The 105,361-nt window shown below is 45.6% G+C and overlaps 4 protein-coding genes and 2 non-coding genes across 13 annotated transcripts in view; 2 read left to right on the plus strand and 4 right to left on the minus strand.

Moving 5' to 3' along the window:
* Nucleotides 1-3,286, minus strand: part of CX3CL1 (C-X3-C motif chemokine ligand 1) — an 11,429-nt gene extending 8,143 nt beyond the window's left edge. Inside the window, exon 1 of the mRNA XM_064489135.1 lies at nucleotides 2,921-3,286. Within this exon, the coding sequence (XP_064345205.1) occupies nucleotides 2,921-2,990 (70 nt within the window). The 5' untranslated portion in view covers nucleotides 2,991-3,286. The remainder of the gene's footprint in view (nucleotides 1-2,920) is intronic.
* Nucleotides 3,287-7,741: 4,455 nt separating this feature from the next.
* Nucleotides 7,742-77,084, minus strand: CCL22 (C-C motif chemokine ligand 22). 5 transcript variants are annotated; one of them, XR_010382293.1, is made up of 6 exons: nucleotides 38,817-39,049; nucleotides 15,924-16,024; nucleotides 14,620-14,743; nucleotides 10,356-11,987; nucleotides 8,110-8,273; nucleotides 7,742-7,884 (listed from the first exon to the last, which is right to left on the minus strand). XR_010382293.1 is itself a non-coding variant. In XM_010985746.3 (5 exons), exons 3-5 carry the CDS (start codon nucleotides 15,994-15,996, stop codon nucleotides 11,903-11,905), a joined length of 282 nt encoding a protein of 93 aa, XP_010984048.1. In that variant the 5' UTR covers nucleotides 15,997-16,024; nucleotides 75,535-75,618; nucleotides 76,717-77,084; the 3' UTR covers nucleotides 10,188-11,902. The 5 variants fall into 5 exon arrangements, 2 of the variants coding, with proteins under 2 accessions (XP_010984048.1, XP_031314245.1); XM_010985746.3 differs by lacking the exons at nucleotides 7,742-7,884; nucleotides 8,110-8,273; nucleotides 38,817-39,049 and adding exons at nucleotides 75,535-75,618; nucleotides 76,717-77,084 and having other exon boundaries at nucleotides 10,188-11,987; XR_010382295.1 differs by lacking the exons at nucleotides 7,742-7,884; nucleotides 8,110-8,273; nucleotides 10,356-11,987; ... (1 more) ...; nucleotides 15,924-16,024; nucleotides 38,817-39,049 and adding exons at nucleotides 51,711-52,467; nucleotides 52,965-53,208; nucleotides 57,593-57,647; nucleotides 75,535-75,618; nucleotides 76,717-77,084.
* Nucleotides 60,882-60,964, plus strand: TRNAL-CAG (transfer RNA leucine (anticodon CAG)). Its single transcript has one exon. It is a non-coding gene; the product is annotated as a tRNA-Leu (tRNA).
* TRNAL-CAG (transfer RNA leucine (anticodon CAG)) lies at nucleotides 61,234-61,316 on the minus strand. Its single transcript has one exon. It is a non-coding gene; the product is annotated as a tRNA-Leu (tRNA).
* On the plus strand, nucleotides 75,728-96,080 carry PLLP (plasmolipin). Of its 3 annotated transcripts, XM_010985745.3 has the most exons (5): nucleotides 75,740-75,913; nucleotides 76,158-76,421; nucleotides 91,796-91,969; nucleotides 93,915-94,037; nucleotides 95,127-96,080. In XM_010985745.3, exons 2-5 carry the CDS (start codon nucleotides 76,287-76,289, stop codon nucleotides 95,241-95,243), a joined length of 549 nt encoding a protein of 182 aa, XP_010984047.2. In that variant the 5' UTR covers nucleotides 75,740-75,913; nucleotides 76,158-76,286; the 3' UTR covers nucleotides 95,244-96,080. The 3 variants fall into 3 exon arrangements, with proteins under 3 accessions (XP_064345207.1, XP_010984047.2, XP_064345209.1); XM_064489137.1 differs by having other exon boundaries at nucleotides 75,728-75,915; nucleotides 93,915-95,211; XM_064489139.1 differs by lacking the exons at nucleotides 75,740-75,913; nucleotides 76,158-76,421 and adding an exon at nucleotides 82,856-83,065 and having other exon boundaries at nucleotides 93,915-95,211.
* A 1,748-nt stretch (nucleotides 96,081-97,828) lies between these two features.
* Nucleotides 97,829-103,898, minus strand: ARL2BP (ADP ribosylation factor like GTPase 2 binding protein). 2 transcript variants are annotated; one of them, XM_011000004.3, is made up of 6 exons: nucleotides 103,553-103,898; nucleotides 102,727-102,788; nucleotides 101,157-101,263; nucleotides 100,092-100,177; nucleotides 99,773-99,869; nucleotides 97,829-99,161 (listed from the first exon to the last, which is right to left on the minus strand). In XM_011000004.3, the coding sequence occupies exons 1-6, from the start codon at nucleotides 103,588-103,590 to the stop codon at nucleotides 99,060-99,062; spliced, it is 492 nt and encodes a 163-aa protein (XP_010998306.2). In that variant the 5' UTR covers nucleotides 103,591-103,898; the 3' UTR covers nucleotides 97,829-99,059. The 2 variants fall into 2 exon arrangements, with proteins under 2 accessions (XP_010998306.2, XP_064345206.1); XM_064489136.1 differs by lacking the exon at nucleotides 103,553-103,898 and adding an exon at nucleotides 103,127-103,506.
* Between the last annotated feature and the right edge of the window lie 1,463 nt (nucleotides 103,899-105,361).

Here is a 105,361-nt window from a genome sequence, read left to right on the forward strand (position 1 = left end):
CTAGGCTGCCTTAAATGCCAGGTAGAAGGACCATGTTTCAGAACAGACCCCAAATGTGCTGGGGTTTACATGAGGGAAAAGACCCTTCCAACTGCAAGTGATCAGGGGAGGCTTCTTGGAGGACGTGTCCATTAGGCTGGTACTCAAGGACTATTTGGAGGATTACAGGCAGGAAAAGACAGGAATGTTCTGGGTCTCTGGGTCTTTGGATGATAGAGAGAGGGCTTGAGCCATTGCTAATCTGTGTGTCCTGGACAAGTCACTTAGGCTCTCTGAGCCTCCCTGTTCCCTCACCTGTAAAATGGACATAATACTGGCTTCACAGGGTGATTATGAAAATAAAGTTTTTAAAATAACTGGACCGTTAAAGCAGGGTTTCCTCAACAGCAAACACCACTGACATTTAGCGCACATAATTCTTTGTTGTGGGGGCTGTCCTGTGTACTGCAGGGTGTTTGGCATCATCCATCCCTGGCCTCCAAGCGCTAGATGCCTAGGTACCCCAACCAAAAACGCTGGCACGTTTGGAACAACCACAAATGTCTCCAGAAATTGCCAAATGTCCCCTGGGGGCTAAATCCCACAACTGAGGACACTGCCCTAGAGACACCCACACGACTCCCTCCCCTGCCTACCTCAATGCCTCCTTCTTCCCTGACCCCTTACTTAAAATGTCAACACCCCCATCTTTTTTAAAATTGCAGTACTTTTTCCCTTCTAACAGACCAAATCATTTACTGATTTGAGTGTTGTCTGTCTTCTCCAGTTGATGTTCAGCACCCTGAGGGCTGGAATCTCTGGCAGTTTTATTCACTGATGTGGCCCCAGCACCTAGGTCAGTGCCTGGCACAGAGTAGGTGCTCACCTATTGAATGAATCAACAAAACGCACAAGCAAGCGCCTTGTGACATATAAAATTTTAGCCAACAGAGAAATAAAGGAATTTTTATTTAAATATGACAGGGGCCTGGATCTGACACTCTGGATTTATCCTCCTCTGCCTTCCCCATCCACCCCCACCGCTAATCAGAGGGGCAGACGACATCAGTTTAAGTCAGATTTTTTTTTCTCTCTCTCTTGCTGGGGCTTGAGTGGGAGTGAATGCGTCAGTGCTTGGAGAGAAAAATTCTCTGCTCTGACTTGTATCTGCAGGTTTGTTATATAAAGCAGAGGAGCTTCCCGCCTGACACAGCCCTGCAAACTCACATTTGGGAACTGACGCAGCCACCCTGCACCAGCCAGGGTGGTAGCCACAAAGCCCCCAGCCCCGCTCCAGGCCTCTCTGGATTGTGGACCACTCCCTAGTCCTACAGGGGCTCCCAGGGGGGCTCTCAGAGCCACAAATGTCCATGTGTATGAGGACCTCCAAAATGAGCCTGGCCAAATGCCCAGTCTTGTGGGAGCAGAAACTGAGGCTCAGAAGGGTTGAAATAATCTGAGTATCTCCCAGCAAAACCAGTGACCAAGGTTAGGGCAGGAACCTGATGATTTTGAAGCCTCAGGGTGCTGGTTAGAGCATCCAGAGTTCCCCCAGGATCCCCTCTCCATCTCAGAATGGAAGCCCCCCCTACCCTGCCAGTTTAGTCTAAGTAATCCTCCTCCCACTTCCAAAACGCCCTCATAGGCATAGGAGCCTCACCACACAGGAGGCAAGAGCTATATTTAAAGGTGCAGTAGCTGGGACCAAAGAAGGCAAAAACCCACTGGGTCACGGCTATGGCAAAGCAACCTCCATCTGACTCCTTGTTTTCCAGTACTTACTATCCCTAAATACTTAGGGCTCAGGGTTCAAGCTCAGGAAGGAGGAAGGCCAGTGGCACTTGGCCCCCACCATACCCAACCATCTGCTCTCTGTCCCACTGGTGGGTTTTCACCACAAAGAGGGAGTCAGGGGACAGTTTGCTCCATGGACATGTCCTGGAAGCTGGAGACTGGTTCTCATTTCCCCAGACTGGCTGTGTGCCCTAAGCTAGGTTCCCAGCCTCTCTGAGCCTCAACCTGCCAGATGGCCTGGGTACCCACTGCAGATAGGGCTGACTCAAACGGTTCTTGGAGGCAGTGTGACCCACAGAAGTGGCGAGCACGCATCCACACCCTCTCCTGCCTCCATCCAGTCTTATCCTCTCCTGCCCTACTTGCTAACGGTGCATCCCCAGGCCCGTTTCTAAACCTTTTTGGGCCTCCATCTTTCTCATGTCAGGTGGGATGGGTACATCATGCCCTACCAGGTCTCAGGCTCCAGAAAACAAGTGACTGGAGGTGCAAACATTTTCTAAGCTATGCTTGGAGGAGAAAGACACTATCATAGGGGAGACAAAGGCAGAGGGATCGGGGCTACAGACCAGAGCAACAGTGACGAGCACAGTTCATGATCTGCAATGACCTTGACCTCCACAGGTCCTGGGTCCCCTACTCCTGGAGAGGACTTGAAATTACAGCAGGAGAAAGTCCCAACAGTGGCCTGGCCCAGGGACAAGCTGAGACTCAGGAGCTGAGGCTGAGGGTTATATATTAACCCCAGACAGGGAGATCCAGCCCTGGCTACCAGGGCTCCCACCCAAGTGCCCACTAAGAGCCTCCTCAGGCCTCCCACAACCCCCACCCTTCTAGCACCCGCATACCTGGCACCTTGTGCTGCCCACACCACCTCTGCGTTGCCATGTGGTCCCCACCTTGCTCACTGGGCCAGGTAGGGACAGTCTCTGGAGACTGGAAATCCTTCCAGCAGGAAGAGCAGCCCTGTGTCCAGGACTTCGACCCAGGAGGTGCCCAGCCCACTCTGGCACACCCGCCATGAGGGGACAGCCATGGACCTCAGCCTTACCGGGGCAGAATCTGGGGGCCCTGACGTCAGGCATAAGGGATATAAGTGGGGCTGGGGGCCCCCCACCCTGCTGATGCTTGAGTCCACCCCACTCACCGGCCAGCAGCATGGTCAGATGGCAGAAGGCAGCCAAGCGGAGCAACCATGAGAGAGGTGGAAGAGCCATGGCCGAGGGCAGATGGGAGTCCGGGGTTGGAGGGTGGCAGAGAAGGCGGCAGGGGCCCTCGTTGAAGCTCAGAGCTGTCTGCTCGCTGCCTGAGCTCTGCTGGGATTTATAATGGGGCTCCGCTGCCTCTGACTCTCTCTGCCTCCGCCTCCGCCTCCCGGCCCCCCGTCCCCCGCAGGCAGCAGGCAGGAAGGCGGTGGGAGGGGAGAGGAAGGGAGCCTGTGTGCAGCGACTGGATTCCTCAAGATGTTGCCAAGGAACGGAGCCAGCTCCCTGGCTCTGGGTGAGGGTTCGTGCAGGGGTACTGGACTGGCTTCTCATACAAGAACCTGCTCAGAAAACTGGACCAGCCTGCTAGGGTTCAAAGGGCCTCCCCTCCTCCCATCTGCCAAGCCACTTTCCTACTGGGAGTGGACACATGCCCTAGAGTCTGGCCTGGGGCCCTAGATCCTAAGTGGGCAATGAACAAAAGGACAGAGGACTAGAGAGTGCTGGCTGCAGGCAAGCCAGGAGGACTCAGGGCCCTCCCCCCACCCCGGTCTGGTCTGACAAACTCTCCCTTGGTCTGGTCTTTGCTCTCCCATACCAGGAAGGACCCCCAACATTTACCTCTTAAAGCCCCAGCTCCTGGGGGACCTTTTTCATTAGCATATTCCCCATGCTCCGCATGGAGCCTGACAAAAAGTAGGGGCTTATTAATACAGCAAATGCCTGCTGAAAGAATGATCCTTCCCAACTTCATAGGGACTGATGGGGAACTGAAGCCCAGACAGTAGACAGAATCATGCCAAGTCACAGAGGGCATCAGAGCAGAGAACCCACCTCCCGATGCCACAGAGAAGAGTAGGCATGAGCAGGGCGTGGGCAGTTCAGGACACAGAAAAGAGCCCCAGCCTCACTGCCTCCAGCCCTTCTACCTCTCCTTTCCTCATTTACACCCACTCCCATCGCCAGCTCTGGCCCCCCGTGAGCCCACAGGAACAACACAGCTGCCGGCCTCACCCCGGGTAACTCAGGCCTCTAGGCTGGTCCTTAACTTGGCAGCATTCCTTGGAGAAGTCCTGCACCCCTTGGGGCCTCAGCGCTCCAACTGTACAAGGAGAGAGTTGGGCTAATCCACTGGTGGGAGAGCTTGGCAGCTCTGACTTACAGGTTCTCTCCCCATTAGAGGTGGTGACAACAGGACCAGGCACAAGCAGCCATCAGCTCTCACCAAACTGGTACAAATATAAATGGGTGCAGCACAGCTGCCTTAGTGGCTGCCTTCCCTGCAGGCAGAGGCAATAATCCCTGAGATTCTAGAGGAGCCTCGCAGGAGCCTAGCCCAGTCTGGGGCCAGGCATTAACTGTGAACCCACTCCCACTTAGGCATCTCTGGGCTGCCAGCCAGAGCAAAACCAGTTTGTCTGTGACAAACTGTCTGCGGCAGGCGCTGGAGCCAGCTGGTCCAGGCGGGGCTGGGCAGAGGGATCACACCTCCCAAGGCCAGGGCATCTCCCTCTCACCCAGGCACAGTCAAGCTGCGCAGGGTGTGGAGCTAGGAGGCCTGACCCTCCATGACAGGGAGGAGCGCCCCGGCACAGGCCAATGTCCACTTGAGCTCTGAGAACCCGTCCCAGCCCATGCAGGTATGACACTAGTGACCTTCACATTTCTACTGCCCAACTCCTCAGTTTACAGCTGGGGAAACTGAGGCTCAGAGAGGGGCAAGAAGTGATGAAAACCGAGATCCAAAGGCTCCTTCTGTTTTGCCATGTAGGAGCAGACGAGGAAGAGGGAGAGGAGGTGGGGAGGAGGAAGAGAGGGAGAAGGGGGAGGGCAGGAGGAGGGGGACAGGTACAGGGAGAAGGGAGAGCAGAGAGGAGTCAGGGAGGGGCAGGGGGCAAGTCCTGGGAAGCCTCGCACTTCATAAAGGACAAGAGCCAGGTTAGGCCAAGTATTTGGGGGTAGCGACCCTTGTTTCCTTGGCCCCAGACTATGCTTCAAAGAAGCATTTAGACAGCAAAGGCTTTGGGATCCGATGACCTTGGCTCTGGCACTATCTCTGTGTGATCTTGGGCGGCTTCCCTGTCTCTCTGAGTTTACACTTACTCTGTGACAGGCTTTGTATGACTACTTTAGGAAATCCTGATGCCGAAACCAGGGTGTAAGCAAAACACCATTATCACAGTCCATTGTATGGATGGGGAAACTGAGGCAGGTAGAAGTTAAGGAATTTTCTGAGGATCACCAGCTAGGAAGTGGGAAAGCCTAGATTTGCCCCAGCCAGCAGGCTCCTGAGTCTGAGCTCCTGACCACCAGACTACACCATCTCCCTCCACCCCCACTGCGAGGACTAATGTGAGAATGAAGTGAGTTTATGCCCTTAAGTTGTGGTTCAGAGCCCAGCACGGAACAGGCCAAAACCAGATATAACACTGCTCTCCTTTATTCAGCCCTTGGGAACGTCCCTTATCATCTTGCCCAGCTTTTCCCTCCCATATAATTGCAATGCTCACCCCACCTATCTTATCAGGGTGTTAAGGACTAACTGAGTTGAGATTCAATTCAGACACAGTAACCAAGCTTTCAGGTTGGTCAGACCTGGAGCCAAACATGACTCTACCACTTAAGAGGAGTATTGCCTTGGGCAAGTGACTTAACTTCCCTGAGCCTCAATTTCCCCTTCTGTAAAATAGGATATTAATAGCTACCTCACTGAAGCACTCCTTGGGGGGCGCTCATATAACTAAGGACTCTCACAGTGCCTGGTACGCAGGAACCATTAGTGTTTGTTATAAGCCCTGATGTGTGCCTGGCACTGTGGTGGGACAAGGAGCCCACAGGGAAACAAGCTGAAGCCTTTGTCCCAAGGAGCCCCAGTTCAGTAGGAGGGAGAAGATGTGAGTCCCACCAGAGACGCAAAGGCTGTGGGTCTTGGGGAGGGAGAGAGGCTTCCGCCCTTGTCCGGGAATCAAGGAAGGCAGGGATGAACGGTGACATTTCAATCAGAAGATGGGCAGAATTTCGCTTTACTTTTTTTTTAACACTATCGTTTTGAAAAAAATTTTAAACAATAAAGAAGGAACGGAACAAAGCTTTCCTATCTCTACCACTGAGATTCAATTAGCATTCTTCTGTATTTGCTACATCTTTTTTTTCTTTTTTTAAGCCGTTTCAAAGTAAATTATGGATGACTGATACTTTGCCCCTAAATCATTCAGTGTGCATCTCCATTGTATAAAGACATTGTCTTACGTTAATAGAATACTATTACCCATCTAACAAAACTAGCAATGATTCCTATATGTCTTGTAATATTTAGTTACTATTCAAATTTCTCCTATTATCCCAAAATATATTTAGATTTCTTCCCCTCCCTCTCTCTCTTCTTTCCTTTCTGTCTATCAATCTATCAATCTATCTATCTATCTATCTATCCAGGGTCCAATCTAGGTTCATGCCTTGCTTCTGGTTATTTCTATTTATTCTACAGTAGACCTCCATGATGTTTTTCAGAACATTGACTTGAGTCAGACCATTGTTTCACATGATATTCTCATTCTTAATTTATTGAATTATTTCCTTGTGATGTCATCTAATTTGTTCCCCTATCCCATGTATTTCCTGTAAACTGGAAGTTAGACCTACAGGCCCGATTAGATTTTGGCTACATATTCTTGGCAAGAATCCATTATGAGTAATACTTTGTACTTCACAGTGCATTCACATCCACCTTGACAGACAGGCTGTTTCACTGTTCCTGATGGATTGATGGATGACTGCTACATCTCCCCGCTGCAGAAGTGTTATTCTATTTGTAACTTGCAGTAAGCAGACAGGCAGGATTTTGACCAACCATTCTAGGCAGAGAGAAAACTTAACCAAGGTGGAAAACGCAGGACCTATGCAGGTGTTGAGGAATGGTCCAGTGTCATTGGCTCTGAGAAAGGAGTGGGGAGGGAGGCTGCAGCAGGACACTTTGAAGCTGGAGTGACAAAAGAGGATGCTGTTCAGGGGCAAAGGGGAGCCGGGAAGCTTCTGAGCTGAGAAATAACTAGAGCAGGGCTGGGCAGAGGGAATGAGGGTTCTCTCAGGGTCAGTGGGATGGCAGGGATGGGGGTACCCCTGCCCACACCTCTGCAGGCCTTTAGGTGGCTGGGACCCTGCCTGGGTGCCCCAGAGAGCAGGAAGCCTGTGTCTTTCTTGTGGAACATGAGGGATTCTCCCAGATTGGAAGCAGAAGAGAAACAGCTCTGGGAAACAGGGTGGGGAGCCCAGGCCATTCCTGTGGGGCCCCAGGATGGTTGAAGGAATGGGGTGGCCAGTGATGTGGAGGTCATCTCTAGGGCCCCGGGAGGATAGCCTTTCCTGCCCCAGTCAATCTGGCCCAGCTCACCTTTTCTGACCAATAAGGAGGGCAGCCCATATGCACTTGGCATTTTCTGTCTATGCACATGCCTGGCCACACCCTCTTTTATTGTGGTAAACTATATATCACGTAAAAATTAACATTTTAACCATTTCTAAATGTTCAGTTCAATGGAATTAAGTACATTCCCATTACTGTGCAACCATCACCATGATCCATCTCCAAAATGTTTTTATCTTGCAGGACTGAAACTCTGGACCTGTTAAATAATAACTCTCATTTCCTCCTCCCCCCAGCTCCTGTCAACCACCATTTTGCTTTCTGTTTCTACAAGTTTGACTCCTCTAGGAATCATACAGCATTTGCCTTTTTGCGACTGGCTCATTGCACTTACCATAATGTCTTCAAAGTTCATGCATGTTGTAGCAGGTGTCAGACTTGCCTTCCTTTTTAAGGCTGAATCATATTCCATTGTATGGATACACCACGTTTTGTTTATGCATTCATCCATGGATGGACACTTGGGTTGTTTCCACCTTCTGGCTATTTCAGAAAACACTGCAATGAATATTGATGTACAAATATCTGTTCCAGTCCCTGCTTTCAGTTCTTTTGTATGTATGCCCAGAAGTGGCATTCCTGGATCATATGGTAGTTCTGTGTTTAATTTTTTGAGAAACAGCCATACTGTTTCTTACAGCAACTGTACCATTTTACATTCCCACCACCAATACACAAGGGTTCTAACTTCCCCACACCCTCACCAACCTTGTTTGTTTTTTCATTTATAATAGCCATCTTAATGAGTATGAAGCAGTATCTCATTGCGGTTTTGATTAGCATTTCCTTAATGATTAGTGATGTTGAACAGCTTTTCATGTTGTTGGGGAGGAAGAAATTTCCCTTTAACCTTCTAGGTTCTTCTGACTCGTCTAAGTTGACATGAAACAGATTAACAGGAGAAAATGAAACAAAAGTTTAGTAACAATTATACATGGGAGATGGGCGGAGGATATAGCTCGGTGGTAGAGTGCATGCTTAGCATGCACGAGATCCTGGGTTCAATCCCCAGTACCCCTATTAAGAAAAAAAGGAAACAAAAAGGAAAATACAAAAAAAAAAAAAGTTTTCACAATTATATACGGGAGAGACCCAAGAAGACTGAGTAATTTGCCAAAATGACTGAGGCCCTCACCTTAAATACCATCTTCAGCTAAAGACAAAAGAGGATGTTGAGGGTAGTGGTTTAAGACTTCAAAGAGGAGGAAGACAATCCACAGGGAGATGAAAAGCAAATGTTTGGTGAATCATGCAGAGGTAATAGGACACAGAGTGGACCCCAATCTCTAGACCCTGAAGACTTCCCCCCACTACACCTAGCGCCCATATTCTTTGCAGAAATCTCTGGTGATAGTTCTATTCCTGTGACTGGTCCTATATCTAAATTCTCTCAGGCAGTTAAGGCAGAAAGTAACAAGAAAAATGTTCTGAGTTTTCTATTTCTTAAAAATAATCAGCCTAAATTAATCCTCACACCAAAGACACACATTTTGAGGTGGCAAATATTGCTCCCCTACAATGTGCTTATTAACCAGCTGGAGATCTTCTTTGGAGAACTGTTCACTCAAGTCTTTGCCCATTTTGTTATTGGGCTGTCTGTACCTTCTTATCTCATCAGATTCTCACCACCACATGCACTAAACGCTTTTCTTGCCCCTTATTCAGGGAGGGAAAAATTGAGGTTCAGAGGGACCAAGCAACTTGCTCCAGACATACAGGCAGTGAGAGTTCCTATGTCTGTCTAAATCCTTGACATGTGCCCTTCCCAATGCTTCTCCACACGTCCCAGACAATGTTCTGGGTGTCTGGAGCTACAGCCCTGGAAATCCCACTGTGAGAGCCAGATCTGAAAGGGAGTGAAGGCCACTTATGCCAAGATGTCCATGGAATGGTGCTTACACTGACGAAATAATGAAGATGCTGTGAAGGCAGAGGAAGTTTTTTTTTTTTTCTTTCTGTTTTGGCAGAGTGAGCTGTGTCCAGGGGTTGGCAGAGTGAGCTGTGTCCAGGAACCCCAGGGAAGCAGGCCCATTTGATGGCCCAGGGAAGTTCAGCACCAGATGAACTGGGCGCTCCCCAAACCTGCTCCCTCTTCCTCCTGGACACATGGCTTGGCTATACTTCCCAGCGTCCCTAGCAGTCAGGGTGGTCATGTGACTAAGTTCTGCCAGTGGCATGTGGGCAGAAGTGAGGAGACCCCATTTCCTGGCCTGGCTCAAAAATCCCTCCATGAGCCTCCATTCTCTTTCCCATCTGCTGGATTATGGAGAGGAGTCCTGGTCCTGGAGGAGGGTAGGGGCACTGAGAAGGAAGGAGCCTGGGTCTCTGAATGACCACATGGAAGGTCGCCCACAGACCAGGAATGTGCAATCAGACTTCACGTGGGAAGAAAAAAAACTTCTATGGAGTTGACAAGCCATTGAGATTTTGGAGTTGTCTGTTGTAGGAAGTAGCATTTCCTGACTAATATAGTCTCCATACCTCTGTGTCCATCTTTGAAGGTGGAAGGTTGAGGCTGAGTTATTGAATAAATGAATGAATGAATGAATATGCTGCTCAAAGCTCTAGACTTGAGGACCAAATGAATGATTTCATCAGCTCCTCCTGACAAGTGGTACTAGGGTGGACAAATGTCTGGGGTTCCCTGCTGGCACCTGCACAGCTGCTTCCCAGGTCCTCATGTCTAGCCGGGACACCCCACCCACTCACAGGGTAGCCTTGGGCAAGCCAGCTCACATGTCAGTCAAGGGCTTCCCCACTGGGACAGATGGGCCATGGGTCCCCTGCCCTACCTCACAAGGATGGCAAATGCCAAGGAGCAAAGCAGACACTGTTGTAGAGGATTTATTTTCCAGAAGGCCTGAGCAGCAAGGGCAGGACAGGAGCAGAGAGAGATCCTAGAACACTTGAGAGCCCTGTACATGGGCAGTGGACAGGTTAACACTTGCCAGTACCTGTGGTGGGCAAATGATCTTGGGTTCCAGGGGGAACACAAACCCTGGAAGACACTGAATTTTATGGCCAGCAAAGTCATTCCCCATGACTTGGATCTGAGTCCCTCAGTGAATCCGTAAGGTGGGTATTCTCATTCTCAGATGAGGCTCAGAGAGGTTAGATGGTCTCCTCAGGGTCACACAGCAACAATCATCCTGCTGAGTGCTGAGCTGCACCAGGCTCCCTCGAAAAGGAAAAAGCACAGGTACCTAGGGAATCTGTTGTCCCCAAGGAGAGGCAGATTAAGTCCCAAATCCCACTCCTTAACCTGATCCCAGCCACCTGAGAAAAACCTCCATCCAAGGATCTTTCACTTAACAATACACCACTCACTGGGAGGGCCAGGAGTTCTGCCTTGTCCTCCTCCCACACATTTCCTAAAATTCTTTCATTCATCCATTTGGCCTTTCAAGCATTTTCCCTCTTCTCATATACAAATATAACTAGAGTTTGTAACACCAAGCCAAAGGCAGTCATTCACACCATAGCATAAATTTGGTTATCAGCTCTTTGGGAAAAGAGGAAGGAAAAGCGGGGGACTCTAAAGAGGTCAGACCTGGATGTTGGAGGTTGAAGGAGCAGTAAAAACTCAAGGGAAGCAAGAAGGTTAAAGAGACCCAACACACAGGTAAAATGGGAAAGAAAGGTGAATCTGGGCAAATACGAGTTTTCACAATGGACCCAGCCAGCCCCTCTCTAGATGACCTGAGTCTCTGTACTGATGTGTAAGGGCCTTTGGGGAATGGGAGAGTCATATTACTTCTATTGATTCAGTCTGCAGCCTCATGCTGAGCCCTGATTCTGAGCCAGGCCCTGTGCTCTATGCTAGAGGCTGGGAGACAAAAGTAACCCAGGGGTGGATCTTGGTCCAGCCAGTGGGGACCCAAGTCCCAAGGATTCTGGGCATACTATGAACAGGGCTGTTAAGAGGGAGCAGAGGTCCAGGGGAAGTCTAAAAATTGAAACTCAATTACCAGCTGCTTAGGCTAAGTGATGCCTGGAGGGCTGGTGGAGTCGGACATGTTCAGGTGATGGGGAGACATTCTGGGTGTCAGGAGCAGCCCAGAAAAAGAGCCAGAAGTAGAAATGTATGACGTGGGTTTGGAGAACAGGGAGTCAGGTCCAACATGCATGAAGGGAAGTGAGACAGGGCTGGAGATAGGGATAAGACCCAGATCTGGAGGGCAGGGGTGCCAGGCTCAAGAGCTCCAACCTTAGCCTGGGCAGTGGGGAGCCATGGAAGGATTTTGAGCAGAGGAGTGACTGCCCAAGACTGTGGATCCTCTGGCTAAGGTGGGGCAGAAAATGGGATGGAAGGGTAAGAGGGGAGATGTGAGTGACAGTTGGAGGCTTGACTGCGGGTGACAGCTACAGGGATGGAGATCAGGGATCGCTGAGAGTCATTGGCACAGGCTTGTGTCGAGGAGCAGCTGTAACAGCAGGGAGGTAGGGCTCCATGAGTCTTCCTGAAGGAGCCAAGGCCACGGTCATCAGGGCAGGGCCTGCCTCATTTGTCCAGCCTGTGGAGAATCTTCTTCACCCAGGGGAGTCTGGGGTCAGCACAGATCTCTCGGTCCCTCACGGTTAGCAAACTGGAAGGTGGAGACACCAGGGAGACAATAAGGCAGTATTAGCGTGCAACAAGAATGCCACATCCTGCCACAGAAGCTTAGCATTTATGAGTCACCTGCTGTATGCAGAGATGCCCACTATATAGAGTGGTTCAAGATTTATGAGCCACCTGCTATATGCAAATACATTTCTTAAGAAGGAGAAGGGAAGATGAGCTGCAAGGACCTCCCAGACCCTCAGCCCCAGCCCTGAGTGCCAGGTCAGGCTAAAGAACAGAATACCCAATCATACCCAATGATACCTCGTAATCATTGCTGACATTGCCTCGGGAGAGAGTAGTAGGTAGTGGCCAAGAGCATAAACTTTGGAGCCAGCCTATCTGGGTTAAAATTCTAGCTCTACCACTTGTTAGCCAGTGCCTTAAGTTCTCTGAGCCTCAGTTTCTAATCTGTAAAATGGGCATGATAACTGTGGTCCAACCTCATAGGAATCCGATGAAGATTAGATGAGTTAATATAAACTGGAGTACTCAAAGCAGTGCATAGTAGACAGTAGGTGCTACATCATTATGCCAGGAGCTGGCCTGAACTTTATTTTTTAATAAATATTTACTTACAAATTCTGATTACTCTTGTTTAAAAAATCTGTCTGTTTGTTTGTTTGTTTTGAGGGGGAGGTAATTAGGTTTATTTATTTTTAGGGAAGGCACTGGGGATTGAATCCAGGACCTCATGCATGCTAAGCATTCTCCCACTTGAGCTATACCTTCCTCCGGCCTGAACTTTTAACGTTGATTTTCTCAATAAATCCTCACAATAACCCTATGAGCCCCTATTATTCTACCCATTTCATAGCTGAGGAACGTTGAGACCCAACGAGGTAAAGCAACTTGCCCAAGCGCCAGAGCTGCTGACTCATCGTGCTCGCTGTGAACTGGGCTCTCTGGAGAAAGTGCCTTCAGAGGGCATCTCCATTCTGGCCCCTCTGGGAGACCCGATGAGCTTGTGTTGAGGAGGGAAGAGATGAGCACTGGCCCAAGAGCACATGGCAGTTGTGGGCTAAGGCTTCCACTTTTGTGCTGCCTGCTGCAAACATCAGGCCAGGCCCCTGGGGCGCTCTGCTTCAGCTAAAGCTGGCCGGTGGTCAGACATCATCCAGCCCCGGATTCCTTTCCTGCCTCTCAAGAGCTTGTCTGTGGGGCCTGGGACTTCCTGGCTCCCCTTATCCCCCACTCCCCGATATGCACCTCCCCTGGACAACAAATGAACAGAAAGAACAAAGAAGACAGCAAAGCAATGTTGATCTTAGCCACAAAGACAGACTGCCCTGGCTGCTGTGTGACACTAAACAAGGCTCAGTCCCTCTCTGGGCCTTGATCTTCCCATTCCTCAAACCACATCCAGCTCAAAACTCTAATAATCACAGGTGTACTGTCTGTTATCGGGCATCTGTTTTACGCCAGGCACTGAGCATTACATCTTCCACTTACTATCATTGTGCCCTGTGATGCTTAAGGGGCCCCATAACCTCTCTGTGCCCATTTCCTCACCTGTAAGAAGGGGATGGTAACAGTACCTACCACATAGGGTTGTTTGAAAGATTAAATGGATTAATATTTATAAAGTGATTGTAACCGTGCCTAGCACTTAGCGAGCACTACACAAGTATGATAAACAAAAATAAATGAAAGTGATCACTTCCATTATACTGATGGGGAAACTGAGGCTTAGCACTGAAGTAACCAGAACCCTGGAAGGGCTTCCCACTTCAGCCTTCTTATTCACCCACAGACTACTCTGAGGGATGGAAGATGAGTGAGGAGGAGGAAGATGAGAAGATCATGGAGCCCCAAAGTGGGTCATGAGTCCCGAAGGCCAAACACCCGCAGTGTGCAATGCGGCAGGCAGCGGGCTCTGCGGAGCCGGAGCAGCAGCCGGAGGGGCTGCCCCAGAAAGGCAGGCCTCAGGTGTCCAGCCAGGGACGGGTGCAGGCACAGGCTCCAGGCCAGGGAAAAGGAAGCAAAGAAGCTGAGAGAAAGCAGCAAAGGAAAAAAAGGATCTTAGGGAAAAGCCCTGAACAAGGACCCGGGAATCCTGGTTCCAGCCTGGGCAACCCTGAGAAATATGAGCTACCCCTAGCCTGTTCCATCTGTAAAATGGAAATAATCACATCTTCTTGGAGGACTGTCATGAGAATTAAAAAGTCATATTCATAAGAGTGGCTGGCCTGGAGAAAGCTCTCAGTATCAGCCCTGAATATTCTCCTGGTAAGAATGGGCTGCCTCAGATAACTAACTCCCAGGGCACTGGGGAGGATCCAAGATGCTTCCTACTGCCCATACCTGAACCCCACACTCTGTCCCTCAGTACTACCGATCTCTCCATGCCCACATGGAGTGGCACCCTCTGCATCCTCAGAACCTGGCACATAGTAGGCACCTGATAATATCTGTTGAATGATCACATGATTTTTTTCTTGGTACACCCATGGCTAGGCTGAGCCGTCTATTCCAGCCAAGTGCTCCTAGCTGGCCTCTGGACGCCTAGCTGCATTCCTCCATCCCTGGGTCCACCACACCCATAGGCACCCGAGCCCTCCTGGGCCATACCCATTAGGCTCTCCAAGGCCTTGCCTCCCCAGCTCCCTACTCACACCACGCCAGGCCTCCGGCAGGAGTCCGAAGTCCAGTAGTAATATTTCACCACACGCGGGGGCAGGGGGTGACGGATGTAGTCCCGGCAGCAGATGCTATCCTCCACGTTGGCAGCATAGGGGCCTGGGGAAGAGCGGTGTGCAGAGGAGTCACAGGCCGGTCTCCCTCGGCCCTAACGTCTGACCCAGCTTTTCTGTTCTCATGTGGAAGGTGTGTGTCCAGAGGATTCTGAGCCATCAAATTCCCCACTCTTGGGGCTTCTGAGAAGCCACTAAGGGCCCAAAGTCTACTTTCTGCCTTGGTCAGCTTAAGGGAGAGGAATTCAGAACAACCGTGCATCAGCAATGCCCTACGCCTCTAGATGGGACCCACAGGCTCTGAAAATGAAGGAGCCTTAGAACCTTGCCATTCAAGGTGAGGCCCGTGCGCCAGCACCACCAGCACCACCTTGTTAGAAAAGCCCGGGGCCCAGTCCCAGTCCTGTTGAATCAGATACACAGTTTGAACAGATCCCCAGGTAATCCACTTCAGCTCACATCTACCCTAACCCCCTTCAAGGTACAAATGGTGAGGCTGAGGTCCAGAGAGCGGGGAGGACTTGCCCAGAGTCATACAGCATGATCATGGAGAGTCAGGACAAGGACTCAGGCAGAGCAGTCATGCAGGTGCAGGTACGAGTCTCATTCTGCCTTGAGTCACCTAGCATCTCTGAGACTCAATTCCCTCCTTGGACCCAGGGGACAATAATAGTACTCTACGGAGCCTTTGATGCAGAGAAAGCACTCAGGAACCCAAATAACTGAGCAATTATTGTTCCGAACTGCCTGACTCTCAGCCCAGCGCTTATTCCATTACCCAATACAGGGCAGAAGGGTGTACGCTGGAATGGAAAAGAGAAGTCAGGAACCCAGTGTTGAGGGCAGGTTCTGGAGGAAAAATGTGGTGATGACAGGGCAGGAACAGCTTTCCAAGGGGGTCTCCCCCACCCCTGCTCCTGCCTACCCCAGCTGGCCCCCTTCAGTGGCTCCTTCTCCACACCCCAAGAGCCCTATGCTTGAGTTCTGGGCCAAGCCCACCGCAACCCATAACCCAGCTGAGACAGATCTTAGACTCCAAGCCTTCAAGATGACCCATTTAACAGATGCATAAACTGAAGCCCAGAGAAGCAATGGGACTAGCCCAAGAGCCAGCAGTAGTTTGGAGTCTTCTGCTCTCCATTCAGTGCTCTACCCACCACATGAGGAAGATATTCCAGTGTCTGACCTTCACCTCTGCAGAGAGCCCTCCCTCATCCCAACCTCACCTGCCTCTGTTGCTTGAAGGATCATAGCAAGGAGGATGAGGGCAGCCAGGAGTGGGGTCTGCAGGCTGGCCATGGTCCTGTTCTGTGTGTAGCCCAGGTGTCTACAATCATCAAAGGACAGGAAGGTCTGGTATTTAAGTGCCTGCTACACCCACAAGTCTCAGACACTCTTAGTCACTGGTGAGGCTAGAATCTCTGACATTCACATTATGAAAGAAGAACTCCCACTTCCTCCAAAGAGAAGGAAATTCTCTGTGGCCAGGAATCACTCAGAGGGGACCCCCACCCTAACTGCCCCTCTGGGTCCCAAGAGACTTGCAAAATCCCCCTTGAGCTGAGTCTCTGGGTGACCTGTGCTCCCCAGGGTCTGCTGGCTATGTGGCCTTGGCCATGTCACTGGATGTCTCTGGGACTCAGTTTGCCCAGCTAGAAATGAGGCAGATGGTTTCACGGTCCCACCTATTTACCCCAGTGGTTGTTTGTAAATCAAGTGAGAATGTGGACAGGAGCTAAACAGCCCCAAACCCTCACCTGGAACTGAGGCCCATCTTGTACCCTTGGTGACCTTCATCACTGATCTGGGTCCAGAGAGAGATGCCTACAGATCCACCGGGTTAGTTTCTCTGCCCCAGCACCAGCGTCTCCCAGGGCTTCTCACAAAGTCTCAACTTGAGCTAGCGCGTGGTCCACTCAACAGCTGCAAACAGCTCCCACACAATTCCATCTTGCCTATTCTTCCTTCCCAGCTGTCTCCCCTCTTCCTCACCCACCCTTTCTCAGTCTACCACCATGTCCTCCCATTCTACTTCCTAAATCTCTCTCGGGTCTGTCCCCTGATTTCTATCCCCACTGTCCCTGCCTGATCCAGGACACTTCCACGCAGGCTCAGACACTGGCCCTCATTCCCCTGTCCATCCTGTGGTGGCTGGAGTGAGTGGCCCGGATTCAAAGCTGCACACTCCTCTCCCCTGCTTCAAAAACCCTGCTGTGACCCCTTGAATCCAGGCTCCTGATTATGGCCTCCAAGGCCTCCTTTCCAAACATGACCACCCTCACCGCCCCTGCACTGGTCTCCCTCCTCTGAGGATGCACACCGCACCCCTCGTAGTTCCTCAAAGAGGTCCACGGCCTGTCCCTGGCTATGAGTGCCCTTTCCACTTCCCTACCACGTAAACTCCTACTCATGCATCAAGAGCCATTGGAAATATCACCCTGTAGGTAAGCACACTCCCTCAGGACTTCAAAATTCTCCGTGACCTAGAATGTGGACCTGAGTAGACTAAGTCAAGTTATCTTTCTCAGACTCCTCCCAGAAGCCAAACTCCAAGCTCGTGGAAGTCAGGGGTCTCCCATCTATTTGTCTTGGTATTCCCAGTGTCTACCAAGAGGGGGGTATCTGGTGGGTGCTCAGCACACATCTAACAGAGGAGGAAATCCAGGGTCAGAGAAAGTGGGGACTTGCCAGTAAGTGGCCAAGCCATCCTGGAGTTCAAGACTAAGCACTCCATTTGTAAAGGAAGCCATCCACTCACTTATTCATTCATTCAACAACTATTTATTGAGCCCTTGGTAAACAGAATAATGACCCTCCCCAAATAAAGATGTCACATCCTAATTCCCAAAACTTGTGAATATGTGACCTTACGTGGTAAAAAATGACTCTGCAGACATGTTTAAGTTAAGGATCTTAAAACAGGGAGACTTCCTGAATTATCTGGATGGACCTAATGCAATCAAAGGGTCATTATAAGTGGGGGGGCAGTGAGTGGGTCAGACTCAGACAGGAGATAGGATGACAGAAGCAGAGTCCAAGTGACACGAGACTATAAGCCCAGGAATGCAGGCAGCCTCAAGAAGGTGGAAAAGGCAAGGAAATCGATTCTCCCCCACAACGTCCAGAAAGAACACAGCCCTGCCCACACCTCGATTTTAGTCCATTGGGACTGATTTAGGACTTCTGACCTCCTGAACTGTAAGATAATAAATTGGTGTGGTTTTAAGCCACCAAGTCATTTGTTACAGCAGCAGGAGGAGAATTATACAAGCACCTGCCATGTGCCAAGTACACCGCCAGGATCTGGGGACACAGCAGTGAACAGGTCCCTGCTCTTGTGGAGTTTACCTTGGAGACAGACAGTAAAAAGGCAAAAAAAAAAAAAAAAACCAAAAAAAACCAAAAAAAACCAAAAAACCAAAAAACCCAAACAAGGTACTTTCAGGATGCAGTGAGTGCCATGGAAAACAAAACAGAGAAAAACAGACAGTGACTATAGGGAAGCAGGTTTGAGTAGTCAGGAAAGGCCTCTATGAAGGGTGACATGCAACGTGAAATTTGGAAAATACTAAGGAATCTGCCAGGAGGAAAGGGCAAGTGCAAAGGGTAAGAGGGCTGAGCAACCAGGGCAGAGCGGGTGGGCGAGCAGGGGAAGCCAGTTGGGAGAGCAGGCAGGGCCAGGCAGGGCCTGTTCAGCGGCAATTCCTCTGAGCTTCCTGATAGGTGTGCATCAAAAGTGCACAGCATCATTTTGGAAGAGCTCTTATCAAAAGGCATTACCCAAAGCCAGAAGGACAAATACTACGTGGTTTTACTTCTGTGAGGTTCCTAGAGGAGTCAAATTCATAGAGACAGAAAGTAGAATGGTGGCTGCCAGGGGCTGGAGAGAGGAGAGAATGGGGAGTTACTGTTTAACGAATACAGAGTTTCAGTTTGGGAGGATGGAAAGGTTCCGGGGATGGATGGTGATAATGGCTGTACAACAATGTGAATATATTTAATGCCACTAAACTGTACACTTAAAAATGGTTAAAATGGTAAATTTTATGTTATGTATATTTTACCAATTAAAAAAAATTTTAAAGCACATCATATGTCATCAGGGAAATGCAAATTAAAACAACAAGGAGATACCACTACATAACTAAGAGGATGGCCAAAATCTGAAACACTGACACTAGATGCTGGTGAGGATGTGAAGCAACAGAAATTCCCATTCATTACTGGTGGAATGCAAAATGGTACAGCCACTTTGGAAGACAGTTTGGAGGCTTCTTACAAAACTAAGCATGTTTTTACCATATGATCCAGTAATCACACTCCGTGGTATTTACCCAAAGGAGTTGAAAACTTATATTCTCACAAAAGCCTACATTATAGCAGCTTTATTCATAATTGCCAAAACTTAGAAGCAACCAAGATGTCCTTTGGTAGGTGAATGAATAAACTGTGGTACATTCAGACAATGGAATTATCATTCATTGCTAAAAAGAAAATGCTATCAAGCCATGAAAAGACACGTAGGACTTGTAAATGCATTTTACTAAGTGAAAGAAACCAAGCTGAAAAGGCTACATACTGTATGACTCCAACTAGATGATGTTCCGGAAAAGGCAAAACCATGGAGACAGTAAAAAAGATCAGTGGTTGCCAGGAGTTGCTGGGAAGGAGACGAACAGGCAAAGCAGAGAGGATTTTTAGGGCAGTGAAAATACTCTGTATGGTAACATGATGATGGGCACATGTCATTATATTTTCATCCAAACCCACACACTACACAATACGGTGAGAGAGAAAACCATAATGTAAACAATGGACTTTGGGTGATTATGATGTGTCAAAACAGGTTCATCAATTGTCACAAATGCACTCGGGTGGAGGTGTTAACCACAGGGAGGCCAAGTGGAGGGGCAGGGAGCATATGGGCAATCTCTGTACCTTCCTCTTGACTTTGCTGTGAACCTAAAACTGCTCTAAAAAAATTAAGCCTTTGGGGAGAAAAATAAAGGGTGCTACCCAGAAACTAATCATGCCTCTAGTCCTGACTTCCAGTTTACAAGAAATACAGGGGCTAGAGAGGAAGATGAATGACCCCACGAGAAAACAGACAACCGCAGAAGGTGAGGCCTTCCAGACCTCCCACAAGGCAACTATCCCAGGATCAACAAATAGTCAATGTTGCTTGTTTTTTTTAAAGATGTAGATTAGGGACATTTAAAAGAGATTTAAGAGACATAACAGCAAATTATGGGCAATATGTAGACTTTGACTGAATCCTAGTTTTAAAAAAACAGCTATAGGAGACCTTTTGGGGAATTTAAATATTAAATGATATTAGGGCTTTATTGTTTATTTCTTTAGGTATAATATTCTTCAAAGGTATGTAGGAGAATGTCCTTGTTTTAAGAGATGCACCTGAAGTATTTAGGGGTGAAGTTCATGATGATCCTACTTTCAAAGCGTTCAGGTTCAGGGGGAAAAAATACATATGTGTGTGTGTGTGTCTATATATAGATGTGTGTGTATATAGACACAGATATAATGTGTATGCATATGCATGTATGCATTGTGTATATACTTGCATGTATTGCACATATGTATATGTATGTGCGTGTGTGTACATGTGTATGTGAGTGCATGTGTGCTGTATACATGTGCGTGTATGTATGCACCTCTGTATAGTGTGCACTGATGTACATGTATGTGAATGTGTGTGTGTAGGTGCATATTACATCCCAGAGAGAGAAAGGGAGAGACAAAGCAAACATGGCAGGATGTTAACAATGTTGCAGCGAGGTGGTGGATATGCTGTTTTCTTTCCTGAACATTTAAAATGTTTCATAACATGGAATAAAGACAGTCTCTTCAGCAAATGGTGTTGGGAAAACTGGACAGCAGCATGTAAATCAGTGAAGCTAGAACACTCCCTTACACCACATACAAAAATCAACTCAAAATGGATCTAAGACTTAAACATAAGACAAGATACAATAAACCTCCTAGAGGAAAACATGGGCAAAACATTATCTGACATACATTTCAAAAATTTTCTCCTAGAAGAAATAAAAGCAAGAATAAACAAATGGGACCTAATGAAACTTACAAGCTTCTGCACAGCAAAGGAAACCATAAGGAAAACAAGAAGACAACCTACTGAATGGGAGAAAATTTTTGCAAATGAAACCGACAAAGGCTTGATCTCCAGAATATATAAGCAGCTCATACAACTCAATAAGAAAAAAATTAACAACCCAATCCAAAAATGGGCAGAAGACCTAAACAAGCAATTCTCCAAGGAAGACATACAAATGATCAAAAGGCACATGAAAAAATGCTCAATATCACTAATTATCAGAGAAATGCAAATCAAAACTACAATGAGGTATCACCTCACACCAGTCAGAATGGCCGTCATTCAAAAATCCACAAATGACAAATGCTGGAGAGGCTGTGGAGAAAGGGGAACCCTCCTACACTGCTGGTGGGAATGCAGTATGGTGCAGCCACTATGGAAAACAGTGTGGAGATTCCTCAAAAGACTAGGAATAGACTTACCATATGACCCAGGAATCCCACTCCTGGGCTTGTATCCAGAAGGAACCCTACTTCAGGATGACACCTGCACCCCAATGTTCATAGCAGCACTATTTACAATAGCCAAAACATGGAAACAGCCTAAATGTCCATTAACAGGTTACTGGATAAAGAAGATGTGGTATATTCATACAATGGAATACTACTCAGTCATAAAAACCAACAACATAATGCCATTTGCAGCAACATGGATGCTCCTGGAGAATGTCATTCTAAGTCAAGTAAGCCAGAAAGAGAAAGAAAAATACCATATGAGATCGCTCATATGTGGAATCTAAAAAACAAAAACAAAAACAAACAAACAAACAAAAACAAAGCGTAAATACAGGACAGAAATAGACTCATAGACAGAGAATACAGACTTGTGGTTGCCAGGGGGGTGGAGGGTGGGAAGGGATAAACTGGGATTTCAAAATTGTAGAATAGATAAACAAGATTATACTGTATAGCACAGGGAAATATACACAAAATGTTATGATAACTCACAGAGAAAAAAAATGTGACAATGAGTGTGTATATGTCCATGAATGACTGAAAAATTGTGCTGAACACTGGAATTTGACACAACATTGTAAAATGATTATAAATCAATAAAAAATGTTAAAAAAAATAAAAAAATAAAATGTTTCATAACAAAAACAGGAAAAGAAGAAATATTTTTAAAATGTGGAAGTCATCTTGTGGAAAATGGGCTGTCACCAGAGGACTGTGAGTGAGAGACAGAGAACTGGTCTGATGGCTCTTCACCTGAACTTGGGGTTTTCTTACATGGGGCCCTCATGGAGGCCCCCCAGGGGGTGGGCTCAGGGGCTCCCCCCTGGAGAGCACCTGCATCCCCAGGGACTCGGCAGGGCCCCAAGCCCTTCCTGCTGGCTCAGCCTCTGCTACCCTTCACCCCTTTCCCTGGGGCTTGGGAAGAGGGTGAGCCACACCTGTGGTCGGTCAGCCTTTGCTCCCCCAGGGCCCTTGGTCTCCCTGGTGCAGGAGAAGAGGCAGGTACTGTGTTCAAGGATCCCTGAGTTCCCAGGCAGGGCTCAGGGGACCAGCTTTCAAAGGAAGGAAAGGGGAGTTTTTCTCAGGACTGAAGGTGGGGAACCACCAGCAGTGGCTGATGGAGGGGATGTTTTCCCTTCTCTTCTCAGGAGGTTGATGCTGCCCCATCCTTCTCCTCCGACAATGCTGGCAATGCATGGGGACTTCCCAGGTCAAATTCTCTTTTCCCCAAACTTCCTTCTTCTTTTGTGTAAATTAATTTTTGTTTATAAAATAATACATAAAGGTGGCAACAACCCGAATGTCCATCAGTGGATGAGTGAATAAATAAAATGTGGTGTGCATGTGTGTAATGGAATATTATTCATCTTAAAAAGGAAGGAAATTCTGACACATGCCACAACATGGATGAACCCTGAGGATATTATGCTAAATGAAATAAGCCAGACACAAAAAGACAAATATTATATGACTCCTAGAGGTATCTATGAGTTACCTAGAGCTAGTCAAATTCACAGGGACAAAAGTAGAATGGTGGTTGCCAGGGGCTGGGGAAGGAGGGAATGGGAGTTAACTGTTTGATGGGAAAGAGCGTCACTTTGGGAAGGTGAAAAAGTTCTGGAGATGGAACGTGGTGATGGGAGTGCAACGTTTGAGCGTACTCAATACATGATGTAAATGGCCAAGCTCATGTTATGTATATATCATCTCTCTAAAAATACACATCATTGCCTATAAATATTCATTTACGCAAATGCATGGCTTATATCTGGAAAGATATACAATTAGTCACATTCATTGCCCCTAAGGAGGGAAACAGGGCAGAGGATGGGAACAGCTGCTCAGAGGAGGGAGACTTACTTTCCACCAAATACCCCTTCGCATGTAAATTAATGCAGCAAAAAAAAAAAGCAGATTGAAAAGTAATTCTCTCAACAACTCTGACCTCCCCACCACACTTCCTTTCCCTTCCTTAGAGGCCAACAAGGCTTAATGTTTCTTGTTTGTTCTTCAGAAGGTCTGTCCATGCGCCAGCACATATATAAAGGTATTCCTTTGAAAGAGATGGGAGAAAGGAAGGAAGAAGGAAGGGAAGGAGGGTGGGAAGGAAGGCAGCTTTTAGTAAATACAAAAATTTTTACTGTTTTGTATCTGGCCTTTTTAACCTAGAATGCATCTTGGAAAAGCCCCATCAGTAATCCAGATGCGCCTCATTCTTTCCAGTGGCTCTGGTTTTCCACTGTACGGATCTACCAAAACATATATAGCTGGTCCCTTTATTGATGGACGTTATGGGTTTTCCCAGTCTTTTGTATCTACATTAAAATGCCAAAATAACCTTCCTTGAACATACTAACATAGGGGAATGCATCTGGTAGATAAATTCCTAGAAGTAGAGGGTCTGGGCTTTTGCTTCTACTGAGACGCAAAGAGAAAGGCCCTACCCTGAACAGCTAACTTGGAGCTTCCTCTTTTCAGCAAAGGTGGGGGGAGGGGGGAGCGCCACATGGAGCTGTGAAGACTACTCCAGGCTCCTGATTTCTGAGCAGCTGGGAGCCCCAAAGCTTTCTAGGAGGCATCCCACCATCCCTCTACTTGGCTGAGAGGTCAACACACCAGTTTGTCCCACAAACTGGAAGGAAGGATAAGCACATTTATCTAAGGTCCTGGGGCAGCAGGCTTGTTGGTCAAGAGCCTGACCAGGAGGCAGCTGTGTCCAGACCACTTTTTATGCCACAAGTAGACTTTGAGGCAAGTGGGAAATTCTGAAAGGGAGAGAGAGAGAGGTGGGGAGGAAGGAGTAAAAGACTTTAGGGCTAACTGGCCACGATGACAACCACTACAGTAATAATAATACAGAAGAGGAGGAGGACAAGGCGGAGAAGAAGGCAGCCAACTGGTACTTACTGAGTGCCAGGGTGCCAGCTGCACTGCATCTTGTATATTACACTCACTATTTTATCACCTCCCCACAGTAACACTTAGAAGAGGCCACCATCATTATCCCCATTTCTCAGATAAGGAAACTGAGACTTAAATTCACACTTAGATTCCATAGCCAGTGGTGGGGCCCCAAACTGCACTCTGTCCGATGCCAGAGCCTGGGTGCACCCCTCACTGCTGTGGCCATGGTCAGTTTAGGAATAGAGGCACTTATTCCACTGAGAGTAACAAGCCCCATTAGATGGACTCAGTTAGACAGACTGAGAGTCCCTCTCAGGAGGGTGCAGCCTGAGTTACCCTAAGTCCCCTCAGATGAGGAGCCAAGGCTCAGAGAATGGAAGCCATCTTCTGGGGCCACTCTGGGGAGTCTGGATTTGATCCTGGGTTTTTTATTTTTCTTTTTTAATTGAGATATAACTCACATACTATGCAATTCACCTTTTTAAAGGGTATATATAATTCAGGGCTTTTAATATATTCACAAGGTGTGTAACCATCTCCACCATCTAATTTCAAAACATTTTCATCACCCCAAAAGGAAACACAGGCCCCATTAGCAGTCACTCTCCATTTTCCCTTCTCCTCAACCCCTGGCAACCAGTAGAATACTTTCTGTCTCTATGAGTTTGCCTTTTGTGGACATTTCATATTAGTGGAATCATTCAGTACGTGACATTTTGTGTCTGTCTTTCATTTAGCCTAAGTTTTCCAATTTCATCCATGTTGTGGCATGTATCAGTACTTCAGTCTTTGTCACAGCTGAATAATATTTCCTTATGGACATACCATATTCTGTTTATCCATTCATCCACTGATGGCCATTGAGTTGTTTCTACTTTTTGGCTGTTATGAATAATGCTGCTATAAACATTGGTGTAGAGATTTTTGTGTGAACATATGTTTTTAACTCTTATGGGTATACAAGTAGGAACAGAATTGCAGGGTCATACAATTAATTCTATGTTTAACTTTTTGAGGACCTGCCAGAGTGATTCCAAGGAGGATCTACCATTTTACATTCCCACCAGCTATGTTATGAGGCTTCCAGTTTTTTCATCTTCTTGTCAACTCTTGCTGTTGTCTGCCCTTTTGGTTAGAGCCATCCCGGTGGGTGTGAAGAGGTATATGTCATTGTGGTTTTGATTCACATTTTCCTCATGACTAATGATGTTGAGCATCTTATCATGTGCATATTGTCATTTGTATCTCTTCTTTGGAAAAATGTCTATTTATGTCCTTTGCACATTTTAAAATTGGATTGCTTGTCCTCTTGCTGAGTTGTAACAGTTCTTTATATATCCTGACATTAGATCTCATTTTCTCCTATTCTTTGGCTTGTCTTTTCACTTTATTGATAGTGTCCTTCGGAGCACAAAAGTTTTCATTTGATGACGTCCAATCTATTGTTTCTTTGGTTACTTGTGCTTTAGGTGTCGTATCTAGGAAACTATTGCCTAATCCAAGGGCATGACGACATATCCTTAGGTTTTCTTCTAAGAGTTTTATAGTTTTAGCTCTTACATTTCAGTCTTTGATTCATTTGGGGTTAATTTCTGCCTATGATGTGAGGTAGAGGTCCAACTTCACTCTTTTGCATGTGGCTATTCAGCCCCAGCACTATGTGCTGAAAAGACTCTTCTTTCTCCATTGAATGGTCTTGGCACCCGTGTCAAGAATCAACCATCCCTAAGTGAATGCTTTCACTTCTGGATTCTCAGTTCTATTCCATTGATCTTTATGTCTGTCTTTGTGTCAGTACTATATTGCCTTGATAACTGTACCTCACCATAATCCCCTCAGGTTCTTTTTTTTTTTTAATTTATGAAATGAAATCTTTCAACCATACAGAAAATTTTTTAAAATCTGGGAACCCACATCCTAGACTTAACAGCAGTTGATATTTTGCTGTGTTTTGGTTCCTATCTTTTTTTTTCCCATTAACAAGTAAAACATTTTAGATACAACAAAAGCGACCTTACTCCTACACCCACCTATTCACTCTCCCTCTGTCTTCATGGGTAACCACAAAACCACCACTCTGAAGCTGCTGGGGGTCCTTCCCAAGGGTCTCAATACCCTTTTATAGCCTTATAAATATAATATTGTATTATTTTTGTGGGTCTTAATGTTTTACATAAGTAGCATCATACTGAATGTAACCCATTACAACTTGCTTATTTAACTCAAGTTTATGTTTGTAAGCTTTTTTTTCATGTTGATCCATGTAGATCTAGTACATTCACTTTCACTGTTGTGTATAGCACATTCTATTATGAACTAATCTATTGTTTATTTATCCATTCCCCTGGCAGTGGACATTTAGGTTGTTTCCAGATGCTCACCATTACCGAGAGTTCTGTAATGAATAGACACCCTTGCCGGTGTCTTCCTGTTCCCTTCATCTTTTTGCTCACCTTTCTGCTCTAAGCTGGGTTCCCCCCTGAGGACATGATTCCCCTGCAGCCTTCTTAGCAGTGGCTGTTCTCACCCTGAGAGCTGTCAAACCAGGGGCTGGGATGGAATAGGCATCCTCCTTGCTCCTCATCCTACTTCCAAATCAGCCATTCTTCTCTCTTCTCCCTAAAACCCTGCGATTCTTTGACATGCATGTCAGCAGACTTCCCATCCATTACCCACCCCTTGTTTCACCCATGTACACCCCCAGGCACTCTCCCTCCTTCATGGACAATTTTAGCTCCCAGCTCACAGTCATTCTCTCTAGCATGATCCTGTCACAGTCATGGTGATTTCTATAACCAGCCTCTCAGTTCCATGAACTTCTCTGCTTCAATAAGCTTATCCTCCACCAACTTCAACCCCTCACTCCCAAGGTCACACCCTTGACCACATTATTACCAGTAACTGCACTTGCATAATCTCAACTTCACACACCCCACTCTCCAACTACCATCATCTATCAGCCCAACTCATTATATTGAGTACCCAATTCCAACAGTGCTTCCACTGCAACCAAACTGATCCTGTCCTTTTTCCCTGTCCCTTGCTCCCCCTCAGGTCCTTGCTTCTTTCCTTACTCAACCCCACTTCCTTGGTCTTTCATTACAAGCATCATTTACCTATACCTTCAACTTTTTTGTCCAAATAACTCCAACTCTCACTCTTACAACCTCCTGACAAAACCAGGACTATGGGGAAACCCAATTCTCCAGTCACAGCGCCTGCACCAGTGCAGCTGAACACGGCTGGAAAGAAGTATCCAGTCATGCTAACTGAAACTTCAAGATCACTGGTGTCTTGTAGTCCTTCCGCAGTGCCCAAAAGTCCTGCTACATTTTCCTGGCTTTTTCGCTTTTCCACTCACTCTCCTAGGCTATTTCATTCTTTCTTCTCTCCACTCAAAGCTTCAACCCCTCCTCCATGATCCTTCACTCTCAACTGATGACCTTGATTCCTATTTCCCTGAGAAAAGAAAAGTTATCAGAAGAGCATACCCACCTGCAACTACTGCAGCTACCCATGGACATGCATCTTCCTTGCTCTGACTAATCCCCTCTCCTACTCAAGGACATTACTCCTCAATTCCCCATTTCTTTCCTGCATCATCAATTTCCCCCTCTCTACTGTATCATTCTCATCTGCATGCAACATACCATTATTTCCCCCATCCTGAGAAAACAGTACCTTGACCTCACATCTGCCTCCAAATAGTGCACTTTTATATTATAGTAAAACTCAAAAGAATATACTTGCTCTATCCAATTTCCCTTGTCCTAGTCTCTCCACTCCCATTCTGATTCCAAAGATTCCTTTGGAATTCTTTCTCATGATAGATTCATGAGAAGAAGATCTACTTCAGTGAGGGGAGGAGAAGATGAAACTCTGGAGCACATTGTATTTCGAAGGTGTTGACAGAGACTTAAGAAAATATTTCTGATTTATGCAGGATGGAGATATTGTTAACACATGAAGGATATAAAATGCTTCTGTGGTTTAAAAAAACTGTTGGAATCAGGTAAACTAACATGTATTAGATAATGGAACACTAGATACTGTAACAAATAAACCCCAAATTATATAATGGCTCAGACAAGATAAAAGTTGACTTCTCACCACATGAAGTCCAAAATGGGTGTTCCTGATTAATGGGTAACTCTTCTCAAAGTGATATTCAGGGATCCAGGCTCCTTCCATCTGTGACTCTACCATTGATAACATACTACCATGCTCATCTACATGACGCCAAGGAAGGGAAAACAGGGCAAGGCATGAAGCATGGGAGGCTTTTATGGTCCAGGTTTGGAAGTTGGAGGGCATCAGCTCTGCTCACATTCCACTGAGCAGAATTCAGACACATGGCCTCACTTCACTGGAAGGAAGGCTGAGAAACTATCTAGCTGAGTGTCCAAGAAGAAGAGGAAACAGGCTTGATGAAGAGCCAGCTAGCCTTTGCAAATAATGGAAGTCCTCCAAGGACTTCCAGTGACCAGGCAAGGAGATGATTCATCCTCTAGCACCCTATCCTGAATGAGGAGCTTGCTCTGGCCTGGATTTAGGGAGCAAGTCCCATTATAAAACCACAATTCCTTTTTTTTCTGGAAAGAAATCCCTTAGAAAATCCATTAGCTTGTTAGTTAGAAAAGCAAACAATTCAAACATTTCAATTATCTCTTCTGCCATTTGATATGTTTTGTGGGTTCCCAATTTGGTTTTTCAGTGTTCCTTAAAAACAAGAGGTACCTTAAATCCTTAGGGTGTGACTAGTGTGGCTATACCCTAAGAGTGGGAGTCTGGCATGGTTCCACTGCCTCATGCTCCTGAGGCTTAGGCTCCCATGCTGTGAAATGGGGATTAGTAATGCTCGCCACTACCAGCTTGTTGGAGGATCAAAGACTTGCTCATTCTTCGCCCAAATAATTCTCACAACAGCCCTTTGGAGTTAAAAGTGCATGAATGGCCACTGCTTATTTCACAGATGGGGAAAGTCTAAGCTGGAGAGGTGACATGCCTGGCACAGGGAAACTCCAAATCACAGTCCCCAGACAAGAGGTGGTGGCTGGAACTATGAGATGACATCAGAAGAGGGAAGCAGAAAAGGGTGAGGAATGGTATGTAAGGAGGAGTGAAGAAAACCAACGAAAGTACATCCCCAAGCCCAGGGTTCTTTCCATAGTGCCTCCTACCTCTCATTTTCTTGTGATTTGTTTTCCCTGATGCCTGGTGATCTGGTAACAGAGAGAGGATTACAGAGAAGTGGAGGGGGAACTAAGGGCAGCTGGAATCCCCAGAAGCCTTCAGGTAGGAGGATGACCTAGATTAATATTGCTCCTGTGGCCATCAGCTGCCTGTTTGAGGAAAAGCTCCTCCAGAACCAACTGTGAGAATGCAACCCTTTGCATTCTTTTATTCTGAGCCCCAGGCAGTCACTGCCCCAGGGATGCTGTATCTGCTGCATGTGTCTGTACCCCTTATCTGGAAAGGGAGAATGGTTTTTGAAAAATAAGTGACAAAGTGATAACAATGAATTGGAGTGATAGGGATACAGGAATTCCTCAAACAATTTTTGCAAGATTGCTGTAAGTCTGAAATTACTTCAAAGCAAAAAGTAAAAAAATAAATCAGAAGATTATCAGCACCTAGAAGCCCCCTCATGACCTCTTCCAAACACTTCCCAACCAAGGAAAGCCACCATTCTGACTCCTAATATCTAGACCGTATTTTTCTATCTGAATCATGTATAAAGTATTTTTTTGTGTCTAACTTCTTTTATTCAACATTGTGTTAATAAGATTCAGCCATGTTGTTACTTTTTTTTTTAGTTCATTCATTCTCAATAATTTACAGTGTTCCACTGTAAGAATTTATCATGTAGTCATTCCAGATTGATGGAGAAGCTCTGAAAACCCTCCCCCACAAACAATGATAAAACTGTGCAAAGTGGACAAAAGTGACCATTTGAAAATTGAAAATTTATCAAAATCATATATGGTAGGCAGAATAATGGCCTCCCAAACATGTCTATGCCCTAATCCCTGGAACTTCTGAATATGTTGTTACATGGAAAAGGGGAATTAAGGCTGCAGATGAAATTAAGCTTGTTAGTCAGCTGACCATAAGATAAAGAGATGATCCTGAGTTATCTGAGTGGGCCCAGTGTAATCACAATGGTTCCCTAAATGTGGAAGAGGGAGGCAGTGTAAGAAAGACTGGATTGGCCATTCCTGGTTTTGAAGATGGAAGGGGACCACATGCCACAGAATGCAGACAGCCTCTAGAAGCTGGAAAAAGCAAAGAAATGGATTCTCCTCTAGAGCCTCCAGAAGGAAGGCAGCCCTGTTGACACTTTGATTTTAATGAGGCCCATTTTATGTTTCTGACCCACAGAACTATAAGATAATATATATTTGTAATTCTAAGCCACTAAATTTGTGCTAATCTGTTATAGCAGCAATAGAAAACTAATATAACATACAAGAAACTGAAAAATATTTACTCAGTAAAATCTACTGAACTCTAGTAAGAAGAGTATGAGTCTGTGGTGTTTAGCCTGAGGCTGCGCCCATATTTCTCCTCCCCTCAGCCTCATGGTATAGAAGGTCTATCAAAGTGGTGCAAAGGGATGCCTTTATGTGGATCAGAATGCAGGAAATTTCATGCCCAGAGGCATTATCAAAAACAACAATAATCTCAGTGCCATACAATCAGAGAGGCAAATATCAAAGATAGTCTGAGGTCTCAATACTGGTTGGGAAAAGCAACCAGACCAGCCAGAAGGTTAACAGGCAGGTCTGGGAATGAGACAGCCCAAGTTCTCCTCAGGAAGATTCTACGTTTCTCTGATAGTCTGGTAGGCTGTGAAAGGCTGCACAGATCTCAGGAGATATTGGAGAAGGCCCTAATGAGCTACTCATCATGAGCTTAATATTTGACTTTGAAAACACAGGAATCAAAATCTGGAATAGATCTGTAAACTAGCTGCACCCTGAATATATACCCCAAAACACAAATAGATCATTCAGCAAAGGAGGGAAGCCTTACTAGCCCAAGGTATTTAAGCATAACCTCTGACCAGTCACTGGCTAACCATCAAGGAGTGCTGACCCAGAGGCCATCCCTAGTACCACGTTTAAAAATAAAATACAAGAATAAAAAAATAACAGAGCAGAGACATCAGCAGCCACATGCTGTGGGGGAAACAGAATCCACAGAATTCCTCCAGACAAGTCACCAAAGAAACAAACTGAAAAAAACAAAAAACAAAAAACAACAGCCCCAGTGGTGGGGAAGAGATAAAACAATCCAGAGTTGCTACAATATATGACCTAAAATGGCTAGCTATCAACAAAAAAATACAAGACAGGCAACGAAACCCCCAAAAATGTGACTCGTACATAAGAAACAAAACAGTCAACAGAAACTGTCTTTTGGAGAATCCAAATGTTAGACTTAGAAGACAAAGTCTTTGAAACAGCTATTATAAATGTATGCAAAGAACTAAAAGAGACCCTGTTTAAAGAATTCAAGTATGATGACAATGACTCCTCAAGTAGAAAACAATAATGAAGACACAGAAATTATTTTTTTTAAAAAGAAGCAGAAGAACCAGTGGGATCTGAAAAATGTAATAACTGAAACGAAAACTTCACTAGATGGGCTCGAAATCAAGTTTGAGCTGGCAGTATAATCAGTGAACTTGAGAATAGATCAAAGTTATCCAATTTGAATAATGCCAAAAAAGAATGAAGAAAAACAAAGTTTCAGAAACCTGTAGGACATGATCCATAGCAGCAACACACGTTCAAATGGAGTCTCAGAAGAAAAGGAAAGAGAGAAAGCAGGTGACACATTTGAATAAAAAATGACTAAAATCTTCCGAAGCTTGAGGAAAACATTAATCTACATATCCTAGAAGTTCAATCAACTGAAGTATGGTAGACCAAAAAGAAATCTCTACGTCAACACATAATAATTAAACTGTTGAAAGACAAAAACAAAGAGAAAAACTTAGAAAAAATATCCATCACATACACAGGAAAGACAATAAGATTAACATGTGATGTATTGTCAAAGAAACAAAGGCAAACCACTAAAAAAAAAAAACCTAGGAATTGAAGGAAACTACCTCAATATAATAAAGGCCATATATTAAAAACACACAGCTAACATCATACCCAGTGGTAAAAGACTGGAAGCTTTTCTTCTATGATCAAGAACAAAACAAAGATGCCTGCTTTCACCACTTCTATTCAACACAGTATTAGATGTCCAACCCAGAGAAATTAGAAAAGAAAAAGAAATAAAGGGTTTCCAAAGTGGAAAGGGAGAGGTAAAATTATCTCTGTTCACAGATAACATGATCTTATATGTAAGAAAACCCTAAAGATTCCACAGAAAAACTAATAATAATTTCAGCAAAGTTGTAGGATACAAAATCAATACACAAAAACCAGTTGCATTTCTATATCCTAACAATGAACAAACTAAAAAGGAAATTAAGAGAGCAATTTCATTTACAATAGCATCAAAAAGAATAAAATACTTAGCAGTAAACTTAACCAAGGAGGCAAAAGATTTGTGCAATGAAAACTACAAAACATTGCTGAAAGAGATTAAAGAAGACACAAGTAAATGGAAAGGCACCCATGTCCATGGACTGGAAGAATTAATACTGTTAAGATGTCAGTATGACCCCCAACAGCTATAGCTATTTCTTTTCAGAAGTAGAAAATTTTTTTCTAAAATTCATTTGAAATCTCAAAAAAGCCTGAATAATCAAAACCATTTTGAGAAAGAATAAAGTTGGAACTTTCACACTCTTTACTTCCAAAACTAGCACAACAGTTAATTAGTGGAAGCAACCCAAGTGTCTGGTGACAGAAGACTGGATAAACAAAATGTGGTATGTACATAAAATGGAACATTTTTAGCCTTAAAAAGGGATGAATCTCTGACATGTGCTACAACATAGATGAATCTTGAAGACATGATACTAAGTGAAATAAGCCAGTCCCAAAAAGACAAATACTGTATAATTCCACTTATATGAGTTAGCTAGAGTAGTCAAATTCATAGAGCCACTCAAAGTAAAATGGTGGTTGCCAGGGGCTGGGAGAAAGGGAAGAATAGGATATTAATGTTTAATGAACATAGAGTTTCAGTTCTGCAAGATGAAAAATTTCTAGAGATTGTTTACACAACAATGTGAATATACTTAACACTACTGAAATGTATACTTACATATAGTTAAGACAGTGAATTTTATATTATGCATTTCTTATGACAATTTTTTTTCCAAGGGGGATAATTAGGGTTTTTTTTTTAATGGAGGTACTGGGAATTGAAACCAGGACCTCAGGCATGCTAAGCATGCACTCTTACCACTAAGCTGTACCTTTCCTCTTATGACAATTTTTAAAAATGAGGAACAGAAGGCAATGGGATGGCATATTCAAAGTGCTAAAGGAAATTGTCATCCAAGAATTCTTTATTCAACAAAATTATCCTAAAGGTCGTTTCCAGGTAAACAAACACAAAGAATTTGTTGCTAGTAGACCTGCCTTACAAGACATTCTAAAGGAAGTTCTCCAGGATGAAAGGAAGTGACACCAGATAGTCACTTGAATTTACACAAGGAAATAAAGATCTCTGGTAATAAAGTGACAAATTAGATTATTGGTAAAGGTAATAAAATAGATCACCATATGTGGGAGCCCACGATTGGGTTAACAAATTGTAACAGACCCCAGCAGCTTATCTCCTTAAAGAAGAGCAAATGTTCTTAGTAACTGCCTTGCTTGTATAGTTGAGGTTTTAGACAGCACTCTGCTCCTTGCAAAGCAAGGACCCAGGCCCTCGGCTATAAACCCTGGGCGTGCCTGCTGTTAGACAGTCTTGTATCCCCAAAGCAAGGAACTGGCTGGGCTGGTGGTCTGCTTTAACGTATCTGTAAGAATGTATCTTATTCCCCTCTTCCCATGACTTCCCTAAAGGTAAACTGCAGGCCCCCAAAGGAACGAGTCTTAGGCTGGAATGGTAAACAAGTTATAAACAGCTGCAGACTCAGAGGTGAGAAGGCTGGTTAGCCAATGACGGGTAAGACCCCCAGAGGGGGGCCCCCTAAGACAGGCACAGCCACGTGAGTCCAAGAAAAATGTTAAATTAAGCAGCTGCTTCTCAGACGGTCCGCGCTGACAAGCTGTAAGGCTCGAGGATGTCAACACAAACATGACTTACCAAAACATAAAGGGTCTTCTGACCTTAAGCCAGACTCTACAATCTAGATCCCACTCTGTCTTTCCCTAAATTCTTGCATTCCATCATACAACTGTCAGTGATTTCTCCTTTGATTGTACACAGTAAATGTGGGGGAATTTGAGAGGTTTGTGGAGTTGGCTCCTGACTCCCTCTCGCTCTCTTGACCTTTCCACAGAATCTTGAGTAATTCATTCCGTTTCGGTGGGACTTCTGCTGGCCAGAACCCACAACTGGTGACTAACCCACAACCATAAAATACCATATATATAATTTCTCTTTTATTATCTTAACTGATTTAAAATTTAAAATTATATAAAACAATCAACGATAAAAGTGTACTGTTGAGCTTATGACATACAAAGAAGAGGGGAGGGACTGAAGCAAAGGTTTTGTGTATTACTGAAATTAAATTGATATTATTCCAAACTAGATTCTTCCAAATTAAGATGCTAATTATATTCCCCAGGGGAAATACTAAGAAATATAAATATACTTTAAAATATAGTAAAAGAAACAACGAGGGGAATAAAATGTTGCGAATATCTACTTGACACAAAAGAAGGTAATGAGGTTGGGACAGTTGGGGAAAAAAAAAGACAATATATATAGAAAACAAATAGAAAAATGACAGACATAACTCCTACCTTTTCAGTAATTACATTGAATATAAATGGATTAAACTGTCCAATTAAAAGTAGAGTTTAAAGAATGGATTTTTAAAAACATGATCCCACTATATTAATGTCTACAAGAGACATACTTGAGAGCCAAATATGCATACAGGTTGAAAATAAAAGGATGAAAAAGATGTATCATGCAAATAGACATATAAATGCAAAAGAGAGCTATGGTACCTATATTAATATCAGGTAAAATAGACTAAGAGTAAATTTGTTACTAACATCAAATAAGGATATTTTATAGTGATAAAAGGGTAAGTCAGGGAGACAACCATTATAAAATATTTATTCATCTAATAACAGTACCCCAAAATACACAAAAAACAAACTGACAGAATCAAAGGGATAATTCAACAATAGAGACTTCAGTGCCCTATTTTCAATAATTAATATAAATAGGTAGAAGATCAATAAGAAAACAGAAGACATGAAAAACACTATAAAACAACTGGACCTTACAGGCATCTAGGGAAACACAACAACACACAGCAGACAACAGCAGAATACACATTCTTCTCAAATGTACACAAAACATTCTTCACGATGTACCATAAGTTAGTAAAACAAGCCTCAATAAATTTTAAAAGACTGAAATGATTCAAAATGTGTTTTCCAACCACAACTGAATAAAATAACAGAAAAATTTTTGGAAATTCAGAAATACATGAAAATTAAACAACAAATTCCTGAAAACCAGTGAGTAAAAAAGAAATCACAGGGGAAATGAGAAAATACTTTGAACTGAATGCAAACAAAACACAAAACATCAAAACTTAGGGGATACAGCTAAAACAGTGCATAGAGGGAAGTTTACAACCATAAATGCCTATATTTAAAAATGAGAATGATCTCAAATCAATAACGTACACTTCCATCATGAGAAACTAATTTTTAAAAAAAGAGCAAAATAAATCCAAAACAAGTTGCAGGAATGAAATAATATAAAGTGGAAATAAATAAAATAAATACTAGAAAAACAACAAAGAAAATCAATGAAACCAAAGGCTGGTTCTTTGAAACTATTAACAAAACTGACAAACCTTCAGCTAGACTGACCCAGGTGAAAAGAGAGGACATATATTAATAAAATTGGAATGAATGAGGAGATACGACTACCCAGAAAATACTATGAGCAGTTGTGTAACAACAATTTAGATAACCTAGATGAAATGGACAAGTTCCTAGAAAGACACAAACTACCAACACTAAGAAAGAAATTGAAAGTCTGAACAGATAACAAGCAAAAAGATTGGATTAGGAATCAAAAAGTTTCCCACAAAGAAGAGGCCAGGCCCAGAAGGCTTCAGTGGTGAACTCTGACAAGAGTTTAAGGGAGACTTAATATCAATCCTTCTCAAACACTTTAAAAAATAAGAGGGAATATTTCCCAACTTATTCTATTGAGATAGGCTGGGACTTGGGACCTGGGACCCTTTATTGAAGTGCTTGCACCTGGACAAATGCCTCCTCCAGCAACAGAGCACAGAGAAATTATAAGGGACTAAAAACAACTGCATGCATGGGCAGTTAGGGCAAATTATGAACAATAAGATGCAAAAAGGCCAAAACCCAAGTACCACTTCTGAGGTGCCAGAAGCAAAAGCAAAGTACTGTGGCATGATTCCTGCACCCAACACCACCAAGGGGGTGGGAAGCCCAACTAAGCCACCCATCTGGCCTGACCCATGCTCAACCCATTTAAGGAATCAACCCACCCTCCTTGGAGAGCAAGCAAGGGCACCTGTTTCTTATTTTCGCTCCCTTGTGCTGCAGCGCAAGCCTCAATAAAGCCTTGCCAGAAATTTCTTATCTGACCTTTTATCAATTTCTATTGATTAAAGAGCCCAAGGACCTGGGTCAGGAACACTGTGAGACCAATATTACTCTGATACCAAAACCAGGAAAAGAGATCACAAAACTAAGGGAAAAAACAAAAAAACAAAAAAACCTAGGAAGACTAAGATAAACAACATCCCTTTGTGACTCCAAATGCAAAAATTCTTTAAAAAAAAATTTTAGCAAACCAAATCCAGCAAAATATAGAAAGGATTAACTATGATCAAGCGGAATTTATCTCAGGAATACACGGTTAGTTTAACATACAAAAAAACAATCAATGCAATACACCATACTAACAGAACAAAGGACAAAAAACACACGATCATCTCAATAGACACAGAAAAAGAATTTGGCAAAATCCAACACCTTTTCATGATTTAAAAAAATACACTGCAAATGAAAAATACAAAGGAACTTTCTCGATTAATTAAGCGCATCTATGAAAAAAACACAGCTAATTCATACTTAATGGTGAACGACTGAATACTTCCTCTTTGAGATTCGGAACAAGACAAGGATTTCTGCTCTGGGCACTTTAATTCAGCGTTTCACTGGAGGTTCTAGCCAGGAAATTAGGCAACAAAGATTAATGAGCCATCACTTCCCAGAAGGGAATAAGTAAACTATCCCCATTTGCAGATGTCATGATCTTGCATACAGAAAATCCTAAGAGGACTACAAAAATACCAAAACAAACAAACAAAACCCTAGTAGAAACAGCAGTAGTAAAGTTGATTGCAGAGCAGAAAATCAATAAAAATCATCTGAACTTCTATACACTTACGAACAATCCAAAAATGAACAATTTCATTCGTAACAGTATCAATAAGAATAAAATACTTTGGAATGAAACAAACATGAACAGTGAAAATTATGTCATTGCCAAGAGTAAAAGAAATCTAAATAAACAGACATTCTGTGTCTAAAGACATTCTGTGTCATTATTTATAGAAAATTCTCTTCTATTTGATTAATAGATCTAACTCAATCCTTATAAAAATCCAAGAAAGTCCTTTTTTCCACAGAGATTGATTAGCTGTTTCTAAAATTTATATTAAAAGACAAATGGCTTAGAATAACAAAAACAATCTTGAAAAAGAATAACAAAATTAGAGGACATAATTTCCCAATTTCAAAACTTAGTACATAAAAACGAATATATGTATGTTCACATATGACTGAAGCATTGTGCCGTACACCAGAAATCGACACAACATTGTAAACTGACTATACTTCAATAAAAATACATACATACCAAAAGGAACTTACTATAAACTACAGTAATAAAGAGAGTGTGGACTGTAAATCTTAAAAAAAAAAAAAAAAAAGCTTTAAGGATATATTGCACAACACAGGGAATATAGCAAATGCATTATAACTCTAAATGATATATAATCTTTAAAATTGTAAATCACTATATTGTATATTTGTAACTTATATAATGTTGTGTATCAACTATATGTCAATCAAAAAAAAATTCTCAATAAAGAGAGTGTAGAACTGAATAAGGATGGACATATATATCAATACCAGAAGTGAAAGCCCAGAAATGAACACTTACATTTATAGTCAAATTATTTTCAAGAAAGGAACCAAGAGACAACTGGATACCTATATGCAAAAGAATGAAGTTGGACCCCGTACATCACACTGTTCACAAAATTTAACTCAAAATGGTCAGAAACCTAAATGTAGAGTTAAAACTATAAATCTCTTAGGACAAAATCTTTGTGACCTTGGGTTAGGCAAGGGTTTTGTCACCAGAAAAGCCCACTGGGGTCCCACGGGAAAGTAAGATACACTCTGGGTGATAAGATAGGGTCTAACTTCTTTTGTGCTTAGTCTAGTTTCACTTGCCTGTAGGGCGCCCTGTGCGGAGGCCTTGCACCTAGCACCGTGGATTAGAGTCTCCAGCGCAGAACTGCTGCACGCAACACCCGGACTTGGCGAGCCTTCTGGACAAACACTGAACTTCACACGTCAATTCAAGATGGCGGCAGCGGCCGTGTGCATGAGGCAGAAAGCCCCATAAAAAGACCGGCAGGACCCCTAAGCAGGGCCAATGCTCTCCTCTCAGCACCAACCGGTTCCCCGGCTCAGAAGCTTTATCTCACTTTTTGCCTCTAAAGCGGCTAACTTACACCTAGAATTCTATTGGTTCCCTGAGCTCACTTCTGATTGGTTACTTCCTTCACTTCTGATTGGTTATCTCTCTCACTTCTGATTGGTTATTACTCTCACTCCTGATTGGTTATTAATCTCACTTCTGATTGGTCCACTTTCCTAACTTCTGATTGGTCCATTTGTAGTACTTCATTTGCATGGAGCTCACTCCTGATTGGTCTATTTCTACAAAGCTTATTTCTGGTTGGTCAACTTCTGTTGTACGGTATTTGCATGTGATGTTGCAAAGTGTAAAACTTGCAGCCTATAAAAGGCCTGTGTAAAGCTACGGTCAGGGTCTAGAGCTTGAAGTGTTAAGTATCTCGGGTTTGCTGGCGTAATAAAGTTGAGTTCTCCAACTCCCTGAGTGCTGCTTGGTTTCTCGCCTGGGTCCAGTTTGCTGTCACAACGGAGCTGTAACCCATTTTTCCGCAACACGCGGAGACTGCGCCTGTCACCGAGAACTGGCGGGTGAGCAGCACAGCTGGGCCTGCACCCAACCCACAAGAACTTTGCCCCTTTCCATGGACAGGAGCCCTATGAAGCAGCCCCACCCCACAGCTTATGGGGGAGAGCTCCATGCTCTAGAGCAGAAGCTGGTATTTCATGCTTTAGGTCAAGGAATCAAATTCCTTTGCTTCTGAACCAGATTCAGTCTCATTCTGTTGACTTGAACAACATGGAGCAGGAGGACCCTGTTGAGGCTCAGCTCATCAAAAGGGTCACTAATACAAAATAGATAAACGTTAAGGTCCTACAGGATAGCACCAAGAACTATGTTCAATATCTTGTAATAGCCTATAATGAAAAAGAATATTAAAAGGATATATATACATATACATGCATAACTGAATCACTATGCTATACACCAGAAATTAACGCATTCTAAACTGACTGTACTTCAATTAAAAAAATTTGAATGCGACAATGAATATGTGTACGTTCATGTATAACTGAAAAATTGTGCCCTAAACTGGAAATTGACACATTGTAAACTGACTATAACTCAATAAAATGAAATTTAAATAAATTTTAAAAATAAAAATTTTTTAAATTAAAAAAGTAAGTTTCTTAGATACAAGCGCAAAAGCAAGTTTGTAAAATTAATAAACTGAAATTCATCAAAATATAAAACATTACAAGTCACCATGAAGACAATCTATTCACTAGAAGGAAATGTTTGCAAGTACTGTATCTGCTTAAACATGTATATCTAAAATATATAGGACACTTTAGTGGGTCGTGGAGCGGTCGCTCGCAGTCCCCTTTGCAAATGGGCTCCATGGCCTAGCATCCGTGTCCCCTTCACCTGTGACTGTGCGCCGAGGCCTGTGAGGGGTCGCTGCCCAGGTTTCCAACCAGCCCACAAGCAAGGGCATGGCAACCATCCCCTCCAGCGGCTCGCTCGCTCGGGGCCACCCACGACTACTACCGGGGCCACCGGGGTTCCACTTGCAGTATCAGCTGCTGCGGAGGTGCAGGGTACCATCCCCCACTGCCCAGGTCTCCCCAAGCTGACCCATGACACTGGTGGGCTAGCTTCTTTTTCGGGAAGTCCACTCTCGCATTCATTGCCACAGTGTTGGAGTCCCCAGAGCACTCGAAATTGCCCCAGGCCTCCACTTGTACGACCACCTGTGACCTGGCTTGGGAAGCCATGGGGAAGCAGTAGCCTGGTGGCCAGCCTGGCAAAACCAACTCCAGGCCCCCATCTTGAGTGGCCGCCACCAGTTGCCAGGCTTCCTTCCAAGGCGCTAGGCTCATAAGAGCATGGTCCCCAACCCACCAACCCCACCCCCAGCCTAAGCAGACTACAGCCAGCGGAAACAGTTGGGTTCTTTTAATATCAAAATAGCAAAACACCAAAAAAGGAAATTGAGAGAACCCCACCCTTTACTACCCAAGCCACACAAGAGATTTCCTGAAACCTCGTAACCCTATGCCTTTCACCAGTAGAAAATAAACTCCAAGCAGCCATCAAAAAAATAAAATAAAATAAAATATATAGGACACTTTAATAGAATATGACTCAACAAAAAGACAAGTAATCCAATTTAAAAACAGGCAAAGTAACTGAATAGATATTTCACCAAAGAAGCTATATGAACATCCAACAAGCATATAAGATGTTCAGCATTGTTAGTCATTAGAGAGATGTCCACCACAATGAGATATCACTTCATACCACAAGAATGACTATAATCAAAAGAAGAAAGATAATAACAAGCAAGGATGAAACTAGAATCCTCAATAAATTGGTGGAAATGTAAAGTTTGGCAGTGTCATAAGAAATTTTCTATATGACCCAGCAATTGCACTCCTAGGAACATTTACCCAAGAGGGTAAGGAAAACATGTGTCCACACAAAAACTTGTGTATGAATATTCATAGCAGCATTATACACAATAGGCAAAAAGTGGAAACAACCCAAATGTCCATCAATGGATGAATGAACAAATAAAATTTATTATACACACACGATGGAATACTATTCAGCTATAAAGAGGAATGAAGTGCTAATACATGTTAAAACATGGACAAGTGTCAAAAACATTATGCTAAGTGAAGTAGCCAGACATAAAAGGCCACACACTGGATGATTCCCTGTATGTGAGATGTCCAGAAAAGGCAAATCTATAGAGACAGTAAGTAATTTAGTAGTTGACTGGGGCTGGGGATGGGGAAAGGGGAGTGACTGCAAATGAGCATGAGGGATCTTTCTGGGGTAGTAGAATGTTCTAAAACTTAATTGTGGTGATGGTTGCACAACTCTGTACATTTGTTAAAAATTATTGAGTTGTACACTTTAAAATAAAAAGACCTGGCAAAAACAAAAACAATGAAAAAAGAATATACAATTTCTTCATCCATTCTACTGTTGATAAACATTTGGGTAGTTTGCAGGTTGGAGCTATTATAAATGCTGCTGCTATTGACATTCTTGTATATGTCATTTGGTGGACATATGTACACATTTCTCTTAGGTATATATCTAAGAGTAGAATTTCCAGGTTATAGGATATGCATTTATTCTGCTTTAGTAAGTACTGCCACAGGATTTTCCCAGGTCTTCTACCAATTTACATCTTCATCATCAGTGTGTGAAATTTCTAGTTGCCTTGCTGACACTTGGCATTATCTGTCATTTCCTTTTCAGCCATTCTGATGGGTGTGTCGTGGTACCTCATTATGGTTTTAATTTGCATACCCCTGGTGACTCATGAAATTGAACGCCATTTCAAGTTTGTTTTGGTATTTTTGCCACTTGGAAATTTTCTTTGTGAAATGGCTGGTTTAAGAATTTTTACCCCTCTTCCCCTCAAAGTAGTCTGTCATTTTCTCATTGATTTTTGTGGGAGTTCTCTATATATTCTGGATAAGATGTGTTTTTTCAATACCGCTCTCTGACTCGACTTTTCACTTTCTTAACAGTGTCTTTTGATGAACACATTTTTGCTTTAATGTGGTCTAATTTACCCATTTTTTTTCTTATCATTAGTATTGTTTTATATTCCCAGTTAAGAGATCGTCTCCTACTTTTAGGTCATGAAGGTATTTTCTTGTTTTCTTCTAAAGTATTTATTGTTTTACCTTTCACATTTATATCAACAACCAAGCTGAAATTGATTTTATATATATAGTTTGAGGTAATGGGTCAATAGTCCTTATTTTTTTTCCCATTTGGATAATTGATTGATATGACACTTTATTTTGTTTTATTTTGTTTTATTTTTTTAAGCGCAGCAGCTTTATAGTAAGTCTTGAATCTGATGAGCATGTCTTCCAACTTTGCTTTTCTTCGTCAGAATTGCCTTGGCCATTCTTGGTCTCCTGTCTCTCCATTGAAATTTTAGAATCTGCTTGTAATAAAAGCCATCCTGAGGAGGGAAAGTATAGTGCAGTGGGTTCAATCCCCAGTACCTCCATTAAAAATAAATAAATAAACCTAATTACCTCCGCCCAACAAATTTTTCTAAATAAAAAATAGAAATAAATAAAAGTATTTTTAAAATTTAAAAATCCTTTTTAAAAAAAAGCCATCCTGGGAACAAACAATCCTAAACTTTGTATGGAACAACAAAAGACCCCAAATAGCCAAAGCAATCTTGAGAAAGAGCAAAGCTGGAGGCATTATGATCTTTGATTTCAAACTACATTACAAAACTATAGCCATATAGTAAATGAAATCTTGCCACTTGCAAACACTCTGACAGACCTTGAGGGCATTATGCTAAGTGAAATGTCAGACAGAGAAAGACAAATATATATGATGTCACCTATACGCAGAATTTAAAAAAAAAAAAACAAGCTTATACAGAGAACAGATTGGTGGTTGCCAGAGGCAGGAGGCGGGTGGACAAAAGGGTGAAGGGGGCAAAAAAGTTACAAACTTCCAGTTATAAAATTAATAAGTCATGGGGATCTAATAGTCAGCATGATGATGACTATAGTTAATAATATTACATTGCCTATTTGAAAGTTGCTAAGAGAGTCAACCTCAAAAGTTCTCATTACACACCCAAAAAAATTGTAGCTATGCATGGTGGCAGATGTTAACTAGTTTTATTGTGGTGATCATTTCACAAAATATACAAATATTGAATCACTATGTTGTACACCTGAAACTAATATAATACATCTCAATTATACTCAATAAAATTTTATTAATTAAAAAAATAAGTTTATTCTTAAATATGAAGAGAAGAAAATGTCTCAAGTGATTATGGAAAAACATTTTTCCAGTAACATTTAAAAATAATAATCTGCAAGTAAATTGTAAACATCATGACACTCCATTTTAAAAAAATGTATAGTCAGTGAGTCACACATGTAGTGAATTGTGTAACAGACCTGGAGCACTAGTGTTTTAAAACCTACTTTGAAGCTGGGAAAAGCCTGGTTTTCAAACAGAGGCAGGATGTATCTTCCTTTATGTCTGCATGTAGAAACATTTTCCCACATCAGATTTATAGAGATATTTCTTAAAAGCCATATGAAACAAATTTTAGGCAGTGTTCTCTCAGTGAATGGAAGTTATACTCAGTGACGACACTCCATTCTTAAATACTTCAAACACATAGCTTTCTTTCAAGAATAAAGACATTCTATATTTTTGAAAATTTTTAGTGGGATTGCCTTAAATCTATAGATCAATTTGAAGAAATGAGAAGTAGACTCTTTATAATACTGAGTCTTTCAATCTATTTTCATGGTATATTCCGCCATCCATTTACCTTTTCTTTATTTTTTTTTTCAAAACTACTTTGCAGTTTTCAATGTTGAAGTCTTGCACAACTTTCATTAGATACATTTCTATCTTTTAAGTTAGTTATGGTATTATATAACATTTTAAATTTCCAGTTACAATTTTAAAATGGTCTCATCTTTAAGTATCTATTTACATGTTGCTCATTTATAGAAATAAAATCAGCTTTTGAATATTGACCTTGAGTGCAGCAACCATGCTAAATTTACTTATCGATTCCAATAGCTTCTGTAAATTCTTTTGGAAACTTCTCTGTACCCAATCATGTCATATGAATAATGATAGCTTTATTTCTTCCTTTCTAATTCTTATGCCTTTTATTTCTTTTTCTTGGCTTATTGCACTGGGTATCATTCTAGTACAATGTTAAAGAGAAGTGGTGAGAGTGACCTAAATCACTTATCCAGTATACTATCCTATTTGTAGGAAAAAGGGGTACTGGGGCTATATGAGCATATATGTTTAGAATCTTTGAATCTTTCTGGAAAGATATGCTTATGCCTGGTAACCTGTCACTAAGGCAGCAACTGATGGGACTAGGGTTTAAATCTAGAGCCAACGGCAACCACCCTAGTGGCCAATGTAATGGGTTGGTTGGAGAACTCAAACCAATAGGCATGCTCTGAAATGGAAGGAAAACCTGTCTCATCAGACTTTAAAACCCAGAGAGCAGAATCACAGCCAAATTCTCACACCAGGAAAGAGAGTCCCAAATGGGATGCAGGAATGGGGGCTTGTACCATTATTTAGAAGGGAACATGGCCCAGAGAAAAGATTCTTCCCTCTAATTAGGTTTTCTGGGCATTTCATGGCTCTGCTTTCCTATTGCTTTCTCTTGGGACTTTTCATCCACATCTCAGAAACTCTCAAATCACAAATCACTATAAAATTATTATTGAAGATAGCAACAAGTTTATACTGTATAGCACAGGGAACTATATTCAGTATCTTGTAGTAACCTACGGTGAAAAAGAATATGAAAACTAATATATGTATGTTCCTGTATGACTGAAGTATTGTGCTGTACACTGGAAATTGACATATTGTAAACTGACTACACTTCAATAAAAATATATTGTTGAAGAAAATGGCAAGAGTAGTTACCTCTGGGAAATGTAACTGGGGGTCAGGAGACAGGGAGAGAGGTTTGGTTTTTACTGTTATATCATGCATACATGTTATGGGCTGAATACCTGTATGATTCCAAAATTCCTATGCTGAAATCTAATCCCCAATGTGATGTTGGAAGTGGGGCCTTTGAGAGGTACTTAGGTCCTGAGGGTGGAACACTCATGAATGGGATGAATGTCCTTATAAGAAGCTTGAAATCTAGTTCACTCTGTCTTTCCTCCACGTGAGGATACAATGAGAAGTTGGCGGTCTATACCCTGAAAGAAGCTCCCCACCAGGACCTGACCCTGCTGGCATCATGAATGCGAATTTTCAGCCTCTAAAACAGTAAGAAATAAATTTTTCTGTTGTTGATAAGCCACTCAATTCACATTATTTTGTCATAGCAGCTGAGCTAACATGTAATACTGATTCAAAACCAAATCTAGTATCTATTTATTTTATAATAATAAATAACTCAATTAGATGTTAAATTACCACTCAGTTGAAAAGACAGTTATGGGGAAAGCACCCCTCTCCGAGAGTGTGTGTGAGTGTCAGTCCATCTTCCCAAAACCCAATGTGCTTCTGATGTGGAGAAGAGAGTGGCACAGAAGCCAAGACCTTCTCTGGGAAAGGAGTGAGCAGGAGCTGTGCTCAATGAGGGATGTGAGGAGGGGGAGCCATGGCTGACCTATGGAGACTGCAGAAGCAGCAGCCACAGAGTAAGACACAGACCCAGAGAGAAACTTGATCACAAAGACAGCAGGGTGCCGGAACAGGAAGTGGAGGACCCCCAGGGGATCCTTGGAGACAGTCCCATCTCCACAAGTCCCTATGACATATCTCCACCCCAGAAGTCATGAGCATGTCCTGTTCCTCAAAGACACTGGCTCAGGTGAGACTCTTCCACTGACCCTCAAACCATCTTGTGAAGGCGGCTGCCTCTTCTGGCTCCAGAACCCCCCAGGCTGGTCAAGGTGGGCTGGTGACTCTGGAGGCCTCCTGCCTGCCGTGGACCAGAGTAGGGGGCTGAGCGGCTCAAGGAAGCCCCAGTGCCACCCTGCCCTCCCCAGCTCTTCCCCAGCCCAGTTGTTTCTGGGCATTCCTTGTCCCTGCCTGGGAGGCCAAGGCAAATTCTTGCTGTGTTTACAAATGGCCATAAATATGTGACCTCCCTCTCCAGCTGACCGGTCTTGTAAGAGTTTTCTGGAGCCATTAGGCAAGAGGGCCCCTGCCTGGGTTGGAGGAATGTCTTTCCGCTCCATTTGGAGCAGCCCCCCTTGCTAGACTCCCACCTTCCAGGAGACTCCCCTCCACTCTCTTGTCCTAACTCCTGCAGTTGGATCTTAATCCTGCAGTTGGGACTTTCCAAAAGCCTCACTAGACCTATTCCCAGAATCTCCTCCTCTCCACGCCACCCATCAAGGAGCTGGAGCACTGCGTGAGGTAGGGAGAAGGTTTCTCAGAGCCCCGAAGAGTGAGAGGGAGCCAAGTGCAGAGGAAAGAACACTGGACCACCCTGAAATTCTCCCTGAACCCAGTTATGATGTTTATAATAACAGATGATCATATGTGCCTCACTCTTTTATGTGGATTAATTTATTTAATCCTCACAAAAATCCTCTCAAGTGGGTACTGTGGTTTTCCCCGTGTTAAAGAGAAGGAAACAGGCACTGGGACGTTAGGAGGCTTGCCGAGGTCTACAGCTGTAAGTGATAAAGCCAGGGTGCAAACCTAGGTAGTTCGATTCCAAAATTTAGGCTTTCGACTCAGGCATTCTACTGCCTCTCACAGTCCCTGGGCGAGATCCCAGCTCGGAGTTTTTGGTAATGCTGTTTCTTCCTCCTGGAGTGCTCCTACTCCCTTCTCCACTGGCAAGATGCACCCTTCCATGCCTACCCAAGTACTTCCCCTTCCTCTTCCAGAGAGCACTGCATGGCATCCTTCTCTGGCCACCAGTCTGCCACTTCCTTCCACCATGTGGTAGACACGCCATGTAGTCTTTGCCCAGTCGTGACATCACTCCCCACTGAGCCATAAGCGTTTCTAGGCAGGCCCTGGGCCTTGTCCATCATGGTGTCGCCAGCCTCAAGCACACAGCAGGCCTCTCCAAGAGTTGTTCAAAGTTCCAGATGGGGCTGGCCTCAGCCTCTGACTTTCTGCAGAACTTAGGATAAATCCCTGCCCTTCTCTGGCCTCCAAGTTTCCTGGGAGTAAGATTTTTCTCTGTTCCTCGGCTGCTGAAAGCCTCATCTCTCCTTGCCAGGGAAATCACCTGAGGACCTTTTCTCCATGCTCTAAAGGAGAGAGACTGGGAGCTGCTAGTTGGGCCAGCCTGAGGTTCTGAGATTGGCCTTGGACTGTCTTGGAGGAAAGTCTGAGTCACCTTCCTGTCTGGGGATAGAGTTTAACTGCTCTCTCTTTGGTAATTAAGTGTCAGAAAAGGTCCTGACCCCTCTATCCAAAGCTCCACTCTCCTGCTCAGTCCCTGAGGAGGAGGGTCATTCAGCTACAATACCGGGTTGATATTATCTGTTATTAAATATCATATACTATACCCCTACCCATTCATCCAGAGTGCTGCATATTTGCAAACCAGGGAGGCAGAGAGTGGATGGTTAAGACAACAGGCCGGGGTCGAGCCAGAGCTCCAGCTCCAGGGCTGCTGTGCCTGCCCCTCTTTGAGCCTCAGTTCCTCCATCTGTAAAATGGGACAAGTACCTTTTCTTGTGGGTCATTGTTGTGAAGAAAATACACGTAAGCCACACAGTCCGGGCAATGCTCAATGCCTGGCTTAGACCGTTGTATAAATAAAAAGATCCGTGAGCAACTTGGGAGCAAACAGCAGGTGTTCTGTTCACCTCCCTGCCCCCAGCAACCTCACACATGATAAATATCCAAAAGACCTAAGGAAATATTTCACTGTCAGCTCTGCCCCTGTGGCTGTGTGTCTTTGGGCAATCTGCTTTCCCTCTCTGGGCCCAGCCTCTTTGGGGGTTGATGTGAAGTTGCCTAAGCTCACACTTAATATCAATGCCCAAGGGAGTGGCAAGTAACATTAGGGACTCTGCGGTCAGCAGAACTGGCTGGTTTGATTTCCATCTCCTGCAATAACTAATTAACACAAAGTACTTTGACTCCTCTAAGCCTCAGTTTCCTGATCTGTAAAATGTGTCCAGTTTGTCCTTATTTCTCAGTATTATTTTGAAACTTGAAAACATGAAGACTGCTTGGCACAAACTCAGAACATTGTTAAGTGCTGAATTAATTAAAGATTATCTAAGGGTGAAAGGAGAAAGTGGTGGGGATATGGAGAGGATGGTTGTAAATCACATGTGAACCCAGAAGAGGCAGCAAACAATTCTAGCTGGTGAGGCGTGGAGAGGGAAGGTGACTTCTCCTTGGAGAAGATGGGCCTGGAGGCACAAAGAGGGAAGGCGACCTACCCAATGCCACACAGCCATTGTGGCAGAGCGGAAGGGACTCAACAGCTCTGGCCCCAGTTTGGGCTGGGAGGCAGCGATCTGTTACAGGGTCAAGCAGGAGCTTACAGATGACCTCTGGGAAAGTCATGTGCTGTTCTTCATTGTGCACTCAGGAAGCTCCAATTTCTTCTCCTCTTTCTGAGAACAAAGGGCTCCTAAAACAAACGAATCTTGGTCTAAGCTCCATTTCACTCAGTGAATGAATTGTTTAAAATTATATCTCAGAGCAGACAGTTTACCTCTGCCAATTTCACCCTCCAATCTGCGGGATGTGCCCTAGACTCTGAGGCAGGACTGGGTTCAAGACTGCTCTGGGCCTCAGTTTCCCCTTCTACAGGTATTCGTGTCCTCTTGCAAACCACCACCAAGATATATTATTAAATGGTGTAGGGTGGGAAGTGGGGAGGAACAGTGCTGTGTGTATAAAAGACTACAGCCTTAGGACAGGAGGCAGGGGAATACCTGTAAGTATTTGCTTGAACATACAAAGATGTCCCAGAGGGCTGCATGAGGAACTGGTAGGAAAGGCTGCCCTGGGGGAAGGAAACTGGGGTCAAGATTGGAAGGAAAGTGTTTCACTTTTATTCTTTTGCACCTTTTGAAAGTCAAGTTATGTAAATATATGATGTAAACTAATTTTAAAGGTTTGGAAGCCAGCATTTTTTTTTAAATTATATAACAGTGACTGCAGTTTTGATTTCCTTTTCACACATTAAGGCTCAAAGAGGAAAATCCCAACAGGCAGGCTCTCTGGCCAGAGACTTCCTGATGTCAGTGGAAGAAGGCAGGAGGAAGAAAGGACAAATATGGTTCAACAAATTCAAAACTTACTTTGAAAAGTACAGAAAGAAAAGTGAAATCATTCTCTTTCCCTCCCCAGAGATAACCTCTGAAAATAGCTTTTTGTGATTCATTGTGGGTCAGAGGGGTGGGGACCTAAATAAATACAAACCAAAGGTAAGTAAAACAGACATTATGAAAGGCAAGTTTCCATTTAACTTAACACTTCTGTCTGGTAGGAGCTATGTCTACGGGTGATTTTGTCCTGTTTCTCTGTGCACCCGGCTGGGCTTAATTCTTGGACCAGAATGCAAGCCAAGAGGCTTCCTAGAAGCATCATTCCTGTCTTCTCAAAGTGAGGCAGTGACATCCCCAGCTGGCTCCTGGGGAGGGGGAGGCCACCCAGAGCCTGCCTGCCCAAGGATCTGACCCTGGCAAATAACTTCATGCCTGGCTGTGCCCACTTGGTTATCCGTCACCAGAACGCAAGCACCTCCCCACCTGGACTGAGAAAGCTGGTAAACATTTCCAGAACACAGATACCTCTTCCTAACATCTCCATGATAAAAATACTACATGTTCATGGAAAAACAAAATTCCAACAGCACAGAGAATGGAAACTCTTTTCTCATTTCCTCTCCGTAAAAGGAACTGATTTACCAACGAGGTTTCTTGGCATTCTCTCAAAGTCATCTGTAGGTCAGCCCTGGGGCGGGAAGGGCAATGATGCCCATTCTATAGATGAAGAAACTGAGCCTTGGATAGAGGAAAAGACTGTTGAGGCCACCTGGCTGAAATGTGGCAAAGTAGAGATTTGAACTTGACTCTCTTGCCTTCAAGTCTACAAATTTCCACGTCCACCATGGTGTCAGCTCTGAATGATTCCATCCCAGGTTTATAGTGCTTCTCTGCCGCATCCCTTATCCCACACATCCACACAAAACACTCACACTTGCACACAAAACACACGTGTGACTAACCCAGCCACGCAAAAATGCCCCCGCCACATTCACACACTGGCCCAGCCAGGTGCCCTCACCTCCATAGACACACATCCATCTCTAAACCAACACACACACTTGCACACAACCACACATGATCAATCTGCATACTTCTGACAGACACACTTCAACACACCCATGGACACAGACACGGACACACGGCCCATCCCCACCCAACTCCCCACAGATCCTCGGACAGGCCACATTTTCCTCTCAGCTGAGCTGTCCACAGAGGCTCTGCCTCTCCGCCCAGTGGAATTCCAACTGCTCTCTTCTGGGCCAGCAGATGCCACCTGTCCCCAGCCACAGCTGGGCTCCCTACCTCTAGGCCCTTCCCCTCTAGGCCAAGATTCTAAGGCAGCAGAATTCTGAGGCTCCTGTCCTCACCCCTGCAGCCCTGATATCTCATGAGTTTTGGTGAAGAACCAAACAGTTCACCACTCCCTCTTCCTGAGGTCAACGTGCACAGATATCTTGAAGGGGACCTTGTCTGGAAGATAAAAATCCCAACCCTGAGATGAAAGCCCAGCCCTAACTCTCACTCCAGCCCCGGCGACCCTAATCTTCTCCAGTGGCTCCTACTTGTGGAATGTTCCCGAATCCCTTGCCTCCTTTCCCCCCAAAAGTCCTCAGAGGATGGAAGCATGCATGTTCAGTCTGACCCCAGGCTCTTCTATAAGTGTGGCTCCTGAACACACCAGAGACATGAGATGACCCTCCTGAAAACACACTCCTGCCCCCACACCTACTTGGGGTCCCCAGGCTGGCGCAGAGTGGACACTCACCGGGCGGCTGAGTCGGGTGGAAAGAGGAGCGTTCCTCTGTTCCGTAGCCTGATGTTAACCAGGAGAGACCTACTCCCCCCAAAATGCAATCTCGGGGATTAGTGCGCAAGGGCTGAGGTCCTTAGTTGGGGTGCTGTAAATAACTGTAGGAAAGACTCTGAATTTAGGACTCATTCATTTATTCTCTCAATTAACAAATGTTTCCAGAGCACCTACCTACGAGATGCCAGGTGCTGGGGATCAGTGGTGAGTGGAGGGCCTAGGCAGGCCCTGCCCACACGGAGTGTGGGGTCCAGTGGGGATACATGTGGCTTAGGAATCACACACACACACACACTCACACACACTTACACTCACACACACACTCACACACCATGCCAAGGGTTCTGGTGCAGACAGGGAGCTGACCCAGGCTGGAGGCCAGCTTCCCCAGCAAGGGGGTGTCCAATGGACAGCCCATATCTGTTAAGAGCACTGAGGCCCTTCAGCACTGCTGAGTCTTTTTCAGAGTACCTGACCTAGAAAAATATTGCATCAGTCTCTGTCTCATTTTGGGGGGAGCTTGATAAACCAAGATTCTCACGCTATATACCTGAGGAAACCTTTGGAGAACAAAGGAGACATCAGTAATGCTTTTTTTGTTTTTTGAATGAAAAGTAATTTTCATGGCCTTTTTCTTCTTTTGCTTTGCAAAGCAGTGAATTTAGGGGACATGGCTCCCCCAGGATGTCTCTAGCTGGGAGCAGGGCACTCTGATTTTGTACTACTCAGTGACACCTTACTGGGACTCAGTGAGTCCACCTGGCGCTTGTCCCAACCCCTGCTGGCAAGTCCTCTGTTGACGTCCAAGGATGTAGGTATGTTTTCTAGGATCTGGATGCCAGCAGCCACAGAAAGGGACTGCAGGAAGCGGGCCTAGAGAAAACAGAAAGCATGAAGTCTATCAAAAGATCAGAGGGGAACTGGGAGCTATTTGAGGATGAGAGAATTTCTAAAGGAAATGCTGAAACTCTGAGTGGCTCTGTGCTGGTGGGAAAGTCCCACAGATGCTGGTTCCTTTCCCTCCCCAGAACTGGGGGACCTTCTCGGTCTCCTTGGAATCCCCATTTTGATGGGCTTGGGCATCGAACATAGCCTGCAATGCTGGGTTTCAGCATTTCAGGGGCCCAGATCTGATTCTGGACAGCTGGGGAAATGGCTGCACTGGCCTAAGGCCCTCACGACACATACAGAAAATATGTGATGGCTGAAGGGAAAATGGAATAGTTAACTCTTTGTATTGCACTCCCCCCCAAGATCCCTGGCTTCCCTGGAGAAATCAGTGGCCCATCTTAACCCCTGAGGCTCCTTTATTCTACCCTCTGTTCTCATCAGTCCCACTCTCAGGCCTTTGCTCATGCTGTGCCCCCTACCTGGATGCCTTCCCCTTCCGCTCAACCCCTGCGGAGCGGACCCATCCTTCTGTGCCCGCCTGCTCCAGCAAGCCTCCTCCTCTGTGGCATCCTTGGAGTTCTTTTCCAGTGGGGCTGCATCACTTAATTGGGTAGGCTCCGATCCCTGCTCCTGATACTTTACAGGTGAGTCATCGAGGCCAGTACTTTCCAATAGAAACATAACACAAGCCACATACCTAATTAAAATCTTCTAATAGCAACTCTGAAAAAGTAAACAGAAACAGATGACATTCATTCTAATAATATGTTTTATTTAATACAACATAGCCAAAGTATTATCACTTCAGCATATCTGTACTAAAAATCAATAATCAAATAGAGTTGACCCTTGAATGACACTGAAGTTAGGGGTGCTGACCCTCCACACAGTCAAAAATCTGTGTATAACATCTAGTCTGCCCTGTATCCATGACCCCTCCCTACCTGCTGCAGATCGCGTAGTACTGTAGTACTAACTCTTGAAGAAATCCCCGCATAAGCGGACCCACACAGCTCCAACCCAAGTCATTCAAGGATCAATTGTAGTTTACATCTTTATTTTCATACTTTCTTTGAAATATACTTTTAAAAACTTTTTTAATTGAGTTATAGTCATTTTACAATGTTATGTCAAATTCCAGTGTAGAGCACATTTTTTCAGTTATGCATGAACATACATATATTCATTGTCACATTTTTTTTGCTGTGAGCTACCACAAGATCTTGTACATATTTCCCTGTGCTATACAGTATAATCTTGTTTATCTATCCTGCATGTGTATGTCAGTATCTACAAATTCTGAACTCCCAGTCTGTCCCTTCCCACCCCCCTCCCCCTTGGCAACCACAAGTTTGTATTCTATGTCTATGAGTCTGTTTCTGTTTTGTATTTATGTTTTTTGGTTTTTTTAGATTCCACATATGAGTGATCTCATATGGTATTTTTCTTTCTCTTTCTGGCTTACTTCACTTAGAATGACATTCTCCAGGGACATCCATGTTGCTGCAAATGGTGTTATGTTGTTGGTTTTTATGGCTGAATAGTATTCCATTGTATAAATATACTACATCTTCATTATCGAGTCACCTGTTGATTTAGTCTGTTTCCATGTCTTGGCTATTGTAAATAGTGTTGCTATGAACATTGGGGTACAGGTGTCTTTTTGAAGTAGGGTTTCTTCTGGATATATGCCCAGGAGCAGGATTACTGGGTCATATGGTAAGTCTATTCCTAGTCTTTTGAGGAATCTCCATACTGTTTTCCACAGTGACTGCACCAAACTGCATTCCCACCAGCAGTGTAGGAGGGTTCCCTTTTCTCCACAGCCTCTCCAGCATTTGTCATTTGTGGACTTTTGAATGATGGCCATTCTGACTGGTGTGAGATGATACCTCATTGTAGTTTTGATTAGCATTTCTCTGATAATTAGTGATATTGAGCATTTTTTCATGTGCCTATTGATCATTTGTATTTCTTCCTTGGAGAATTGCTTGTTTAGGTCTTCTGCCCATTTTTGGATTGGGTTGTTTGTTTTTTTCTTATTAAGTCATATGAGCTGCTTGATCGTATAGCTGGAGATCAAGCCTTTGTCGGTTTCATTTGCAAAAATTTTCTCCCATTCCATAGGTTGTCATTTTGTTTTCCTTATGGTTTCCTTTGCTGTGCAGAAGCTTGTAAGTTTAATAAGGTCCCATTTGTTTATTCTTGCTTTTATTTCTATTGCTTGGGTAGACTGCCCTAAGAGAACATTTTTGAGATGTATGTCAGATAATGTTTTGCCTGAAATATACTTCATATATTACATTTTGGATCCATCTCAATTCAGTGTAGCCACATTGCAAATGCTCAATAGCCAGCTTGTGGCTACCTGTTAGCCAGTATAGGTCTAGGCCATATTAGTCTTTGGGTTACCTGTGACAGAAGTCCATGCTAAACTGCCTTAAGTGGAAAAAGGCATTGGCTGATGAAACTGAAAAGACCAGGGATGGATAATTTCAGGCACAGTTTGGTCCAGGTGTTCCAATAATATCAATGTCATCAGAAATCTGACTTCCTGTATTTTTCAGCTCTTCTTCTCAAGCAGGCTCTGAATGGCATAGCAAAGACAGCTACCACCAGCCTCAGATCTGCTCCTATCAGCTCAGCCACCTGACCCCCACATCCAGCTTCTCTTCTTCAAGAGTTTCCACTCTGCCAAACTCCCACTGGACCAACTGGAATCATGTGTTCATTTCTGAACCAATCACTGTGTAGCTAGGTGAATGAAACTGACTGATTTGTCAGACCTGAGTCACATGCCCATTTCCCCCACATGGTAGGAGTATAACATCAGAGTCATATGGCCTGCCTGGACAGAGAGTAGGGGAGGGGTTGTTTCCCAAAGGATAATAGGGGAGGGGATGGGGAGAAGGAGGAGGAGGGATGAGTGGTGAGAGTGAGAGGTGGCCAAAGTAGGGGTAGGATTGAATCAAAAGGGGTTCCCAAAGAGTGCTTGAGTATCAGGTCAAACAGGAAGGCCATAAAATAGTCCTGAGGAAGTATTCAAAATCTTTAATGACTTGTATGGCACCTGCCAATGAGGACGGATAACATCCTTTGTGCTAGAGCCAGCCAGCAGGGAGGTTGATGGACTTTGGGGAATCAGGAGTGGGAAGGGGCAGGGGGTGCAGATGAGGGGTGACTCAGGGCAGCTCTGTTTACCAATTAGTACTTTAGTAGTTTATGCTGTCGACAGGACTACGGCCATAGGGAGAGAACCAGGAGAACATCCAGTGCCTAGACCTCAGACACCGCGTCCCTCTTCACCCCTGTGGTAAGCACTCAGCCCACCCTGGGAGAGAGCTTTGGGCTGGTGGCACCCTAGGCAGGACACAAAAACCTTTTAGCCAAAAGAAGCAGAGTAGATGGGACCTGTGAGAGGGTCTGGAGGTCCTTGAGGCTCAGAAGGGCAAAAGGAGCTGATGTGTCAATACAGAGGGCTGGCACGTGAGTCAGAGCTAAAGGCTTAGAAGAAGGCAAGGGGTCATGAATGGCCTCACCGGGGGAGACTTCCTGAGCTCCACTTGAGAGGGACAGAAGACTGACTTGACGAGCCCAGGGAATTTACCCATCCATCCATCCATCCATCCATTTGTCTGGTCATCCGCTCATGCAGTACTTATGTATCAAGTTCCTGCTATGTGATGGGCGTTGAACACCTGGTGAACAAGATGGCCAGGGTTCCTGCCTTCACAGAGCACAGAGCCTTGTGGGAGAGAAACGTGATCATGAAATAAGCTAGCAAATAAGCACACTGATTTTGCATCTGTCGGAAGGAGGCCAGGTTGGAAGCGAGTGGGAGGTGGGGTGAGGGCCATTTTAACCAGGATGCTGACACAGGAATGACAAAAGGAGCCAGCCCTGCGTGAGTTGGGTGGAGATGGCACCACACTGAGAAAACAGCAAGTTAAAAGCCCCCAGGAGGGAACATGCTTTGTGTACTGGAGGAACAGAAAGGTGGGGGCAGGAGGCTGGGGGTGAGAGATGAGGTTGGGGAGGTGAGCAAGGCTGGCTCAGGACATTGTGGTTACAGAGATGTCCCTAGGGACACTGCTGCAAAGTCAGTGTGGCAGGTGGGAATATGCTCCACGATATTCACCAGGTGCAAGAAATGGAACATTGTTTTATTTTTCTGGGCTAACACTTAAAGCATTGATTCTATTGCACATACTCTAAATGTTCAGCATGCATTAACTCTTCAATCTTTCTAACTCCTTGAAGCAGATACTATCCTTAAATCCATTTTACAGGCTGGGAAACTGAAGAACAGAAGAGAGAGGCTAAAGAACTCCCTATGTCCCCAGAACTAGCAGAAGCAGGATCTGAACTCAGGTTGTTCCAGAATTTACATGCAGACATGCTCAGCCATGTTGCCTCAAGTTCAAATTGACTTTGTACCCCTTGCTTATTGGAATGGTTAGCTACGGAGTGCCCCACCCCATTCCTGGGGTTCTCTTTCCAGGGTGACCAAAGGCTTTGGAGGCATGATAGGCAGTCCACAGAACTTGGAAGTGAACTCCTGGTGGTTGGTCCATTCTGGTCATCATTGTCCATATGATCCATTCAAAATCAGGAAACTGGGTTGCCCATCTCTCCACGCCAAGGGTGGACCTGGGGTCTTTGGCTCTGGGTCCAGAGGGACCAAGCACTTCCTATCCCATCAGAGATCCATACCTGCTTCATCCACTTCACCCTTGAGCTCCCCGCTTGGTGAGCCAAGATGCCCAGACTGGGCCTTGGCAGGGATTTACTACTGGCTTCTGATGACTTCTGTTCCTGCTCCTTGGCCAAGGAAACTAGAGCCTGAAGCACAAAAACTTGGCAATGCTACTTGGACTGGCTTTCTGGGAAAAGCCTACCATTTCTTTTATCTCCCTCAGTAAGTAATGAAAACAGGACTAAAAATAACGTCTCCAAGTCCAGCCTGCCACCTTAGTTGGAAAGACCTCGTGGCTTTTTTGTTTGTTTGCTTTTGAGACATAATGTGAAGGAAGCACCTATCACAGCTCTAGGCTCAGAATAGTTCTCAAGAAGGAATATTAAGCCAGAAAAATCAGGCTCCACTTACCAGTTGTGTGACTCTGGGTAAGTTACTTGGCTTCTCTGAGTCTCATTTTCCTCATCTGTAAAATGGGGGTGTGGGTGGTAATGATAATCTGTGCGTGATATTATGAACCCTAAGTGAAATAATGGATGCAAAGGAAATGTTCACTAAGACTCAGCTTCCTGCCACCCTTTTCCCATGCAGAGGCGGTGATGGGTGCCAAGATCACAGGGATGCTAGGATTAGGATTTCCCCTTTCAGGGCCCTTGTTTGGCTGAGCACTAGGTCCCTACTTGGCCGTCTGACTCCATCTGTGTTTTAGGGCTGAGCAGAGCCATGCTGGGAATTCCCCAGTTGCTACCAGACTTTCCAGGCTGAGCTCAGTGGACTTTCCTCTCCCAACCTAGACAAATGCCCAAAGTGGATAAGAGTGAGGCCTGTCTGTTGAGGATCCATCGTTGGTGTCCAGGTGCTAATAAGAAGAGAATGAGATAGACAGAAATAGTGGCCCTTTCCCATTTTTGGTCTTGAGGGTATGAGGCTGGAATGGGGTCCTGAAATGGCTTTCCCAGGCCAGGAATCAGGCACCTAAAACGTGTTGGGGGAGGAAGGCTGACCATCCACCCAAACCCAGGAGGTAGAGTTGAGGGGGGGGGCCAGCATTGACCCCCATCAAATGAGCATTTTCTCCCAGCCAGACCAGGAGGGCAGCAGGCAGAGCAGGGCTGGCTTGGGCTCCAGCTACGTTCTTGCCACTGTTTTCTCATCTTTAAAATGATGCCCACTCAGAAAGATTGGTGGTATAAGGCATGAAGGGAGGGTTCCAGAAGTGGAGAGCCCAGGGCTTCTCCCCCAAAGAGGACCTTGGCAAATCACTCAGCCTGTGTGAGCCTGAGCTCCCTGGTCTGCAAAATGGGGCAGGACTAGGGAGCTAGCAGCTCCTGTCAAAGCACTGGCCTCAAAGGGAAATTGTGAACATCTGGTAACCTCTGTGGTCTTGGTGACTTTCCGTTGCAGCTCTGCATCCCCTCTCTCTACATTTGCACCCGCCTCACACACACACTAGCCAGCCAGCAGGCTTGTCCATTTTACCTCCAAGACACATCTTGAATCTTGAACTCGACCACTTCCCTGATCCAGTCATCATCATCTCTCACCCTCCTTTCCATGGGCTTCTCCCTGGACTCTGATTTTTCTCTTGGCCTCTCACATCCATTCTCCATACAGCAACAAAAGGGATCAGTTTGAAAGGCGAACTGAATCATGTCACTCCCCTGCTTAAAACACTCCAGTGACTCCAACACACACAGAAGAAAATCCAAATCCTATCCCTGGCATCCCAGACCTGTGGGGTTCAGCCTCCTCCCACCCTTACCCTTGCCCCACTGGCCTTGCTGCCCCTCCAACAGACACCCCCCCCCCCCAGGACCTTTGCACTGGCTATGCATCCCACCTAGAACACTGCCACTCCCGGCTTTGACTGTGCTTGTCTCTCCCTTTTGAATTCAGTGTCATCTCCCCTGAGAGGAAATGCCCCCTGATCACCCTCCCAATGAGAGGTTCTAGTTACTCTTGACTACTGGAGACTTTTTTTTTAAGGTAAAATCATGATTCTCACATAAGTATAAAATGAACACAAGTTGAAGATTTCATTTAACTCAGTAATTTATGGAGAAACCAGTAAGATGTTACAGATGACTCAAAGGAGAATTCAGAGACACACATATATTGGCGATAAGAAATGATAAAATGGATTTATCATATAGATGTAAAAATGGTCATTATCCACAGGACAATAATTAATTGCATTCCACTCCAACAAAATCCACTTGCATTTCCATGGACAGGAATCATTTTTATGTAGAAGTAATGAAAGGTGCAGGCCCTGGAGAATCAGATAGCCAGAACTGGTACCCCAGACAAGACACCTAGTTATCATTTTTGGCCTATTTCAAAGTCTCTTACAAGTTTCCTGACATCCTCTTTCTTGCACTTAGAAACAACTGAACTTTTTTTTTTTTCCATTTTGTCTTTCACCTATTTCTTATCTTTCTCCTTTTGCCCCAGGCTTGAATGTATCTTGAGGACAGAAATTCCGTTTTGTACACGGCATCTAGAAGGGTGTCTGACATATAACAACACAGCAGGTGTTCAGTAAATGCCTGAGGGTGCCCTTTCCTGTGTCCAGGGCAATTTGTATTTTAGGAGAGGACACAAAAGAGGTCATTGATGAACCTAAAAGATATCGATTCTGACAGCCAGTGAGGAGGGGGCATTTGGGCAAGGAAACGGGGGAGGGTTCATCACTTGTCGAATAACCAGGATCTCTGCCTGCTCCAGGGCCTTCATCTGCTGTCTCCCCATCCTGTCTGCCTTTCTTTAGGAGTTTCACCTTCAGTGGCGTCTGTTTCTAGGCCTAAGGAGTGAACGGGCCCCGAGTATAGGACGTATTTTGATGAAACTAATATCGGGACCTCCAGGAAGCCTGGGGATGGAGGCACCTGAGATCGCGAGAGGTTAGGGGTACCTTTGCCTCCCGGAAATCCCTTGGAGGAAGGCATCCCTCGTGACTTGAGGTCTTCGGGTCCCTGGACAGAGCGGGTGGGTGGGTAAGTCTGGGGTTAGGGAAGGAGACGGGCAGAAGGTGCTGCGGCATCAGACTCTGCGGGGGACAGAGGGGGTGGGGCGGGGGAGGAGACTTAAGTCACAAGGAGACGAGGGTGGATCTGGCTGTGTTGCTGCAGGACTCCGTGTAACGCGTACATGGGTAAATGAGTTAAACACACATACAAATGTGAAATTGCGGTCTTGATGAATGTTCGGAAGGAGATACGGTACGTGAGCCAAGAGACTTAAGATACCCGGGCTTCACCTGGTTCGAGGGCCAGCAGAGATCTATAAGCCAGTGTGGGTGTGCGGACTTGACTGTTAGTGCGGAAAACGCACTAGGGCATGTATGCAGAAATGCTAGGGCACTTGCAGATATGCAAGAATCAAAGCTGATGTCAATAGTAAATTAATCCGAACAGAATGAATGCATGTCGGCGGCTCGAATGCACGCACATCAATGTAACAGCCCTCGATCTCTCCGCCTTTGAGGAGTCTCCAATACACCGCGCGCGCCCTCTGCAGTAGCCCAGGCGCCTTGCTCTGCCCCCGCCTGTCCCATCTCGTTCTGTCCCTTCCAGCCTACGCCTATATCTAGTTCCTCCCAACGCCGCACGGAGAACAAGCCAGAGTTCCGGCTGTTAGCCACGCATGCGCGCAGTAGAGATACTTCAAAGAGGTTTGCTTTGAAGTGCGCATAGCAGCAGTCAGGATGGCCGAGCGGTCTAAGGCGCTGCGTTCAGGTCGCAGTCTCCCCTGGAGGCGTGGGTTCGAATCCCACTTCTGACAGAGCACTGGTTTTTTTTTTTTCCCTTTTCACGAACAGCAGCGTATCAAATAGGTGATACTGTGTATCTCTGAAAGTTTTTTTCATCTTTTTACAAAAGGTATTTTCTTCTTAAAAGGTGTTTTCCTCCTAAAAATATTTATTTGACTTTGGAGTGTGAAAAGAAAGTTCTCCTCTGTACCGCGAAGACTTTCTTAATGTAAACTAAACAATCTTTTTAGCGCTTTGAAGGGGAAAGGGGGGAAAGACGAAAAAAGAAAAAACCAGAAGCTGTCAGAAGTGGGATTCGAACCCACGCCTCCAGGGGAGACTGCGACCTGAACGCAGCGCCTTAGACCGCTCGGCCATCCTGACTGCCTGGAATTGTAACTCCAGGGTCTAATGTAGTTTGTTATACGGTGCGACAAGGCTCAGCAACCATACAAGCAAATTTGAGGTCCCTTGCAGTTCATGTGCAGCCACACTGCCCCTCGTCATCCACAACCAAAACCCACTCGTGTTGTCAAGATTTACCGTTATCCTTAAACTGGTTCAGTCTTTTACGACTTAAACGTTTTAAATGGAAATTCTGTAGCCTGAACAGTAACGGAAAATTAGTTTCCCTTGCCAGCAATAGAAAATAACCATAAAAATAAACACAATGGAAACAACACTATATTGTTAAATTCTAACCACTTTCCAACTCTTGGAACCTGAAGTTCTGAAATTATTTTTAACGCCTAATACTGCCGAAAGGGTCTAGACTATTATTGGGCCCCTGGGGGAAGGAGGGAGGGGGTCTGGATGATTCTTTTTGGAAGGAAGCATGCTCGGTGACGGACTTTGCCATGGACTACTCGGGATGGGAAGCCATGGGCAATGGGATCCCATTCCTCAAGTGTTTAGCTGAAGCCTCATCAAGAGAAATTTGGCTTTTATATCTTTTTAGTAAACTGAACAAGGGGAAAGTAGGAAGATGTTAAACTTGGAGAAGAGACAATTTATCTGTCTGCAAAAGCCTGATGTGTATAAGGGATTGGGATTGTGTTTGTCTATCCTTGCTCCAAGATCTGGGACTTGAGGTGGGTGTGCAATGGGTGGGTAGTTATCACAGAGGAAGTTTTCCACAGAAGAAAGAGCTTCCTGGAGAGAAAACAGGGTGCCTGTGTAGATAGTGATATCCCCGTCACTGGAGGCATCTAAGACAAGGCTGGACAGTCACTGACGGAAAAAATGGTGAAGGGGATTTGAGAAGCCCTATATTAGTTTCTTACTGCTGCTGTAACAAATTACTGCTAATTAACCACACCATTTATTATCTTATAGATCTGGAGGTCAGAACTGCGTTTCTTTTGGAGGCTCTAGGGGATAGCCATTTCCTTTCCTTTTCCAGCTTCTGGAGACCACACACAACACTCCACCTTCTGCTTCTGTCTTCACCATGCCTTCTATGACTCTGACTCTCCTGTCTAACCTTTTATTTTCACCTAACACAAGTTCTGTGCTCCACATACAGTGAGGCCATACAAACTGTATCATCAGAGTGGAGCAGAGAACGATTTATTGCAAGGACCATGCAAAGAGAATGAGTGGCTGGTGCTCAAAAGATCCAGACTCCAGGGTGGGTTTCAGGGAAGAAGGTTTTATAGGCAAAAACTGGGGGGAGGGCTGCAGAGTGTGTAACCCTCCTCTGATTGGTTGGTGGTAAGGTAACAGTGTGGTATTCTAGGCATCTCAGTTATCAGCCTCCTGGTTCCAACTAATCTGGGGTTCATGTGATCGTGCTCATCCTGAAGTTACCATCCTCCACCTGGGTGGGGCCTTAGTTCCTGTGGAAGAACTCAGAGGTGTGTATCAGGTTGTTACACACATGCCCCCAGGAGGAACCAGACCCACGCCCTACACTGCACTGTTGTTTCTTTCTGCATCCCCCTCACTCCTCTAATTACTAACTGTTTGAATCTACCCTTTGGAACTCCGAGAAGGTCTTGGAGGCTGAAACCTTTTTTCTACAAACAACAAATGGGGGGACACAGAAAGGCCTTTGTAAATGGGAGGGCCCTACAGGGTCCTGCATGGTTTCAATCCCCCCTTTTCTTTGATACTCTTCAATCTTAAGGGGAACAGGTATTGGATAGACAGGTCAACCATAAACTCGGCAGTAACTGACTATACTTCAATTTAAAAGCAAAACAAAACATAAACTCGGCCTTAGGGGGTTCGATTTCATTATGAAAATCCTTGTGATTACACTGAACCCATCCTGATAATCCAAAGTAATCTCCGCTGTCTCAAAATCCTTAATATAGCCCTATCTGCAAAAATCCCCTTTAACCATTTAAAGTAATACAGTCACAGGCCCCAGGGATGAGAGGTAATTATCTTTGGTGAGGAAGCCTGTGTGTGTTTGAGGGAGGAAGAGGCAGGGTGAGAGGGAGAATTTTTAACTTGCATGTTTACATTTTTGTATCACGTGCATGTATTACCTAGTTCAAAATAAATACAATTTCACCAGGTGATCAGGGTCAACGTCAACAGTGATAAGTCAGGTTGATAGTGCTGTCAGATTGACTCGGTGTTCCCTTGAATTGCACTAGACCACTGTAGCCTTCCCCAGAAAAACACATTACTCCCATTCTAATCATGAGAGAAACATCAGACAAATCCTAATTTAAGAGCATTCTGCAAAATACCTGACCAGTGCTCCTCAAAACTAGCAAGGTCATCAAAAACAAGGAAGGTCTGAGAAATTGTCACAGCTAAGCCTAAGAGTAAACTAGTAAACATAATGTGGTACCCTGGATAGGATCCTGGAACAGAAAACGGACATTAGAGAAAAACTGAAGAAATCTGAATAAAGTATGGACTTTAATAATAATATATCAATATTGGTTCATTATTTCTGATAAATATACCATACTAATATAAGATGTTAATAATAGAGGAAATGGGTATGGGGTATAAGTGAATCCCCTGTACTCTTCAGTAATTCTGTAAATCTGAAACAGTTCTAAATATTTTAAAACTCAAAAATAATACAATTTAGGAAGGGAGGGAGAGTGTAGCTCAGTGGGAGAGTGAGTACTTAGCATGCATTAAGTTCCTGGGTTCAACCCCCAGTCAGTCCCTCCATTAAAAATAAATAAATAAATAAGCCTAATTATCTCCCCCTCAAAAAAAAAAAATTAATTTAAATAAATAAATAAACTTAGTTACCTTCCCCCTAGAAAACATAAAGTAAGTAATAGTGATATAACTTCATGGCTTATGTATTAATGAAATACATGAACTTTCGAGTATATAACCACATTGTTTATACATTTATATTGTATGTAAAATTATTTATTTAAAAATATATATAACAAAATATATCTATTAAAGTCTCAGAGGCCATAGAAACATCAGGATCTGTGATTATCTCTGGGTGGTGAAATTTATCATGATTTTTTTCTCATTGGTTACCTGCATTTGATATTGGTATAATGAACTTAGGTAGTACTTTTTTAGTTAAAAAACTGTCAGGAAAAACTGGAAAAGACCTTGAAAAAGGCAAAAAGATTCCAGGATGTTCTTTTAGTGGAATATTAGGTGTTGTCTACAGCTATGCCATTTAACACAGTAGCCTGTAATCACATGTAGCTATCAAGCCGTTGAGATGTGACTGGTCAGAATTGAAATGTGCTGTGACCTTAGTACGAAAAAAAGAATGCAAAATACCTCAATAATAATGTTCGTATCTCAGCAAATGGTGTTGGGAAAACTGGACAGCAGTAAATCAATGAAGCTAGAACACTCCCTTACACCATACACAAAAATAAACTCAAAATAGATCAAAGACTTAAACATAAGACAAGATACAATAAACCTCCTAGAAGAAAATATAATAGCCAAGACATGGAAACAGCCTATATGTCCATTAACAGATGACTGGATAAAGAAGATGTGCTATATTTATACAATGGAGTACTACTCAGCCATAAAAACTGACAACATAACGCTATTTGCAGCAACATGGATGTTACTGGAGAATGTCATTCTAAGTGAAGTAAGCCAGAAAAAGAAAGAAAAATACCATATGAGATCGCTCATATGTGGAATCTAAAAAAACAAAACAAAACAAAAACAAAACATAAACACAAAACAGAAACAGACTCATGGACATAGAATACAAACTTGTGGTTACTGGGGGGACGGGGGGGGTGGGAAGGGACAGATTGGGATTTCAAAGTGTTGAATAGATAAACAAGGTTGTACTGTGTAGCACAGGGAAATATATACAGGCTCTTGTGGTGGCTCACAGAGAAAGAGAATGTGACAATGTATGTATGTATGTATGTATGTTCATGTATAACTGAAAAATTGTGCTCTACACTGGAATTTGACACAACATTGTAAAATGACTATAACTCAATAAAAAAAGTTAAAAAAAAATGATTGTATCGATTACATGTTTAAATGATAATATTTTTAATATAGTGGGTTAAATAAGATATATTACGTTAAATCGTTTAAAATTCAGTTCATAAGTATGCAAACAAATCTTGTCTCGTAAGATGAAATTGATTCCACCCTTGGTCGAAGCCAGTTTTGCAACTATTAGCAAATTCACTTCAGCATTCCTGATTGTGAGAGATATATACATGTATACATATGTATTATATATTCTCCTTTGAGCCAGGCTTTTACATTTTTTAAATAAATATTTTTGTTATTAAAATATGCATAACACAAAGTGTAGCATCTTCAGCATCTTTAAGTACTATACAGTTCCTTTATATTGTACAAACATCACCACCATGGATCTCCAGTACTCTTTTCATCTTGCAGAGACTCTATACTCATTAACTGAAAATTCTCTATTCCCTCCTCCCAGCCCCTGGCAACCACCATTCTACTTTCTGCCTTTATTAATGTGACTACTCTAGGCACCTCATAGATGTGGAATCATATAATATTTGTCCTGTTGTGACTGGCCTGTTTCATTTAGGGTAATGTCGTCGAGATTCATCCATGTTATAGTATGTGTCAGAATTTCCTTCCTTTTTAAGGCTGAAGAATGTTCCATTGAACACATATACTACATTTTGCTTACCCAGTCATCTGTCGATAAACACATGAGTTGCTTCCATGTTTCAGCTGTTGTGAATAATGCTGCTATGAACATGGGTGTACAAATATCTCTTCAAGATCTTGCTTTCAAATCTCTTGCATATAATATACCCAAAAATGGAATTGGTGGATCACATGGTAATTCTATTTTTATTTTTTTGAGGAGCTGCCATACTGCTTCCATGGTACAATTTTTTTTAAATTTTACTTTAAAAACATATCCTTTATCAAAACCTACTCAACAACCAGGGGGAGAATAAAAGGATGGCTTATCTACAGATAGGAACTCAACTACAGCATCCATAGGACACTATATAATTAGCATGTGCCAATTTCCTGCTGGGCAGAAGAGGGAGAAAAAGGAAAATCCTGGGGGTGATGGAGATGGTGAAGCTTAATATCCTGGAGATGAGGTCTCAGGAAGGGTCCTAGAACTGTGGGCATGGTTAGGAAGGGCAAAGGGAGGATGGAGCAGGAGGCAGCTCCCAGAAGCAGAGCCCTGGGCCACAGTGGGGAAAGGGACTGTGTTGATGCCCCCATGGCTAGAGCTGGATCTTGCACCACTGGAAGACAGGCTGAGGAGGCTGGTAGAGTTCCTTCTCTTGGTTGCTTCTTCAATGTCACCTCCTCCAGGAAGCCTTCCCTGATTCTTCTTTCCCTTGACTAGGGTTTTGGCTTCCTCTGCATTCCCACAAGCTCCTAGGCTGACCCCTCAAAGCACTGGAATCGAAGTGCCTATCTAGATGTGTGTCCCTTCCCTGTCCCCCAAACTGAGCTCTTCAAAAGGGCAGAGTTTGTGAAAATCTTATTTGCCACTGAATTCCCAGAGTCCAGGATACAAAAATGTGGAGAAGAAGCTAAGTGAGTACAGACTGAATAATGAATGAATGAGACAATAGGATTGGGAGGGCCAGGGGACAAGAAATCCAGGAAATGCCACTCCAGATCACCTCATGCAGCTGGTACCCTGGACAGAATGGAGTCAGTCCACTCGAGCCCTGGCCTGGCCACCTCTCTCAGGAACATATGCTGTGAATCCCTGAGTAAATAGTTAATCTTAATGTCCTCTCTCTTGAGCTCTGGATGTCCCATCCCAAACAACCTCTGTCCCAATCCCAACAGGCAGAAGGGGCCAGGCAGGGAAAATGACCAAACGCTGTGTCTGACCTTTGCCTCATTCTGGGCAAATCAGTAACTGACCCAGAGGCTAGCAGATTCATGCCACCACCCTGCCCGCTCCGTCCATACCTCGGCTGCATCTCTCAACACAGAGACTTGCTCACAGCGGCCATCAACCCACGCTCCTCTGCATCCTGACGCTCAACCTTTACTCTTGTATCATCCCCCTAGAACACCCCCTACTCAAATGGCTCTTTTCAAGGCTCTGTTCCAATGGCATCTCGACCCTGAAGACCTCATATCTTCTCCTACCTTATGAGGTTCAGGCCTGGCAGCATTTGCCTAGAGTTAGTTGAGCACCCCAAAGCTGTTGGTTCTGTGATCTTCATGCACAGCCCAGTTCCATCCTGCTCCTTGGATGCACCCCGCAGAGTCATGTATAGTGGCAAGAGGAGCCACCTGGCCCCTGGTCATATCGGCTCATGTGCAGCTTGAACTAACTCCCATCTCTCTCTGAGATGTTCCAGTGGTGACAGGAGGGCACTGGACAAGATCACTGTTTCCCAAACTTCAAGCATATATGACTCTATTTTCCCCTATCTACATATCACTGTGTGCTTAAAATTTTTTTTAATTGTGATAAAAATGCATATAATAAAATTAACCATTTGTAAGTCTATGGTTCTTTGGCATTTGTTGTTATGCAACCATCACCACATTCCAGCTCCAGGATTTTTTCATCTTCTCCAACTGAAACTCTGTCCCCATTAAACATAAACTCCCCATTCCTCCCTTCCTGCAGCCCCTGGCAATCAACATTCCTCTTTCTGTTTCTATGGGTTTGACTGCTCTTGATACCCCATAGGAGTGGAATCAAACAGCTCTTGTCTCTTTGTGACTGGCTTATTTCAAAGGTCATGCTATAGCATGTGTCAGAATTTCATTCTCTTTTCAGGCTGAATAATATTCTATTGTACTTAAAGACCATATTTTGTTTATATATCCATCCATCAGTGGACTCTTGGGTTGCTTCCATTTTTTGGCTATTGTGAATAATGCTAAATAATGCTGCTATGAGCATGGGTGTACAAAGATCTCTTAAAGACCCTGTTTTCAATTCTTTTGGATATATACCCAGAAGTGGAATTGCTGGATCATACAGCAATTCTGTTTTTAATTTTTTGAAAAACCTCCACACTGTTTTCCACAACATCTGCTTCATTTTAGATTCCCACTGTCAGTGCACAATGGTTCTGATTTCTCCACATCTGCACAAACCCTTGCTGTTTGCTGGATTTTGTTTTATTTTATTTTATTTTATTTTTTTGATAGCAGTCATCCTACTAAACATAGGGTGGTGTCTCACTGAGGTTTTGATTTGCATTTCCTTAATGATTACTGATGTTGAGCATCTTTTCATATGTTTGTTGGCCATTTGTCTAACTTCTTTGGAGAAGTGTCTATTCAAGTTCTGTGCCCATTTTTTGGGGGGTGGGTAATTAGGTTTATTCATTCATTTATTTTTAAATGGAGGTACCGGGGACCTCGTGCATGCTGAGCACGCGCTCTACCACTTGAGCTATACCCTCCCCACCTTTGCCCATTTTTTAAGTCAGTTTGTTTATTGTTGTTGTTGTTATTATAATTGAGTTGTCGGGGTTCTTCATGTGTCCTGGAAGTTAGCCTCTTTTCAGATATATGATTGGCAAATACTTTCTCTGGTTCCACCTTTTTACTCTATTTAGCTGCGTCCTCTGCTACACAGTAGTTATCATTTTTATGTCATCCAATTCATCCACCTTCACTTTTGTTGCCTGTGCTCTTGGTGTCAAATTCTAGAAATCATTGCCAAATCCAATGTCATGAGGCTTTTTCCTCTGTGAGTTTTATAGTTTTAGGTCTTACATTTAGGTCTTTGATCCATTTTCAGTTAACTTTCATAATAGTGTAAAGTAAGGGTCTGACTTCATTTTCTGTGTGTGGATATTCAGTTTTTCCAACACCATTTGGTAGAGGCTGTCTTTTTCCCAATGAATGGTCTTGACACGTTTGTCAAAAATCATTTGATTGATGTGTGAGGAGCTTTATGCACTTTTTGAAAATTAAATATTTTCTTTAAAAGGACTCATTTTAACTGTATTAAATGTGGTTTAAAAAGAAACTTACACTATGACTGCATCAACCCATAAATAGAACATCATTGTCAAAATGAATACAATGGGAACAAACCACTGTCCTTAATTTCTAGCCAGAATCTTTGCTCATTGAGACAAGGTTAACAGAATTAGATGTTAAAGATACCTTGGCCCCAAAGAAGGCTTTTTTCTCCTTGGCATAAACAGATTGAAAGTGAGGTTAAAAACAAAGTACTCCTAAGGAAGTATTTGAAGTTTTTGATGACTGCCCCGGACCATTAAAAATCATCTCACGTCCCACACAAAGGTTTTTTTCCAAGGAGATGCACTGCCCTCAAATCCTAAAGGGGGTTCTTGTCAATAATTCCCATTCCCCAAGCTTCTCCCACCTCTGGTCGGTACATTCTGGGCTGGAATGGGGAGGATGAGGATCTGAAAGCTGCTCTGTCCTCAACATCCTGCTGGGGCTGGACCAGGGAAGAGAAAGTAAGAAGGGACAGAAGCAGACAGGGAGACTGGAAATGGTAAGGAGATATTCAGGCAGGACCGCCTTTCTCAGGATCACTACTGGGGATGAGCAGATGTAGATTCCAGTTCTGCCAATGCCTTTAATTGAGTGGGGATGACCCTCGGGTAGTCATTGCCCTTTTTCCAGCCTTGGTTTACTGATTTGTAAAACCAGTGGTGAACAGCCTCTTTGGAAAAATTGTACAGCCACTTTGGAAAACAGTTTTGCGAAGTCTCATAAAGTTAATGATACACATACCATATGATTCAGCAATTCTATTCCCAGGTACTTACCCAAGAGAAATGAAAACATATGTTCACACACAAGAAAACTGCATGTAAATGTTCATAGCAGTTTTATTCATAGCTGTCCAAACTGGAAAAAACCCAAATGTTCACCAACTAGTCAAAGGACAAAGAAATTGTGGTATATCAATACAATGGAATACATCCACAATAAAAAGAAACAATCTACCTATATGCTCAACAACATAGATGTGTCAACAAAAAAATTAATTGTCAACCTAAGAAAGAAATAGAAAATTTTATTCCAGCCAATTTGAGGATTATAAGCTGGAAGACAGCCTTTGAGAAAGTTCTGAGGACCGTTCTGCCTGTTAGAGGTCAAACCACAGTTACACACATTTTTGCAACAAAGAGTTAAATATCAAATGACATATTGACAGTTTCCACAATCCAGATCTGCACATACAAAGTAAGCAGTGGGTCATTGTGATCCTTTCCAAGATGAAGAAGGAATGTTGTCTCCTAAGGAGGTCTGGCTGATGTAGCACAATACACATTAAAAGGGAGGGAGGAGAAACAAAGTGAGAAAGAAAATGTTTACGTATTTTTCTTGTCTTGCCATAAAATATGAATTTTTTTTCCTCGGATGAAGTTCAAAAGCTTTATGTTACATAGAAAAGCTTTTCACAAAAGTCCACTATATTAGTTTCCTCTTGCTACCGTAACAAATGATCACAAATTCACTGGTCTAAAACCACACAAGTTGGAGGGGATGGGTATAGCTCCCTGGTAGAGTGCAAGCTTAGCACGTACAAGGTCCTGGGTTCAATCCCCATGTAGATCTGGAGTCCAAAAGGAGTCTTAAGGAACTAAATCAAAGTGTCAGCAGGGCTGGCTGCTTTCAGAGGTTCCAGGGAGAATGTGTTCCTTGCCTTTTCCACTTCCAAAGGCTGCTGGCATTCCTTGGCTCCTGTCTGCATCCTATCAAGCTCTAGTTCCCTGCTCAAACTACTTCCTCTTCTACTGTCATCAAATCTCTCTCTTCCTCCCTAAGGACACCTGTGATTACATTTAGGGCCCACTCAGATAATCCAGGATAATCTCCTCATCTCAAAATCCTTAATCACATCTGCAAAAATCCCTATTGCCATAAAAGGTAACAATCCCAGGTTCCACGGTTTAAGGTGGAACATCTTGGTAGGAGGCATTGTTCGGCCTGCCACTACTATATCATGTAAGACTCCATTCATATGACATTTTGGAAAATACAAAACAACAATGACAGAAAACAGATCAGTGGTTGCCTGGGGCCAGGGTGGAGGTCAGAAAGGAACATTTTGGGGTGGTCAAAATGTTCTACATTTTAATTTTGGTGGTGGTTACATGACTATACACATTTATCAAAATGCCACAGAGTGGGAGAAACATAGTAGGAGGAAACAATAGCAACATACAAAAGGGACGAGGTTGTGCGGAATCCAAAATATAAAAGGAGCTCATAACATTAAAAAACCGCAAACTGGGAGAGAGCACAGGACTCCACAAGACTGCTGTTGCTTCTGACACAACTGCAGGGTTCACGGGGTTCCCCAAACCACCCTCAGGGTCAATAATTCATCAGCTAGAAGGCCTCACAGAAAGTACTGCAAGCTGTTATACTCATGGTTACAGTTGGTTAAGCTAAGGAATACAGATTAAAATCAGGCAAGGGAAGTGCACATCGGGTGATGGAAATGTTGTGGAATTAGATGGTGGTGATAGTTCATTATCGTGAATATACTAAGCCCACTGAATCGTGTACTTTTTAAAAGGGTGATGTTTAAGTTCCAAATGTGGAACCTCCATTGTCCTCTCCCCAGGGAGTCATGGACTCCACACATTACTTCCCCAGCACTGATGTGTGACAATACACATGGAGTGCCGCCAACCAGATCGACTTTGCACCTTGGCGTCCAGAGCCTTTGCTGGGATTTCATCGTGGAGCCGTGGCTGACTGCCCACACAGCGCATCTGTTTCCAACTCCCCCAGATGTAGTCACTTGAGCTGATGGCGAGTGTCTCCGCCCTAAACCACACTGTTGGACAATTTGGTGTGGCCAGACCCCACCCTGAACAAAGACATTTCTATCAGGCCTGACATTCCAAGGGTTTAGGCATTATCTCCCAGAAGTTGAGGGAAAATGGCCAGATCACCCTTCGGGCAAATTTCGATTTTTCACGACACAAAAGCAAATGATTCCAACCTTAAATTCACCAGAAAGGAAATAAAAGGAAATATGGCTGATAGAATAATGATATTTTTATGTCAAGAGCAGGTGAGGTAGGATACAGTGAGTAAAGTAAGTTTTCATTTATCATGGTAAACTATTAAGAGAAAATATCTAATGCTGATAAATCAAAAGGCATATTTAGAGACTATAACCATTAACCACACTATGAATAATGCTGCTTGTAAGTAAATTATTCTTGGGAACAGGACTAGAAACAGGCAGCCATGGGGTGAATCCTATTTTCTTAGTATGTGTGTGTAACATTTTTAGTGATGTGACATATTATGTTAATTTTTTAAAATGTTAAAAAGGGTATGATAATTTAAAAAAGGAAATATGAATGGCGAATTTGCTTAAGGAGAAACCCAGCTCCACTAGCTAAGTATTAGGAAATACAAATGGAAACAATGAGTTTTTTTTTTTAATCTCCCCACACTTATCTAAGGGGGGAGGCAAATAGTTAAGCCCTACTCTTAGTGGGGGTGTCAACTAATATGGTCTTTTGGAGCAATTTGGCAGTATCTATTTTTAAAAAACCACGCAAATACCCTCAATCCAGTGGTTCTTCTTTGAAGCTGGATCCACGCGTGTGCAAAGATGTGTAAATAAGAAGGCTTCTATAATATTCCTTGTAGTAAAGAACAACTAGAAATCTCTTAACTGTCTACCAACAAGGGAGGGATAATGTTACAGCCATTCTATCAAACATTATGTGACATATAAAAAGAATCAGTTCAGTCTTCATGTGCTGTCACGGAGAAATTTCTAAGGCATGTTAAGTGAAAAAGTCATTTCTATGTATATAGTATTATCCCATTTTTTGGTAAAAGTTTTAAAAAATTACACATAAAGCAAGTCTCTATAATTTTACGTATTATATGGTACAGAAAAAAATAAAGAAGAAAGAAAAGATCTGATGGGATACTCCAAACTCTTCTCAGTGATGAACTAGAAGGGAGGGTGCAGGTTTGGAGATGTGTGTGTGATGTGCAATGAAATACATTCATGAATTAATTGTGCACATAAAAATAAAGAAACCAAAACTAACCAACACCACAGCACCAAACATGGGGCCAGTTGGAAAAGTGTTCAATCAATATTTGCTGATTATAATCAGCAGCTTCCTGAAGTTGGTTTCTGGAAGTTGTTGGATGAATCCAAGGGGAATCTTTCTGTGAATTTTTAAAAATTGTAAATCAAATGGTGTAACTGCCCTCCAATGATCTGTTTTTTATAATAAAATCCACTCTATTTCCAAGGGTTTAAGATCCAGGTGATCCAATCCCTAGCTGCCTCTCAAACTTATGTCTCCCCAACCCCTTCAGCTCAAAACTTTCTGTCTCTCCTCAGACTTCAGAGTCTTTCCTGCCTCAGGGCCTTTGCATGTATGGTGGTTTTCTCAGCCTGGAATGCTCTTTTCTCTCTCTCTTTCTTCTTTTTCTTTCATCTTTTGTTGCTCTAGGGGGGTAATTAGGTTTATTAATTTTGTTAATAGAGGTACTGGGGACTGAACCCAGGACCTCATGCATGCTAAGCACATGCTGTACCCTCCCCCCTGGAATACTCTTTTCCTGTCTGGTTCTTATTCATCCTTCAAGTCTCTGATGAAATGTTTAGACTTTCAGCGACCTAACTATCTATGGCACCCCCAAATCTCAATTATTCTTTCCCATGGCATCTTGTTTTTCTTGTAGTAACATCATCACGAATGGTGATTATCTATTCATCTGTGGGTTTCTATATCTGGACTGTCTGTCTCCAACATCGGACTTCCTGAGGGTGGGTCTCTGCTTGGATGGCTCACAGCGCTATCCCCAGAGCACACTAAACACCTGCTGGGTGCCAGAATCCCCAAGGCCTCTCCAGCATACCCCAAGGGAGGGCAGGCCCAGCACACAGTAGGGGTGTGGCCAGAGTAGGGAGGCTTTGCAGAATTAAGGAGAACTGAGACCAGACTGGTGCTGCAGGTGATCTGTGTGGAGACAGCCTGCTCAGACGCCAGGGAGGGGGAACTAGTCCTAGGAATTGATGGACCCTCTCCTCCTCATCCCCCGCTGGCTCTCTGTCCCACCCCTCCAACCTCCATCCCAAGAACCCAGGGCTTCCTTAGTGCCAGTGGAAGCTCTGGGTGGGCGTCAAGTTCCAGCTTGGGGACAGGTTCCTTCCCACTCTTTCTGATTGGGGGCCAGTGAAGTTGGTTTGGAAGAAAAGGTCGAAGTCAAAAACAATACGGTGATTGAGCCTTGCTTGCTGCCATTTGAAAGGAATGAAAGTGGGATTAACCAAAAACACAAAATCCCAACCAAAACCAAAACAAAAACAAAAACACTCTACTGTTTCAGAATCTGCCTCAGAAAACAATCATCTTACTGTCTTCTGTGTCATAGTAAAATTAAGGGTTTACCCAAAGCTTTGTTCTCACACAGCTTTTGGGCTCACACAGTCTGCAAAGAGGCTGGGCTCTGGGTAATGATTTTGCAGCTACCAAGAAGCACTCCTCATACCCTGGGTAGCTACCTTAGATGTCGGGTGGAAAGGAGGGTCTCCAGTGCATTGCAGGGGTAGGGGGCGGGGTGGCGGGGAGGTTGAATATCCAGTTGAATAAGTATCAGATGTCACCGTCTCTGAGATGACCACTCTGTCTAAAAGTTACCTCCTGGTCATCTCTGTCACATTCCCTGTTTTTTTGTTGTTGTTTTTTTTTGTTTGTTTGTTTTGTTTGTTTTTTTTTGCTTTCAGTTACAGCATTTGTCACTATGTGAAGTTTTTTTTTTCTCTCCAGTTTATTACTTGTCACCCCAGTAGAAAGTGGGATCCAAGAAGGCCTCGTGTGGTTTGTTGTCTGTTGTATCCCCTGGGCCTGAGATAGGGTCTGACATATGATAGGGGCTCAGCAAACATTGGTTGATGGATAAACGAATAAGTGATCTGTGGAGTCTCTCTGGCCTGAGGAGGGTGTGTGTGTGTGTGTGAGAGAGAGGGAGAGAGGGAGAGAGGGAGAGAGGGGGAGAGAGAGAGAGAGAGAGAGGGAGAGAGGGAGAGAGAGAGAGGGAGGGAGGGAGGGAGGGAGGGAGAGGGAGAGAGTGTGTTTCAGGGTGCAGGGGGAGCAATAAAACCTTAACTCCAGCATTATCTCCTGTCTTCTGAGTTAAACCCCCACCCCCACCCATGGCCTGCCGGGAGCTTTCCGTGCAGTATTGCACTTACCCTGTGTTGTGAGGTCCATTTATATATTCCTGTATTGCAGTCCAGGAAACTGAGGCTCAGCGATCTTCTAAGTTACTGCTCAGTCTGTTCAAAAGAGAACACCACATCAATTGAGTTGTAAAAGCACCGCCCCCTTCTACGTGCACTCCCAATTTACCCAGACCCTCCCCTCTTGGGTACTCGGTCCCCCAGGGATACCGATCCCGCTTTAAGCGGAGACTTCTGAGAGGAACAGGCGCTCGCCTGAGCGCACACAGCGTCCGAGAGGCATCCGGGAGGGAGCCAGTAGTGGTCTGCTTTGCGACCTGCCACCAGTTTATCTCGAGGCTCGGAAGCTACGAGCTAGGAGGCCGCGGAGGGGCGGTCAAAGTTGCCGCAGGTGTGGGGGGAATTGCCAGCAGGTGGCTTTCCCGGGAGAGAAACGTGCTGCTATCTAGGCTGGTTCTGGCGGACCCGTATCATTGACCGCGGCCTCTGTTTCTCCGTCTGTAAAGGGATGGCAACTTAATGTGGCTCGAGGCTGGACCAGCCAGTGGGGAGCGAAGGGTTAAAGGGGCGGGGCCCGCGGCGAGGGCGGGGCCGGGATTCCAGCCGCACCTGGCGACTCTCTGCTTCGCTTCCAGAAGCCGCGCGTAGCGCCGAGATCCACAGCGGGAGCCGGAGCCCTGCGGGTGGAGCCGCGCAGGAGCCGGCCGCCGTGGGAGGGGCGGCGACGGCGGCCGGAGCAACCTCGGGAGGCAAACGGAGACGCCATGGCCGAGTTCCCGTCTAAAGTGAGCACACGGACCAGCAGCCCCGCGCAGGGAGCCGGCGCCTCGGTCTCGGCGCTGCGCCCCGATCTGGGCTTCTTGCGCTCCAGCCTCGGTGCGCTCATGCTGCTGCAGTTGGTGAGCGCGCTTGTGGGGCCCGGGGCCGGTTGTGTTGGGGGGAATCCGAACTGGGCCTGGAGGGGTCGGGGACTCCGGAGATGCTCTTTTTCTTCGCTCCCCTTACATTCCCAACCCAAGCTCACATGAGCCCCGACGCACTTAGACTACCCCGGGGACGCCTCTAGGACGGACGCCCCCGAGATCACCCTGGAACCCTCTCACCCCGAGACATCCTAGTTGTCTCTGCGAGCGCGCGCACGGTGCACCCATGTTCAGAATGCACCCTCCAGCGCCCCAACATCCCCCCACTCACCACGGTGGTAGCCAAGAGGCCACCCACAGAAGCGCTCGCATAAGCCACAGCCACTGCGCACGACGTTCTCGCTGTCTCTCCTTTGGCCGGGACTATTCCCTTAGCCCTCCAGCATCTAGGCTGATATACAAAGTCCACTCTCAGCTGACCCAATGCCGAATTCCCAGCGGTGACTACAACCCAGAACACTCGTCTAATCCAAAGGGTACATCTGGTCCAGCACAGACACTTAGGCAGGGCCCTGTGAGGCCGGGCCCTTCTGGCTTCCACCGGGTTACATGTTGGGTTCCGGCCGGTTAGGCTGGTGGGGTGGGGCCGAGATACCGCGCCCAGCGCTGGGGGAATGATTTGTGGGACACCAGAGGCAAGACTCCTCTGTCTCCCATACCTCTGTAAACCTCAGCTGAGGCTGACCCCTGGGAACACCCCCTCTCTCCACACACCAGTCTCAGGCCTGAGGGTGTTAGCTTCCCCTACATAGCACCCTCTGGGTGCGAGTCTGTGTGGCTGCCCCAGTGGGAGGGGCCTGACCCATTTTCAGAGAACTAAGGGGGAATTGAAGGTGGGCTAGGATCCATTTTCCTTTAGGGTACGTCCCGCTCTCCCACTGCTGGGTGCTAGCAGGGCCACCCTGCTTAGGGCCGAAGGCAGGGTGGTCAGAGACCCAACCTCTGTCTTCCTTACCCTAGGTGAGCACCTGCCCCCTCTTGGGCCAGTGCTATCTCCCTTTCAGAATTCCACAAATCACTTCCTGTGGGCCCCCTCCCCCATCTCAGCCTCAGACTCTCATGGAGGGGTTTGTTTGGAATGTACATCTTGGTCCCCACCCCCGCAAAAAAGGTGGCATGGGAATCTCTGGAACTGCAGCCCAGAAATCTACATTTTGAACTCTTCTCCCTGAGCAGTCTGGGAGATTCTCTGGAGAGGGGAGGGGAGGAGGACGGTAAATCCCATCCTGGGACTAATTTAAATCTGCAGAAAGAAAGAGCCTGTCTGGAGCGACACTGGGTGCTGGGCTCTGGTCAGGTTGTGAAGGGCACAGTAGCGAGCAGGAAGGGAACCCAGTCCCAGGGGTGTGAAAGGGCAGAGGAGAGGGAGATGAATTCTGAGTCCAGGAAGGCTGATGGAGGACAGGTGGCTTTTGAGCAGGGACTTCACTGAAATCTGAGACAGAGGTAGGGAAAGGTGTTCAGAGGACAGGGCACTGTGTGAGCTGAGGCTTGGGGCTGGGGAAATGGAAGTGGGCGGAGTAGCCAACAGGTTGGTGTAGCCTTGTAGGGGAGGAAGCAATTTCCCTCTACCCACCTAGTCCTTCTGGCTGTTCTATGAATTAAATTGACATGGAAAAGATTAACAGAAGAAAATCCAACAAAGTTTAAACATGTACTTGTGGGAGAGACCCCCTTAAAACTGAGTAACTCACCAAAATGACCAAAGCCCTCAGCTTAAATCCATTCTCAGCTAAAGACCAAAGAGGATGTTGAGGGTGGGGAGTCAGTTATGGGAGGGGACCAGGAAAAGCACAGTAAACCAGGGTAAGGTTGTGATGCAGATTTCAGTCCTTGCTTTTTCCTTTGATGTGTTTCTAGAGATTTGGTTGTCCTCCTCTTCTTGATAAAGTGAGGGAGGCAACCTTACAAATGTAAATGAATCTTAAAAAAGGGTAACTGCTCCTTGGTTTCCAGAGTAGTTTTTCCCATGTCTGCTGTTTCTTAGAAAATGACCAGCTTAAATAATATGCCAAAGAGATGCATTTTGGGGTGATAGATTTTGCTCCTCTGGGTGGCCAGAAGCCAAGGGCTTTGAATACTTCTGCGAGTGTTCTGTTTTCAGCCTTAGGGGGTTTTGGAACAGCAGAGGTGTCTCTGCTGGGCTGAGGACGATGAGGCAGCATAGTGTGTCCCAGGGTTAGCTCCTGGTGGACAGGACGTGATCATCAGCTCCTTTTGCATTTGAACAATGAGACTTGGAATAAAGGGAACTAGAGGAGGGCCCTGCTGTGCCTCCAAGGACTGGGGTAGCTTGCGCTGGAGGAGGCTTGTGTCTTTGATTTGGGAGTCCCTGTTGGCTTAGCAGCCCAGTGCTGAGCATCTGGGTCATTCCCCTCGGACAGATGTAGACGCTGAGGTGTCCATAGACTGTAGGACTGGCCCGGAGACCCGTGGCAGAGCCTGGCACTTAGACTCCGAGGGTGTGAGTGGGGTGGCCTTCCTCTGCCCTCTCTGCAGTGATTTTGGGGCACCGGAGGTGGGTGGTTGAGGGTCTCCCATCAGAGTTCTGAAGACCTGCATCAATTGGCTTCCTCATTTGGCTTGTGCAAGAAGCTGCTTCCTGAACTGTTTCTCTGGCAACGGACAGTTCCATTGGGTCTGAGATTGGGGGGGTTTACTCACCAGGCATCACATCTGCTGGGAAGCCATCCTAGCTCCCACCACTCAGGTGCAAACTAGGCTCCAAGCCCTTTGCCAAGAGCTTCATATTCTCTTATTCTTCCCCACTTTATAGGTGAGGAAACAGGCTCAGAGGTCAGTTCGTTGCCCAGGAGCTCACAGTGATAGAGCTGGGATCTAAGCTGAGTGGTCGGACTTTTCTGGTCCGTGCTCTTAATTACCACTCTCAGCTGTACTCCTGCTGGGCACTGGGTGTGGTGCTGTTGAGGGTGTAATGGAGACCCTAGGCCCAGCACCTGCTCTCCAGAAGCTCTTGGTCTGTGAGAGAGGTGTCCAAAAGATGAGCTTCCTGTAGAAGGATCAGGGAAGGCTGCCTGGAGGAGGCAGTAGATGCGAAGATGAAAGCTAATTCTTCATCAGACCCCTTTGTTTCCTGGGATTTGGTGAAGAGTTCCAAATATGGGAGGGGTATGGTGGGGTGGGGGCTGGACAGAAAGGCCCTGGCTTCTTGAGAAGATGATCTGCTCTTTGTTTAGTATTAAATGTGTCCTGAAGAATCAACCTCAGTGTTCACTGATTTATCACTCCCCCCACCCCATCTAGCTCCAGAAAGAACACCAGATGGAATATGATATTGTCACGTATGACAGAAGAATTAAATTAATAATATTTTTAAGAGTTGGTAGTGTGTGTGGATGGGGATTGATTTTAAAAGAGCTGAAAAGAGATCTGGAATCTGTAGCAAGTTTAAGGCTGTTGATTCCTTATCAAGTTTCCTAGCAGCCTAGGCAAAAAGGGAAACTTGAATTTTTGCAAATAAATTCATGCAGATAAAAAGCATCTAAAAAAGGAAGTAGGCAAGTTTGATCTAGAGACAACTCTTGATCATGAAAACCTGGAGGCTTTGATGCTGCAAATCCTTGTGTGGCTAGGGGCTGGAGGAATGTGGAAGATGTGGTTAACTGTGTGTTTATGGCTGATCCCCAAAGTCTTTCTAGAGTAAGGATAAAGTGAACGCTGTTAAGTGCACATATCTTTCTTATCTTTTTAAAAATCTTCCCCAAGCCCTGGGGAAAAAGGTGATCTACCTGGGTTTACTGATGAGGAAACAGACTCAGAGAGGTTGAGGAACTTGAACAAAGGCACACAGTGTAGAGCACCGAGCTGGTATTTGCTCACAGATCTGAGAATCTGAACTCTGACTCTAGCTCTGCTTTCTGTTGTTTCGCTTTTGGTTATTTGGTGGGGGGTGGGGGTGCTTTGGAGAGGAAGGAGAGACATTTCTGAAAGGGGAGACTCATGAGGGCTCAGGGCCACTTGAGAAGGCTTCTTGCCAGAAATGGGCCCTGAAGGGTTTAGTTATGTGGAAGCGGGTAGTAAGAAGGAGGTTCGGAGCAGATGAACCTTGGAATGTTTTGTCTAAAGGCCCAGCATTCAGAAGGCATCCTTGAGGCTCAGGACATAGAAAGCATATGAATGGCCTGTGGCAGGAGGGCCATTTGTGTTTGGCAACTTCTGTCCTTCCTTCTTGCCCTACTCCTGGGATTGGGGGTGGTCACACAGTTCCCAGTTGGCAAGTGAATAAACTGAGCAGAAGCCCCACCTGCCACTCACTCGATCACAGTGATCCGAGGGTGGTGGTGAGTATTGGTTGGAGCAGAAGCCTAGAAGCAGAGAGCCTTGGCTTCAAATCCTGCCCCTGCCCTTGTTACTGAACCAAACTTGGGTCTGCTCACAGGCACGCAGTAAATCTGCTGACACTTGGTTGAGTGAAGGAAAATGCAACATCTGTTGTAAAGGTGCCAATACAAGAAGGGTAAGTGGCTTGAGCTCTAAAAGCCTGAACTCCCTGGCTTGGGTTTCAGCAAAGCTTTTTTGAAGGCCAGGTGAGGGAAGCTCTGTGATCAGCTCCTCCACAATTCTGATTGGTTGATGGTGAGGTAACAGGGTGGTTAACATGATCAGTCCTTAGGCCCCAGTAGGTCCCGGGGCTCATGATCAAGTAGTTAATTTCTTCTATTTGGTGCGGGTTTTTGCATCTGTAAAACAACTCGGGAAGTGAGCATCAGTACCATTATCTAGGTCCCTCAGGAACTACAGCAGAGGAGATGGGAGAGGGGTCTGTTCCGGGAATGCCCCATAGGGTCCTGCCCCATAGGTTCCTATTCGGTTACACCCTTTCTTCTCCATGTGATCTTGGGTAAGTTCCCTAATATCCCTAAGCCTCAGTTTCCTTGCCTGTGAAATGGTGATGGTGGGCTTGGGAGGAATATGGAAGATGATGCCTTAATGTGGTGTATGTTAGGAGCCACAGGGTCATAGAATCCTAGGGCTCTTATGCTTGCTCGGTGTGTCCTCAACAGAAGCCTGCATGTTTCCAGGGACAGGGAGCTCAGTCCCTCTAAAGGCTACCTGCTCCATCCTTGTGCACCTGGGGATGTTAGAAAGTTTTTCCTTTTGGTAATCCTGACTCTATCTCCAGCCCCACAAGGCAGGTCAGCTCCTCTCCAGGCTGTGGGCAGGGCAGGGCCTGAGAGTTAACTCTTTCCTCCAGAAAGAGGCTGGCTAGGTGAAGTCATTGGGGTCTGAGAGGTGTGAGCAGAGGTTGGCCATACTGGAATCGCAGTGCTGGGGACTTCCAGGGCTTTCCTTACACTGAGTTTTGTGGGTTCAGTCTCCTTAGGCTGGCCCTGCGTACTCACCACCTCCCACCCAACTACACTGTGCGGAGCAAACCAGTGCCTTGTATTGTTAGCTCTGCCCACACGCCCCACTTTGTGACTGAAAGGGTGCTGAATGTTTGGAATTCATTTATATGTATATATAACAAACATACAGACACATTCTCCTTAAAAAGCAAACACCTATTACAGGTAAGGCTAAAGTTATTCTTGGGTCACCTGCCTCTCCCCAAGAGGACCACTGTTTGGGGTGTTTTCAGTTCTTTTTCGTGTGCATTTTAAATAACATTGATGGTTTTATACTGTATCCTTTGTTCAGTTGCTTTTTTTCTCGCTCAGTGCACCTGCATCTCTTCATGTTATACAGAGCTGCCTCCCTCCTTAACTGTTTCAGGCTATCCCAGGGCATCACTGCTAGGGCCCCAGCTCATTTAGCCATTTCTCTATTGATGGGCCCATTTTTTAAAAATGTTTTTATTCTTTGAAAAAAAACTATACAGACACACAGCAAAACGTTCCAGCAGTACAGAGGGCTATTAATGAAAATGCAACCTCTCATCCCTGACACTGTGTCCCCCCACGCCCCCCCATCCCATCTGCAGCCCTCGCTTGAGGCAACCACTATTGCCTGAGGCAACCACCATTGCCGGTGTGGCATTCCTGAGGGAGTCAATGCATATTCCTACACATAATCCCTATCAAAGCACAGCTAGGTGTGCCTTACCGTGCTTTCCCCCCTTGGCTATACACCTAGGGACGTTCTGTAATGTTGCAAGTAAAGCTACATGTATCTTTCTTTTTTTTTTTTAATCCTTTATTTCCTTAATTTCTTTAATAGATAAGATATTTACCGGTCCACAATAAAGTAGAATGGAAAAGAGTATAGTGAAAAATCTCTGTCTCTTTTGGTTAGAGTTGACCGCCCCCCAGGCCCTCTCTTCTCAGTTTCCCTGGTATGTTTTAGGCTTTAAGGACATACCCGCAAATGTGGCTATGGAGCCTCACTACTTCAGGGCTGTAGTCTGTCCACATCCTTCTGCACTTTTCTTTTTTCACTTAAAAATGTGTCTCGGAGGTCTTTTCATCTCAGTGTGTGAAGCATGATCGCTTCTCTTGGGGCTTCTGTAGCATCCTGTCCTGCAGCTGTGGTGTGAGTTGTGTGGCTGGTCCCTTTGTTGCAGACACTTGGGTTCCACTCTGTTATAGTGAATGATCTCGCCTAAGCCCCAGAGCACATCTGTACGGTCCATTTCTGGAAGTGGGAACCACTGGCTCAGGGTACGTGTGTTAGTGATTTTGGTAGAGATTGTCATTTGCCCTCCATAGGGGTCACCCTCACGCCCCACCAGCCAGCCTCACCAGCATGGTGAATTAACACAGGAGCATGTGCCCTGGTCTGACCGGCAGGTCAGGGTAGCTTTATTTTGCATTTCTCTTATGAGTGAGGTTGACCTTTTAAAAAATATGTTTGAGTCATTTGCATTTCCCTGTGTGTTTGTATTCTTTCCCATTCTACTCACTTACTGATCTTTGTGGTATCAGTTCCTCAGGATGCTAGATGATTTGCAAATATTTTTTTCCCAGTTTGTTTTTCTGACTTTGCTTATGGTTGGGTTTTTTTTGTTTTGTTTTGTTTTGTTTTGTTTTTGGTGGGGATTTTGCCATACAGATTTTTAAGTTGCTAAATTTCTAATTTTCTTTCCTTTTCCTTTTTTTTCTTTCTGGCTTCTGGAAATTGAGTCAGAGTTAGGACTTTCACTCTTAGAGGTAATAAAGAAATCCTCCTTTGTAGAACTTGGGAAGTGTCACGTCACCCATAGTCAGTCATACTGCTGAAAGACCACTAAAGTGACAGCCTCATTTGAGTGCCAAAGTGTCTGTAATGCTTTCCCAACACTTTCTTTTTAAAAGAGAGATCTCTTGATCCAGGGAAGACAACTACTTCTGTCAAGGATGTATTAACGTTGTTACACTTTTGTTGTACTTAATTTTATAGTTAGCTTCTATTGTGGTAGATAATGCAAGTTTTCCATCTTTTAGTGATTTAGAAGTTTCTTTCTCAAATTCTTGTGTGATGAATACTATTCATCAATGAGGATTGGTTAAATAGATTATGATACATTTGTGCAGTGGCATAAGATGCAGTTAGTAAAAAGATAATGTCTTGGGAGTGGGGGTATGGCTTAGTGGTAGAGTTCATGCTTAGCATGCATGAGGTCCTGGGTTCAATTCCCAGTACCTCCATTAAAAAAACAAAAAGATAATGTCTTACCTCTCAAAGAAAACAATAAGGCAGCTCCATATGTAATGATGGACAACCTACAGGCTAAGTGGACAATCTACAGGCTAAGTGGTTAAGTGGAAAAAGTGAGGTGAAAAACTGTGTAGAATACTGTCATTTATATAAGAGAAATACACATAGGCTGTGTAAATATACAGACACGCCTATCTGAAGTGTGTGTGTGTGTGTGTGCGCGTGCGTGCGTGCGCGCCTGCGCAGGTAGTCTTTGGTGAGACACTCAAGAAACCACTCTTTGTTGCCCCTGGGGAAGAAATTGAGTATCAGGGGAGGAGGGAGACATGCTAAAGACACCATTTCATTACCTATCATGTTAGTATATTGCATATTTCAAAAAATAAAATAACTTATCAAAAAATCTTTCAGATAAGTGAAAATAGTGAATTAAAAAAAATACAACAGATCATTTATGGGTGCGGCAAAAAGCTATGAAAATGACACTTGAAGGCCCCTCAGGCCCAGATAGGAGAAGGCACTTTCTCAGGATCACACAGCAGCAAGCAATGGTCTTGAATTCAGTGTTACTGTCTGGGTGACCTTTTCTTAACCATCTGTAAGTGGAAAGAGGTGAAGGCTGCCGAGCCTTCCACGTGTGGTGGATGGTTGCTGTTTCTGTTTGGGTGGCAGGGCCAGGTGTTGGTCGCTCCTTGTCAGCTGGTGAGTTGTGTGTGGTGGAATTCAGCGAGGACCAGGCCCCGAGTTCCTGCTCATAGATGGTCTGAGGGAGCTGCAGGGGATCCTGCCCTGGTCCCAGAGTACAGGATGGGAACTAGCAAGCGGGTAAGCAGAAAGCAGCTTGAGCTTCATGTTGGGAAGATTTTTCTAGAACCCTGAGAGAGACCCCAAAGGAACAGGGGTGGCAATGGGCTTCTTGACATGCAGGCTGCATGCAGGCACAGGAGTTTCCTCATTAGCGGGCCTTGGGCCACGGGATAGCTGTGCAGCAATCTCTTCCATCTCTAGTTCTTAGACTGGGGACTCAGGAACAGGAAGTAATGTGATGAAGTCTGCATTTGGAAAGCCCTGGAGGTGAACCAGGCCCAGAGCCACTGTTCCATCCTCAGCCTCTCCCTGCCACAGCCCAGGCTGGGAGCTGCATGCACGTGGGTGGGGACCCTGGCTGCCCAGCCCTCCCAGGGCCTAGAACGGCGCCTGGCACAGAGCGGGCCCTCTGGAGAGTTTGTTTAATGACTGAAATTTAATTTGGTAGCTCACGTGCCTGCTCTTCAGGTAGCAAAAGAGAGGCTTGCCTGAGTTAAATACCACCCCAGACCCAGTCAGTTGGCTCAGGCTGGGTTCTGAATCTGCCTTCGTGCCTCCTGTAGAGCTGGTGTATGATGGCCCCAGGATTCTCAAGGGCTCAGAGTGTATAGCGTGGGAATTCCAAGGAGCCTTCCCCTCCAGCCAGACCCCTGCACAAGAGGAGGTGGTGTGTGGTGTTGTTGTGGCCACCCAGGCACCCGGAGCCTCTGTCCCCTGCGCCTTTGTCTCCTGTGACACAATGGGTGGCTTTTTGTCCCCATAAAGTCCCTTTCACTGTAGGGAGAAGGGCCAGGGTGGGGGTGGAGGCTGGGTCCGGCCAGGCCAAGTTCTGAGTGTCCTCAGCTGCCCAGATGTGTCCCTGTGAGGGGGAACCCCGGAAAAGCGTCATGTGGCCCCCGGGCCTCAGTGTTCTGGAGGGTGCAGTAGGGAGAAGGGAGACCTGGGGGCTGTTGGGCGAGTCCTGCCTTCAGATTGTTTCCAAAACATTTGGTTTTGTTGCCAACATTTAAAAAGCTGAAGATTTCACATAGAAATTCAGATTTATAATGTCCCTTGAAAAATCCGAAGTTCTGCCTGCGTTCCCCTAGACACCAGCAGCTGCTCTCAGCACCCCCAGACCCCACCTGGCCCACCTGAGTCATTTCTGTGACCTGCCTTCCTGCCTTGGCAGCTGCTGAATTTGTCAGCCTCCAGGCTCTGAGGTGTTGTCCCCCATCCAGGCGCCCTCACTATGCGGTTTACTCCCCAGAACCCCTTGGCTGTCTAATGGCCCTCCTAGCCACTCATGACCTTTACAACTGCTAACTTTTTCCTTTATGTTATTCTGCCTGCATGACATACCCAGGAGGTGACCAGGGTAGGTGTCCTTGCCCAACTTCTCTCATGTCAGATGAAGAAACAGACTGGAAAGGTGAGGTGACTCTTCTAAGGCCACACAGCAAATCTACAAGGGTCTGACCCAGCCCAGGAAGTAGAGAGGATTAAAAGGAGAGTTGGGGTGACCATCTTTGGGCAATAGAGGAATTCAGCTGAGGGCTTATGGGATTGGTGACATCCCTCCAGCAAGTACAAGGAAGGGAAGGCTTTGGATCTTCCTGAAGGAGGCCTGTGTTGAGGAGTATCAGGCCTCCGACTGAGGGGAGCCTTGAAGAACACCGAGCAGACGTCCCTACTCCCATTGTACAGAGGGAAAGACTGAGGTCTGAAGGAGTGAAGGGTTCTGCCCAGGGACCCTGATGAGGAGTGAGGTAGTGTAGTGCAGGAGGTGTCCTAGGGCAGGGTGGGGCTGGATTCTGCCCCCCCCCCCCATTTGGATAAGCACAGCTGCCTTATCTGAAAGATGGGCAGAGCCCCACTGGCATGGGGCCCTTATCTGCCAGGCACTGTGCCTGGTGCTTCAGATTAGAAATAGTCCCCCAGGCCTCACACCCCTAGGAACTACACATGCTATTACTACCAGGCACAGAGAATGGATTGGAAAACCCATGTTCTAACCTTAGTGATAATTACGTTAGACCATGTACTGAGTGTTAAGACTATGTTGGGGGTTGGTCTAAGTCCCTTACATATATTACTTCATTTACATCTACCTTGTGAGGTAGGCACATTTTGAGGATGAGGCATAGAGAGATTCAGCAACTTGCCCGAGATCATACAGCTAGTAAGTTGGCAGGGTCAGAGCTTGAACCCAGGGTGTTAATAGGCCAACTTCCCATCAGAACTGATGCCAACATCCCACAGTTAAATCAGACCATAAAAGCCATTCGCAGAAACTCTAACAGTAGCTAAGAAAGATGTATTCGCTCCCTAGGGCTGCCATAGCAAAATACCACAAACTGGGTAGCTTAAAACAACAGAAATGTATTGTCTCACAATATTAGAAGTCCCAAATCAAGATGTTGACAAGGTTGGTTCCTTCTGGAGTCTCTGAAGGAGAATCTGTTCCATGCCTGTCTCCTAGCTTCCGGTGGTTGCCAGCAATCCTTTGTGTTCCTTGGTTTGGAGACACATCACTGTAATCTCTGCTTCCATCTTCATGTTGTGTTCTCCCTGTGTGTCTCTGTGTCCAGTTTCCCTCTTAAAAGAACCCCAGTCACTGGATTAGGGCCCACTCTGACAGAGGAATGCCTCTTGGTCCGGCATTTGTAACTAACCCCTCTCCTCTCTAGCCCTGCAGGTGTTTTAACAAAAATCTCTCTTATCTAATTGTTGAGAATTTTTTTTGCAGGTGCAAAGGTCCTGGGGCATATGTGAGTGTGACCTTTTTGACAGCTCTTGTTTGAAGAGAAAATCCCTAGTCTGAAATCTTTAGGTTTTCAGGAAGAAGAGGGATTTTTTTTTCCTTCAAGATTTCCGGACAGTTCTCTTTGTTTATCTGCAGTGTGTGCCTGAGGAGGCATTGCAGGGCCCTCGGAGAGTTTGGAAGGCCCAAGGGGAGGGGGTTTGAGAGTGTGTGTGTGTGTGTGTGTGTGTGTGTGTGTGTGTGTGTGTGTGTCTATTTTTAAAAGTAAGATGCACAGGCATATGTATAGACACCTACAAAGAAACATAGGAACAGATGAACATATAGGCAAGAGACATGGGCCCTCAGAAGTAACGGCACACAGTTCTGCTCTCCACATGTGGCTCCCTCCCTCCCCCTCCCCCTCTCGCACCCTCCTCCGCCTTTGTGAGATCTTTCTTGGCCTTCTTGTCCCTTCTCAGCTGGATTTTTCCCCCATAGCACTTACCCTGCACTTGCATTTCACTCACTATTGGGTTTTTATCTAGCTCCCCTGGTAGAGTGGGAGCTCCATGCTGGCAGGGCTTTTAGTGTTTCAGGTCACACAGTGGTCAGTACTCAAGGAATATTTGTTGAATGAATGAACCCAGAGGGATGCACATGGCAAGGCCTGTGCTCAGAAAGTGTTGGAGTAGCCAGGTGACTGTCCCAGACAGAGGGGCCTGCGTGAAACCTTGTGGACAGGTGGCAGTCAGGGCCTTCAGCCTTGCTCTCTACCACCTGTCACTGTCTCCCTTTGAACAGTGGGGTTTACTGTTCTATACTGGACAATAAGACAAGTCCTCTGGCCCCTTCTTGAAATTCGACCATGGGTCCACAGCAGGAGGGAGGGGTCCAGTGGCTCGTGCAGCTTCTGGAGATGAGGCCTGGGCCCAGCCTCCTGTGCAGGGTCACCCAGGCCAGCAGAGGGTCAGCACATGTGGGGGTGCCCTGTCCTGGGCTGGGGGTGAAGGGATGGGAAAAACCAGTCTGTCTGGTTCAGATGGAAGAATGGGCCTTGTTCTAGGGCAGAAACCGAGGCAGCTCCCTGGGCACAGGGCCAGGGCAGCAAGGCCAGAAGGAACACCAGAAATTCCCACTGCTTATCCGCAGCTTCACCTCCCAGAGGGTGTGCTTGCTCATCTGGAAACCTGGGCTAGGCAGAGACCAGGCAGTCTGGGTGCCTGCTGGGCTGGGGCCCTCGGAGCCAGCTGAAGTGACCTCATTTTTTATACATCACTAGGTAACTCTGTGTAGCCCAGGTTCCAGAGAAGCACAGATCTGGGTTCAAATCCTGCCCTGCTGTTCATCCACAGGTGACCATAGATGACCATGGGCACATTTCCCTCTGAGCTTCTGTTTGGAAAATGGGGATAATAAATAATACTGACTCATGAGGGGGTTATGGGGAAATCAATGCAATAAAAGGGAAGGTGCTTACCCGAGGCCTGGCGTAGAGCCGGAGGGCATTATGTGGTTATTGTGACCAAGCCTATGAGTAATGATGCCAACGGTTGATAAGTGTACAGTAACATAAAAACAAATTTGTCCTTTCTTGATTTTCAGTCCATTGCATTTTCTAACTTCCTGTCAGATAGTTGGAACCAGGCGACACAATGGCATGGGAGCCCGTAAGGACCCTGCTTTAAGTGAAGAGAGAATTGTCTGTCCCTGACATGCGCAGTCCTCACCAGGGAGGGTCATGCGAGGTGCTGCTTCAGGACTGTTCTTAGGAACAGTCCCTCAGCTCTGGGGGCTCTTGGCTCTGCTGATGTGTCTGTTTCAGGCAGGGTGTCCTAAGGATGGGTGGTAAAGGACTGGGGGGATGTGGTCTGTGCTGACACCCTGAGCCTGGGTTGTCATGAGTAAGGGCTCTGCCTCCAGCCCTGTGACTGCCTGCGAGGCCCTGCTACCTGTCCCACCTTCCTTGCCTGCAGGGTGGGCCCCACTGGCCACCGCCAGCCTGTTCGTGGTTAGAGAGCACAGGTTGGGCAGTGTGGGGTGGGCAGCCCTGGGGACTCACCCCCCAGAGGGGAGAAGCAAGTGCAAAGCTCTGGAGAGAAGGGGGAGTGGGTGCCTTCCTTGGGTCTCCCATTCCTGTCCTGGGTTGGGGGAGGCAGGGCCAGGAGCACATTCACAGATTCACACCTGCGTCCTCTCGTGACACACAGCACCTGTGCAGGGCGGGTTTCTGACCTCTATTTCCTGGGTAAGGAAACTGAGACCAATTAGGCCCTGAGCACGTACTTATCCAGCAGGTGCTGTGTGCTGGGCCCTGCAAGGCACTGGAGATGCTGCAGTGACCAAAACAGGATTCCTCGGGGCCCTGCGTTCTAGTGGGTGGCCTCGCGTTGCCGTGCTGAGGTGAGCCACGCAGGGCGGGAAGGCACTGCCGGGCGCCCCACGGCACAGGCAGGATGAAAGACCAGCTCCTGACTCCCGAACCCAGGGCTCCACCCCTCACTTCCTGTTGGTGCTGCGGGAAGAGCAGCACCCACGCCCTTTCCCAGGCTCTTGTCGGGGAGGAGCCCAAAGGAAGAACGGACAGTTGTCATAGGGACTGCTGGACTCCCGGCCTCAGCTAGGGTCATTCCTGCCTGTCCCCATGCACATAGGAGGGATCGATACCGGCATTTCCCTTTTGGTCTTTGGCAGGGGCGCTCCCAGCTCTGGCTGCTTTGGGGTGAGCACCAGCTCTCCTGTATCTGATCTGGGAGCTTGCAGCCAGGGGGGCTTTTTGTCCCCCAAACCAGCAGCCAGAGGTAGGTTTTGCTCCTGAGCTGCTTCTCTGGGATCCAGCTGATGGTTGGCTCATCCTCGGGTTGGTGGCAAGGTCACTGGGAGCCTTGGTGCCACATGCCTGGATGCTGTCCAAGGGAAGAGCAACAGCTCTCTGTGAGTCTTCATCACCAAAGGGCCTTTCTCCAAAGCCCGGTGGCCCTTCCCTCCCTCAGCAGCCAAACTTGAGTCCTGCTACTGGCCAGGGATTCCAGAGAACGAATGCCCTGTGGAGAAGGGAGATGTCCCGGCCTACAGGGTCTCAGCCAGCAGGGAGGGGCCAGGATGGCCACATGTGAAGTGCCACCTGTAGGGCTCCCTCTCAGAGCAGACCCTTTGCTGGGTCCCAACCTGCCAAGTTCCCCCGATTTTACTCCCCAAGGCAGGTCAGCCAACCTGCCCCTGTAGAATTCCCTGCAGCACAGCATCCCCCACTGCAAATAGTTCATTTATGTATATGAACCATGGGTCCTAATCTAGCCCTATGAGGTAGGTGTGCTCATTATACTCATTTGACAGATGACATGATCAGAGCACAGAGAGGTCGTGAGCTTGCCCAATGTTACACAGCTGTAAGGGGAGAGGATTTTAAATCAGGCAATCAGCTCCAGAGTCTGTCTGTTTAGCTGCTGCACACACTGCAGGGATACTGGGGCCCACCCTACCATGTGGGAATGGTGTGATAGATCCTTTAGCCTCTCTGGGGCCCAGTTTTTCACCTGTAAGGCAAGGATGAGAACACTTCGAGGGGCAATTAGGAGACTCAGAGAAGGTGGGGTGGAGAGGGCTTGGTGGGGTGCCAGGCAGAGGTCTCCAGAGGCCCATGGGCTGTTCATTTTCCTGTCCCTGGGACTCAGTGTCCCTCCCTCAGGGATGTGCCAGTGACTTCATCTTTCTTTCAGCAGCTTTTACTGAGCCCCTTGCTGAGCCCAGGTCCTGTACTGGGTGCTGGGATGCACCTATGAGGGAGACCATCGTCTTGCCCTTGGGAACTGGGCGAACCTGGGACACCACCCTCTCCTGGGCTGCAGGGGTCTCACCCTGGAGGCAGCTGGGTGGGTGTCACTGCTGCTGTAGCTTCCAGTCTGGGGAAGGAAACAGGATTATAGTCCTGGGTGATGGGTACCTGGGGGGGCCATGTGAGCACAGAAGAGGGTTCTGGAATCTGGACTAGAAGGGCAGGGAAGGTGCCCTGGAGCACGTGACATTTCAGCTGATATCTGAAAGAGGAGGAAGAGTTACAAGGCAAGGGCTTGGCATGCAGTAGGAGTCAAATATTTCTTGGGTAAATGAGAAATGTGTCCTGCAGAGGGCACTGCAAGGCAAAGGCTTGGAAGCGTCTGGTCTGTGGCCTCCAGCCTGAGTGCTGGGGGCTCTGAGAGACTCTGGCCTGTCTCACCCCCTCCAGGTGCTGGGGCTGCTGGTGTGGGCCCTGATTGCTGATACCCCATACCACCTGTACCCGGCCTACGGCTGGGTGATGTTCGTCGCTGTCTTCCTTTGGCTGGTGACAATCGTCTTCTTCATCCTCTACCTGTTTCAGCTGCACATGAAACTGTACATGGTGCCCTGGCCGCTGGTGGTGAGTCTGGGTAGGAACCCTGGGGGTGGTTCCAGGCTGACCCTTCTGCCTCTGGGTGTAGCTGTGACAATGTGACCTTCCCTAAATGAGAAGTGGTGGGTGGGAGTTGGCTGAAGTCCTCTCTGGTCTGTAGATCTGGGTGGGGGAAGGAGGACTGATGGATCCAGTGTCCAGTTTTTCTGAGCACTGAGAGCCATGACTCAAGGAAGATGCAGGCTTGACTTTCTGTGGTCTTTCTTCTCTGATGGGAGTAGAAGTGAGTGTTGACTGTAGAAACCAGAGGTAATTTGGGATCTTGAAAGTATTTTTCCTTTGGAGGGACAGTTGAGATTTGAACCGTGTGGCAATGAGTCTGTCAGACCCTGGCTGGGCCCAGGCTGGCGGCTCTGGGCCTAGAAGCTGAACCCCCCACAGGCTGGGCCCAGTGTGTGCAGGATGTGTTGGGGGCAGTGTGGCATCCACCCGCTACCTCCAGGGTGAGGCCCCTGCAGCCTGCAAGAGGGTGGTGTCCCGGGCTTGCCCAGGTCAGTCTCAGGACACAGAGCTGAGCATCCATAGGAAGTACCCTGGCCAGACATAGAGAAAGCTGCTGGGGCTTTTTTTCTCTGACCCGGAAAACCCCTGCAGCTGGGGTCTGAGGCTTTCAGTGAGCAGAGAGGCGAGAGAGGCACATGATTGTAAGACAAGCAAGGCTGGGACTAGGCAGCATTGTTTAGAATTCAATGACTTTTGAAGCTGAGGAAACGTGAGTCATCCTCAAGACAGAACGGGTTTGTTAGATCTTGACATCACTGGCAGGAGCCAGGTGGTGTTTGCAGTGGGTGCTGGGCTTGGAGGGAAGGTCCTGGGATGAGGAGGGGGCAGCCCAACTTCCTGGCTAGGGTCCAGCCCCTGCCCTGTGTCCTAATAGCCTTGAAGAAAAATATCTCCAGAGATGGAGGGGTCTTGGTGTCTGTTAGCACAGATTTGGGGCTCTGGCCACAACTGTTGATGGCAAGAGGCTCCTTTCCCAGGCCATGATGGCAGGGCAGTATCTCCTACACTCCTAGCGAAGGCTGAATTAGGATTGCCAAATTGGGCTTTTCCGGGGAGGGGGCTCCAAGCCCCCTTCAGGGCCCAGGCAAGAGGCAAGACAGAGGCAGGTCAGGAGGGGTTCCGGAGAAGCTACCCCATCTGTCTGTAGGAAGCTGCCTCTACTTAGCTCTAACTGTTGTTAGTAGGAACACAGGTGTGTCAAACCTTGGTATTTTCAGACTGAGTTTTCGTATGGAATCTATCTTTTGAATGTTGGTAATTCTTTAAAAAAATCAATGGAATGAATCAAACAATCCTGAGGGCTACCAGTTTGCAGTCTTAGCAGAATGTCAACTGGCTCCAGGGGCCGGGCGCTGGGGAAATGGGACTTGGGCCTCGTTGTCAGCCAAGGGCACTTCCTTGCCAGCCTGGCTTGGGGATTCTCACTCTGGCATTTGACATGGGACCCTGAGCCTAGGATGTGGCTAAAAGGCAGACACAGGTTCCTCCTACTAGGGGCAGAGAGGGATGTGAGGCACCTCTCCCAGGGCCAGCCTCAGAGCCAAGGCCTGCAGGGGTGACGGGGAGGGCGGAGTTCTTCAGCTGGAGCACTCAGAGGGGCTGGGTTCTGCTCCTTGCCATCAGGAATGGGTTTTGCCTCGTAGGACTGTTGCTGCCCCAACTTGGAGCCTTCCCATCTCTTAGCCTTCCATGTGTATAAGCTCCCCCTGCTCACATGGCCTCCAGGCTGACCCCGTGTGGACCGCTGCCTCTTGAAGCTCTTTTATTGAGAAAGACTCACGTGTCTCCATCCCCATCCTCGAGCCCCAACCCTTGTTCTGACCACTAAAGGGATGTGCCAGTAGGAACCAGGAGGTTCCACAGTTACCAGAAGTCTCATGTCTTAAGCCTGCTCTCCCCTCCCCCACAGTTAATGATCTTTAACGTGGGCGCCACCGTTCTTTATATCACGGCCTTCATCGCCTGCTCTGCTGCGGTTGAACTGACATCCCTGAAGGGCACCCGGCCGTATAACCAGCGGGCAGCTGCCTCTGTGAGTATGGTTCCCTGGGATGCCCTGGGCAGTTACAGGGAAGATGGGCCAAAGCAAGGTCTGTGCCCCTGGACTCCACTGCTCCCCTGGCCCGAGACCAGGCTCCTGCCACCTGCTGAGTTACCCTCCTCACTCTCAGTGGACTCACAGTCTTCCATAATTACAAGTAAAACCCTGAGGAACCAGAATGCCTGGGAAATACTTCGGGGTGGTGAATGAAGTTTTGGGTTAACTGCTGAACTTTGATGAGTATGAGTTGTGCCACACCCATTTACGGTCATATGTCCCCTTGGAGAATCTGTTAAAAACTCTATCCACCCCCGTTGAAAAAAGCACATGCAAGAGCCTTTTGGTTTAGGCCACGTGGGAGATTCTTAGGCTCTCCCATGCAGCTAAAACTTGGGCTCCACATCAGGCAGCTAGGGAAGTACCAGAACCCCCTCCATGCTTTCCATGCCTCACCCTACAAGGCCCTGCAGACACTTCTTCACAGGGACTGGCAGTGCTTTCAACAGACAAGGAGACTGAGGCTCAGAGAGGTGAAGTAACATGCCTAGACTGAGTCTGGGGTAGACCAGGACTTAGGTTTCCTCACTCTGCCTGGTGAGAATGGTTTTGAAATCTGTGATCTGTTACCAGGATAAAGACATGGTGCTTCTGAATATGGCCATAGGTAGTAGTGTAGGGTACTTAGTAACTGATTCCAGAAAATTCCTAGGGTAGCTTTTGAATGTTGCCTTTTAAAACTTAATCTCTGATGTGTCTGAAGTAGCTCTTTCCCCTTGGTCACTCATAGCACCTTGTCCAGTTGCCCTTCACAGTCTGACACACCTTGCCTGTGTAGGTAACGGCTTCCCCCACTAGAGTATGTTGGCATCCCAGAACCTGGTACCCATCAGCCCCCAATAGTTGTTAAATGAGTGTACAGTTAAGTAGGAGCTGGTGTGGCTGCCAGAGCAACCCATTCTGGTTGATTGAGGGGCCCCAGGTGTTGCTGTCTGTGCCTGGCTGCCTGGTGCCCGGGTCACTATCACAGCCCCCACCCCGTGTGCCACACTGCACACTCAGCTTTGCTGTCTTCTCTTTCAGTTCTTTTCGTGTTTAGTGATGATTGCCTACGGAGTGAGCTCTTTCTTCAGCTTCCAGGCCTGGCGAGGAGGAGGCAGCAATGCAGCCACCAGTCAGATGGCTGGTGGCTACGCCTAAACCCCCTGTGCCATGGGCCGCCTTGGGGATGAAGGCTGCTGCCGGGTCCCCATGCAGGTGGCCCCTCAAGCCGAAGCCTGAGCCTGGTGTGGAGTCAGCCCAGAAGGGACTACACTTGCTCTTCTGCTGATCAGACTCCTGGGGCTCACCCGACACTCCTAAGGAATCAGGATCCTTCCTCTGCAGGCGCGTGGGCTGGGGAGAGGCCAGCAGCCAAGATCTCCTGTCCATCCCTCGTATTCAGCAGAAGGTGATGAGGGTCATGGGACTCTCTCTGCTTTGTCTTTAGGACTCCGGTGTCCAAGGCTGGGACCTAGCCTTCTCACTGGCACTAAATACACTAACCATGACCTGCAGCCCCTGACCCACCATAGAATAAGCCTAACAAACAGCATGTATTTATCTTTATCTTAGTTTTTGTTCTGGGATTGCTGAGCAAGCTCATGAAACTGTTCTGATTCCTTAAAACAATTCTGACCCTGCCCTCCACCAAGCCAACATGTCACTTGCAGGGATATATGTAGAAAGAGGGTTATGATTCTGATAGCACGGTCTTCCTTTCCTGCATTTCAAACATACCAGTTATTTAAAGCAAATCAGTTTTAAGCAACGTCTCAGTGATGAAAAACTTCAGGTTTCCTTCCCTCTTCTAAGCCCTTGTTTGTAATATTCCCTTTGGGAAAAGCTAACATCAGTACCTCCCTGACACTGCTGATAGCACCTGGGACGTGAAGGAGGGAGGGAGGGAGACCAAGACCTTGCTGGTGAGTTGTCCTGTGCTTGGTGGTGACTTTGTTGTTTTTGGTTTTTTTACAAAAATAAAAATGGAAGAACTTATTTGGAAAGGCTGTTCGGGAATTATGGTTATAGAAGCTTATAAACTTCAGGAAGCTGTGGTGTAAGTCACTACAGTCTGCCCTCCGTATGCGTGGGTTTCATATCCAAGGATTCACCAGTTGTCTGATATAGCGGGTTGGGTGTACTGACTGTACTCAACCTTCTATATAAGAGACTTGAGCATCTGTGGATTTTGGTAGCAGTCCTAGAACCAGCCCCCTGCGGATACACAGGCTCCAAATGCCTATTAGAAGGCAGTTCTAGTCCTGGAGTCACTCAGCAGCACCAACCACTTCTTGGACCTGAGGTGGGAAGGCCAACTTCCTACCTGCTTTGCTGGGACTGTCTCATTTATGCTGGTCATCATGGCACAAATTTAACAGCACCCCCCCCCCCCATTCTCAAGGGTCTCAGTTTAACACTAAATTATTTAGTCACCTTGCTGAACTTGAGATTGCTGTAATGTCACCTATCTTGAAAGTCTGTAAAGTTCACAGATCAGATAATCTAGGTGCTTGATGTGTGGAGCATCTACAGACAGTAGAGAGACGGGGTGGCAGCAGAGAGGGGGGTCCTCCTGAGCTTATTTTCCTACTACCATAGAGCAACGTGCTCTGAATAACAAGCCACAGGCATTTCTGGGTATCATTGGCCCTGTTTTGAAAAACTGGGAACAATTAAATATAACTAGATTCAACCAGTTGCAGATGACCTACTCCGTTATGAGGGGGTGGGGGATTAAGTCGGAGACCCATGTCCCATTTGGCCTGGGACAGGCCTAGTTTATGCCTATTGTCCTGGTATAACTATTAACAGCAGCCCTTTTTACTCTCCAGTGTCTCAGAGTTTGAATAATAAATTATAGTTATTCCAGGATCAAGCCATAAAGAGTTTAGTTTTAAGTAAGATCAACCCATTTTCTTTTGAGGCTTAAGAGAAAAAAAATCCTACACAAGTCTGACCAGGTTTCTGACACCATGAAATAGCCTATTTTGGTGGAGACGTTAACACACTTTGTCAAATAACTACCTTTTGGTGCAGGCCAGTGCCTCTCCCGGTCCTTAGCCCCTGCAGTTTGGATGAACACTGCTTCCCACGGGTGAGGAGGGCCTAAGCAGGAGAAGGAGGCAAGTGTGTCCTGAGGTTGGGGCCAAACATCGGGCTTCCTTGTCTGGGCCACGCCTGAGCCCCACTGAGGGTGGCACATGATGACATAAGTCCTTGTGTGGATGGAGAGAGAATTCTAGTTTAAAAGAAATCAGGAAGACTGTTTTCTAATATGAAGCTACAACAGGCTTGCTTGCCTTTTCCTCTGAGTGGAAAAAAATGGAAAAAGAACCATTTACCTTGTTCGTTTTTTATACTTTCATCTTTGGATTTGTCCACTTGCCTTTTCACAACCAGACTGACCAGCGGGTCTTCAGCAAGTGCTTCCAACGTACCGGGCCTGCAATGGGCAGTCCCCTTTACAGAAAGAGCAAGAAGGGGAAGCGAGGCCAGCAGAGGCAGTGCTTGAAAGCCGCCTCTGAGTGTGCCTTCAGCTTGAAAGACCCAAACATGGATAACCCAATGGCGGTGGCTCAGCTATCGTAAAGAAAGGGGATGAAGCATTTATAGTGATGGTTTCTGTAAAACACCTGAAAATTTACTCACGGTACAAAAGCATTTAGCAAGTGCCATGTCAGGATAGAAAAACACATAGCCTGTAGCTCATCCTTTAAAACCACAACAGCCAAGTGAAAAGTCAGTACAGATTCTTATGTTTACTTGAAAAAAAATAAAAGCAAAAAAAATAAGGTACACTTCAGGAATTGAATTACTATGGTTTTTCTTTCTAGAGAGGTGACATCCACGTTTTCTGGCCAGCAATATTCTATTAGACATTGTATTAAACAAATATACTCAATCCAAGCAGACAGATGACCAGTCAAGCTGTCTGCTACCTCCTACTTGTGCTGAGCTAGACCCGGGGAACAGCCTCTTGGGAGGATTATTCTGACAGCAAGAAGGAAGTTCAGAGCCCCTACCCCAACAGAAAGCCTAGGGAACTGATTTATACAGAAAGTGTTTTAAGGAAACCTGCACAAACACTAACATGCGACAGGAAAAGGATCCCTGTTAGACTACTGCACATGTTCACTGGTGCCCAGTAAAACAGGAACACCAACTAGAAAGCATTTTTGCTCTCACAGCACTAACAACTAACAAGCACACAGCATATAATACTTTGATCTTGAAGTGGGTAATCATGGAAGTTCCAAGATTATATCCACTAGGTTAGCCTGAGTATTCATCTATAAAAATATTTTTTCAAAAATGGGTAAACGAGAATTATACAAACAATGTGACTACATCAGGGCCAGCAGAAGACAGTGACAGAAGGACTGCAAATGTAAGGCTAGGGATTGATGATCACATGTAGCTTTTAGGGAAAGGACATCTCTAAGTTGATTCCTACAGCCAAGACTGGCTATGATAGTAGGAGCTTCAGAAATCTTCACATAGGCAGCTTGCTTGAATAACACCTTAGTTGAAACACTCCCAGTTCAAAGCCCCAATGAGGCTCAGGACTGAAACTCTGACCTATATAAAAAGCTGTGAGTACACAAAAAGCCTGGTGGGACATGCAAGGCCTCCTGGGCCAAAAGAGGGTTGGTGACAGTGGGTTCTTCCAAATGTGGACATACCAACATGTATGCCTAGGAAGGGCCCCCAGGTGGAACGCTGGACTTAGAAGCCCCTGGGAAAGATATCTACTCGGGGAGGAGTACTAGCGTTACTGAAAAAAAGAAGGTGTTTCAGGAGACAAGAAAGTATCCCAGGAGGGTCAGGTAATTTTCTAGACCCATCAATACTTAACATTAATGAAGAATTGCAGAAAAGTCAGTCCAAGGTGTATTCTGTCATAATTAGCCACAGTCTCTCCCAGTCCATTGGGCTGGTGACGTCCAGAAAGAGCCCATTACCTGGAGGTGGGACCTAGGACCACAGATTGTTCTGGGAAGCTGGCATAGAAGATGATTTGCACAACGAAGTAACCACTAAACCGCTGCTTAAGTCCACTCCCCGGCCTTCTTTTTCCTACACAAGAAGGGAAACAACTTTAAGAGGCAAGAGATGGGAAAAAAAGTCCTTTCTAGCTCAGAACCCACTTCTGGCATGGAGGAGGAGATGGGAGGGTAGCCACCAGGGAGCACACAGGAAGGGCAAGGAGGTGATTTTGTATTTTTGTTCAGCACTGGCCCTGGTCACTCTTAGAAAACTCTCTCAAGGAGGGGAAAGTATAGCTCTGTGGTAGAATGTGTGCTTAGCATGCATGAGGTCCTGGGTTCAATCCCTAATGACATCCACCTGAAAACCAAAACGGAAAAAAAGCACCTGTCTTCACTGAAAACCATTTGTTTTTCCTGCATTATAGGAAAGCCAAAGCAATTAGACCTGCTTTTTGGTTTTGTCATTTTGATTATTTAGGGACCCTGTTTTACCAAAACCATGAGCATGTAATTCCTCATTAAGGGATCCGGGCCCCGGCCAGAGGAGGACTGCAGTTCACTCTGCTGACACGTTTCTTGCTGCCAGGCTGATACTGGCCTGTCTTACAGGGAAAAGCACAGGGGTGTGGTTTGTGCTCGACAGGTCCACCTGGACTTTCTAAGTGGCTCACCGTGGCTGAACAGGCAAGAGGGACTTACTGCTCGATAGTCCAGAAACATTTCTTTAAAAGCCAGAAAATCCGTAAACGTGAGCAGCATGTCGAAAATGTCACCAGCCACTTCATCTTTATGGTGCCTGCAAAAGAAAAGGGTGGCTACTTCACAAATGAATGATGACACAGACCATCTCTGAGATTCCCTTCAAAGGTCTGGAGGGCCTCCCACCCATGACCTAACCACCTAGTGCTCTAAACCTTGATGTTCAAGCACTGGTGGGGTGTGGGGGAGGAAGGTCTTTTTTTCAGAGTGAAGAAGGAGAAGGGTGAGAAAAGGTAAATCAGAGTCAAGCTCAACTCACTGTAAAGTCGTAGTGAAAGCCGCCATGTTAAATCCAGGAATCCGTTCCAAGAGCTGTTCTTCAATATACTTTTCTACCAAAGAAATCTAACAGTGGAAAGAATCTTGGTCAGATCGTGCTTTAGGAAAACAAAACTTCTTTTCAGAAAGCCTGCCCTTCAGCCCTTTGCAAACACTTCCTAAGAGCCTCTTCTATGTGCCTAGCTTGGTGACACCAAAGAGAACCCAAACCCAGCTCCTGCCTTCACTGAGCACACGCCCTGTGCCGGGCCCACCACAGGAGAGAGGCGGCCACAGGCAGCTACACTGTAACAAGAGGAATGCTCCAAAGTAGGTCGGGACAGGGAGCAGCAGGGCTCCCACCCCTCATGGCAGGGAGTGAGGAATGAAACAAGTGGGGGTCTTCTTCCTGGGTAGATGGAATCTGTGCAAAAAGAACAGACAAAAAGGCATAGTGCTGGAGGCAATCACAGGTTCCTTCTGAGCTAAGGCTTGGCTGAAGAAACCTTCATTAACTCTGCCATGCTTCTGTATTAAGGAAAGAAAGTCTTGGAGGCTCAAACCTCTTCTCAAACAGATGAGATCATTCCAGGAGGCTGCACAAAGCCTTGGCATAGTGCAAAGACCCAAGGGTCAAGAGTCGAGGTTCTTGGGTCCTAGTCTTGGTTTTGCCACCAATTAGTTAATGATCCTGGTCTTGGTTTTCACTTTTAACTAACAGTCATGCATACCTGACTGGATTGTGTAGCAGGAAAAAATGGTGTGTGAAAGCCAAAGGTCAAAATTATATAAATGCAAGGTGTACTGTAATTGAAAGCAGGATTATGATAAAGCCAAATATCTTTTAAAATAGAAGACGAAATCATTAAATACTTTGAAAACAGCCCCATGAACTGTGCAGCGGAAAACAACAGGAGATGTAAACTAAACCAGATTCTAACTAGAATTCCTGGCAGAGTGCTGGTGGCAGATTTTAAAAGTTGAGTAAATTTCAACATCCTTTGACCCTAAATTCATATTTTAAAGAAACCCTAATCTCCAGTAGGAGAACTAGGAATCCACTTACATATTCGTTAAAAATAGGTGTGTAGGTAAGCTTATTCTCTTCTGTATCTTCAAACTCCTGGTAGTACTTGTCCATGAAATTCCTCTGTAGTAACTGGAACTCATCATCTGAACCACAATAGGAAAAATTAGTCTTTTTAATGGAGATTAGAAAACCATTCCGATTTACAAATAGGTAGGAATTATATGTCAGCCAAATTACTTTCTCAATGGCCAGTCTCTAGCATAGGGAAAGCCAAAGGTGTTAATGTGCAGCCTGGGCGCATGAAGAGCATTCACATGGTTGCACAACCACCACTGCCATCCTCTAGTCCATTTTAAACACACAGACATCCCAGGGTGGCTTGGGAACTCCCTCCCATTACTTCTCCACAAAGGAATGAAAAGGTTCTCATAAGGTAATTTCAGCAGCAGTGGTGGAAACAGTGTAGTGACTGAAGGGATGGGCTCTGACAGAGGCTAGACTGCCTCAGCCACTTGTAACTATGTGATCTTGGGCACGCTAATAAATTTCTTTAAGCCCCAGTTTCTTCAACTGGAAAATGAAGATGATCAGGGTCCCTATCATATAAGATTGCCAGGTGGAATTTAGATGAGAATTTTCATGTAGAGAGATTAGTTCCTAGCAAACACTTACTAGGGATTAGGGAATTTTAACAACCAAAGAGAATATTATTTCTAAAAATAAAAGGAAAGCTTCCCAAATGACCTAGACTTTGGGATAAGTACGCTGGGCTTACAGAAGGCTCACTTCCCCCCACAGCACAGAGGCCAAAAGAACTCAAAGTACCCTCAGCAGTCCCCACAAATCCTCAGATCCACATGGGATCTTAATGCTTAGTGGTGAAACAACTGTCTTTGGGGGTTAAGGGCATGGATCTTTACAAGACCCAAAGGTACAAGTACAAAAACTTGGTCAGTGATTTTTTTACTAACCAAGACCAAGAAATAACAGCTAGTGACATCAAATATAGTGTTCCTTTCCTAATTTTCAGAAAACTTCAAGTCAGCAGACAAAACTTCTCAAGTTTTTCTCTCCCACATACTTGTCTTAAATAGTTGGTGCCTGTTACTGCTTATTACTTAGCAGGGCTTATGGATGCCAAAATGAATCCACAAACAGGAACTCGGAACCTATGGAACTAGCTGAAGTATGATACCTTGTTCCTCATGGACATGTGTGCTATGGTTATAATATTACACTGTAGTTTATGTACCAAACATATTAAAACTCAAGACTAAAAAACAAAATTGCTCTTACTCTCTGAAATAAAGTAGGGTTAATATTTTCTAAAGTTTTGCCAAAAGCTTTGTAACTTCTAGGTGCCCCGTTACCTGTATAACTCCCTTCTGGGCACTGAATCTATGGTTATTAGTTGTTTTAAGGAGTATGGGGCTATATGCCTCTAAGACAAATCACAGTAAGGCTTACTTCGTATTATAGTATGCTACCTTACAAATTATATGCAGTTTGATGCTTTCTCTCTTTTTAAAATTAACTTTCCAAATTGATTTCAATGTCCTTAAAAGCAAGGGTCTAAAAACTAAAGAGCACAGGTAAGGAAGCTTACCCATGATAATGTCCTCTAAATATCCAACCACGGCATCAAATTCTGCATCAGAGGCGGAAGAGCTGAAAAACAGGCCTGAATTAGGTTCTGTTGCAAATAATTCGTTTAAAAAAATGTATTATGGACATTTTCAAACATGCACAGAGGAAAAAAGAATAGCAAAAAACTTTCATCACCCAGCTTCAACAATTAAGAATGATTATCGTCTAATCTAGCAACTTCAAACAGAAGAAAACACACTTGACCCATCTGTAACATCAAAGTTGAATCATGTCATGGATCAACTTTCAGAAAACCTGACATGACACAAGGAATTACAAAACGGACAGATAACAGGGGCAAAGGCTCGCATAGGACATCTTAAGGCTCCTCCCATTTATTTCCTTCGGGGTCTACTCACCGCATCTTCGTTATCACCGCACACCTATCTGCTTGTGGGCGGGCGTAAACCTGGTGCGGTCGAGGCTGGCCAAGGGAGGCAGTAAGATCGGGAGTCCCTGGGGGAGTGGGGGAGTAGGGGGGTGGGGGGGTGGTCTGAACCTTGGTAGGGCTTCGGCAGCTCAAACCCGCCAGGTTTTGCTGACGACTAAGGACTGGAGCAGGGGTATTGTGATAGAGGCGTGTATCATCGCACGACACCACGCTGTACTCCCGGCCTCCAGGCCTGAACTTGACGGTCGCAGCAGCGGAATCGACCATGGAAACCAGGATGGAGCCTTGTTGGTCCCCACACCCACCTTAGACACCCATTTTACAACGCGGAGGCCGAGGCCGAGCGCCGGCAGCCGGGGCCTCCAGCCTCCCAGGCCCGGGCGGCGTCACTTACAAGGACATCGCGAAGCTCTCTTCCTCTAGGGCGTCCATCGCCGCCGCCGCTGCCGCCGCCGCCACATACACCGGGCGCGGGCAAGCGGGTCCGATGACGGCCTCCTACCCTGCCCGCGGGCAGGGCGCAGCCACCTACCCAACCCGCATCCAGGAGGCCTCGCCGCCGAGGCCACGGCCGGCTCACGGCCCAGGGCGGGAGCGCCTACGCGTAAGGTCCCAGTCTTGAGCTCCCTGGCTACCGCCACGCGCCGGCCGGGCCTGCAAGCCCGACCGGGCCTCTCTACGTGCGCCGCTGCAGCCGCAGGGTCCAGGCGTCCGTTATCGCGTCCCGCCTCCCGTCACCATGGACACCGCGACCTTTCCACCGCTTCGCGGCTCCCGGCAGCCAATCACAGGCGTACGTTTCCCGACGCCAGGGGCGGGGCAAAAACAGGGAGGGGAAGTCAGGGAAACGGATGGAAGGTCGCGAAGGGACGCTGGATGGTAGTGGGCACGTTTGCGGCGAGTAAATGTCACGTCGCCCCTATTCTGAAGCGGAAGGAATCGAACCCGAGAGCCTCGATTTCCTCACTTGCAATTTGGGAATGAATTACAAGATTTAAGAAGATTAAGTAATTTTAAAGCGGGTTTTAAGAACACTGTAAATTGAAAATAAGAGCCAGTCCCTTAGCTTTTGAACCAGATAATGCAGAGATTTGCGAGACAGTTACTCCCTCTCCTGGAGGGAAAGCCCCACTGCAGGAAGGGGATGCCTTGTAATTTACATCATAAATAGAATATTCACACCATGAAGATTATTTGGCACTAACTGGCTTCCTGGGTAGTTAGGCAAGATAAAAGTTGACAGAACCACTTTGAGCAACACAATCAGGTGACTTTTGCTCCACGAAAAGTCCCCTCCAAAACTGCCAAATTCTACAAAGGGATACCCTAGACCTGGTTTATCCTGATTGGATCATTAGACAGTGTGTCACTGCATTACATCCTTAAGCCGAATGTATGGTACATGTCTAAAGGGATATTAGGTATGGCTTAGGTTTGATCTGGGGTCAAATGGCCAGTCTTAATGAACTGACAGACATCTTAATGGACATAAACTATGTCAGTGGGATGTGGAATTAAAAATGGTTACCATGACACAGTTGTATGCAGGGTGAAGTCAATTCTCAGAGGTACTACCTCTGCTTAGCACCAAGTAGAAGGCAGGCATCTAGAAAGGTTTGCTAAATAACTGGGCCGAGTTCTGTTTAAGTCAAACACTGGTCACACAGCTCAAGGCAAACTGCAAATTTTCTCGTGACCTACTTTCTCTATAAGCCACACTTCTGCTGGACTAAATAAACTTGCCCACACATTCTACTGCTAATACATATATGGGATCAGAGTGGTGGAGGAAACTTGATTTCATCTATTCTGGTTATCTAACACTGTTAGAAGTTATCCAAAAACTTACTGGCTGAAAAAAAATTATTTTGCTCACTAATCGGCAATTTGGTCAGGACTTTGTAGGGACACCTAGTCTCTGTTCCACTTGGCATCAGTTGGGGCAGCTGGAATGGGGCTAGAGAAGTCTCTTCTGAGAAGCTTACTCTTGTCCTGGCAAATTAGTATTGGCTGTGGCAGCTAAGTTGTGGTTGTTGGACAGAGGACTGTTGGGGGAAGTGGGAGTTCCTCCCCATATAGGTCTTCCCAGGGATGCTTGGGTTTTCTCACACCATGGCTGCTATGTCCAATATTTGAAGAGACAAGAAATAGAAGCTGCCAATCTCTCAAAGGCCTAGCTCTGGGAAACTGGCATAGCAACTGG

Source organism: Camelus dromedarius, chromosome 9, assembly GCF_036321535.1.
Source record: "Camelus dromedarius isolate mCamDro1 chromosome 9, mCamDro1.pat, whole genome shotgun sequence".
Lineage (NCBI taxonomy): Eukaryota > Metazoa > Chordata > Mammalia > Artiodactyla > Camelidae > Camelus > Camelus dromedarius.

Coding starts and splice junctions, on each gene's coding strand:
- PLLP (XM_064489137.1), top strand. CDS start 76,287: ATGGCCGAGTTCCCGTCTAAAGTGAGCACACGGACCAGCAGCCCCGCG. Junction 76,422..91,795: donor CGCTCATGCTGCTGCAGTTG/GTGAGCGCGCTT, acceptor CACCCCCTCCAG/GTGCTGGGGCTGCTGGTGTG. Junction 91,970..93,914: donor TGGTGCCCTGGCCGCTGGTG/GTGAGTCTGGGT, acceptor CCTCCCCCACAG/TTAATGATCTTTAACGTGGG.
- ARL2BP (XM_064489136.1), bottom strand. CDS start 103,425: ATGGTCGATTCCGCTGCTGCGACCGTCAAGTTCAGGCCTGGAGGCCGG. Junction 100,178..101,156: donor CACCTATTTTTAACGAATAT/GTAAGTGGATTC, acceptor TTCCACTGTTAG/ATTTCTTTGGTAGAAAAGTA. Junction 99,870..100,091: donor GCTTTCACTACGACTTTACA/GTGAGTTGAGCT, acceptor TTTCTTTTGCAG/GCACCATAAAGATGAAGTGG.
- CCL22 (XM_010985746.3), bottom strand. CDS start 15,996: ATGGCCAGCCTGCAGACCCCACTCCTGGCTGCCCTCATCCTCCTTGCT. Junction 14,744..15,923: donor CCTTCAAGCAACAGAGGCAG/GTGAGGTTGGGA, acceptor GCTCTTCCCCAG/GCCCCTATGCTGCCAACGTG. Junction 11,988..14,619: donor TGCCGGAGGCCTGGCGTGGT/GTGAGTAGGGAG, acceptor TCCACCTTCCAG/TTTGCTAACCGTGAGGGACC.